The following is a 144,179-nucleotide window of genomic DNA, read 5'->3' as shown; positions in this document are numbered from 1 at the left end:
ACACTAGTCTCCCTACTGACCACTGTATTGACTGTATGTGACAAAGGAGATAGCAGTGGAGGCTGTCACAAATAACTGAAATCAGTGTGTGAAGTAAGAATGGAGTCACAGATATAATTTGAACAATCTAATTTAACCACAATACTGAAGAGGAGCTATGCATGTTACTGTCCACACAACAGTAAGCAGAACAATATCAATGCATCTTTGACAAGGAAGCTGATTCCACCGTGTAGTAAACACATGTCCCAGAACTGAAACACATTCTATATGTGTAAGTACGCCATACAAGCCACTACTCAATGTACATACCACAGGAGCATTTGCAGCACCATACATCCTGAATAACCATTTTACTTCCATGCAATCACAACATCTGATTATATATCACTGTCAAACATAAAAATGGATACAAATAATTAGATATAATGCTTTTTGTGTAATATCATTACATTCATATAATGGTGCCCTTTTCTGGAATTGAACAGCAAGCTATACAAATCTACTGACTATTGACATGTGGATGAACCACAAGTGCCACAGTGGAATTCTTACTACATTTGTGACATTCCACCTATGCTAAGTCATTACATCATATGATGATGTCACAAACAATCTCTTTGATATATAGTTACTCAGTCTATAGAGCACAGTATTGGTAGCCAGTGCCATGGGACAATTCTGAGTACAAGTGAGGCATATAGCATTTGTGAAGGGATGACATCAGCAGTATTTTGTGTAGGAAATGTCTGCATGTTAAAATTACTTTTACAGTCATCTGGAGTTCTAAAGTTCATATAGCATTTGTGAAGGGATGACATCAGCAGTATTTTGTGTAGGAGATGTCTGCATGTTAAAATGACTTTTACAGTCATCTGGAGTTCTAAAGTTTGCCAATACAAATATGTCTAAACCAATCCTGAATCACATTACAGTAGGGCACACATTCTTGGAAGGTAATTACAGCTGCATTAAAACCTCCAGCCTTTCCAGTTACACATTCTAGAGAACAGTGTAAGAACCGCAAGAGCCACTGAAAAAGTCTGACATTTAAAGTGTAAGAGTGCACTATAGAAATAATGACCCCATTAGTATGTTGCAGAGAAGATATTGGGATCTACATGTTTAAAGGGTTCCTCATGTGGGGTCTAGAGATCAGCTCACGCTCCACAGTAGGTCTGACTTCTACAGTGTAAGAGTGTACTTTAGAAAGACTTACCTCATCAGTTTATCGTAGAGAAGATGTTGCTGTGAAAGGTGAGATAAGGGGATAGAGGAGTCATCTAGCAAGTTAAAATATTTCTCCAGAGTGGATGTTGATTGAACACACTTTGTTGGAGGACATGCTCACCTGATTCTATACATCCCTCACACACACACACACACACACACACACACACACACACACACACACACACACACACACACACACACACACACACACACACACACACACACACACACACACACACGTTCCCCATGGAGAAAATTAAATGTCTTACCTATCTATTTACACAATCTCTAGCGCGCAATATTTGTCATGAGCACCACAGAAGTCTGACTCTTAAGGGGAAAAAAAATCTCACTTTTGACAGGTTAACTTCATCATTGAGTGGCAGAGAAGGTATTTCTGTTAAAAGTGGGATAAAGTGAAGATGGAGCTGTATGCAAATTTAAATGTATTCTTCTCAGTGGAATTTGACATAGCACCTTTGACATTGCAGCATTACTTAACTGTCACTATACACCCCCCCCCACACACACACACACACACACATTTCTTTCAGTTAGAATCAAACCTCCCATCTATCTAGTGAGCACAGTGTTAGTCACACGTACCACAGAAGTCTGCAATTAATGATGTGAAAAATCACATTTGTACTTAATAAAAATAATTGTTTTAGAAACAGATGGTAATATGCATCACAGGTTTTGGGACAAATGCATATGCATGCACAGGACAACGTATCAGTACTATAACTGTCCCATGTAATGAAATACTTCTCTGCTAAGAGTTATCAACTGCCCTTCAGGTACATTGCGCTACTTTGAGGGACACGTACTTATTTCACAGTATGGGATGGTACTGGTAATCACAGTTGTAAACTAGTGAATTATAAGTCAAGAATTCATGCCACTTCATTCCAGGATGATTGCACACTTGTAAAGTGGCAAGGCAAACAGACACTTTCTAAATAGAACTGCTGAATAACAGTGATAGGTTTTGTGTGAATAGGTTAACCAACATTTTAACACATTTGCAAGTTTAACCATTGGAGTGGAGATATACATTTTCAAGCTGAATAAATTGCTTTAATAGCCCTCTGAAATCAAGGTAACTTGTCAAAATTCATTACAGACATACAAATGTTGCACAACCTAAACAATTATTTGTTGTAATTTTTTTTACTCCCTGCCTGAAGTGCAATACTTCCAAGTTAAATTGTGTGTCTGACAGCAAATTATTAGCTCATGCATAATCATAGAATGGCAATTAGCAATAGTCTGTGATGCTCTTTGCCGTCTTTCAGACAAAGAAGCATTATACTCATGCAACCATATGTGAACCTGTTGGAATACAGAACAGATATATGTTACAGTCATGTTTCATGTGTCATGATTTACACACTTGTCATGGCAGTTGCAGTAAGTCAGTCCTTATATGAACACTACAGGTGTATTATGCAACACACAAATGACTAAACATGTTATTGTTAGGGGAAACCTGGCTTATGGAAACAGTTTGGAATCAAAAGATTTATTGCATGACACAGAAATGGAGGGGAAAAGGTGGGAGGGGTTGGTTAAAGGAATACACAAAGCAGACATAACACATTAGTCCGTGATTTATTTCTGCACATATTTTGGTGTGTTACGGTTTGCTTTATCAGCATGATTATTCTGTACAGGACAGGTATCGCAATAAGGAGCAGGCACATTCATATAGCAGAAGGATAATGGCGTGTTAAAAAAGAAATAGCCAACATTTACACCCACCAGAGTCATACAACACATTCAAAAGCAGTTTTGCATACATTTGGATTTGAATCTTGAGAGCTTCCAAAAAAAAACTACAGACTGGACTATTCTCTAAACACACCATATATTTATGCTTCACAAGGTTCCCATGAGACAGCAGATTGCAGAAAATGAGAATGTATGTACTACTCTTCATTACCTATTTAGAACTGTAAGCTGTACATTCAACTCTTTAGTTTGTTGAAAAATAGATTAAACTGTCTTTACACAGCTTAGCACAACAGGAAAAAGGGATCCAGAGTAATGTGGTCAAAGGCAAAAACTCAAAAGATTTTTCCATAAGTTGTGTGTTACCATTTAACTTCATTTGCAGTTGGTACTTGGCATCAGACATTGCACAAGTGCAGAGGAGGAAGAATAATGACACAGAGGATAGAAGATACATAGATGGGGGGAGGCAGGGACTCAACTTATGATAGAGGCAGGATAGTGGTGGCTTATAACAGTATTTAGACAATGGGTACACACAAAACAGTGTACAAAAAACACTTAGCTAATGGCTGAAATAGAACCCTTGAAAGTATACAAAAATCTATTTATTGATCTGAGTATTATCTCATCATGTCACAAAGGAAATATTACTTCACATCCTTTAAATAACACAATTAAATACAATGACAACTTACAGAAGTGAGGGGGTGATCAGAGAGGGATGTAGACAGATGGAGAGAGGAATAGCAACAATATGTTTTGTGGGGCATGCAGAACCATCTGCATGGTGTGTTACTTATTCCTTCATATTTCATCATTATTAAGCTGTCATGCTCTGTACAATAAAGTGCTTGCTATAGAGAGCAAGTAGGGGTTGGACAGTACAATCAATATTAAGAAAAAAGGAGGATAAGGGAGGCTTACTAAGCCTCCATGTTGGGGCTGCAATGATTTTGCAAGTGATGTCTTACTGCACTATTCAAATAGTATGCTAACAAGATGTCGTAAATGGAGAGAACTATAGATGTTTGAAGTTAACTATATAAGAATATAAAATGTCATGAAATAATAACTTGACATATAGCTGTAATTGATCCCATGACACTATACAAAATCATGTCTACAAAAACAAGCTTACCTCAACGTCACATAAGAACTCCTAGATTGTTACATCCAGCAGTCTAAGAACTGTTGCAGTAAATGCTTTAGAGTACTGCCTTTAGTCTGCATTAAGTCTGTATTCCCATAGAACAGGATATTTAATCACATTTGCAAGAAAGTAACCAGACTACTGCTGCTGAAATTAAAATCTTCAGCTTTTGCCATAGGAAGTTAAACAGTGGTCACTGTCATTCAGTATTGTTCTTCCTTGCCAACCTCCACTCAAATGCTGAAGACAAAAAGTGAAAACTTTTCCACGGTCATTTTCTGATCAAGTTTGTTGCATGTGATTCTATTTTAGACTATATTAAATGTTTGAAAAGCAGGCTTAGATATTGGTGAACATGAGAGGGGTCAAGATGATCGAAGGACACAAGGATAAAATACAAGAATTTCCAGGAGAGTTGTTGGAGAGCACAATAGCTATCCACTTCTTCAAAACATAAATGTAGAATTGCACAATGAATTTCATGACTTTGGAGAGACACCATATCAGAGATGGATGATCACAGCAGAATAATGTTGTACAGCCAAATGGACCAAATCAAGTGTGTCAATCAGACACATAGATAAGTTGAGAGCTATGTATGGAGCATAACTTTTTTGTGGGACAGGTCCCCATTTTCTGTATTTTGGTAAAGAGAGATGAATGTTGAGGAAGGGGCTTAGGATTGACAGGGTCAGGTTGGTAGGGTAGATTAAAAGCAGGTACAGTCATACAGGTTATAAAAGATAGACAATGATGGTGATGGGGACAAAAGTTTGGGGAACACCATGACTGGAGATAGCTAAGGGACATTAGAGGCACACCCATGTCCAGCTTGAGAAGAGTGAAAATCTAGTCCTTACCCTCAGAACTGTCATCACTGTCAATGTCAGTTGCCTGGGTTAGTGCTAGACATGACATTGATTTAACAAAGTGATGCAGGACTTTTTCAACTTTGCTGATTTGGGCACTGAAGCCCCTCTCCATTATATCCTCCACTAGCCCTATCAGCTTCTGCCAAGCGTCAACATTGCCACCACTTCTTGTACTTTTTCTGAAGAGTATCACTGCACCAGCAGCTGGGTAATATTGAGCCAATGACAGACACATTGGCAGTACTAACATCAAATGAGCAATAAAGGTGTGAAACATAGCAATGAGATTTTCCATATATTATGCTTAACCAATTGACACGTTCCAGTGTTCAACACTGAAATGCTTAATGGCTTTCCTTATAATTCTTGGTATTTGGAAGGATAAACTGTATGAACTGTGACATATTTTGCTGTTGGGACATGCACACTGGTAAAATTGTGTTGCACCATCTAGGAATTTAACTCATGGGATAAAAAATGCAAAAATTGCTACCTAGCATATTAATTTTCATTTCCACAGGAGCACATCATTTAAGGTACCATAATTATAAATACACTAATTTCAGAATGGATATAAATATAATTCAGAGAGGCCTGTATGTTTGTGACTTTAAGTAGTAAAAAAAAAAAGAAAAAAAAAGTAATAAAGTTAAGTAGGAGTGCATTCCTATGTAAAAGGCAGTATTTCTGTTTGTAAATACATTTCAGATGGATGGAGTTTCATGTATTGAGTAATGCAGGTTGGAGTACAGTGCAAACATACTTCACAGGACATACTATCCTAAGCACATAGTTAGGATATGTGATTAGTCATGACGATTATAACCAAACTATTGTGTCTATCATACATATGCAAGTACATTTTAAATTAAATATCCTCATTGCTAGGATTAACAAATTTTGCACAGCTTATCTTGAGGTTATATGTGAAGCATTATTGATTTATGCTAAACAAAAGTTTAGTTATACAAGCATTACTGACACATTGTTTGCAATAAAAATATTTATCCTTCTCATTTGTATTTAGGTTTGCATTCCTAATTAAAATGTTGGGAAAAACACTTTGTAAAAGAACCCTTAATCATGTGTGATCTCTATCTAATCTCACTGAACTTACATGTTATTCCACAAAGATAAGTAGGGGAGAGATGTAATTTCTGCACTTGCTATTGTCCATAGTGCTGAAGAAAGTGTACTACTGCCAGGTGTGTTTGCACTACAGAAGGCAGCTTAAATTAAATTTTTCACTTTTTTTTTCCTTAGGCAGTGAACCATGTTTATGTACTTCCAAGCGGAGTGCAAATGCAAAAGACATTAGAAAAACATATGACAGAAAAAAACTGACAACAAAATGAATTCAGTCAGTGAGTATGTCTAGCAATGACCAGAGTAAAAACCCCATTCAAGTAACACATTTATCCTTCTCACATCTCCTTGCAGCATCCAAAATGTACTTTGTGGAACACATTCTCAGACTTGGAGTTAGTGACAAATAATATGAAAGTGGACTCACAACAACTCAAATGTTGTTAGCAATACAGAGAACATTTGAGTTTTACAAAACAACACAGTGATCTAAAAAATGTGGGCAACTATGTATTTAGACCCCCTCTCTAAAGTTGATAATTAACTGGATTTGAACCCTGCATCACCTGCCTTGGTCCTCTCAATTCATTTCACTTTTACCTTGTGCTACAGAGATAGCTAATTTGAGAGGTGGAATTTATTCCCTAAGTACTATCCAGAGTGCTGATATCTGTGCACAGTTGCCTGGAGTGTTTACGCTACAGAAGGCAGCCCAAATTAAATGTTTCACTTTTTTTCTTTGTCAGTGAATCCTATTTGCTTGCTGCTCAAGAGCATGCAAATGTAAAAGTCAACAAAGTAACAAATAATGTGAAATTGTAATGAAGGTAAAAATAAATATTAATAATGCTTCCAACATTGGCTTGCAACATCAGAACTTATGTTAAACCTCGTAACTGGTTCTGGAAATGGCAACTATTCTTATTGGGGACACACAGAAGTCAACATCATTTTGTTTGTTGCAAGCCACATACAAGTTGCAGCGACCCAATTTGAAAGGGGCTGTATTACTGTAATGAATGATATGTAGGCTATGTAGATAATTAATCTGTATTATGCATATCTCAACATTCATCCTGTTCTTAAATATCTATTCTCACACTTTAGAATCTATTTCTGACATCATACATAGCATATGCTGTCATTATCAAGATGTATAGATGATTTTACTACTACAACACATTGGTAACAGCAAGTGACAAGAAGTATATGTAACATATTCAGCATTTATCACACACCTGTAAGGTGTCTAATTCATATTCCAAATGTGTGCCTATCCTTTCAGCTGACACCCTTTATAAATACTGTCCTTACTACTGATTTGAATGGCCCCCAGTCACTCTGTGTTTTCTCCAAAGTCACTGTATTTACAGCTTGTGCTACAGAGACAGGTAGACAGCAGGGGCATTTTATACTATCATTACTATTTCAAATGCTAAAAGCCACTCACTGATGCCAGGCTTATGTGTGATACTGACAGCAGTCTAAAATAAATGTTTCACTTTTTCCTTCAGTAGTGAACCTTACTTGCATACTGCTAAGCAGCATGCAAATAAAGATGGAAAATTAAAAAAAAGGATATGTGTTGAGAATAACTGAGAAAAGTTTAAACCATGAAAGGGTATATGTAGAAAGTGCCTTACAGTGACACGTTCATCCTCCTTATACACCTTTCCTGACTAGTAAATTAATTTCTGTCACAGATTATTAGAACTTTAACTTTCATATTTAAACTTATGCATATCACATGTTGTTATTACAATAGGGAAACTTTCATTCTGCAATAGCAGCACATTCATAGACCAAAACGAGTGTCAATATTTATTATGACCTCCCTCAGTAATATAATCTGTCAACAGGATTCAGACCCTGCATCACCCGTCCTCTTACTGTAAGCTAGTGCCAGAGTTGAACAGCTGTCATTTGCTTTTTCTGCAGCCAGTACTATCCAAGGTGCTGATAGCTGCACAATGACACCAGTATTATTTGTGTTACTGAAAGCAAACCAGACTAAATTTTCTTCACTTATTTCCTTAAGCCATGAACATTTATTGCACATTGCCAAGTGGCACACAAATGCAGAAGGCAATAAAAGAAAAATTACAAAAATTGTTTTGGGTAACCATTGAAAATAACATGAAATGATTCAGAGAGTCTATCTAGCAATGAGCAGAGCAATTAGTTCCTTACACTGACATATTCAGCCTTCACATGTCTCCTTGCCACATCACTACTATCATTTCTGTATCACAATAACAGAAAATTAGGTAATGCCAGAGTAATGGCAAAGCAGACAAAGAAAAGCAGAAATGGAATCATTTTTGACACGGTACACACAATTCATATTGACATAATTTCAAATCATATATCTGTCTGTCAGAATTACTACCTGAGTGATATGTTGATGTAATCCATCATATGCAAGACAGTTATTCACATGTAATGTTTTTTTTTTTGCAAAGTTTCAGATTTCACATCCTCCATATCACTTGCACTTAGTAATACTGAGATTACTGGAGTTTCCCACCATAACACATTCATGCAGTAAAATGAGTGTCAATATTTATTATGACCTCCCTCAGTAAAATGTCCTGTAAACAGTAGATGAACATTGCATCAGAGATACTGTTTCTCTAAGCTCACTTAATTTACATAAGTTCATAGGTTCATAGGTTGGTACTAGGCTATCAGCCCTAGGGCATATACAAGCCTAGCCATAACAATTCCCTGGCTATTTCTTCCCACAGTATTAACTTCCCTGGACCCCTGTCTAGCAGGGTGACTGATGTGATCCCCGGGGTGAATTTCCTATCTCCCATCCAATCATCAAGGTTCCTTTTGAAGAGAGCCAAAGAGGCGCTCTGCTTGACATGTATGGGCAGTCTGTTCCAGAGTCTGGGGAGTCTCTGGGTCAGGAACCTATCCCTCCAGCATGTTTTGTTCATTGTGATGACAAGGTTTAGATCCCTGGACTGTGTGCCTCTGAGGGATTGGGATTTTTTTTAAGTGTAGCATGTCCAACAGCTCTGGGTTTGACATGGCCTTGTATGTTAAGCAGAGATCGCCTCTGAGTAGAAGATATGTGACAGAGTATAGGTGGAGTTTTTTTAGACGGTCAGCATAGGGCATCTGCTTTAGGCCTGTGATTCTTTTAGTGAGGTATTTCTGTGGTCTTTTCAAGTTGTTGCAGATGTCTTGAGAGGTACATACCAAACGGGGCATTGTATTTTATAATGGGTCTATTGAGGGATGAGCACAGTGGGACAATGACCTCCTTTTTTCTGGATGAAAATCCCTTAGTGATGAGGTGTGCCACATAGAAGACATCTTATTTCACTGAAATCAGTAACTTACAGCTTGAGTTTCTTCACACAGTACTGTCCAGAGTGCTGAGAGATATGGTCCACTGCCACTATCAGTTGTGCTACTGATAGCATTCCAAATTAAATTTGTCAGTTTTAACCTTAGGAAGTGAACTACTGTTCACTGCTACTGACCACTAACAGTTAATGGAGTGCAATGCCAAATGATGTGGAAAGAGTAATGGGAAAAAAGGCACATTTTTAATCAAGTACTTTAAATGTACATTTTTGATGTTTCCTCAACTTTGTTATCTTGCAACAGTAATCTGTATGGAACTTCCAGGGAATACAGTTTCCTGTTGAGACTCCTAGCACTGAACATCAACACCTTCAGCTTTTCCTGAATATCTTTTGTGAAGCTGGAAGGTTTGTGTTTGGCAAGTCATAAAAAAGGCAGAATAGGGATGGATAATATGTGTTCCAACATCCAAAAGCTTACAAGTGACAGCTGGAAGCCATCCATGGCAACACAGCATGATCTGTCAGACTACTTCAAATGTACATTTCTGATGTTTCCTCAACTTTGTTATCTTGCAATGGTAATCTGCATGGATCTGAACTTCCAGGGAGTATAGTTTCCTGCTGAAACTCCTAGCACTGAGCATAAACACCTTTAGCTTGTCCTGAGTATCTTTTGCTATGCTGGAAGGTTTCTCTGTTTGGCAATTCCTAAAAAAGGCAGTATAGGGGTGGATAATGTGTTTGCCAGTATCCACAAGCCTAGAGGTGACAGCTGGAGACCATCCATGGCAATGCAGTATGGTCTGTCAACTATGTCCTCCCAGTTGACAAATATTGGACCCCTTCAGAATGACACCAGTAGCTAAGACAGTTGTTAAAGTCAGTCATTGGCTGTCTGCATTGTTGCATCATACCTGAAGATGCTAGGATGCTGCTCAGTTCTAGGCTCATACCTGCCTGAGACATGCATTATGAGAGTTCAGTCATGCCTCTCTTCACATAGTCCAGGGAGGTATGTCTCAGGTCATTCACTCCTATATGAGTCATGCTGTTCTTGGGGGTGAGTGACCTGAGTGCTTGTGTAATCTGCCAGATCTTGGCCCATGACAAGCAACAAACTGTAATGCTGTTTTATCCAGCTCTGTAAAGGGGGCATCTATATGTCTCACAATGGAGTGACCTATAGCCGGAATGTTGGGTTGTGAAATGTTTCACCTTAAAGGCTTGGTTGAGACACAATGAGATGTGGCTTTATATGTTGTGCTAGTATGTGTCTTGTTAATGCAAATGTAGGATTTCTGAGTACTGTGTCTTTGAGGCTTTTGAGGACTTTGATGCTTGGGAAGATTACAAATGAGCATGTCCACATATGTCAATTGGAAGTTGCTGGCCCTTAGTGGATGCAGTGAATGGTGTTTAAAAGTCGCTGACAACCTATTTGTTGCATTTTGTGTCTGTATGTGAAAGTCTGGCCTCCAGTGATAATGTGCAATTACATCTCTTAACACACAGTATTTGTTTAAGAATTATTATGGTTGTCACTGTACATGAGGCAATTGCTACATTACCTCAGGTTGCCCTTATGCACCAAGATGGAAACAGTGATATGAGTAGTGGGTGTTTATAAACAGAACAAGGTGGGGGTGCCTACTTGCCATAAGTTCAGCTGACCTTGTTTGCAATGCTGTCCATTGCCCAAACACAGTGATAGTCCTGTGTACTAAGATAAGGTAGTGCTAACTAAAATATCCCCAACTGAATGTGTAAGTACTGCACAGTGGTCACAACCAATAACACAGTGTTATGTGTAAAGCTTGGAACTTACTATAGTATTTCTGCCAAAACAATTGTGGAATATGCTATAATTTGCAAAATTGTTTTCATGTATAATTTTTAAATTCATTATGAAATTTTCTTCAACAACCTTCTCATCCGTATCTTTGGAGGGAGTCACATGGTCAGACATATAAATGGAATGCAGAATAGGGAGATACAGTGATGTGTGCATTTGATTTGTGAAGTGTGCTTTGCCAATGAATGTCTTTGCAGGTAGCCCTCCCACATACATTACTGTGGCCCTGATGTACAGCACCTTGTAGTTATCTGTTAACATCAGCTATCTGATATGTGATACTGTCTCATTTTCTGATGGATGAAGGTTTTCATTTGCTGTTATTGGTTGTGACCACTGTGCTGACATGCCTTCATTCTTGCAACCTTTTTTTTCCTAAATGCCCAGCACAGTGTCCTTTTTTTAAATCCTAAGCCATGATCCATATTAGTAACCCATCCCTGCACATTCATATCTCCAAGTCTTTTCAAACTTTCACACCATATGCTATCAGGCAAGATTGACTAGTTAAGCAGGTAGGTGTCAAGTTTAAAGTGCGGATGTGGATTAGAGTTGCAGGTTAAAATCTAATGTTCTTCACTTTGTGTACAGTGCTGTGTGTGTAACATTGCAAAATGTGCATGATGATTCTGTAATTTTTTTTAACAGAAAAAACATGTTAGAATCTGATCTGAGCAATATATATCACTTTTATTTGAGGACTACATCATTAATAGTTGCACTTTTCTTTTTGCAGGTGATGAGGACAGGACCTGTAATCATGCCCTTTGCAATGAATGGATACACAGGCTGGAGGAGCAGTGGAGGGAGAGAGGTATGTTCCTTATTTTGTCTGTTTTGTTAAATAAAATGTATCTGATCCTTATAGACCCATATTTTTGATATTACCATGGATGTCACTTATAATGCAGGAATACCCAGCATGCACCAGTAAGGAAAGTGCAATGCTCGCACTATATCATTTAGCAGCAAGCCATATTTTTAGAACATAGTTTTTTGAAATGTAGGCCACAGCCTAAACAATGGTCAGTTATGTGTAACTGTCACTGATTTTGAGAGTGATGTTTCACGTGCAATTCCATGGTGTTTGTATGCTGTTTATAATGTGCGTGTTGGCACATACATGTGTGAATGCAGCTCTCAGTGGTTGATTTGTTGTGCATAGCCTGTCTATTCATGTACTGAGAGTTTGCCTGCTTTGTCAGTGTTCATATTATTGTTGGCAGACTGTGCAGCATACCCTTCAGTTCAATATTGGTATCCCATCTGCCTACAACAACTTTGATGATATTGTTACAAATATACTTGAATCCTGTGTTTGGTGATACTTGTGTGCACAGGCATTTCTTTGCGCTATTTACTGTTAAGATAGGTTTAATTACACAACTGTACTTTGTACCCCTATCTAATTATCTGTTTTACTCTAAACTTTTTAAATTTCCAAGAGGGATATAATATCCAGGCAAGTGCATGTCACATAGCTCCTAACTGTCTACACATTTTCATTTTTATACTCTCTTCACCATTCTATTTCATACTCTTTCAGTAGCCAGTACATGATCTCATCCACCCATCAGGGTGTTTCGTTCTATCAGTATTTCTTAAAGTCTCTCCTAGAAATATCTTGGGCCAGATTCAAGAAGGATTGCATGGAGTCTAAGAGTAGAGTAAGACTCCAGCCAGCCAACACGTCTGCCGAGCGATCCAGGAACAGCCGGCAGGGGCGTGTAAGAGAGCTCCTAAAACGACTCTTGCACAGACAGTGTTAGTTTATGCAAATTACCTAATTTGCTGCTGAAAGCTATGCAAATGAGGTAAATTTGCGATCCAGGAAACACCAACCTGTCTGAGTAAGAGTAGTGTTATTTGCATAAATTTACTCGGTTGGCAACTGAGTACCGTTCTGCAAATAGCAAAACGGAGCTATGACAGCTCCAAATAAAGGATGCATCCAGTTGAGGAAGCATGCCAATGGCCAAATATACAGCCACTGGCATTTTCATCTGTTGCAAAATAATAAAAAATATTTTTTTTTCCTCGATCTCCGATGTTCAAGCATAGTGCAGCTCCGCGCAAATGTGCGGCGCTCTAAAAACCCGAAAAAACAAAAAATAAAAGCCACAAATAGGGATTTTATTCAAAATATTCATCTGCCATGCAGGTGAATGGCAGGCTGAAGACAACATGGCTACTGAGTAGTGGTTGCTAAGGGGGGAAGCTCAGTCTGAGAGATGTAACCAAGCATTACTAGGCAATACTATGCAAATGAGTATAAGGATATCAAATCCCAATTTTCCCTGCTATGTGAACCATGTCCCTAGAGTGTAAGAGTAGGATTAGGGGAGTAACAGAGTAGAAGATAGGTGACATCATGAGGGGGTATGTATCAAAAAGACTGTAAGCTTATTGGAGCAGAGTGTCATGTGTTTGCTGTGAGTTACTCAGGACTAGAAGAAGCGTGTCTACAGTTGTCTTAACTGAAACCCAGAAATCGAAGGTGTACACCGTGGATATCACCAAAGTTTCTTGCAAAGATTCTTACACTGTGTGCATGCATGTGCGCGCCTGTAAACCCATTTAAGCATGTGTGTGCATGTGTGCACCCGTGTAAGGTTGTGTAAGGCTGTCTAAGCGTGTATGCACAAATGTGCACCCACCTAAGCCTGTGTAAGCTTGTGTAAGCCTGTGTGCATGTGTGTGCATGCGTGTGCATGTGTTTGCACTTGTTTGTGTGGCGCTGCCCCCTGTGGAAACAGAAATGGGAAAAGGAAGGAAAAGAAGTAGTAGGAAGTTAACCAAGGAGAACTAGCAGAGCTGCCAGGTGAAATCAATCAGAATCAGGCAATTACACAGGCAGTACACTAGCCCAGCCCAGCCCAGCACTTAAAACTCTGCTAACAAAATTCCCCCATGTGTTTCTCAAAAACACTGCAACACTGCAGTCTACAAAGAAAAGTGAAAACTTAAAAAGCTAAACTGAGACAAAAAAATGTTAGGGGCTGCCATTGCTATTATAAGGTGACACGTGCAAGATGCTGAGGGTGGTGCTATTGCGAATGCTGCTGAGCAACCCAAAGTGAGGAGACAGAGAAGAGTGTACAGACCCAGGGTAACCTACCAGGTGCTACATGAGCTGGAGATAGTGGAGAGCTATAGAGTGGACAGAGAGCTCCTGCAGCAAATTGTTGAGCTGTGCAGGCCATGCCTCACACACAGAACCAACAAAGGGGAACCCATCCCAGTGGAAACCAATGTATGTGTTGGCCTAAGAATACTAGCAACAGGTACCTTCCAGAGACCAACTGGTGATATGATGGGGATTTCACAGGCATCAGCATCCAGGGTACTGCACCAGTTCCTGAATGCCATGTCAGCACATGTCGGTGATCATGTATATTTCCCCAATTCCCATGAGGTATTGGCCAGCAATATGCGTCTCTTTCAGCAAGTAGTGGAATACCCTGAGGTAGTGGGTGCAATAGACTGCACGCGCATACACATCAAAGCACCAGCTAGTGAACGGGGTAGGGCCTACATCAACCACAAGGGATTCCACTCCATTAACTGCAAGGTCATGTGTGATGTCCAGGGCATAATACTGAATGTGTGTGCTGGCTAACCTGGAAGCTACCACGATTCCAACATCTGGCATCTGTTGCAGCTGTACCAGACAACTGTAAATGGGGACATCCCTGACGGTCACCTAGTGGAGGATGCTGGATATGCACTGGAACTGTGGCTGATGACACCCATCAGAAATGCACTCACACCTCAACAAGAACTCCATAATGAGGCAGACGCACAAACACGAAATGTAATCAAGCGTGTGTTTGGGTTGCTCAAGTCATGGTTCCGGTGCCTGGACACATCTAGTGGAGCCTTGCAGTACTCACCAACCACATGTACCCAAACTGTCATGGTATGTGCCATGCTACACAATATGATCCTGTGAAAACAGCTGCAGCAGGAACAGCATGGGGAAAGGCCAAACAGCCGCCCACCATTGCCAAGGCCTGCACAGGCACAGCGTAACTCGGAGGAAGAACAACCTGAGCCTGCCCCAGTAGGCAGAAGGAGGTGTGCCCAGTATGCCTTGGCCTTGGCAAAGAGGCAACACATAGCATGTACACTGGTTCAGTAGGAACCCTGGAAATGATACCTCCCTCTGACTCACACATAAAATAAAAGGGATGCCTAACTTGACACTACCTGTTCTCAAACATGTATAGGGAGTGTAGTATGTGCATCCAACACAGGCAGCCCTGCAGCACCACCTGAGGCATGATTGCCATGTGTTAAGCAATATAAAGCAGTGCTAAGCAGCTTTTACCAATATCTAGTATATGTAAACAAAATTGCTCGTGCTAACTAGCGCAACGTCGGGCAACGTTGAGCAATGTTGGGCAAGGTTGGGCAAAGTTAAGCAAAGTCAGTTAAACATGTTCATATCTGCTTTACTGTTCCTTAAGCAGTGTGATCTGCCCAGCATAAAAATAAAAACAGTGACAGGGCTCGAACCCAGGATGCTGTGCACTATAGTCATAGTACTGAACCACTAAGCCATGATAGCATTTTTGTGACACAGACACAGCGGGACAATTGTACACTAACGCAAACACAAAGAAATGCACTATCATGCAACTAAAGAGGCAAATGGGTAACCTCCCCCACATGCCTATGCAGACAGAGAACATCAGGCCAGATGGTGTGATGTGAGTTGTGTAGGCTATGAATTCACAATCTAATATACGTAACATTGGACACTAAGATCTGTAGTGCAGTAGTATGCCTCAAGCCAGTACGACAGGCAGCAGTACAGACTGAAATGGTGTCCTGTACATAGCAGTGCAGGCATAGCAAATGTGTATAAGTGTCAGGTGAAACCCATATCCTATGTACACCCACAGTAACAATCAGGTGTTCCCCTGGGTAGAAATGTACAAAGAATAGCTGTCCCTCCGTATGTAGAAATGTTGATAAGTCTATGCAAAGAGTCTCATGGAAGCCCTGTAGGCACAGCATGATCCCTGCTGATCTATGACACAAAGGAGAGCCCTGCTGTAAAAATACAACTTGATTTTCCATACAGTATAGTATAAATGTCTATACCAGGTGTGCCCACACACTCCAACAAATGTAGTGGATTTCATTCAGCATCACACTGAAAGGTCATACTGGGCATACTCACACACTTAAAGAAACGAAGCAAATATCAGGCAGCAACATACTGAAAGGTCATATTGGGCATGCTCACACACTTAGGCTAAATACGGATGTGATAATAAGGGATCTATGGACAAATGTGGATAGTCATCCCTACTTCCAGAAACACATTCACAAAGTGGTCAGAAAATCATGCTATGTGTTCACACAAACTGCCAAGGTCTGTGCATGTAGATCAAAGGAGGTCCCAACTACTCAGCAGTCATCAGACCTGTGAAAGAGTACCACAAGAGACTTGCGATGAATCTGACTAAGCACGTTCAGCAGCTAGAAAGACCAATGAAGTATGTTAACAAGAGGATTACTGGCCTCATATAGTTGCTCCATGCAACAAGACTGAATGTAACCCAATCTGTACTTTGTTGCATACTGTCTACTCAGGAGATCTCCGCCCAACAGACAGGTCCATGTCATGGTTACACTCAGATCTGTTCTGAGTTACAGCTCAGTGGCACTAAATGTACAGAGCCAACTGATATTGGCAACATCCTGGCAGATAGGAACCATGTTAACTTTACCCCCCTCTCACCCATGAAAGAGCACATCTCTATAATGGAAGACTGCAAAGGTGCTGTCATCAAGGCTGCACAGGTAAAAAAAACACTCTCCAAAGCCAGTATCACAGCAGCCATGGGACCAGATAACTTCCCAGGATGTGTAGTATCTACTTCCCTGAAGTAAACATTAACATGGAAGGTCTGTGGCTACTGAAGTTTCCAGAGGACTGCAAACTAGGAGCCATAATTGTAAACACTAAATATGTGGACATCCTACAAAAGGGCCTCACTGAGACAGATGGCTGTTGTCAAAGCCATGGGCTCTAGCTCAATGCCAAAAGGTGCATTGTCATCCCCTTTGATAAAAACTCTGTAGCCAAGAACTACAACATAGGTGGTAGTATACTTCACACTGAAAGTGTGACAAGAGACCTTGGGTCACAGGTGGACAGTGGATACAACTGTGATAATCACATTCCCACAGTAGTCAGAAAACCCTCCTATGTGGCACACCTCATCACAAAATGTGTCTCATGCAGAATAGAAGAGGACATTGTTCCCCTCTACTCATCACTCACTAGAACTATAATAGAGTACAACACCACTGTTGCTATGTACCTCACAAGACAACTACAACAACTGGAAAGCCAGCAGCAATACCTCACAAAGAGCATTAGCGGCCTGAAATACATGCCATACACAGACCATCTCAAAATGCTCCATCCGTACTCCCTTGCATATCGCCTACTCAGAGGTGTTCACTGCCTAACATGCAAAGCTATGTCAAACACAGAGCTGTTGGATATGCTCCATGTAAAACACTCACAATCCTTCTGACCTTCGGACCCAAAACCATGAGTGAAATACAAAAGGAAGGGGTGTACCCGTTAACCTTATGGATACCCACATCTTCAGGTTTTTGGCACAGAATGAGGCCTTGAATATCATGCAAGTGCAACTAACATTGGGTAAAGCTGCCCATCAGATTGTAGCCTGCTACAGATCATGTACCTTGTCTCAGGAACTGCACTCAGTATTCCAGAGAACAGTGGAAAATATAAAGGTCCTATCAAACAGCATTATATGAGGAGATTACAACTACGCAAACATTGAGCGGTGGAATTACTCGTGTACAACGTCTTTTGCCCAATGTTTCCTAGAGTTAAAAACTCCAACACCCTGGAACAGCTGGTCACCATGCCCACTAGAGGTGACAACATACTGGACATGATCATCACCAACATGGGTACCAGTGTTCCACAACAGAGATAAACCCCTCGCTGGTAATATCAGATCATTAAGTAATCACACTGGCATCCATATCCCCCCCCCCCACACCCAGTCAATGGAGCCACTGTAAAGACATTTGCAAAAGCAAATTGCACACTTCCCAAGACCAAAGTGGAACGTTCCAAAGACCTCTTGCTATAGGATAATGGTATATAATCTGCAGAATCATTTACAAGTGCATCCTATGAGCATCTTACAGGGATGCATGGAATGAGACATCACAAATAAAACCAAGATGCACTCCTCCAAAAATAGGACAACAATCAGGTGGTTGTTGGCCATAAATAAGCTAGACAACAGAAGGAGGAAATGAACACATGATAGAGCCAACTTCACTAAAGGAAAGGCATCACTGATCATTATCAGGAAGAAACAATGATTGCTCAAAAAATAATCCAAGGACAGTTTCTAAAGACAAATAGCCAAGGAATGTAAGAATAACAATGACAAAGCCTCCGGTAGCTATACCAGACATGTAGGTGTCAAATTCCAAATATGCTGTCAGCTGCTGAAAAAAGGAAAGAAATACACCAAACCAACGTTCATTGGCCACATCCAGGGGGACAAGTTCAGTGTAAACACCCTCGCATCACCCCCAAAAGGGCCTGTGTCCATCACAGAAGGATGCAGAGCCCCAGACGTCATGGACATGCAGGTAAAAACAGCCCTTTCCAAAGCTAAGAACACAGCATTAATGTGACTGGCGGTGTCCCAGGCTGTGTCCTACACTAGGCCCATAAGGAACTACACCATCACCTACATTCCCTGTTCAGACACAAGCATTCCACAGGCTATGTACCCAAAGAATGGCATACACTAACAGTCATCCAGCTCCACAAATGGGGTGCCACAACAGAACCTGGAAACCATTGCCCAATATGTCTACTCAGCCTAGTCTACAGAGCTATTGAGCAAATTGTCATGGAACCCATAAACTGAGACATTGGAGACCTCCAGACACTGGACTCTACACAACTTCACCTTTTTAAAGGAAGATCCTGGCTCCTAAACCTAGTTAACTTATTTAAAACAGTTACCAAGGACATAGATGGAGGTGAAAGTAGTCCACACAGCCCACCTGAACCTCACAAAGGACTTTCTACACCATTCCCCACTCTGTCATCATGGACAAGCGTACCAGCTTGAACATTACCAGCTATGTCACAGGATGGGTGGCTAAGTGGCTCACAGATCAAACACACATGCTCAGAGTTGCAGGTGCCATGTCCAACTCTAAGCCAGTCACAAAAGGCATCCCACAGGTCTTGGTCCTGGGACCCCACCTGTTCAAGTAGATACTGCTCAGAAGTACAGGCAAGCACAGGAGGTGTATGGCTGAACAGGTTTGCAGACGAATGGTAACAGTGGTCCATAATCGACTGTATGGCTGACACAGACATCCTCCAGAAGTTTCTTACAGAGACAGATACCTGGTGTGAAAACAATGCCCTCAAGCTGAATGCCAAAGAATGCACAGTCATCCCCTTTGGTAAAAACAAAGTGCACACAAATTACCACATAGGTGGTAATACAGTATGTACAGAGAAAGTCATTATGGCCCTGGGGATACAGGTAGATAGTAAACTCCCCTTTGATGATCACATGGCCAAAGTGTTTAGACATTCCTTCAATGTAGCTCCCTAATGTCACCTAATGTAACCCACTTTGTATAGTCTGATGATGTCAGCATCCTACAAATATACCTGTGGAAAAGAGAACTCCCAGTAATGTGCGTAGTGCGTCATGTTATTGCGTACTTCTCTAGTATCATGAAGTTGTTAGGTAGGGGTTTGAATCCTTCACTTGACAACTGTGTGTTTGTGTGTGGTCTCCTTGGGAAAGAATAACCTTTTAGGAGAGTAGTAAAACACCTTAAAAGTGGTAAACTAATCTTTGATAAGTCTGATGATGTCACCATCCTACAAATATACCTGTGGAAAAGAGAGCTCCCAGTAATGTGTATAGTGCATCATGGTAATGCGTACTCCTCTAGTATCATGAAGTAGTTAGGTAGGGTTTGGAATCCTTCACTTGACAACTGTGTGTGCTGTATGTGTGTGACACTGTTGGTCAATGTGCTGTGGGTTTTGCTTTTACTATTGTATGACATATCAGTATGCATTGCACATGTGAGCTAGCTGTGTGGCAAATACACATACGTACATGTTACCTCAATTATTGTATGTGTGGGAACCCTGCTTTCTACAAGAATACAGCTGTCATCTTTGCCAGACTGTGCTGCTGCGTAGTTTATTTTCTACTTATACAATTAGCTGCCATACATATGTAGTTATTGAGATGTTTTCATTTGGCACATGAACTGTTTGGGAATTGCTATACTGTGGATATTAATATACTCACTTCTGCACAGTTTGTGCTTTTTATTTTGTTGACATTATCACAGGATGTTCATGAAAACTGGATAATTCCAGTACTGAGTATGCCTACCTACATCCTTGCTGGACCCTGAGCACACAGGTATTTTGTACGTTTGGGTGCGGATTGTCCTGCTATCATACTGTGTGGGGGTTGTGAAGTGCTGCTGTACATTATTTACTGCTAGAATGTCTGGTTCTGTTATCACAGTCATGCAATGCAATTTCACAACAACTGCTGGTAACGTTCCACAGAACTGGTTTTGTGTTATTGCATTCCTATCTTTCCTTTACATTCACTCATTCTGATGCATGATATATATATTTCATCAACAGCTTGCTATACATTTACTGTGGCTTAGTGGTGCTTCATGCTGTTTAGTGTGTTCAAGGTCTGGGGTTCGAGACTGACAGTGGAGTTTTATTTTGCTGATGAGCAGAACAAGGGCCCTCACATGCAGGTTGACTAAGGCACTTTTAAGCGGGTTTGCGTGGGTTTGCACAATGCTTAGCAATACTTAGCTAAGCGCACACATGCGCACACTCGCGCAAACCCGCTAACTACTGCTTAAAAGTGCTTACTCCCGCTAACCCCCGTGCTAATTTCTTTGAAAGAAAAGAAAATGGGGAGATAGGAAAGTGGGGAAAAAGGGGCACAAAGAGGGTAAGACAGTAGGGAAAACAGCTAGGGATGTGCAGGACGGGTGTAGGGAAGGTCCATAGTTGCCCATTTCTTTAACAGCAACATCTGTGCATATACTAGTAATTTGGAGGGAGATTTGAAACCTTCCACCAGTGAGAGAGGGGTGAGGACAATGAGGTATGTTGTACTGCCAACTGAATTTCAGTTTCTGTGTTCAGCGGACATTTGTGCAAAATGGGCAGCTATGTATGCGGCGTAATTTTTTTTGTGGGAGCAGATTGCCCTTTTTTTTTCAGGTGAGAGTGGAATCTGGGGTAGGGGAAGTAGATATATTTTGGGAGATAGGTTGGGGAGGTAAACAGACAAAACAAACAAGATGCATACAGGGGTGGAATATGACACATGGGGTGGGTGAACACCATTGATGGGGAAGGATGTTTGGAAATCGCAAGCCCATGAGCCCACAGATGGCAACAGTGGAACTGAGATCCCCACCCATGTGCAGTCACCACTGCACCTTCACAGCCCGGAGGGTGGCTGTGCTGGGGGCTGCTCACCCATGAATTGAGCCACTCTTGCCTCGAGCTGGCATAGAGGATCAGCGACTGAATGCTCGATCTCCCTACGCACCACAGCCTGGACCGTTTGGAGGGTGATAGGTGGCCATCCACCGGCCACGCTTGCAGGGGGGACGAGCCCCATCCCCTGCAGTGCTTCCACCCAAAGGTGGCACAGGGCCAACGGAGGAGGAGGTCCCAGGCTGGGCACCGGACCTGCTGGTGCCAGATGCCATTGCCAGCTGAGGTGGGACAGGTGGGTCCGCTGGGACCGGCCTTCCTATACGTTCTGTGTTTAGAAGAATTTAATGACAATATGGGTTAGTAACAGCCAACAGCATTCCAAATTATTTGTAACAGCATGCAGTAATATTCCCATTGACCCAACACACCAGAGTTCCAACAGTTGAACAGCAAGCATAACATATTCATATATAGAACAACAGTGGATATTCCAACAGCATGCAGGATTGATTGGTGGCAACAGGCCACCAAGATTGTGGTGTTTGAACAGGGCACATGCATCAAAGTAAATGCAGTTATTTATGAACCAATAGGACATATGTCCCAACAAATGTTTTGAGATTACACATACCCATTGAGGTGTGGAATTGCATTGTTTATGCACATACAGTAGGGTGTAAAAAGATACCTCCATTAACAACTTATATGTACTTATAGTTTACACTACATTCCTATTGACTGCGGGTATATATCCCCTACATGTATTATTACACTAGGCAATGTCCATTAAGTTGTGCAATGTGTTTTGCTAGTTCCTTATATACCTGACCTGCATCTGACATATAAACTGTCCAGGATGCAGATGTTACTGCTACATATTTATATATTTTATTTATATTTATATGTCTACATATCTGGATGTGTTCAGGTTGCATTATCAGTTAGATTTTAACAGTCCCCTACATTTCTAGCAGCACACTGACATTTCTGGTGAACACAATAACAAGCTACTCTTGTGCCAGATGTACCTATACATGCCAGCCTTGAAACAACAGTTGAGGTCTGTATATATGCATAACAGATACTGGCACTCCCTTCATCCACTTTCTATGTGCCTACCCAAGTGTGAGTTGACAGTGCTTAATACAACACTACTATTTCTATACTGCAGGAGTAAATCAACATTTCAAAGAAAGTGACATGGACACACTACAGGAGTTATACCTTTATTAATTACAGTACACACTTTTCTACTGACTCTGTCATTTATTAGATATTACAGTGCATGCAGACGTCTTATTCAAGATGTATTATACCTTCATTTATGGTTTACTACATTCTTTTTCAGGCTCTCTCACTAATTTTATATAACAATACATGCAGATAAATAATTCAGGACTTATACCTTTATTAATGGGTTACAACACTCTATTTCAGGCTCTCTCACTTATTTTACATGAAAGTACATTTAGAGAGGTTATTCAAGCCTTATTATACCTTTATTATTGGGCTACGACACTTTTTGTCAGACTCTCTCATTTATTTTATATAACAATACATGCAAAATAATTACTAACCTGCCTGGTTGTGCATCCTTAGCAGCCTATCTGCATAGGCTTGCTGATTCACAGCATGGACACCTGCAGCTGTGAAGTAAATGAAGTGATATTGAGACATATACCTATCCATACTATCGACTACACTAGCAATTTTTACATACTTCATTCCATGGCTACCTACACAGTAGTGGGGCATTTTCCATCCCACGGGCCTCCTGTATCCATTGGTTCAGTTGGTCCTGCTTGCGTCTCTTCAGGTCTGCATGGTGGTGTCTGACCTGCTCACCAGTCCGAGGGATGCCTGTGGCACTGGTGAGTTCATGTGTGAGACAGTTCCAGGCTTCCGCTTTGTATTCCATGCCCTGGAACTGGCCCTGCAGGAGTCTAGCATCATGATGATGGACGGGGAGCCAAACCATCACTTTTAACTCCTCAATGCCCCACCATTGTGCTCAGAAGCGAGAGCCCTCTCTGACACCAGCCATTACTGCCTGCAGATGGGAGCTACAACCAGTTATGGCAAGTATTCCCACCTATGGAGCTTAAATATGCCTCATTTCCCGCACATATTTGTGATTGGCCGGATTTGAAAATTCTCCGCTGAGTGCACACCTGCTTAGCACTGGGTAAACTTTGATTAATATGTATATGTGTGTTGACAGTCCTTGAACATCAAATGCTGTAATGGCTTAGTGGATCAGTACTGTGATTATGGTGCACACTATCCCGGGTTCGAGGCCTGTCATTGCTTTTTATTTTACTACTGGCCTGACCGGTAGGGGGTGTGGCTGTGTTTAGCCGACTTTGCTCAATTTTGCCCAATGTTGCTCTACGTTTACCAACATTGCCCAACATTGCGCTAGTTGGCATGGTGCACAGCTTCACGCAGACATGTTTTGCTTGTGCTAGTTGGTGTGATGCGCAGCTCCGTGCAAAGCTATTGCACTACTTAAAGCACTGCTAAGCTATGAGCAATTATACTTAAATATGCTTAATACTGGTAAACATTGCTGAGCTGTGTTTCATACTGCTTAAGATACATTACTTATGAATTTATCAGTATGCATGACCATTTCACCTTCTTATATATATTTAAAACATCGTTCAGTACTACATAGGCCATTTCAATGCATTTTAATAAAATTTAAAAGGCAAATGTCAAGAATTATTTTTATGCACACATTTCCTACAGAAGTTTATAAGAGCAATATTTAAAATCTGTCCCTATTTTGGGGCCATTGTACCTCCATTGTGTCAGGCTTTGCCCAGATTTCTTGGGCTAAGAGGTTGAGAAGTATGACATTGGTTGTGAAAAGCTCTCATGCATATGACTTTGTTTTTCCTAAATATATTCTGCCTTGAGCATATCTAAGGCTTTCTGCATATTCATGTAGTATGATATGGGTTGCTGAGGACTGTTGCAGATATCTAGCTCAGTAAGAATAATGCAAATAAAAATATAACAGCATACAATAAAGCACAAACAATATAATGGTTAAGCACTTTCATCCCTAGAATGACAGGATTTCTTCAGAACTGTCTTCAATCGCCTTTTTTTATTTATTACTAAGTTGACATATCATACTGGTTCGACATTACATGAGCTTAAATTGGTTAAATGTCATCATATTAAGTTGTGATTACTCTAGTTAGGTGGAAATGGCTTAGGAATACAATTTTTTAATGTAAAAATATTGTAAATTAATATGACTCACTTCAGAATATGCAGTATTTAAGAAATGTTTGTGTTCCTGATATGATGGGCATGTTAACTCAGCCTTTTAGGCTGGGGTATTCTTTTTCCAACACCTCTGAGGACTCTGCAGTGTTGTTTACATATTGTTAATACTCATTTCTTTCAGTGTTTATTTCAGTATTTCTTGCACTGATTTGCACTTTGCACCTTATATGTATACGTACACGTATATGTATATGTATATATTTTTTGCCTTGTTCTTAATAGTAGCATGTATGTCATTTGTCTTGTTCTTAATAGCTGTATCTATGTTGTTTATGTAATTCATACTTGGAGAGTCATCGAAACCAGATTCATATCCCTTGTATGTGTGCATACTTGCCCAATAAATGTAGTTCTGATTCTGATTACAGTGGTGTTAGTGACTACTGTAAATGTGTCATTTGTAAATGGGAAATCATTACAGCAGGAGTGGAAATGATTAGTGATCACTGAGAAAATGATTTACTTTGATGTCAGTTAGTTCTTCTGCATATATTGTAGAAATGCAATGATTTAATTGTGAACTACTGAAAAGGTGGTGATGTCTTTTAGCTCAACAACTGGAGATTTCTGAGTGTCACTGAAAAATGCAAAATAACGGCATTATAAATGCAGGACAGTGATAGGGGCTAAGGAAGGACAAGTTAGATAATAAACAGATTGATTTACTGTGATGAAAGTATTAATTATGCTACAGACAGCACTGTAGCACAACTTTAAATGGCTGAACTGAAATTTTTCATATGTGTATAATTATGGTTTGTGTCCCCTACCTTTTTTATGAGGATAATAGGCATGCTGTCATAGTTGTGTTTTTTAAACTGATGATTACATCAAAAGTTTTTTTGGTGCTTGCTTGGGGATATTTTTTCATGTGCATTAATGATGCAGAGCAATGGATAAAGGCAGAGGAAGGACAAATTCAGCCATGAAGAAAATCATATACTCGAGGCAGCCCTTAGGATAGATCAATGATGGCGACCCTTTTGGGTTCAGCATGTCAAAAATGTGGAAATTGCCTAACTTAATTTTGCTGGTGTGTCACCTCCCCAAATAAAAATAAATTAAAAAAATAAATAAAAATAAATAAATAAATAAATAAATGCATACATACATACATACATACATACATACATACATACATAAATAAATAAAATACATGAATAAGTAAAACAGCATAGTTCTCGATACATCAGAGATAAATCTCAACAGAATCAGGGACAGATCTAGAAATAAGAGACATTGGCAGTTTTAAACTACTAGTACTATTAATGTGCGACACTGACAGAATAAAATGAATGTAAACTAATATACAATTTCTGAACTAAAATAAGCCTATAAATCTAATTATTGTCATTAAGTGTAAAAAGTCACCAGTTTTAGGAGGGATTAAGAGGGACAGTTGAGAAGAATGTAAAACAGCACACACTTAGAAAGGCATATTACTTGCCCTTTGCAGAAGTATAACCACAAAGAGAAAACAATGTCAGCACTGCCGTTTGCAGACTCTGTCGAGAAAGTATACCAAAATAGTCTTTGAGGTTGATAACTTCCTTACCTCTGCAGCAGTGTTGTTGAACTGGCTTCATGCACAAAATAAATCAATGCACTTCACATGAACAATGAATGCAAAAGCAGTGCATTTGGTAATTCAGGTGTTGGTGATTACTGGCATGTCACCCAAAATGTTGTGGCGTGTCACCTTTGACATGCCTGTCATAGGTTCGCCATCACATGGGTAGATGGTAAATGTCTGTTTGTTAAAGTGGGCCCCAAACAAGCTGAGAGAATAAAAACCTGGAACCAAGTTATCCTGGTAAATAATGCATTTGGTAGAAGAAACTTCACATTAATAATGTGCAAAAAGAGGGCAAATTATATGGTAGCATGTTCTAAAACAAGACAAAATGCAATTATCCATGCCAGTATTGGCAATGGGCCTCCAACAATTATCCTTTTAACACCAGATGAGGAATACCTCCTCTCCATATGTGGGATGACTATACCAGAGAAGATGATAGTATTGGAATAATCAGAGGTGGCATGGACAGTGGTTATTACCAATGTCTGCCATGGCAACACACATCTGTTTAAGAAGGTTGGATTAAAAACAGTAACGTATACTTAACTGAATGCTGCCATGGAATGTTTACATTAAGCCCATGACAATTACTGTTAACAGATGAACCTTCCACATCTACACAGAATGATAATGAAAACAGTGTGCATGGAAAGTTTCCCCCACCTTAATAAGCACACGGTAGTATATGGTAGCTTCTGAATAGAAATGTTTTCTAATCAGTTTAGAGGGTCAGCAGAAGGAAGAAACAAACAGTTCTGCTATACCAATAAATATGTAGCATAGCAGCTGCAGAATCGCTATTGAGGATTATGATAATAATAATACAGTTATATTTATGAGGCAGCCTGAGAAAAGTGACACACAGTCCCCAGGTTTAGTGGCAGGATCACACACCACACAACATGTTAGCAACTCTGCGGAAAGTGACAGTATATCACAAAGTCAACCACATGCTGACATTACACCACACTTGTACAGGAGGCTAACCCATTCACCTCTATGCCAGTATTTTCAGACCCAGATAAACTCTTTCAGGATGATGGCAGACATTCAGAAGCAATAATATCTACAGTGACACCTTTACAAAGGGAAGCCAGGCACAGGAAATTGTTACAACTATCCACGAAACACATAAAGGATTGGCTGCTCGGCAGCAAATGTGCCATGACATTGATAGGGCTGTAAACCCTGCAACAGTGAGCCATCTGGAAATGTAAAGAGTACTCCAGGTTATACATGAAGATTTCCAGCACTACTTGTAAATGGAACAGAGCAGGGATAAAGCCACGATTGCACTGATGTGTACTATGGTGGCATGCCAAATATCAGGGGGCCACCTGCATTCATACACTAGTTAGGAACTAGCAGACTCAAGCAGTAGTCAGTCTTGGAAGGGTTGAGGATGAGGTACTGTCCAGACACATGGGGCAGATCACATAAGACCCCAAGTGCTTTTCAAGAAAGTATTGTAATTAGACAGGGGGAATAAGCATAACAGATTTCATGGAGATCATGTCAGTATTCATCTACTCCAAACAAAACTTGAGGTCCTGATCACCGTCAACATCTGACAGGATCACGTGCATCAAGTAGGTCACTGCATCATTCTAACTCATTATCCAGTTCTCATGACAGCCCTTCATCAAAATCAATTGCACCATCACCTAGCACATCTTTAGAAAATGTACATGATGGATTTGACTTTTATCTACTGTGAATCATGTGTGATATTTAAGTTGCTGACAATATGACCTTTACAAACAACAGATCAATTTTTAACTAAAAAAGGAAATGTTATTTCAAAAAAGGACATTTTTCAGCTGTACGCATTTCATTCCTGTACTGTTTAAAAAGTCATATAACTGTGTAAAGAAATCTGTATGTCATAAAGTTTGACTGTAGTCATTAACACCAAAGATTTATACATTATTATACTTACAGCTGGCAGTTTTGTACAACCTAAAAACACAAATTTTCAGGAAAACACTACCATGAAAATTATAGATTAAAATGAGTATCCTGCCATGTAATGAAACACTGCTGCCACATCACCCTCATCACTGCACAAGGGATGATATTTTATGCATCTGAGGCCACAGATTATTGTGTATGACAAAATAAAATAATCTGTTAAGCGGAACCTTTACAGACAGCATACTTCAAACTGAAAAGCATTGTATAATATAAAAAACAATATGATGCATTTTCATTCAAATGCAAGGTATGAACTCATACTGAACACTGAATTAGCAGTTTTCCCTAAATAAACCACTGGAAGACATTCAGCACATGCATACTTAGGTAAACCACCTCACTAGAATTTATTGTGCCAAACAGTTAAAAATGTGATTATTACTTATACGATGTTACATCACTAAACAGGAGGCAGTGAGCACTCAGGCATGACTTTTACAAAAAAAATAATATGAGTAATGGTCATGAAATAAAAAAAAAATAACAACAATTTAAAGATGAGACAGACTGTCAGATGAGCAGTGACAGTAGACCATCCACCACATGGCATAGCCCACAGATATCAATGCATGCATCAATTATATTCTATGCAATTTTACTAGAAAGCAAACACTGACCTGAAGGTCATGGTCCATAGTTTTGGACTAGATGTCACTTCTATACATGTGTAGCTGTATGCTGTGCATGAACCTGCCATAAAGAGCCCCATACTTCCCCTGCAGACTGGTCACCATTAGTCATAGTAGGACTGGAACTGGGAGACACAGTGACAGCACAGTTTACTTCACCAGACCTGTGTATGATCATGTGGTTCAGAATGCCACATGCTGTAAACATTCTAATGCAGTAGCTGGATCATACTGAAAGGCACAACCAGACTCATCCAGGCACATAAAATGGCTCTACAGGAGGCCAAATACCCTCTTGATGGTAATATAGGTCTGTGACAGGGCTGTATTGTAGGTCTTTTCTGCAGCAAATCCTGGATTTCTCAATTGTGTCATGAGCCAGTGATATCCAGCATCACCTGAGAGACAAACAAAACAAAACAAAAAAAAAAAAAGAAAAAAGTGAGAGAGAGAGAGACAAAGGTGAGGGGGAACAAAAAGCAGTTTAGTACTCACTAGTGCATTTTACCGTGAATGAATATTTAAATAAAACAGAAAAAAAATTTTTTCCTTACCAACAAAATGACCACAAGGCAGCCAACCACAGGAAGAGGTAGTAGAATCAGCTAGTGAGCCAGTGGAAAGGGGATTGTGTGCACTGCTAGAATGCTGGGCAGAGATGTGGGGTATGCTCCCTCATGAATCACACACTACGTAGATAGAATGGTAGCCCTTCCTACTGTGGTACTACTCACCTCATGGACCAGAATGCACCTTAATTACAGCATGGGTGTAATCTATGCACTCAGTACCTCAGGGAAACTTGCCACCTCATGAAAGACACACATAGTCCAGGCTCAGTCCTCAAGTTACACTGTGAAATAAGTGTAATGATCCACACACACCAAGAGTACATCAGAGAACTCCTGTAGTATCCTCAGGGTAGAAACCTGTGAAATAGCATATCCCCAGTCTGTTTCAGGAAGAACCCCGTAACAGATAAAGTGAGGGCTGTACATACCTTAGTATCCAAAGGGAAAGGAAATCCACATATTCCTCCATTACCCCAATGGGGTCATACATACGGTGATAGTGTAGTGTACTGACTCACCTTCAGTTCTGTGCAGGAGTGGGCATGGCTCTGGTGATTGGCGTGAGAAGTTGCATATGAAATGAGGCATGATTGACATGCCATTTATATCCTTTCAATGTGGAACTTTGAGGAACGAGGGCTTGAGGATGTGGGTACCTGCTGCATTCAACTCTCAGTCATGGAGACTTTTAAAGTAACACAGTTATATTTTACCTTGCATTACTGCTCCCTATCTGTGCCTTATTTTGCTCTGCATAGATAGCAACATCTTAATTTCCAAAATCACGGACAAATTCAGAAATAAATCACGGATAAATGGGGGACACTTTTTTAAAAATATTATTACTATTAACTGTAGTTGTTAAAACAAGAGAATGTGAAACTGTACAACTTTAGTTACTGTCATTACTTGTTAAGCATAATCCTCCACCTTTTCTATCCAAATTGCCAGTGTTACGCCAATATAGAGCTCGAAATATGATTACAGGCATACTTTCTCTGTTTTTAAAACCTGCTGTCATTTCATGTTTGGCATATAAAAAAATCACCTCGGAAACAAGAAATATTCATTCACACTGGATGAATATTGAATAATTCCAACTGACGTACAACAACGGAGGAGGGTTTTGGGTGGTGCTTGCTACTGCGCATCTGGTGAGCCAGTACACTACACTATCACCATACATACTCCCTGATTCCCTTATATCCCTGTCCAATCTAAACCTATCAAATATCTCCTAATTATTATATTTCTAGTGAGTTTTCCTCTGCCTTCATCTCCACCTTCTTGGTCTGTGAGCACAGCTTGGTGCAAGCAATTTTGGCTCAGTCAAGACATGCATCTCATAATAAAAAAATAGCAAGGCTAGCAGCAAGTGGCAGCATTTTTGTGGAATGCAAATTGGATAGGATTGGGAAGACTCGTCCTTATATAAAGTATATGTGGATGGCACGGAACAGTGGGAAAATTTCACTATGAATTAGAAATAGGTGAGAGTGTTTCAGCAGTATACACTGTTTTACGTCATTCCTGATTTGCAACTCATTATCATTTTATTTGCTTAGCTTATTTGCATAGCTGCGGCCATTACATGTTAGTGTAAGATAGTGGTCTCTATGAATCACAGCTTTGATGAGCTCATTTGCTAACAGAGCAGATAGCCTTAATGCATTCATGTCATGAATATGAATACCACCTTATATTTTAATACTAAGACATTTAAAAGTTTGGTTAAAATAAAAAGAAACTCTCTTTTCAGTCAGTTGTGCTTTAGAACATAACATATAAATTATGAGCACAAACTGTTCTCACACATTTTACAAGTCCGAATATATTTGTCGTTTCCTACAATCAGATTATGGTTCAGATGTCTGTGTGTTAATAGTTTCCTATAAGAAACAAAATAATCATAGTCCTTGACTAATATTTTACTAGATGACTATGACCTAGCTCAAAATGAACTTTTTAATGTCTGCATTAAAACACTTCCAAAGCAATTATGTTAGATTAAATTGAAATGCTTGCAAATAAATGTAATAGTATCACTCAGGCATTTCAGAAGAATATTATTAAGAAACTAATAAAAGTTATTAAGGGTTCAAAGAAGTATATAATGTTTTTGGTTTATTATCCTAGAAAAATTATGATAAGCATTTCAAAGATGGAAGGAAGGCTGCTTAGTGTCATACAAATCAATTAGTCATTAAAACAATTAAACTAATGAAAAGAGCAATAACGTTGTGTGGGTACGACGTGCAAACATTTAGCATGTTTAAAAACATAAAACAAAACATTTATTAGGGAATTTATTGATCCAAATTACAAACAATATTTGCCCAGATAATACCACATTTAAAAAGTCGACTTGGATTTAAATAAAATTATATCTTAGGCGTTTAACCACTGACAATGAAAATTATGATCGCAGATATTCATAAGGAAGAGAAGTTGTGCAATACAGAGGAACAAGTAGATGCAGCACGTATATTAAAGCAGAATGTAATTATATCATACAAGTAAAGTCAGATCTCTTAAATGAAACAACTCAATGCACCACACAGTCACAGAGGATATCTTGCAATGGAAACTATCACTTATATGGTATCGTATGAAAGCAGAGTGTAATATAAAATGTTTAAGGACATATGGCTGTACTGAGCAGTAAAGAAAGACAGGATGTGTACTTTTTGTCAGTGTGACTTTACATATTGCTATTCAGAGAAAGGTAATGTAATAACAAATACCATAAAATACAGATATGCATAATTAAAAAAATAAACTAAGAACATGGAAAATGTCTAAAATCGCAAAGTGAGTAATGTTTGCAACAATGCAAAAATATCAGTTACTAGCATGCAATGGGTATAATGTCTATGAACTGCCATGCAAGCAGTATCACACTGAAAACCTTAACCAGGTACATTTACATTTCATCTTGTTAAGGTCACCTGGATGAAGGGAACAGATAATGGCAGAGCATTAAATGTCATCACATAGTACCATGAAGACACTAGATGAAAGCAGTGAATGCACAAATACAGTGGATGTGTTTTTTCAGATATGTACTATGTCACAGTATAAAAGAACTGATATAATGGATACCCATACTATATAACGCTAGATAGGTGAATGACATTAGAACATTGAACTTAAGAGATTACTGGTATGGCAGGTAGACTTGGAAAGGAGTACAAGGTTCAGAGGAGCATTGCTGTCACTTTCTTCCTTTTCTCTGGGTTTGTACAATCTACACACAAACGCAAACACACACACACACACACACACACACACACACACACACACACACACACACACACACACAAGTATTTCATAGATATTTATTATTACTATTATTGTTTTTTTTTTTTAAAGTAACCTCTACCAACTCTATTACAAATGGTCACTAGATGTTAGGGTAAGGGTTAGATAAGGGCTAGGGTTACTGTTTTGCATGTTTGGTGTTGTGTGCATGTTCTGTGTCCTTTTTTCTTGTGCAGTGGTATTGTTATGGAAAGGGTTTTAAGTAACTTAATGTGTAGGGTTAGGGTTAGGGGCAGGGTTATGGTTAACAAACATGGTGGTACTGGGGGTGGACAATCTATTGTTGTATACGGCTTCTTGTTCCCACTGAGCCATTATTAAATTACTAAAACTAGCTGCCACTACAATACTCGCAGCAACAAAGTGATTTTGTCAGAGGTATTTTTTACAGCTTAAAAAAGTTATTTCTACAACATCTAAATAATCATAAAGTAGGAACTTTTCTGTAACACTAAATCTGTTAATACCATACCAAAGAGCATATTGTGAAACCATTCAATAACTAATTGACAAGGAATTACAGTAGTCAGTGACTGCACATGAACATTCACTAATACAGCCTTTGCACTAACAGAAAATGCCTAATGTTATTGATAAAGTCATTAAAATCTGAAATAAGAACAGAAATAAGATTAACTATAATTTGTGTTTGTTGTGAAGTCGCTAGATGTTTTTTGCTTGGGACCTAGTTATGCAACTGTAAGCCATAGAGGAAGACTGAAATTGTTTTCTATGAATCTCTGTTGTCACCAGGATGATACTCAGCTTCAGTTTTGACACACAAAATATTCAAGTAAGTCAAGAAAATCCATACATTACTGAAACAGTCTACCAAGAAGATATCAGGATATTCTGGGATATTCTGTTTTAATCATGACAACCTCTTCATAAGAGATGTTTGTAGAAAAACATCTTGTCACTTGTGGAGGAAAAGGGGTGGGGTCTTGCTTGGGGTATTTAAAGTTGTGATTGTTCAAACTGTTACTCTTCTGCTGACCAGGTTAGCAGTTGACAGAAAGTTTTGTTATTACAATACTTATGGATAAACGCATCATTGACCAATTAGATAGGTCTTTCAGTGTCAATTAAGATCTGTTTCTTGTTTTTTGTTTTTTTTTTCAGTAAAACATCAATAGCATCCTTTATCAAGTTGGCATTCACTTTTGCTTCATCAGTCATGTTTAGTAGGAAATGCAGTGCAGTATCCAAGGAACAAATAGCAAGAACTTTTTTCTGTCATGAAAAAGAACTTTAATGTGAATTTTAACTTGAAATAGTCATGCAATGGTGCATTAATGTGTCAAGTTGTCAAGTCTCTAATAGTTCCTGTAAAAAAACTATATATTTTTTTACTCCACATGAATTTAATTTCTGAAACACAATGCATAAGTAGTATTATCTATTAACGTGTCCTACATCTTACCTGAGTATTCCACTAAATCCATTATAACTAGTTCCCCACCCTTGTCTGATTTCATAAACCAAACAGATTTATCACCAGTCATTTTTGTCAAGAGCTCATGCTCATTTATAATAACATTATAAAAATGTCTGTTTTTCACTGGGTTGGTCAGTCTGTCTTCAGCCTTCCAATTTTTTTTCTTTGTCATTAAATACAGATCCTAAATTTACATTCCTAGTAGACTTCTTTAAATCAATGACTGTAGATGCTAAATCTTTCCTAATGTATGGTACAAATGTGAAGACTTTGAAAAGCAATTTCTGGTGGGTTTCAACAATGACCAAATGACTATAATTAAAAAATTTAAAAGTCCCAAACCTAGTAAACACAAACAATATCTGAAGTGGTGGACTCAAAGTCATTGTCTCATGTCATTATTGCCTTTGCATGTTCATTGTAACACATCCCTTGCTAGTTAGGGGTATGTGTTGTGGGTAGGTGGGGATGAAAGACACAATTGTTGTAATAACTGCTGTTCTGTTGGTATTTCCTTAAGGGCTCCAGTTCTGCTTCTCTCCTTTTTGCTATCTTCTCTGATATGTGTGGAAGTTGAGTTACTAAAGGGGAACCTTTAAATTCTTCATCAGCATGGTCATCCTCTCTATTGAAATTACTATTGTTGTTGTAAAAACAAAAAAGAGAGCGGATTTGTAGAACTAAACTCCTTTATTGGTAAGCGCTTTCGTTGGCAAAAGGTAAGCCAACTTCTTCAGACCATCAAAAAACATACAAGATACAATCCCATGTGAAAAGGAATGCCTTTTATACACAGTGTTAGTCTAATCAAGCAATCAATTAATTAAGTAAAAAACAATCAACAATAAAAAACCACAAGTAACCATTTGTTTGCTGAACCAGAGATTTGTTTAACATAGGTTTTCTAAAATCAGTAAACCTTAGACAATAAACTTTCTCAAGCCTAATTTATCTCAGTATTAAAAATACCAAATCACCCAGCCTTGTGATGGTAATATATTTACTTTAAAATTACTAAATTTTTAAAACCATGTATATTAAAAGATCCTAAATTGATCTATTTATTCAAAAAGGCTTGTAATGCTTATCTAGCTAAGGCTTTTATTTTGAGTAAACATTTGATAGATACATATTCATTTAAACCCAGCATAAGATAAGCTATGGTACGGATCTGCCATGCCAATTCTATTTCCTCGAGTTTAAGTTGCCATGGACCACCCCTGCTGTTACGGTCTACTTTTTGCAAGACAATAAAACTGAACTTATGGTCTGGGTGTTTTATTATATGCCTTGCTAGGGCATTTGTACTGATCTGCCTATCAATGCTATATTGGTGTTCATATATCCTTTGCTTGAACTTATGGTCTGGGTGTTCTATTATATGCCTTGCTAGGGCATTTGTACTGATCTGCCTATCAATGCTATATTGGTGCTTGTATATCCTTTGCTTGAGCTTTCGTTCTGTTTTTCCAATATAGTAACCTTCACATTGGTGCAGACAGCCCCATATACTAACCCTTGGGAATCACATGTATGTCTACCCCAAATTTGATACGTCTTAGCTCTGATGTTAACCTTATTAGTCACTTTAATACGTTTACATTGGGCACATCTTCCACATTTCAACATACCAGTTTGGCCTCTTAAAGCTTTTTTCAGTCTCTCAACCAAATTTTTCAAATTGAGACCTCTTCTTTATGTTATAGCTGGTGTTGTGCCCAACATTTTGACTAATTCATTGTCCTGTTGTATTAAAGATCAATTTTTACATATAATCTCCCTAATGCTGCTTGCATCTAGGGAATAGGTTATTAAAAAACTAGTTGCCCCATTCAATACCTTTTCTTTTCCCTGGGAATTGTTAATAACATTCCCCACTGGTCGGGTTGTGTAAACTTGTTTTTCTTGTACCAAAGGTTGAAAATACCCTATTGATCTTTTATTACGTACCTCTTCCATCACTTGATCGATTAAGGGTAAAGGATAAGCTCTTTTTAAGAACATTTCTTTGAGGAGATTACACTCCTCTAAGAAATCATCAAAATTGGATACCATCCTCGCTGCTCTTACTGCCTGTCCCTTAACCACTGCCCTTTTCTGATGGAGGGGATGACAACTTGTGAAATGTAAAAATATATTAGAGTATGTGGGTTTTCGATGGATGGTAGAACTAAATTGCCTATTGTTATTGTCTTTGCTAAGGTGGATGTCCAAAAAATTAACCTCATTTTGGCCTACTTGGTATGTAAATTCCAAGAATGAAGTAAATTAAGTCATTTCAGTTATAAACCCATTAATCATGTCCACTGGCCCCTTCCACAAGAAGAACATGTCATCCTGGTACCTTGTGTACAAGGCCACATTTTCTTTGTATGTTGTACAATTAAAAAGAAAGGACCTTTCCCAATAGGCCAAGACACTGTTAGCAAAACTGCTCCCACAAGAGGAGCCCATTGCAATACCACTCTTTTGGAGGAACAATTTGTCTGAAAAAAGAATATAATTATTCACCAGTACTATTTCAAGGAGTACTTCTATCAAATTAATTTTCTGATGTTCCATCCCTCTTATGTGAAGGAACTCTCTAACCCATTCGATTCCTATTCGATGTGGAATGGAGGTATAGAGGTCCTTGATGTCGACTGTAAGGAAAATGTGATGTTCATTGAACTCTAGTGCATTAATATTTTCCAAAAAATGCCAAGAATCTCGACATACTTGTGTCTCTGACTTAACAAACGGTTTCAACTTGCAGTCAACAAACTTGGCACAAGCATATGTCACAGAACCCCTACCATCCACAATAGGTCTAAAGGGTGGACTATTTAGATCCTTATGTATTTTAGGGGCACCAAACAATGTTGGAACTACTGGGGATGGCATGGTCAAAAAATGGTATGTATTTACATCAATGCTCCCTTCAAGAAAAAGGTTGCTCAACATGCTATTAATTTTATTATATGCCCCATTTAGCTCATTCTGGCTTGCACTAACATATACATCACTATTTAATAAACTCAACATTCTTGTTTCATAGACCTGTTGGTCCATAAACACCAGCCCACCTCCTTTATCGGGTTTCATAACCCTCACGTTACATACATTAAGCAGTTTGAGAAGATCCCGCTCATTAACAGTGATGTTGCTATTTCTGTTATACTTAGCTACACTACAATTAAGTGCATGCCTAATGTCCATTTCATAAATTTTCTCAAACATAGCCAATGATGCTTGGAGGGGCGGGTTGAACAGACTTGAAACTCTTAAACTGTTAATAAGTCCAGAGTTTTGTCCCAGTTCACAAGTCAGATTGAGTTTACGAACAAACATTTTCAAGTCTATAACAGTTCTGACTACATCAGCTCTGTGGTCCGGAACAAAAGTCAGCCCTTTGGCAAACAAATTAGCCATTTCCTCATCAACTTCCAAAGAGCTAAAATTAAAGATATGGAAGTCTCCTTCTGTATTCACTAAAACTTTGTGTAGACACTGGACTACCTCCTCCTTCTGTTTTGGCGCCTCCTTTGTGGGGCTTGTTTCTTGTTGTGCATTGGTTGTGCTGTTTGTTGCTGGCTGGTATAGGTACTCTGAAAACCCTGCTGAAAATTGTCTCCTGTTTGATTGTTCATATTGTTCTGAGCAATAGAGCCCCCCCTCAAACTTGGTTGTCGCCTTGGGCCATTCTGCTGTTGATAATTATGAATGCGCTCACTTCGGCGTACTTCTGTTGTTTGGGGAATGATTATATGATCCTCATTTTCCAAGTCAGTGTCCCCACTCGAAGCACTTGGGCCAGGTGGCTGCTCTTGAATCACCATGGCATCAGGTACTAACAGTGGTGGGGGGTAAGCAATTGCTTTAGCATAAGCATTCACATCCCTGTTAATCTTTTTTCTTTTAATCTCAATGCTTTTATTAATACTAGTGTCAATGCTGGTAAAAGTTCTGGAATACCCATATCTGTAACGTTCAAAATCAGAAGCATTCTTTATAGTCTTTTCCAGCAATTCCAAATCCACTTTGAGAGTGGCTATCTGTATAAGATAATATTTTATCAATGCATCTAAAAACTCTAGGCCCTGGTGATTGAATAGTGCTATCAATTCAAGATGAAATGTTGATTTATTTATTAAGCCGCTAGGGTAACGCCACTGGCGTAAGCCTTTCGGCACAATATTCGTATTAACACATTCTTGCAGATAGGACACTTCAAGTTGATATTTTCTACATTTAAAAAGTTTTGCATCAAACTCATTCAAGTGTCCGACCATGGAGTTGCTGTTATTAGATATTTCATTAGTAACTCCGGAGATGTCATTATTACAGTAAGTACCCCAACTATTGTTGTTGTATCGATGGTCCTTTGTTACCTGTCCTATGGCTGCACTCATGAAGCTTGCTGATTCTGGTACTCTTTCATCTCATCAGCAATTGGATTATTAGCAGGTACACTAGAAAAAAAAAGGAACAGCAACACATACCTAGCATAAAAATTACTAATTTTAGTACATTTTCTTGGCTATGATAAGTTCTCCATTTAAAGTTTTCTTTCAGTCTCCTGGGAATGGTTATAGGTGAGAATATTTGTGATTTGCAGCCACAGGCTTTTTCCTTTTTGGTTGTAGTGTCCCTTTTCTTATGTCAGAGGTTAGCAATTGCCATTAGGATGTTGTTTATACCCTTTTTTGTGACACTGGAAAGGATGGGGAAGTATTCTCAGCTGTGTGTGATTACTGCAGCAGCCTTTTTGTCAAATGGAAAGCTATGTGGTTCATACCCTGATCTTTACAACTGAAAAATTATTTCATTATTAAAACTTAATGTTGTTGCAGCTTGCCAGTAATCAAGAAAGTAAGGCACAGTGTCTCAATATGTTATTAATTTAAATACATTTGTGGCTGCCATTTTCATGTTACACTTCCTGTCTTAATGAGATTTAAATTAAAAAAATAAACGGTCAGTGTTTTACACTAGGCTGCAAAAGGCAGCTTACAAGGAATCATACATTTCTTTTACCTGGGACATTCAAGTCTTAAGTAATATTATGTTTTACCTTTCTTGCTTTGTACAGAAGAGTGCTTGGGTAGACTGGACCATGTTTGACAGGAATTCCTTTCAGGAAATTTTGTGAGGGACAACTATTTTTTATGGCACCTTTTCACATTATTGGCAAGTTAGCTCTATGAGTTTCTTTGCAAGCTACAGTGCATGTGTACTAGATTTAAAGCTAAGAAAAGGAGTTTATATATATATATATATATATATATATATATATATATATATATATATATAAAATTATAAAGTTTAATTTATTATAGAAAATATAGATTTTGTAACTGAATCTGAGGCATAAAAGGATGTGGATATTCATTTAATACTGTTTATAGTTAATGGCTTGTAGTAACAATACAAGATGAGTAACAGTCTGTATTTAACTTAAACATCAAAATTTAGCACTTTAGTTGGTTTAGACAGATAAACTAAGGAAATCACACAGACTTTGTCATATATATACTTTAAAAGACCAAATTATTATAACATAACAGTAGCTCAAACTTAATGCAAGGAAACAAAGGGTGTTGCGAGTTTATTCCATGCAAATTGGTGATCAAAAGATGGGTGAGGTTAAAGAAAGTTGAGAGCTGAGTCATCCATGTGCTGTTGATTTAGACAGCCATCATTTAAAAGGGAGCAAGTGTTAGGTTTCCAGCTTACCTGAGTTATTTGTTAAATTGAGTTTTTGTTTGTTTGTTTTGCTAAGATTCAGGTGACCATTTATAATACAGTTGGCAGAAGTTACTAAAATGATAATAGTAACACGTATTTATGAAATAAGTTTGAACATAATGCAAGTTTAAGGATTAATGGATAATTTTTGACTGTAGAAGTGGGGTTACTTTATTTAAGATCTTAGTTTTGATACACATCCTAAGATAATCATATTTAACAAAATGAGTGAGAGGAGCCTTAGAGCTCTTGTTTGGGCAAATAGTCAGTCAACATTTAGCCAGCTGACTTAGATTCAGACAAAAAAGTGTAGGAAAAGATTTTACTTTTTGTTTTTGTCTATTTTAAGATCATTAACAACACAGACATTAAAGAATGGGCAAGTTTAACAGCAGAGATAAACAAGCATTTTTTCTGTGACCAAAGTCATCCAGGGTGAATCGGCATCTGCACATCATCTCTAGTGAGGGCAGAATGTCTCTTATTCTGGAACTCCCAGCAAAGGAACTCAAAGGAAATCAAAGAGAGATGATACTAAACATTTCATGATTGCTCAACTGATGGCCTGACAGGTTCAGGTATCAAGCCAATAATCTGAAGATAATGAGGGCATAGAGGTTGTTCTGGAGGGTTCTAATGATAACATGCACCCTACTGAAGAATATTTAGATGATACAAAGGCAATGCCTTATTTTAAAACCAGCTCAGGTTGCAACATCATCCACTTTCCTGCAAAAGTTAATGCACTCGACGAAGAGTTTAAGGAGGAACCAAATCAGCAGTTAGTATATTTCTTGATAAAAGGATTTTACAAAGGCTTTACCATAAGTCTGAGAGCCTCTTTAAGATAACAAAATACTGAGGAATCTTCAGTCAGTAAAAGGGAAGGACGATATTGCTCACCTTATTACAAAGAAAGTTACTAAGGTGAGATTGGCAGATCTGTTTAATTCAACTTCAGGGGAAGCATCTAGAACTTCTTCTGTTGGGTTGGTTGCTAAAAAGAAACCAGACAAAATCTGCCTGATACATCATCTTTTATTTCTGGAGGTGTCATCAGTCAGTGATTTCATAGATAAGGAATTATCACAAGTTTACTACTCCTCATTAAATGAAGCTTCCTTAATAATCAAGATATTTTTGATCTATGGTTAGTAAAAATGGTCATTCAATCAGCCTTTTGTTTGCTACCAATTCAGGAAGAGGATTGACTGCTACTAGGCTTTTACCTCAAAGAAAAGTAATATTTCAAAAAAAGCATGACAATGCATTGCTCTACTGTGTGCTCAACATTCGAGCTTTTCAGCACAGTCACTCATTGCTACCAGCAGACTGATGGAATCAGAGAGCAGTGCTTTACTTAGATGACTTTTTAATAATTGTCGAGTGGAATGAGGCAGCCATGGAATGGATAACAAATTTAATTTCCTTATGTCAGAAATTCAGCATTTCTTTAGCAGAAGACAAGAGGCCCATCTAAGAAGTTAACATTTTGGCCATAGACGTTAACACAGTAAGCTTGGCTTTTAAACAGCCAGAAGATAATATTTTTCATTTGAAACTCTTGAATGAGGAATTTTTAGCAGTCAGCAAAACCTGAATTCACAGAATCATGCAGCTCTTGTGGGATCCTTAATTTGTCCTGTAGGGCAATTTCCCCAGGGAGAACATTTTTGTGATCTTTTTCAAACCTGTTTAGAGGATTCAAAGCAAAACATCACTGGGTAAGAGTCCTAGACAGAGCAAATAATAACCTTCACTTGTGGAATGTTTTCTGCTCTATTTCCAGGCAGACTGGGTGTACACAGATGCTGCATCTGGTATTGGCATTAGGGCATTTTTTTCAAGGTCACTGGTTTGTGGTGGCTTGGCCCCAATATTGGCAAGAACTGAGGAAGAAATCCTTATCGCTTCTTGAAATATTACCCATTTGGGTTACCAGTCTGGTGTGAAAAGTCCAGTTTAGGAATAGAAGACTATTTTTTCCTCCAGTAACAGGTCTTTTGTAGCAGAGTTACATAAGAGGTCTCCTGTTCCCACTGGGTACAATCAATTTTGAAGCTATTGGTGCTCTTAAGTCCACAAATTAACCTGTCACTTTAAGTTAGGTACATTCTGTGCCACCTGCCTTCACTGTTGTCAGCCTACCTCATACAGTTTTCTAAATTTCTAGAATTTGCATCAGAGCCATGTTGAGACCCTACCCCGATTCACGAAGGAGTATGGTTAATTGGCCAAGACCAGCTTAACAGATAATTGCCAACCCATGGACTCCCAACACCAAAACCAACCAGTCCTGGTGTTCAAAGAGCTCTTGAAGACAAAGCAACAAGAATAGCCAAGAAAAACCAACAGAAGCTGAATGCCAAACATGATTTTAATGAGTAAAATAATAAAACACAGAGTTACAAAACTCTTTCTCAATGTAATTACACAGTTGTTATACTTCTGTGGACTGGCTCAACAGATGACACCCATAGTCTCTCCACATTTAGCAATCAAATTTCTAGTAGTGGAGTGGAATGAATCCCCACTGCGCCCACCTTTTTTCACTTGTCTCCATCAGGGGTGGCTAGTATGAATAACAGCACCCCAAAAATCTTAAAGGAACTTTGAGGTCTGTTGATTTTATCCTGTTATGGGAAGGAAATGTTTTGGCCACTTATTTCATTGATGATAATGTGTCTGAGGGGGCTTGGTGAACACCACAAGGGACCAATTATAGACCAAAATGAGTATGGTCACACTGACCAGCAACAAGTGAAGTTTAGGGAATTTGGTGATATTTCTTTGAACCGAGTATTCAAGTGAAAGTTCTATGACATGTTTTACATTTTGTGAGATAATAAATGGCCAAACCTGCAAACTGTGTGTGGTGTTTGACTCCTGCATGAGTAACAAAAGATGTCATGATTTAGCTGTTTCACTGTTTTATCAAAGTTAATGCATTCATTAAAACTGTCATTGTCAGCTTTCATAATGAAAATGAATTTATCATATTTTAAGTTGTGTAACAGCTATTTATGAGCATTACCCAAACTGTAAATAAAATCCCTGTGAATGGATTCCTTTAATAGATATCTAATATTGTGCCTGCAAATATTCTCAAACCTTGTGAGCACAGGAAAGAGCATGGGGGTTATGCAACAAAGGCTTCTGTACTGAAGAATGTGTATTTACAAATATATCTGCTTCAGCTACACCGGCTCTCTGAGCTGGGACAAAGCTGAATCCTTTTTTAGCACTTCTGTTTCAGTAGCAGTTAAGAGTCCAAGAGAACAAATTAAATATCTCAGATGTAATCACAAATTTATTTGGTTTCTCTGGTTATTTTGTTCTTGATTCCTTCTACTATGTTGGAGTTATGTTCATGGTTGAGTCATGTCATAACGAACAATAATGTAACTGCATGCATCAGCGTCAGACACTGAAAAACAAATATTACTGTTAGTTAAAAAATGAACTATTGAAAAATAGCAGTAACACTTTCCATGCTCCTATATCATCATGTATTTGCTAACCATGACAACCTCTCTACTTGTGTTTTATTCAAGACTGAATGGAGAAAAAGATAAATTGCATAATATAGATTTGAAAAGGAGCGAGTGGATGAAACGGTCTACTTTCAGAAATGTTATTAGTAATTGACTTTTTGCTAGATGCTATTTCTTTTGCAGTCATTGAGCTCTACTACAATTTTATTTTATCCTGCATTTGTTAAAGTCTTATTTTTCTTTTAAATTTTAGAAAAAAAATCCTATTTTTGGGATAGAGATATAATGAGGTATATGTCATTTGCTTAAAATGGACAAACAAATCCTGCACATACCTCAGTCATCTCAATTTCAATTTATTGTATTTACTTAGTGGTTTAAGATAACTCAATCTCAGTTGTTCATTTAGGACTTTATATTATTCTAAGTACCCTCCCAGAAGTAAGCACCTTTGTATAACTTGTTTCTCAAGCTATTCAGTATTCTTTTCATTTTAGTAGTTTCAGAAAAGAGGGTATTGTAGAATTCCAACCATTTTAACTAATTATGTTTTTTTATCAAGTATAGTAAAGATCTTACAAATATAATGAGTTAAAAAACTGCCTTGTGCAATGTCTAGAGAACTGATAATGAGAGGCTGTACTAGATTCCTAAACAGAAAGAAAAACAAAATGTCTCCAACTTTGTGGCTTAGAACATAGACCAGTCACATTAATAGCACTATGTGCAAAAACCAAGAAGGCGCAACAGGCTGTCCATCATCACTTGGAAGGGTCAGGGCCAACTTAGTGAAAGAAATTCAAAGCAACAAAAGCAATACAGGATCTATATGAAAAAACATCATTTGTAACAAAACAGAGACAACAGCTAAGAAAAATACACACTTTTTCATGCAAAACTGATGTCAGTAGACAGATGGAGGGTTAAAATTACACTGTTTGAATAAAGCACAGAACAAATTACATGATCTAGATATTGACAATAAAAGTTATTTTCGATAAATCCACATCTGTTTTCTTTTGACAATCATAGTCATTCAAACCTACTGACATGCATTTTAAAATAACTAGACATTCAAAACAGCTGCTCCCAGCATATATGTTATTTATAGTATTTCTTTTCAGAAAGATGTGATGATAATAAACATACTTATGTAGACAACTCTCTCTTATTCAGTCATCATGCTTCTATGATAGGTAGGAAATCCTTTTATCTGGACTACTTAATTTCCAAGTGAAAGTTATCAAGACCCAAAGAAGTAATCTAATCCCCATGCTCACCTCTTATCAGACCCATCGTCAAATACAATTCCCCTTTTGCTATCTACAAAACCAAGCTTATAATTCAGTTATAAAAGCCCCAGTGATTTTTAGCCAAGAAAATTAAAGGCCTTAAGTCCCTTAACTATATCGATAGATGATCACAACTGTCCTAGTACTCAGTAATCTACTGATTACTACAACATGACCTGCGTCTCGATCTGTGAGCCATGAAAAACACAAGTTTATTTGACCACTGTTTCTTTGCAGTGCCAATGGTTCCAGCAATACCTGTGCCAAGGACCTAAATCTCCACCAACAGAGAAAGAAAAAACAAGACTTCCGGTAGGAAAAAGCTCCTAACTCAAGGTATTCCATGCCTATGGAATAAGTTAATATTTCAGGTCAAGCAAAGTAATGCATTTCTATTTTTTGTCAATAATTTTTCTTTTTACATTAATAAATATCACAGATAAAAAAACATCTTACAACACGACCGTATATATATATATATATATATATATATATATATATATATATATATATATATATATATATATATATGTTATACATTGATGTCAATACCACAGGATATAGGTTGTACAACATATCTACACTATGTACATTGATCTTTCACGGTTAATTCCAGTTATATAGACAGTATATACATTCATAAAATCCAAGTTATTATTTAATATCTGAACTTGTATGTGCTTTTCGGTTCCATTAGAGTGCATTTCTAAGTTGCTGTGTGATGAATTATGCTAATATGATTTTAAAGGTTTGTTCCCAAATTTCTCTGGATTTCATGTTTTTGTTTCTTTTATCTATTACTATTTTATGAGCTAAAAGGTGCTGTATAGCTACTTGTTTAAAACACTCCCAAGAGATATTTATCATATCTAGCCATTTAAAAGCTATATACAGTTTCATTAGTAGGAAGATTGTTAAAAGTGTATTTGCTTGTTTTCTTGGTATGTTGGGTGGGAGATTGTGTATAGAGTGAATTCCTAAGTTAATGTTGATGTTTGATAACCCGTTTTTTGTAATTTTACCTTGAGAGAGTTCCAGAGTTTATAGACACATTTACAGCTCCAAAATACATGGATTAAGTCAGCTATCTGGTCCTTACAGTGTGGGCAGAAAGGTGATTTTGATATATTAAATTTGTGTAGGATTGCAGGTGTAAAATATGCATTATTATTGATCATGAGCTGAGTGTTTGCTAACTTTTTAAGGGGTATAATCTTCAGTGTTAGATTGATTGCCTGGCTTATTTGCTGATCATCTATGGATGATTTAATTTTTCTCCAGTAGTTAGAGAAGAGGAGGTCTTCCTGGTATTTGATTTCATTTATCATTTTATATAAATTAGTAATAGTTTTCTTTGTTGTGATAATAGTTTTCCAAAACCTGCTACAAGTTTCTGTGTCACTACTGGTCATAGTAGCATTTTGGAGGTAACTGGAACACAGTTCTTTTATTTGTCTTAGGATTATTATGTGTGATTTAGGGAGGTTTAAGGTGGTCCTCATTTCTTGTATTGAGCAGTTAAGATAAGGATAAATATATTGGATTGTTTTATCTTTCAGTCAGGGAAAAGGGACTAAGTCCAGCATCTTATTGTTTATTTTTAAATTTGCATTTTTATGAAGGGGTTGCAGGATTGTCATGGCTTGTCCAAGGTTCAAGAATTGAAAGAGTTTTTGCACTAAGTTGATAGAATGTTTTAAGAGCTCTATAATGTTATAAGTTTGTATTTCTTTCTGCTTCAGGAATAGAAGTGCTTTGAGATTGAAACCTAGAGATTTAATACATCTATACTAGATTGTCACCCAAAGAGGAGACCAATTTTTCAGTGACGGGTTATGTTCAGCTATTCTTAATATTCTGTTAGTGTTAATGATTGAGTAGTACATTTTAAAATCTGGTAAATTTAGTCCTCCTTTGTTTTTGGGGAGTGTTAAATTTGGATAGGAGATTCTGTTTTTTTTTTGGGTTCCCATATAAATTTTGCTAGGAAGGTATGAATTTGTTTGAAGAATTTATTATGTATTACTGTCTCTGATGTCATGAATATATACATTAGTCTAAGTAAAAAGTTCATTTTGATTATTGACACTTTGGCCAAGAATGGTAGTTTTAGGTCATTCCATCTTTTACAGTCTTGCATTATTTTTTGCCATTTAAGGTTTACATTGTGTTGGTAGAAGTCTTTGTTATTCTGGGAAAAGGTGATTCCCAGGTATTTAGTTTCTTCTTTTATTTTTATTGTGTTTAACAATGGTATTAGTGAGATGAGTTTGGGTGTTTTTAGGGGGAATATATTAGTTTTATTGATGTTTAGTTTGTAGTTAGACATAGCTGAGAAATGTTCAATTGCAGCTATTATTTTGTTTATATCTGAATTTGGTGTAGTGCAGTATATGCTCATATCATCCGCAAATGCAGCGAGGTATATTTTGAACTTGTGTGTTGATGGAGGATTGTGGTATGTATTTTGTTTAATGTATAGAAATAGTGGTTAAGAGGAAGGGTGATAATGGGCATCCTTGTCTTGTTCCATTTTTTATTAGAATCTTATCTGACCAAGTTTTATTTATATATAGATGCGTATGGGTTGCTATAGAGATGATCTAAATGAAGTTATTGGGTATATTAAAGTAGGGTAGTGTTTGGAGTAAGAATTCTAGGTTAACCCCATCAAATGAGTTGTACGCATTGACTACCATTGTGTAGATGTTGATATTGTATCGGTTAGCGTAGGATATTAGTGCATCTAATGTTAATGTATTGTCACTAGTCTGTCTATGTGGCGGAAAAACAGATTGTTCTGGGGAGATGATTTTCTCTTTCAGATTTTTCATTCTGTTTGCAAGTATAGAGGTAAATATTTTAGTATTTATATTTATGAGGGAGATGGGTCTGTAGCTGTTGGGGTTTTTGGGGTCTGTGTGTTCTTTTAATATAAAGATGGTTTTAGGGGCATTAAAGTGGATATCATTTATTTTATAGTTTATTATGTAATTCAGTGTATAGTATAGTAGTTTGGCTATCAAGGGGGAAAATGCTTTGTAAAATTCTGATGTGAGTCCATCCGGACCCAGAGCCTTATGTGCTTTTAAATGTGTGATTGTTGTAATAATTTCACTGAAGGATATAGGTTCAGTTAATTTTTTTGTTGGTCTAAATTTAGTTTAAGGAATTTCAGTTTTTGAAGGAAAAGAGTTCTGTCTTCCTTTGAGGTTTGTAGTATCTGTGCTCCATATATTTGAGAGTATATTTGTTCAAATGTTTTAATAATGTCTTCATTTTTTTGTGTAGTTTTTGTCTCTGTAGTTTATTTCTGATATACTGGAGGCATTTTTGTGTTGAGAGATAATTCTGGCCAGAGCTCTAGATAGTATTTGAGCTTCTTCTGCGTAAGTGGCTAACATTCTGACTTCATAAAAAGATAGGTTCCTGGTTTCTAACATATATAGATCCCTTTGCAGTTTTAAAAGTTCTGCTTCTGTTTGGTTCTTAGGGTTATTTATTAGTTCTTTTTCAAGATGCTCTATTTTCCCTTTCAGTATATGCTCCTCTTTCAGTTGTATTTTTTTATAGTATGCTGCTTTTTTGATAAACAACCCTCTAATTTATGCTTTGGTTGCAGCCCATTCTATGTCAGTTGGTACTTGGGACTTAGTGATATTTGTAAGAGCTATTTTTAGTATTGCTTTTGTTTCTTTTATTACATCCAATCTGGAAAGTAAATTAGGGTTTGATGGCCAGTTATGACCCCTATTCTCTAAATATATCCTTTTGTCCCAGTTAATGTTCTGTGTGATTTTGGAGTGATCTGAAAAGAACCTGGTATGTATAGTTATTGTTGGGTCCATGTTAATGAATATGTCAGAGATTAAGAAGAAGTCTATCCTTGACTACATTTTGTGGCATTGTGAATAAAATGTGAATTTCCTTGTTTTATCTTCACTGTTCCTATATTAAAAGGGTCATATAGTTTGAAATCTTGCTTGAGTTCATTAAGGGCTAATGTGGCTTGTTTATTATGTGATTTGGTCAGATTAGATTTATCCTTTTTCTGGGTTTTGATATGTATTCCAGTCACCTCCAATCACTAGGTAGTGATCTTTAAATTGGTTTAAGATTGGGTATAATGACATAAAAAAGTGTTGTTGGTTATTACTGGGTGCGTAAACATTAAGTACCATTATAGGTTTTGGTATTACAGGACTAGTAAATGTTACATACCACCATCTTCCCTCCTTGTCAGCTTTGGTTTTAAGTATTTTTTCCTTAAATTGGTTTTCAATTATTATGGCAACCCCAGCACTGTTTGTTTTCCCCTCTGAAGCTATGATTTGACTTATTCATTTCTTTCTGCAAATTTCTGCCCATTGCTCTGCAGTCAAGTGTGTTTCTTGTATTAGTATGAGGTTGGCTGTGGTTTTCAATGTAAGGTGTAAGAATAATTTTATTTTCTTCTTGTTTTGGAGCCCTTTAACGTTCCATGATTCTATTTCCCACATTTATTTATTACCTGTATTCCTTAAATATATCATGTATATTAGTTTTATTTTGTTATCTTTGTATGTGTTACTGTGTGATGGTTTAGGAAAGCATCTATTTATCCACGTCCCTACTTTGTGCCTACCTTCTATATCCCTGGACCAGGAATAATCAGGGTGGGGGGGATGAAGGTTCGTTACATGGTTTACCTTTACGTCTAATCTTGGAATGTGTTTTCTTATTTAGATATAGATCTAACCCATAGTATCCCCCCTGTGTTACTATATGCAATGTGGACAAAGCTGAACAAACTAGTTCCCTCAACAAACACTGCTACTTAATGTTACTAGCCTCTTCCAACATTATACAATTATGGTATTGCATTTAAGGTACAGCATGTATTATTTTTGACTTGTGACTAATTCTTTCTAAAAGCATTTTTAAAACAGCATATTAATATACATTATTCAGTAAATTATAGCAATATATGTACCATAGTAATATTGTTAAACAATCAATCTTGTCATTTTTACATTTTTCTTTCATTTGACTTATTTTTCCTCCCCTTTATTTATTCAGATTTTGGCCTTTTTTGGTGCCTGTAATGTTTTTCCACATCAGTCTGTGTGGGTTATAAAATATATACTTGGCATCTATTTATCAGGGGTAGGAGTATATAGATAGAGAACAAAAAAGAAAACAGCTTAGTCAAACAGTCCTTCTGCTATAGTTAGCATATGAAGGCTATTTTTACATTATCCCAAGATTGTTAGGTTATTTTACTATTTTCCAGAGATTACTACTCTCCAGGATCTTTTAACACACTTCTAGTATTTACATAAAACATTTAACATTTTTTTACCCAAAATTAATCTATTAGCTAGCCTGCTTCTGACAGTTTATTTCTTGCCTATTATTTAAGACTGGATTTTCATTCACCTTCACAGTACTGGGTGTACTGTTTTAGTGAATGGTTCAGTTCAACAGTACCTTAGTTCTTCAAGGTTTATCTTGCAGGTTGGTTGACATATATGGTGCAGCTTTCTTCTTTTAGCTGGTGCAGATCAATTTTCGTTTTTCAGGCAGTAAAATCTTTTGGAAATTGCTGAGATCCATTTTGTCTGACTAATCTTCTTAATGGACACCTCAAAATTGTAGGGGGACCAATTTTTCAGACCAATGTCCCAGGAGGTGGTTCCTTCCTATATTCGTGCATCGGAAACAGCAGTTGATTTTTGGTTCCTACCCAGGCTGTACTTCCTTTTCTGTGTTCCTCGTGGCTCACATCATGGATTTAAGGGCCTAGACAGCAAGATGAAGCTTTCAGAGTTGGATCCCAGCTAGAGTGCTTGTGAATGGGGTAGTTTCTTCACCCAAGGGTCGTTTATAATTTCTTGTGGATTTATTTCATTTCTGAAGGTGGAATTTGCTTAAAAACAGTCAGGAATGTCTCTTTTGCCTCTTTGGGGTTAGCGACCATGTATTTAACCTCTTTGATGTAGAAGATTAACTGATTTGGATATTTCATCAGGAATTTGATTTTTTTTTCGATTAGGAACATGCAGTATGGAGATAGTAGTTGTCTTGCTTGTCTTATTTGTATTGGCAGGTCTTGAGCAGATTTTATTATTAATCCAGGTGAGTGTGCCTTTTTTCTTTGCTGCCAGTACGATTTTATTTATATTTTGATAGTTTAATATTTTAATATAGACAGGTCTTGGTTTCAGTGGCATTTGCATTTCCCTCAGGGCTCTGTGGGCTGTCTCTATTGTTATTTGCTGTACTTCTTCAGGTTCCTCTAGCAGGGAATTTATTATTCGCTTGATTGTTGGTATTAGATTGTTATGAGGTACAGTTTCAGGTATTCCTCTGATGAAGATAGCGTTCCTTCGAGATCTTGCTTCTAGGTCTGTTATTTTTGCTTGTAAGTTTTATAGGTTCATAGGTAGGTACTAGGCTATTGGCCCTAGGGCCTATATAAACTAGCCAAAAATGTACCCTGGCTTTCGCCACCCAAGAAAATTTTTTTCCTGTGCCCCTGTCGAGCAGAGCCACAGAAGTAATCCCCGGGGTGAATTTCCTATCTCCCATACAATCATCAACATTTTTCTTAAAGAGTGCTAATGAGGAGCTCTGTTTGACATAGATAGGTAGTTTGTTCCAGAGTACGGGAAGTCTCTGGGACAGGAATCTATCCCTCCAGCATGTTCTGTTTATTGTGGTAACAAGGTTTAGGTCCCTAGAGCGTGTAGCTCGGAGGGATTGGGATTTCTTTAAGTGGAGCATGTCCAACAGCTCTGGGCTTGACATAGCTTTGTATGTTAGGCAGAGATCGCCTCTGAGTAGGTGATAGGCGATGGAGTAAAGCTGGAGTTTTTTGAGACGGTCTGCATAGGGCATCTGTTTGAGGCCAGTAATCCTCTTTGTGAGGTATTTCTGTGGCCTTTCCAGTTGTTGTAGATGTCTTGTGAGGTACATACCAAAACGGGTATTGTAATCTATAATGGGTCTAATGAGTGATGAGTAGAGGGGAACAATGACCTTCTTTGTCATGGGCATCGGTTCTTTGAGAAATAGAGTCTATTTTTATTTCATTTTCTATTATTTTGGACTCAGATTTTTCCATTCTGGATATTATTTGGCTGAATGAGTCACCAAAGGCTTGAAATTGTAATGTGATTATTGCTATCAATGTTAGCCTTTAGAACATATTTTTGGGAGAATGCATAAATCCTAGAGGGCATAAAAGTCCACAGTCTTATGCAGATGGTCAAGTCAGTCACCCATCTGGTAGTATTATGGTATAATAAAATGAACACAGTTGATGTTCTCAGAAATGGAGGTCTACAAGAGGGGAGGGGTGTTGACAGCTCCCAGGAGAGCACTTTCTTTTGGATTTCAGCTACTCATGCAGTCTTGCTGCAGTGCAAGAATATAATAACTGAGGTGACCTCATCTACTAAAATTGCTCGAATTCCACCATCTGCTTTTGTCACTGCCTCCTTAGTGGAAGGCATGAATGATTTAGTGTTCCTTGTAATTGTAAATATAGTCGCCTTTTAACTCTTTAAAATCTTAGTGACACTTCCAAGCCTATCTCTAGGAATATTCTAGCAATGCATTCAGGCATCAGATATTGTCTACAAATATTTGCACTAATAATTCTATGACCATGTTTCTTAAAAGTTCTTGAAAGACTCTATATATTAAAGCTTATGTTATGAAAAACACAACTGCAGAATATCTGGGGAAGCAGTTAGATATACTGTGAATGTGCTTATGTAATTGATTTTATTTAATGAAACATGTTGACCTGGATTCCAGCCATTCATTTTGCTCTGCTCTGTGCTTTGCTGTAATTTTGAGCAGAGCATTTATCTTGATTATTTGGATACTTTTTTTTAAGATGAAAAAATGCTGTAAATGGACCATATGTAGTTTGAATCATTACTGAGGTATTGCAAGCTGTTTGAAAAATGATGCAAACATGATTCACCATGCTTATTGTGAATTACAAATCCATTTTTAGTCTTAGAATCTAATGCATATTTCCACTGTAAATATTAGCTTGTGATGAATAGTTTACTAATTTCTTTAGTAAAGCTTAGATATATTGAGATATGAGCATTTGTTTATAAGGTGAGGATATAATTTGATTTTCCAAAAGGGGTAAAAATTGAACTATTCAGAGTCAGAGTTCCATTGGAAGGAGAGAGCTCAGACCCATGTTCCTCCATCCTTGGTGAGAACCACTTAGCCCATATCCTGACTCTCTCTACTAAGTCAGATGGTTTAACAGAACCTTTTTGAGATTACCAAAATTAATTATCTGTGACCTTAGCAAACTCCTTCTACACATGTCCATTACTTCAGACATTAGTGCGACTGGTTTATTTCTGGATTTTTAACATCCCTCATTTAGATCTGATAACCCTTGTTAACATTGCATGGAAAGTATATTTTTCTAGCCTGACAGCTTGACTTCATAACTAGTGCCAACCTGCAGGTCCTATAGTTAATTCAGTGACAGATAACAACCACTTCTGTACCACAATGTCTTGCTACTCTCAGACATTAGGTTTTAAGCAGGTTCCATTCATAATCCATGTTCACAACTTCTTCAGGTATACAGGAGATGCTTTTCTGAAGGCAGAAGTTGGAATGAGTTTAACTCCTACCTCACAAAGCATCAAAGAAACAGGGCAACATAACTATGCATTTGTGCATTTGGAGTATATTCACCTGCCACCCAGCGATCAGATTCAACCATTTAATAAATGATTATTTAAATGGTCAGGACATCTCTTAACCTTAGAAGCTGGAACATGTAGACTTAATTGTAATGACACAATTTCAGTATTGGTTTCAAAATGTTAGTCCAGAGTGTTTAGGAACATACTTTTGTTCAGATTAGTTTTTTGAAAACTCATAATGAGTACAATAATCCAGCAGTGATTTATCAGTCAATAAGACCAGACAAGCACATTTTTCTTAATCAGTCCACTCTAAGTATCTCTGTCCTTATCATTATGACTGAAGTCTCACGGTAGAACTTCAGAATCCATAGGTGGCACCTTGTCAACAATCACAGCCATGCTGTCTAAGAAGTCCAGATACTCAAAGTTGCTGTCAGCTGCCTATGCCCAAGCAACAAATAGAGTTGTGCTTTCTCCAAAACCCAATCCCACTGAGGAGACTCACTCATTTACTGTCAGAAACTACAACTGAATAGCAATCAGCCACAGGACTTTGAGTATTATAACATCTGTCTTTGATTTCTACTCAGCAGTATCTATAGAGCAGGAGAAAGAGACAGAGAGAAACAGAAAGGGAGAGAGAGAACAACATAAAACGAGAGGGAGAGAAAGAAGGAGAACATCAGACAACCCCTGAGAAGTCTGGTATAAGAGCAATTGATGTGCTCAGAGGTAAGTCAGACTTAATTTAGCACTTTTTCAATATCTTAAAGTAATTCTTCCCAACAGTGAGCCAATACTCCATATCTACAGGTCCAGTCTCTTTTGCTAAAGTCTAGTCTTTGCTAATCCATCCTGACTCCACTTGCCACTTGCCTACCAGACCTCGATCCATACCCAAATGACTGTTGAGACCACAGAGAAACTCCATACAGTTCTTCTGAGCTAATTCTAGCTGGGATACATGGGTGTTCTTGCCAACAAGTGCTCACCCTTAAGGAATACCCAGAGACTTTGTTCCACAGGCTTCTAATGTCCTTGTTCCAGGTGACATTTTCACATTTTTAAATAAGCCAAAAATAACAGGGGCATTATGTATCTCTGATTGTCTACACTCCTACCAAATATATTTGCAAAATATAACAGTAACAGAAGCATACAGGCAACAACACCCTACAGGATGTCAAGGGCATTTATGTTCATCTGTCATAATTGATAGTGACCCCAAAAGTGAAAGCATCTGTGATGGTGCAGGTAAGGAGACTTTGTCTAATACTTGACCCTTCAATTTAGGAGCAACAATGTTGATTATGTCTTTCTAGCAATGTTCACTCTTTCACTTTAAATGAGATCTCATGTCTTTCCTATGGACAGTGGATGAACTATTTTCCTTGTACAGACACTGAAGTGGGAAAATATAGTTCACCAGTACTGTCTCCATGTGTTGTCTGATCTTAAAGGAAGCATGAGAATGTGAACTCTTGAATGTTTTATAGAAATTGCAAGAAACATATAATATTGAAGAATCTCTGCTGCATTCCAATCAGTCCATTTATATAAAGAGTCAGAGCTGTGTCCAAATGTTTAGATTTAGTTTGAATACATTCAAAATGGATGTAGGACTTCAGCAAATTGGTAATCTCTTCTTAACTCCAGTTTGTGAGTTCCATGACTAGTATATCTTGGAAGAATTAAGGTGTACATATTTGCTGTTTGGCGAAGATTATCTCAGTCTTGCTTAATGGTAATCACAAGCATTTATTGGGTTAACTCACTACTAAGTGTGAAACAGTAGCCATGAAGATACAAGGCCATGTTTTTATCCAAGAAAAGCATTATTTTTTTCAGTCCAGATGATGGGTATTCTTATCTCAAATAATTTAAGTATCTTGGGATCTTGTTGACAAGCAAGGGTAGAGGAGAGTAGGAGATTGGTCAGAATAGTAGTATAGCAGCAGCAGTACTGCAGTCATTGTGCAGTGCTTGTGAAACAGGGATGGAGTTTAAAAGTGAATTTGTCAGTTTACCATATAGCTGAGATCTTCATGTCAACTACAGTTAGAGCTCCTGAAAGTGATTAAAATTCATGAGACTGCAGATATAGACAGTCTAAATGAAACTCTGTGTCAGGATTACTGAGCAAATTATTCACAACACTTGGAGGAGATCAGCATTCTGAGACGACTCAGGAGTACATCTAGTGTTCTTATGCATTGACAGAAGACAGTTGTGCCTTATGCACCTTATTATACAATGGTCATGAACACCACCAATAGAAGTTGGGCTAGGCACTCTCCCCTTGAGAAGGTCCTGGAGCAGTACCAGGACACTTTGGAGTGATTGCACATCTCATCTTTCCTATGATTATCGACAAATCTTAAAGGAAGAGTTGGAGACAGTTACAGGGGGACATGGAAGTTGGTCTACCTTGTTTACTATCAACAAGACCTTCACCAGAACAAGCAGTTTAGAAAATGATGATGATGAAGATGATGGCAACGATAACTTCTAGTTCATAGACAAATTACCCTGCAGAGATTTTGAGGTTGTAGCTCGAGCATTTCTCAAACAAAAAAAGCAACTTATCCATTACTTCTGACTTAGTATTGCATTTTGCATCCAGAAATATGATTGACACACTGACTCAAGACTTTCAGTGCTGCTACCTTCATGATCTATGACATCAGGTGGTCTGTTAGTATACAGAGAATTATACCACATGATAGTTAAATCAGACTATGGATGAGTCAAAACGTGGCAATGTTTTAAAAAAATATACAAAATAATATTTCTTTCTTTTGTATTCTAATGTTCAGCTACTTATTTCAATTCATGACCAGCCTGTGAAAAGGGAATTAATGCTTCTGCTCCTTTTTGATCTGTACTAATAAGAAAAGCTGAAAAGCATTTCATTTTATAGGTTCATAGGTAGGTACTAGGCTATCTGCCTGAAGGCATTTATAAGCCTAGAAAGAATGTGTTGACTTTCGCCGCCCCCTTAGATTAGTTCCCTGTACTTCTGTCCAGCAGAGCCACTGAGGTGATCCCTGAGGTAAACTTTCTGTTTCCCATCCACTCGTCAAGGCTTTTCTTGAAGAGTGTTAGCGAGGAGCTCTGCCTAATGTAGATTGGAATCTTGTTCCAAAGTATGGGAAGTCTTTGGGACAGGAATCTATCCCTCCAGCACGTCCTATTTATTGTTGTGGTAAGGTTTAGATACCTAGAGCATGTGGCTCAAGGGGATATGGTTTTCTTTAGGTGGAGCATGTCCATCAATTTTGGTTTGTACATGGCCTTATATGTCAGGCAGAGATCACCTCTGAGTAGGCTGTATGCAAACAAGTACAGTTGAAGTTTCTTCAGTCAAGCTGCATAGGGCATCTGTTTGAGGCCAGTGATCCTCTTGGTGAGGTACTTATGTGGTCTTTCCAGCTGTTACAGGTGTCTTGTAAGGTACATCCCAAATGGGGTGTTGTACTCTATGATGGGTCTGATGAGTGATGAGTAGAGAGGCACAATTTCCTTTTTTGATCTGGATGCAAACCCTTTTGTGATTAGGTGGGCCACATAGAAGGATTTTCTAACCACTTTGGCAAAGTGATTATCAAAGGAGAGAGTACTATCTACTTGGGTCCCCAGATCCCTTATTACGTCTTCCGTATTTAGGGGGCTACCATCTATGTGGTAGTTTGTGGGTACTTTGTTTGTTCCAAAGGGGATGACTATGCACTTTTTGGCATTTAGCTTGAGGCCATGATTTTGACATCTGCTATCCATCTTAGTGAGACCATTTTGGAGGATGTCTGTGTCAGCCTTAGAGTCAATCATAGCCCCTAATTTGCAGTTGTCTGTGAACTTGGTCAGCCATCATCCTCCTGTGCTTGCTTGTACCTCTTAGAAGTATATGCTGAACAGAAGGGGTCCTAGGACAGAACCCTGGGGAACGCCACTTGTAACCGGTTTATAGTCGGACCTAGCTCCCACAACTTTCACCATGTGGGTTCTGTCTGTGAGCCAGTTGGCAACCCATCTTCTGATGTAGGGGTTTATGTTCAGGCTGGTGAGTTTGTCTCTAATACCAGAATGGGGAATGGTGTTGAAGACCTTTGCGAGGTCTAGGTAGGCTGTGTGTACCACCTTTCCTTCGTCTATAGGCTTGGTAACCATTTCAAAGCAGTCCACCAGGTTTAGGAGGCAGGATCTGCCCTTACCAAAGCTCAAATGGGTAGGGTCCAGTGTTTGGAGGTTCTCTATGTTTCTGTTAATGAGCTCCATGATGATGCACTCCATAGCCTTGCAGACCAAGCTAGTCAGGCTTATAGGGTGATAGTTCCTGGGATCTGTTGTGGCTCCACCTTTGTGGAGCAGAATAACCATTGCTATGCACCACTCTGTGGGTACGTAGCCTGTGGAGAGGCTGAATTTGATAATTTTAGGTTTTGAAAGACAGCTTTATGCTTTATGACTGTGTTTAAACCTCTTACCCTCAAAGCATTAAAACACCCACTAATGATAAACAGGTAATTACTATTACAGCTGCATTAAGAAAATTGCCCCAGGCTAGCTGAATAGCACTACTGACTCACTGTGACTTTTATGAGTGCATGCACCATTTGTGTAGATACATAGTGTCAATAATTTACTAAAACCCAATTCTAAATTGCAACTGTTAAAGAAATCTTTCCTACACGGTGGCGTAAGAGGACTTTTCTTCCTCACAGGGGTTTATAGGGAGGCTTGACCCCCCTGCAAAAAACAAAAAGGTTTTTCTCTGTTTTGGTTTTTATCCATGTTTTTTTTTTCTGTCCTGTTGAAGTGTTAACTTTTAGGAAGTCAATGTTTTATACTTGAACTTTGAAAGGCATGTTACATATGTTGTTAGTAAGAAGTTATATTGAACTTATTAAAGTTTGATCAGTGTTCATTCAATTTAATTGAGATCTTCTTATAGCAATGTTTTTTACAGACATAAAATGCAAAACATTCTTGCAGAAAACTCACATGAAAAATAGATCACATTAATTACAAAGCTGTTTGTGTGTGTTTTTTTAACTGAAAAAAGTAACAGTCCATAGACATAAAAAATTGCATATAATGTATCTAGGTTTAAGAAAAACAAATTTGCAAGAGTCAGAAAGCATACCTTAGCCTTGGTTTCAATTGAATAGCTGCATTACTATAAATGCAAAGAATTATAATATTTAGGAAAATAAACTGCAGCTTTGGAAAGTGTTAAAGGGAGGAGTAAAGCAGCAATGTCATAGCAGACTGAAAGATGTTGCTCTTAGATGAACGCTTATGTACCACCAAGTGAGATTCATAAAATTTTAACTGTAGAAGAAGGACTGAAAATGCAGTTATACAAGATAAACAATTTACACAAAAAATTGTGTTCAGTGTATCATAACATTCAAAATTCATAGGCTCATAGGTATATACTAGGCTAATGACCACTGGAGCTTTTATAAGCCGAGCCCTGCAACAAAAATGTGTTCCAAAAGGTATACTTTTTAGACATTTATATTTATTTATATATATTTATATGATTGTTGGTTGCAATATCATCAACTGGCTGCTGCTGTCCATCAGTGATGTGTGCACCAGACCAGGGCTAAATTTTTGATTTTCCATTCAATGGTCCAAGTTAATCTTAAATATAGTTAGTGAGGGGTTTTGATTCACATTGATGGGCAGTCTGTTCCAGAGAAAGGGAGATGTCTGTGATACATTTTTGTCTCTCCAACATGTTTGATTTGCATTGCAACCAAAATTTAGGTATTTAGATCAGGTAGTTATGGCACTGTTAGTTTTGCAGATATACAAAAGGTTCATTACAGCAGAGTTAAGGGATGCCTTGTATGCTAGGCATAGATCACCTTTCAGTAGTCTGTAGGAGACTGAATTTAGAGATAGGACTTTGAGGCGATCCACCCAGGGCATTGTGTTTATGACCTGTATTCTTTTAATAGGGACATTTTTGGACATTCCAGTTGCTGCATGCGTCTAGTTAGGTGCATACTGAAGGGAGCATTTTACTCAGTGATGGGTCTGATGAGGGCTGAGTATAACGGTACAATGACTTCCCTGGACCTAGGTACCATATGCTGGCATAATTTAAGCAACACTGAAGGATTTAAATTCTACCTAGAATACGTGTTGGTTGAAGGACAGATCACTGTCTACATGTGTTCCCAGATACCTGACTAGTGGGTCAACTCTTAGGGTTTTTTTATTGATGACATAATTTCCTAGAGTGGTTGACTTGCCAAGTATTGTAATGCATTTCTTGGCATTGAGTTTTAAGCAATGGCTTTGGCACTAGTCATGTGTTTGTGTTAGACCAACTTGAAAGATGTTTGTGTTTTGGGGAGTTTCTATGACTGCTTCCAGTTTGCAGTCATCTGCAAACTTGGCCAGCCAGAGACCTTTGTCATTGACTTTTGGCAGGATTCACGAAGGCTTGCACGAAGTCTAAGAGTAGTGAAAGACTCCAGGCAGCCTTCGTGATCCAGGAACAGCCCAAAGTCCGTGTAAAAGACCAGCTAAAACATCTCTTACATGGAGTGGGCGTGGATAAGCTAATCACCTCACTTGCAGCTGAATAGCATGCAAATGAGGTTGATTAGCGATCCAGGAAGCCCAAAACAGCCCGTGTAAGAGCCGTTTTAGCTGCAGAAATGTACTCAGTTGACAACTGAGTATGTTTCTGCAAAAACCACAATGGAGCCATGTCAGCTCCAAATAAAGGGTTCATATGTGTCAGGCAACATGCCAATTGCCAAATATGTGGCCATTGTCAAGGTAACCTGATGCAAAAGTAATAAAAATATAATTTTTTTTTCGGCGATGTTTAAAACCAGCGCAACCCCGCGCAAACGGGGTGCACTGCATAAAACATGAAAACGAAGGTTATAAACCCACAAATGTGGGTTTTATGCAATACATAGATTTACAATGCAGGGACCAGCAGACAAAAACAACATGGCCACCGTTTAGTGGTTGCTAAGGGGGGAAGCTGAGTGTAAGACATGTAACTAAGCATTAGTAGGCAATCTGATGCAAATGAGTGTTAGGATACTGAATTCCACTGTCACATAGCAAATGAGCACATTCTGAGTAGTGTAAGAGTTACAGAAGAGGGAGGAACAGAGTAGGAGATAGGTGACATCACAGGGGGGAATGGCAGAAAGAAATGCAGTTCATTGGAGGTCAGAGTTACATGACAGATGTCAGACACATATCATGGAAAGAGGAGTGCCACAACATAAGCATGGGAAAGTCAAGAAATGGAAGGTGTACACTGTTGACTACACCAAAGTTTCTTGCTGGGTGTGCATGCACATGTGTGCGTGCCATGAAGCGCGAGTAAGACAATGTGCATGCGTGTAAGGCAGACTGAGCATGTGGGAGCATGTTGGTAGATGTTTAACACTGTTTGCGCTGGTGTGCCCATGTTTTAACCCGAATAAGCAGATTCTGAACCGTGTAATCATGTGTGTGCGCGTGTAAGCCACTGTGAGCGTGATTCTGCTGGTATGCACATTGCTCCCCCCTGAGGAAACAGAAAGGAAATAGGAAGCAACAGAATTAGTAGGAAGCTAGCAGGGAATACTGCTGGAGCTAGCAGGTGAAAACAATTACAAGCAGGAAATTACACAGGCAGAATAGTAGCTCAGCCCAACACTTAAAAATCTGCAAACAGCAGTGCAAGATGTTTCTCTCAAGAGACACTGCAAGAGACGAGTAAGCTATTGGAAGTGAAAACTGAAAAAGCTGAACTCAGAGCAGAAATGTTAGGGGCTGCCATAGCTGTCATAATGAGACATAGGCGACTTGCTGAGGGTGGTGACAATGCAGATGGTGCCAGACAACCCACAGTGAGGAGACGGAGAAGAGTGTACAGGCCCAGGGTCACCTACCACGGGTTACATGAGCTGGAGATAGTAGAGCGCTATAGAGTGGACAGAGACCTCCTGCAGCAAATAGTGGAGCTGTGCAGGCCATGCCTCACACACAGAACCAACAGAGGGGAACCCATCCCAGTGGAAACAAAGGTATGTGTTGGCCTAAGAATACTAGCAACAGGTACCTTCCAGATACCAACTGGTGATATGATGGGGATATCACAGCCATCAGCCTCCAGTTTACGGCACCAGTTCCTGGATGCCATGTCAGCACATGTCAGTGATAATGTATATTTCCCCAATGCCTGTGAGGTATTGTCCAGCAATATGCGTCTCTTCCAGCAAATAGCGGAATACCCTGAGGTAGTGGGTGCAATAGACTGCACGCACATATGCATCAAAGCACCAGCCGGTGAGCGGGGTAGGGCCTACATTAACCACAAGGGCTTCCCCTCCATCAACTGCCAGGTCATGTGTGATGCCCAGGGCATAATAATGAATGTGTGTGCTGGCTGCCCTGGGAGCTACCATGATTCCCACATCTGACATTTGACGCAGCTGTACCAGACATTTGCCAATGGGGACATCCCACACGGACACCTAGTGGGGGATGCAGGTTATGCACTGGAGCCGTGGCTGATGACACCCATCAGAAACGCACACACACCTGAACAGGTACGCCATAATGAGGCACACGCACAAACACGTAATGTAATAGAGTGTGTGTTTGGCCTGCTCAAGTCATGGTTCCGGTGTCTGGACACATCTGGTGGAGCCTTGCAGTACACACCAACTACAAGCACCCAAATTGTCATGGTATGTGCTATGCTACATAATATGATCTTGCGAAAACAGTAAAGGGCTGGGCCAAACAGCCCCCCACCATTGCCAAGGCCATCACAGGCAGAGCGTGACTCGGAGGAGGAACAACCTGAGCCTGCCCCAGTAGGCAGAAGGAGGCATGCCCAGTATGCCCTGGCCTTGGCAAAGAGGCAACACATAGCACATACACTGGCTCAGTAGGAACCCTGGGAATGATACCCCCTCTGACTCACTCAAATAATAACAGGGATGCGTAAAATGACATGACCTGCTCACAAACATGTACAGGGAGTGTAATATGTGCATCCGACAGAGGCAGCCCTGCAGCACCACCTGAGGCATGAATGCCATGTGTTAAGTAATGTAACACCATGTACTATATGCACACCTGAGGACCCTGACTAACATCCTACCCTCACCAAGCATCATGCCACAATATGACAATGAGATGATCAAGTGCAATAATTGGCTGAAGTATCGTAGTTAGTCAAAGGAGATCCAGTGTGTGCCAGCCTGGGATGACATGCTGAGCATGACATGATGCTCCACCTGCTAGGACTGGCATGCACCTATCAGTGCAGGCCGTATGGATACTGGCAAAGGCTGTTGTTACCCACAGCGTGCCCTGAATAGGTAAGGCTCAAAACACAAACCTACCTCCATAGGTATCAGAAGGGATAAGAACCTAGATGTAATGATACCCAATGACAAAAGTCAAAACAGCAAGATGCATGCAGTCTAAACTCACCCAGTATGGAGAATGTTGATATCTGTGCTGTAACAGAAAATTGGGTCAAGGCTCTCAACAGCACCCTAACACTACCAGGTTACACCTCATACTGTGCTGTACAGCCTCAAAACATGGAACACGCTACAAAAGGAGGGTGACTAGCAATAATTGTCAAGGATAACCACACCCCCATGTTGGTACCACAACAAGAAGCAGCATGGACCAGCCATGGTCAAGTAACAGTGGCTAAAGCTTCCCCCCAATTTATAGCCTGCTACAGACTACTGTACCAACACCAGGAACTGCACCTGGCCTATGCTGGAATACATGAATATATCAAGTCCTCCAAACCATATTATATTGGGTGACTGAAAATACCCAGACATAGACTGGGAGCATTATACTAGCCCCAACACTGTAGGACAAAAGTTCATAGAATCCATAAACCAAAATGCCCAGGAACAATGTACAACTCCCACAAGAGGGGTAAGCATACTGGATGTGATAATCAGCAACATGGGTACTGGATGGCAAGACGAGAAGTGTATTGCTCACTGGTAAAACCAGACCATAGAGTAATCACACTGGATATACAAATCCTGACCACAGTCCTCGGCCGGAAAACCACAGTGAAAAACATGTGTAAAGCAATATTTGCACTCCTCCAAACTGATGTGGAATCCATTAAAGGTCCTGTGCAGGTGCAAAATATGGGCCACACCTCAGAACCTGTAATACAGCCATTCCATGAACACTGCCAGGAATGCTTGGATTATGCAATCCTAAATTAAAACAAGACACAATGCCATACATGCAGGCATCTGGCATGGTGGACACCAGCCCTAGCCAAACCATGCAAGAGAATGAGGAAGCTACTACATGATAGAGCAAACATAAAAAATGAAGTAATCACTGATCAGTAGTATGGCAATAAAATATGTCCACACATACAATCCACTAAGGCCAGCCACAGCAAGTTGAATCTGTGAATCTTGAGGCAATGTTACACCTGCCCCAAGTACACAGACAACCCCCAACTTCCCCCAAGAAATACAAATATATGTGAGAGATGCAACCATCTATCCAAACTGGAGGCTGAGCTCCCTCAACTCAGTACTCCAAAAACTAGTCAGGAGGAGAAGGTAACCACACACACCACAAACCCAGTCCCACATAGACCTATCACAACTGCAAACCAAAGACATAAACACAGAAAAACATTCCCAGAGGCTCGAATTACAAACACACCACACCAACAGAGGCCTCCAAAGCAGACACCCAATCAAACAACCTCCAAACATAGCACATGCAACACATAGTACACAATGCTGGTGTGCCAAACAGTCACAGGCCAGAAGGAGAAACAACATGCCTGATACAGTTGTAATAGGTGACTCCATAGCGAGACACACTGCTGTCCCGCACACCAGACTGAACAAGGGAAAGGTTACAGTAAGCTGCCTGTAGGCTGCCACAATACGCCACATAACACAAGTATGTAGGTCACCCCAAAGCAAGTAGAAATATGATGCAGTCATAGTCCATGCTGGTGTGAATGACCTGAGATGTACCTCTCCGGACTACATGAAAAGAGACATAGATGAGCTCTCTGATTATGTAGTACAGGCCGGTATGACACTGACCGTTTGCAGCATCCTACCCTCACCAAGAATGATGCCACAGTACAAACACAGAATGATCAGTTATAACAACTGGCACAATTACTGGTGTCATTCCAAGGGGATCCAATGTCTGTCTGCTTGGGATGTCATGCTTGACAAGCCACGCAGCTGTTCCAGGGATGGCTTGCACCTGTTACCCCTGGGCATCTGGATATTGGATAAGGCTTTTGCCACCTCCATAGAGCCTTTCATAGGCAAGGCTGAAAAGACTAAACCACCACCCTACAAAACATAAATGGAAAGAAACATAAGGGTAATGCTGACCAATGCCAGATGTGTAAACCCCAATGTGCATGCTCCCGAGGCCATCCCCAGTATGGAGAACATCGATGTCTGTGCAGTGACAGAAACCTGCTGCAAGCCTCCTGACAGCACACCAGCACTACCTGGTTATACCACATATCATGCGTCATGGCCCCAAAACCTGGAACAAAATATAAAAGGAGGGTGAGTATCCATATTCAGCACAGACACCCATACGTCCAGGTAACTGACAATGCGCAAGGCATTGGAGTCCACCCATGTGCAACTAACCATAGGCAAGACTGCTGCACAGTCTGTAGCATGCTACAGACCACACTCTCACACACAGGAACCCCACCCAGCTGTCCTGAAGACACTGGACAGTATGAATGTCCCACCAAATATCAAACAAGGCACTCACAAATTACCACATAGGTGGTAAACCATTATGTATGGAAGGAGTAATCAGGGACCTAGGGACACAAGTGGACAGTAACCTGTTATTTGACACTCACATTGCCAATGTGGCTAGGAAGACTGTCTGCATTGGACACCGTATCATGAAAGGATTCACATCTATGTCAACAGAGGTCATTGTGCCCCTATACTGTTCCCTTATCACACCCATAATCTAGTACAATGCCTCATATGGGATGTACCTTACCTGACACCTGCAGCAGTTAGAAAGACCTCAAAGGTACCTCACCAAGAGGATAGAGGGTCTCAAATATATGTCATATGCTGCCTGGCTGTAGACACCCCAGCTGAATGCAGTCACATACAGCCTACACAGAGGCATTGCATGCCTGTTGTACAAGGCCATGTCCAACAAAGGAGTAATAGACATGCTCCACCCCAGAAAACTCAAAGCCATCGGAGCTGTGAGAGTGAGAAATGTCAACCTCAACACATAACGAAATAGGATGTGCTGGAGGGACAGATACATAACCCATAGGCTCCTCACACCCTGGAACAGAATCCCACTCCATGTTAGGCAGAGCCCTTCACTGACACTCTTCAACAGGAATCTTGCCAAGTGGATGGATGATCATAGAGTTACACTGGGGGTTACCACTGTGTCACGTCCAGACAGAGGCACAGCAAAGCAAATCATAAATGGCCATAATATTCACATAGCAAGGGGTGGCGAAAGCCACACACACTCTGGCTAGGCTAACAAATGCCCTAGGGTGGATAGCCTAGTATGAACCTATAAACCTATGAAGATACAAATTGTACAGGACACTAAGGATAATCCCAAGGCTTCCACAACTGATGGTAGGAACCGTGTTGGGAATTCACAGATATGCTCTGAATCACACAAATATCACAAACAACATACCAAACACACAAACACATATTGAACTTAAATACGCCAAACAAACTGTAGAAACACAAAAAGTGCAAAGGAAGCGCCAAAACAGAGTCCAATAATCCCACAACTGCGATGTGTCCGATAAATGCAAAGTTTCAAAAAGCAGCAACTATGATCTTCAGCGTTAGAACTTTAATTTATAAACAAGCACTTTCGAAAGGCTTTGTATCCTTCCTTCCTCAGACAAAACAAGACACTGAATTACAATACATCTCCCCATTAAATAGGGTCATAATTAGTTAATTAATGACATCATAATTAAAATCAATTTACTATGGATTTACTAAAAACTGCCTAAGTGTTGTTTATAAAAACTCATTTGAACATTCACCATAGCTCATGCTATCAACGCAGCTAATTATGCGCTATACTAAATGTTTACATACAACCCTCCTAAACCTGTTAGATTAAGGCTTTAAAATAGTGTAAATGCACTTAATCTGTGTGTCTCGTATCAAATTTATTTTATGTTGGACGCGTTAAACAAGTGCTTTTCAGCCACTGTTCAAAAGGACAAATCACAAATCATCGACGTGAATAATATTAACATCTAAAGGAGAATGAAGCATTTGTGCCAAGGTGTCTATTAAATATGATAAAAAATATATATGAAACAATAATACAAGGCTAAAGTGTTATTTGTGCCCTTCTGATTAAAACTTATTCATATGTATTTGTTTGTTTAAAATCTATTATATTTACAAGTAGTTAATAAAAAATAGAGATAGGTATAAACATAGGTATATGTTAATATTATACAATATAAACAAAATATAGTGTTTAAATCTGTTTTCTAAAAGTTAAAAACCACAGTTTTACTTTTTAAAATCATGACAATTATGAGAGATATTTGATCATGTTGAAAATGTTAAAAGTTATGTGAAAGAAATTTTTCTGTATTCTAAATTTATTTTTCGAATTATTGAATTCACATGAATATGCACCCATATATGTAACTATGATGTTTGCCAAGGTGTATGTGTCTACTAATACTATAATAAATTCACCCTATTCTTATTATAGTTGCTACCTCCTTAAAGCTAAAAGTTTTAATATACAGGTAAGGGAAATAGATTCATTTAAACCTGGATTTATGTGTGCTGCCGTCCTTATTTGCCAGAGCAATTCCTCTTTTTCTAACAGGATTTGCCATGGGCCTGACCTAGAATTATCCTTAATTTGTTTCAAAACAGCAAAACTAAAAACATGATCTTGGTGTTCCATGATATGGCAAGCTAGTGCATTGTTCACGTCATTCCTAGTTATTGCATACAAATGTTCATATATTCGCTTTCGAAAGGCCCGCCCAGTCTTCCCTATATAGAAAGCTGGGCATTTCTTACAGTTAGCTACATAAACTACCGCTTTGGAAGCACAACTAAAATTTCCAAGGATCTTGTATTTCTGTCTGTTTATGAACACGTTATTCCCTTCCTGTATAAATTTACACTGGTGGCAGGATCCACACTTGGTCATACCTTTTGTCCTTTGAAAAGAAATCTTCTTATTCCTTTCTAGTAAGCATTTCAAGCTAAACCCTTTTCTGTACACACACATATTGCCAACATACATCCTGACAGGTGCAGTGCAACCCCCCCCCCCCCCCAGAATGCAAAATATCTATCCCAGCAGACTGCTGGCCCCCTGACATTGCAGATGCTGAGGTAACAGCCAGCATCTACAAAGCAAAACACACAGCAGCAATGGTGTCCTGGGCTGAGTCCAACATGGACTCCAAGACGAATGGAATGCCAAATCACACTACTGCTCAATGTCAGCCTTACCACAGGATATGTACCCAAAGAGCAGTGTACAACAACAGTGGTCTTTCTCAACAAATGTGTTGCCTGAATGGATACAGAAAACTACCACCCCAGAATTCTGAGAAGCTCGGTCTGCACAGCTATTTAAAGGATCAGAATTTACCGCAGACATAAAGATATTGGGGACCTACTGACACCGGACCCTACCCAGTGTGGCTTTCTTAAGTGCAGATCCTGCCCCTAAACATGTTTGACTCATTTGAAACAGTCATTAAGGTCATTGATGAGGGCAATGTGGTCCACACAGTGTAGCTGGACCTTGCAAAGGCTTCTATACAATACCCTACGTGTTTATTATAGATATGCTCACCAGCTTAAATATAAACCCCTATGTCAGTAGAGGGGTTGCAAACCAGACCAAGGACAGAACAGACATGGTCAGACATGCTGCAGCCATGTCAGACTGCAAACCAGATATAACTGGCATCCCACAAGGCTTGGTCCTGGGATCTCCCTCGTCTGGTATATATGGTCCCATAGGTACAGGCCAACATGGAAGGACTGTGTCTGAACATGTTTGCAGAGGACTACAAACTGCTCACCATATATGACCCTCCAGCTGACACAAGCATCCCACAAAAGGGCCACATAGAAACAGACAACTGGTGCCATAGCCATGTCAGCAAGCTAATTGCAGAAAACTGTATAGTCAACCCCCGTGGATATACAGTAAGTGCCCACCAATTACCACATAGGTGTTAACCCATTACGTACTTAACATGTAATGAGAGACCTGGGGACACAAGGTGATAGATATCCTGCATTGGACAAACATGTGGCTGTAGTGTTCACAGAAACATACCATATACCCACCTAATCATGAAGGTTGTCAGATCTAGATAAGGGGAGGTCATTGTGGCTCTGCAATCATCCTTCATCAGCATTACAATTGACTACAATAGCCCCTGTGGGATGTACCTCAGCAGACACCTCCATCAACTGTAAAGTCCCCAACAGTACCTCACCAGGAGTATCAAAGAGCTTGCACAGATGCCATGTGTTGCCTGATTAAACAAACTGCAGCTACACACACTGCCATACTGCCCACCCAGAGGCAAGCTGTGCCTGATGTATAAAGCCATGTCCAAGCTGGTATCAGCAAAACATGCTGCACCTTGTACAATCTGAATGGCAGTGAGCTATGCACATGAGAGACCTGAACCCCAGCACTGACTTACATAGGACAAGCTGTACTGCATGATACATAACACAGAAGCCACCCCCACCCATGAGTAAACTCCCAGTACAGGCTATCCATAGAGTCAGTCATCGATTCTCCTCAAGAGGAATCTTGATGAGTGGATGGGAGATGGTAGCTTTACACTGGGTATCACTGTTATGTCACAGGTAGACAGAGGCATAGGTATACTAACCATGACATATGTCATGGCAAACTCCACTTACAATGTGTGTCGAAGGACAAACACACTCTCCCACTAGCATTAGAAATGGCCTAGGGCACATTGCTAGTGTTTGCAAATGTACACCTATGTTGTGGAATACACTACCAATGTTGGACAAGCCTGGTTTAAGTAGTTCATATCTGAACATAATGCAACATGGTCAGATGTGCACAACTGGCCCCTAACCAGGCTGTTGTGCTCACTATGGAAATGTAAAGCAGTGGTAGGACTAAAGCCCAAGATACTGTCCACCACAGTCAAAGTACTGCACCAGTACACTATACGGTACTACAGTGTTAGGTCAGTATGAAAGGATGTTGACAACTGTATGCAAAGTATCCCATGCAAACCCTGCAGGCACAGTATAATCCCTGTTGTGTTCACACACAAAGCAGTCGGACAGTAACTACACAACATGACGCACAACACACAACCATAAACGGGAGATATCTGATGAAGTTCACACTCATCCACAAATGTGGTTGGCTGCAGAGTTCAACATATGGAAAGCTCACACTGGGCATGCTCACACACTTTGATAAATGAGACATATGTCAGACAACATGCCATGGGAAGGCTGAACTGGGCATGCTCACACACTTAGGCCAAATCTCAGTTTAGCAGTTGGCCACACATATCTGGTATTTGTACGTGTTATTCCAGGAACCAACCACAATACAGCAATCTGCCCAGTACACACAGTTAAATGACTACAGAGACATACGTGATATAGTGGATCCCTCCCATATGCAAACATCTTCCACAGATACACAAGTTGTTCATACAAACAGGGAATGCTATGGCAATAAAGACCTGCAAACAGTCTATCAGTAACAAATAATGTGCATTTGACAATTAAACATATGGGTGTAGAGGTCAACACTAGGCTGTTTGCCCTAGGGAATGACAGCTTAGCCGAGTGTGCTTGGTGTCTGCCTCCCCACAGGATGCACATTCCTCTTTCTAAACACTGATGATGTCAGCACCCTATAAGTACAGCAGGAGAAGAGAATCCTCCAGTAATGTGAATAGCGCGCTCTGCTAATGCGTCCATCTCGAGTGTTATAACTTAGGTAGGGGTTTGAATCCTATGAATGCTTAGTGTGGGTGTGTAAGAGTGGGGTTGGTGTTTTGCAAGTCTGTGGGAGGGAAGTGTCCCTTTTGGCAACTGGGGAAACGCACTACAGGATGCACATTCCCCTTTCTAAACACTGATGATGTCAGCACCCTATAAGTATAGCAGGAGAAGAGAAACCTCCCAATAATGCAAATAGCACGCTTTGCTAATGCGTCCATCTCACGAATCATAAGGTAGGTAGGGGTTTAAATCCTGCAAATGCTCAGTGGGGGTGGTGTCTGTCTGAGGGAAATGTCCATTTTGGCAACTGGGAAAACACACTACAGGATGCACATTCCCCTTTCTAAACACTGATGATGTCAGCACCCTATAAGTACAGCAGGAGAAGGGACACCTCCCAATAATGCGAATAGCATGCTCCGCTAATGCATCTGTCTCGAGTGTCATAACATAGTCAGGTAGGGGTTTGAATCGTGTGAGTGGGGTTGGTGTATGTGCAAGTCTGTGTGAAAGAAATGTCCCTTTTGGCAACTGGGAAAACACACTACAGGATGCACATTCCCCTTTCTAAACACTGATGATGTCAGCACCCTATAAGTACAGCAGGAGAAGGGAAAACTCTCAGGAATGCGAATAGTGCGCTCCGCTAATGCGTCTGTCTCAAGTGACCTAACATAGTCAGGTAGGGATTTGAATCCTGAAAATGGCAAGTGTGAGTGGGGTTGGCCTGTGCGAAGGAAATGTCCCTTTTGGCAACTGGGAAAACACACTACAGGATGCACATTCCCCTTTCTAAACACTGATGATGTCAGCACCCTATAAGTACAGCAGGAGAAGAAAAACCTCCAAATAATGCGAATAACGCACTCTGCTAATATGTCTGTCTCTAGTGTCATAACATAGTTAAGTAGGGATTTGAATCCTGCAAATGGCAAGTGTGAGTGGGGTTGGTCTATGTGAAGGAAATGTCCCTTTTGGCAACTGGGAAAACACACTACAGGATGCACATTCCCCTTTCTAAACACTGATGATGTCAGCACCCTATAAGTACAGCAGGAGAAGGAAAACTTCCCAGTAATGTGAGTAGCGCGCTCTTTTAATGCATCTGTCTCAAGTGTCATAACATAGTCGGGTAGGGGTTTAAATACTGCAAATGGCAAGTGTTAGTGGGGTTGGTGTGTGTACAAGTCTGTGTAAAGACAATGTCCCTTTTGGCAACCGGGAAAGCACACTACAGGATGCACATTTCCCTTTCTAAACACTGATGATGTCAGCACCCTATAAGTACAGCAGGAGAAGAGAAACTGCTCAGTAATGCAAATAGCGCGCTTCGCTAATGCGTCTGTCTCAAGTGTCATAACATACTCCGATAGGGGTTAGAATCCTGGAAATGGCAAGTGAGTGGGGTTGGTCTGTGTGAAGGAAATGTTCCTTTTGGCAACTGGGAAAACACACTACAGGATGCACATTTGCCTTTCTAAACACTGATGATGTCAGCACCCTATAAGTACAGCAGGAGAAGGGGAACCTTCTAGTAATGCAAATAGCATGCTCCGCTAATGCATCTGTCTCAAGTGTCATAACATAGTTAGGTAGGGGTTTGAATCCTGCATAATGCTCAGTGCGAGTGGGGTTGGTGTGTGTGCAACTCTATGTGAGAGAAATGTCCCTTTTGGCAACTAGGAGAACAGACTACAGGATGCACATTACCCTTTCTAAACACTGATGATGCCAGCACCCTATAAGTACAGCAGGAGAAAGAAAATCTTCCAGTAATGCGAATAGCGTGCTCTGCTAATGCATCCCTCTCAAGTGTCATAGCATAGTTAGTTAGTGGTTTGAAACCTGCAAATGCTCATTGTGGGTGGGGCTGGTCTGTGTGAGAGAAATGTCCCTTTTGGCAACTAGGAAAACACAATACAGGATGCACATTCCCCTTTCTAAACACTGATGATGTCAGCACCCTACAAGTACAGCAGGAGAAGGTATGTGGCATGGACAATGACTGTGTCATATGTGTCCATGCCTCTGACTGACCTGTATTCTTGTGTTATGTGGTGGACCATAGTGCCCCACGGACATATCACTGTGACCTTCACCTTGTCCAGCCTGGTGAGCATGACCACACTGTATCGGACAATAAAGGTAGCTAACACAACTGTGGCAGGTGTGTTGTCTAGCCGTACAGGCTGTGACTGTTTGGCACACAGGGTTTGTGTGCTATGTGTTATGTGTGATGTGTTCAGGCATAACGTATGCCTGTGTGCCAGCTGCAGAGGTGTGTGCCGCTCAGGCAGGATGCTATTCTAAGACTCCACGAATGGCCCAGTGTGTACACGGGCTTGTATTGCTGTCAGTGTAGGTCTACATCAGACTGGTATTGTAGTCACTGTAGTATTGCATGCCTCCTGACAGGTTATGCCAGTACTGGGTTCAGAGTGCTTAGTCCCCAGTTTGGCTATGTGGTTCCATCTCATACATGTGTTGTATGTCCATGTGTAGGGGAGAGGGTTGACTGTGTACATGTGGCAGCTGTGACATTGCCACATGACCCACATATTCCACAACTGTACCATAGAGGTGACTGACAACTGACCTTTGCACATGCTACCATAGTATTGTTATTGCCATGGTGATTAACAGCACATAGGGCCAATGGGGAACAAGATACATAGGTTCATAGCTTCATAGCTTCATACTAGGCTATCTGCCCTAGGGCATTTAAGAACCTAACCAGAATGTGTTTGGCTGTCGCCATCCATTGTAAAGATATCTTGCCATGCCCTTTGCCAAGGTTAGTATACTGTCCCTCTGTCTAACAGTGACACAGAAGTGATACCCGGGGTAAACCAACAATGTCCCATCCACTCATCAAGATTCTTCTTGAAGAGAATCAATGAGGTGCTCTGCCTAACCTGGACTGGGATTTTATTCCAGAGTGAAGTGAGCGTCTGGGTTATGAATCTGTCCCTCCAGCATGTCCATTTATTTCAGTGCTGAGGTTCAGGTCTCCCAAGCATGTAGCCCGATGGAATTTGGATATTCTCAGGTGCAGCATGCCCATTAATTCCGGGTTTGACATGGCGTTATACATTAGGCACAGATCGCCTCTGAACAGGCGGTATGCCACTGAGTAGAGCTGGGGTTTCTTTAACCGGTCAGCATATGGCATCTGCTTGAGCCCTTTGATCCTCTTGGTGAGGTACTTGTGGGGTCTTTCCAGTTGCTGCAGGTGTCTGGTAAGGTACATCCCAACAGGGGGATTGTACTCAATTATGGGCCTGATGAGGGATGAGTAAAGAGGCATGATGTCCTCCCCTGATGTAGATGTGAATCCCTTCATGATGGGGTGGGCTATATACAATACCTTTCTAACCACTTTGGCCACGTGGTTGTCAAATGAGAGATTGCTATCAACTTGGATCCCCAGGTCCCTAATTACTTCTTCTGCACGTAATGGAGTACCACCTATGTGGTACTTTGTGGGCACTTTGTTTTTGCCAAAGGGGATGACTATACACATGTTTGCATTCAGCTGGAGGCCATGGCTCTGGCACAAGTTGTCTGTTTCTATGAGGCCCCTTTGGAAGATGCTTGTGTCGGCTGGAGAGTCGATTATGGCGGCCAGTTTGCAGTCATCTGCATATTTGATCAGCCACAGTCCTTCCATGTTGGCCTGTACCTCCGATAAATATATATCAAACAAGAGAGGTCCCAGGACTGAGCCTTGTGGGACACCAGTTGTAACTGGTTTGGAGTCTGGCATGGCTCCAGCAGTTCTAACCATGTGGGTTCTGTCCTTGAGCCAGTGTGCAATCCATCTAGTGACATAGGGGCTCATATTTAAGATGGTGAGCTTCTCTAGAATGCCCGAGTGGGGTATTGTTTTGATGGCTTTTGCGAGGTCCAGGTAGGCTGTGTGGACCACCTTCCCCTCGTCAATGGCCTTGGTGACTGTTTCAAAGAAATCAACCAGGTTTGAGAGGCAGGATCTGCCCTTAACAAAGCCAAACTGGGTATGAACCAGTGTCTGTAGGTCCCCAATATCTATATTTATGTGGTCCATGATGATCCTTTCCATAGCTCTGCAGACCAAGCTAGTGTGGCTTATGGGGCGATAGTGTCCAGGATCCGTTGAGGCACCACCTTTCTGTAGAGGGACCACTGTTGCTGTACGCCACACTTTGGACACATATCCTGTAGTAAGACTGGGATTGAACAGTAGTTTTATGTTTGGTTGTAGCACGTCTTGGAGGTCATGTAGGACACAGCCCGGGACACTGTCTGGTCCCATTTATGCAGTGTGTATTGCTTTGGAGAGGGCGGCTCTTACCTGAGCATCTGAGATGTCAGGGGGTCAGCACTCTGCTGGGATACATATTTGCCCTTTTGGTGTGTGGGGGGGGGGTGAGAAGTTAGCACTGAACCTGTCAGCTAGAATGTTGGCAATGTCTGTGGGTTTGGTGTTTCTGTTGACATTTTGGACTACCTCTGAGCATATCTGGGAATTACCACCCAGGTTCCTAACATAACTAGAGAAAGCCTTGTGATTATCCTTAGTGTCCTGTGCAATTTCTCTCGAAGCTGACCTTAGACAATCTTATGAGTGCCTGTAGTTATTTGCTAATACTGATCAGTGATGCCTTCCCTTTTTGGGATTTTGCATCATTTAGTAGCTTCCTCCTTCTATTGTGTAGTTTGTTTATGGCTGGGGTCCACCAGACAGGACGTCTACCTTTGGAGGATTGGGTCTTGGTTTTATTCGGGACCACATGACCCATGCATTCCTGAAGGTGTCCATAGAATGTGTTTATAGAGGAATCTGCAGTCTGGGCTTTGAAGGTTTCCACCTCAGCTTTGAGGAGTGTGAATTTGCTTTAGAGAAGTTGTTTACTGTGGTGTTCTGGGCAGGGGGTGGGGTCGGGATGTGAATATCCAGGGGATTAGTTCATGGTCCGATCTTACCAGTGAGGGAAACACTTCTGGTCTGGAGCATGGAGTCCCCATGTTGGTGATGATCAGGTCCAGTTTGTTTCACCTTCTTGTGGGAGTGGTAACAAGTTGTTCCATAGCATTTGAGCTCATATATTCTAGGAATCTTTGGTCTAGGGTGTTGGAGCTAGAGTCATGCTCCCAGTCCATGTTTGGGTAGTTGACGTCGCCCAATATAATGGTGTTTGGAGAGACCTTCATATTTCCACTGTTCACAGGATGGCCGAGTGCAGTTCTTGGGTTTGGGAGGGTGGTCTGTAGCAGGCTATAACCTGGAAGGCAGTTTCACCCATTGTTAGTTGCACATGGATAGTCTCTGATGCTTGGTGCTTTGCCACCAACCTGGAGGTGTGGGTATCTTTGATGAATATCAATTCTCCCCCTCCATTTGTGGTTCTTCCAAGTTTTGGGGCTGAAAAGCATGCTATGAGGTATAACCTGGTAGTGCTGGGGTGCTCTCGGTAGCCCTGAATCAGGCATCTGTTACTGCATAGATATCGATGTTCTCCATGCCAAGGAGAGTTTCGGGTGCATGCATCTTGAGGTGTAGACTTCTGGCGTTGGGTAGCATTACTCTTAGTTTCTTATCCCTTGTGATACCTATGAAGGTGGGTTTGTCATTTGAGCCTTGCCTAACATAGGCACTATGGGGGTAGCAAGAGCTTTTGTCAATATCTTAAAGCCCAGGGGTGACAGGTGCAAGCCATCCCTAGCGAAGCAGGTGGTTCAACAGAAGATGAATATGTGAGGGTGTAGTGCCTGTGATTAGTTAGCAGTAGCATATATGACTGCTCACGTGAACAAATGCCAGGTAAGTCATATGCAATGTGTCACAGGCAACATACATGTGAACAGGACAAACAGTGACATTCTGTCAAGTGAGACATGGACATACATACAGTAAGCTATGCAGATGTCACTAGGAGTCCACAGAAGCTCTGTAACTATGCATTGCAGGTGGGATCAGTATTCCAGGGTAATTGCAAGCAAACATGCATGCAAACAAAGCTACAGTAAGCAGGGCTGCATGTAGTCCATTGTACAACAAACAAGCTGCACCACTTCCAGTAGGTAACACTGCAAATATGCAGGCACTATGCACATGTACATGGAAATACACAGGTCAGATGGCTAGGGTCCAGTCTCAGCGCACACAAGTGTACAGACCATGTACTGTCAGGATGTACAATAACTGGATGGAAACCCATGTGCTCATACCTGCAGTAATACACATGTCAAATAACAGACACTGAGCCTTCACTCAGTGGTTCCATACGTAGTAGGATGTGTGCTACCTGGCCTGCCACCATAGTTTCCCTGACATGTATGGGGACTCTCCCTCCTGTGACAGTTAGTTTTGTGTGTTGGGGCTGTCTGGCATGGTATGAGATGTGAGCTTGCAGTGCTTGGGTGCTCCTGTGTGTCCTGTACCAGTCGTGTAGTACTGCACACATATCAACAACCTCAAACATCCGCATTGCAGAGTCCAGTGTGGGCAACATGCCACTTGCAGTTTACATGTCCATCATTGCGTATTAATACATAAATTACCTTATCCCCTGTGCTACCTATGTATGTAGCCTTCTGTTGACATCCTTACCACCAGTATGCCAACATGTGCAGATGATACACTATGGTACTTACCATGGGTGTAGACAACAGTACATGACAATCACACCCTTACTGCATCAGGCATGCTGTGATATACCCACAATTATTCCAGCACACAGTACTGTTAACAACATGATACTATTACTACATGTCTATGTAGTCACCCTGTGCATCAGCAACATGTTAACCTGTAGCTGCACTGATGTTACAGATTGCAGGAGGTGGCACAGTTTCATCATATGCACAGGGTGTGAACTTGGTATGCCTGAGTCAGCCACCGATACCACCGATTGACATGTATGTGTATGTGTGTTGGTGAGGGACAGCAGTACAAGGTGGGCCAATGTTGATGCAGTGTGTGCGTGTATGCGGTAGCCCTAGGTGTTGTCAATTTGCATGTGTGTATGGATGCACACAGTTCCACCTCATGGCTGCCATATACTGGTGTTTGTGGACAGCCACAGACTGTACCTGCCAGGTCATACAGATCAGTGTCTCTGGCCACGGACATGGTACCTGTGCCTTGCAGGGGTGCTACGGACCGTATCCAGTACAAACCCAGACTGGGTACTGTCATCAGAAGCAGGTGTTCATTGACTGGACACAGATCCCTGTCGGGCCTGGCCAGAGCCACATGCACGTGGTCTCCTTGGGCGGTCTGATGACAGCACAGAACCAGCATTGCTGGGGCTGCTGCTGGCACTATGGGGGCGGCCGCGGCCCTGTTGTCATCCGCAACGACTGCCAGCTGCTGCTGTTGCTGGCATACGCCCACGTCAATGCCTCAACTGTCCACCATCGCCATGGCTCATGGACATGTAGTTGTGGAACCGGTCTAATATGTCCCCACAACATCTGTCTATGACATCGGTGAAAATACGGATGGCAGCCACAATGTCACGCATACTGTCAGTCATGGCTGTGCGACATGCTGTCAGCTCCCTCAGACCCTGTCTGGTGTACCGTTCCATATGTGACTGTGCCTGCATGACAGCCCGAAACATAGCTGAGGTTGTAAGACCTCTGTGGGCACGTCTGACAGGGGCAGTATGCCCACGGATGCTCCCACGAGAACCCCTGGACATATGTCTGTGTGGTACCATCTCTGGGCCATGCCCATGGCTGCTGTGTGGGGATGCATGTGCCACAGATACCACATTACCCTGGTCAATGCCCACTGTATGCTGTCCATCACCTAGGGACATTGGTGACAAAGGGTGTATTGGCAGGATAACTGTGCACATTGATGGGGTCGACAGCTGTGTACTGACAATCGGCTGACCAATGGCGGACCCTGGCATACCTTCCTGTGCCATTACACAGATGTCATCATTATCAGTACCCATGGCACCTGATTCAGGTTCCCTGCTACATGAAACCAGAGCAGCACCAGAACCTGTGGGAGGGAAACAGGAAACACAGTTTACAATGTCTACACATTACCATTGATGCACACATCCACACATGCACAGGTCCAGACATGCACACATGCACACATGCACAGGTGCACACATGCACACATGCAAAGGTGCACACATGCACACATGCACAGGTGCACACATGCACACATGCACACGTGCACATGCACACATGCACACATGCACACATGCACAGGTGTGCACATGCACAGGTGCACACATGCACACATGCACCCTTGCACACATGCACACGTGCACACATACACTTGTGCACAGGTGCACACATGCACACATGCACAGGTGCACACATGCACACATGCACAGGTGCACACATGCACACATGCACACGTACACAGGCACACAGTTGCACACAATTGTACACTACTCAGTATGCGTGATATCAACACACAGACACAGACACACCTACATGCATACAAATAGCACTACTAAGTGAGCCTAATATTACTATTACTATCAAGACTATTACAGGTATTGTTAATACACACTCGCCAGCATGGATAGGCTGCATTGCTGTTACACTGGAGGGACCTGCAGACGTGAAGAAACTAATGTCAGTGGGCACAACTGTGCCAGTGTTACTGAGTATGATACAGGTCAGTAGTACAACAGTCGCCTTTCACAGGTCAGCTGCTAATATTGAGGATATCACACTTGCACATTAAATACTATGGTGACAGCTACAAACCAAGGACACACCTCACACATGCATTACTTACCAGTGTACACAACAGTCAACTATACATATGGCATATTACCTGCATGCTCACTGTCTTGCTGCTGCGTGGCTCCAGCCTCCATCATAATGCATGTCTGCTGCTGTTGTTGTTACTGGCAGACTGGAGCCACTACACTCATGAGTAGTCCCTGAAGTCTGGTGAGTGGGGGATGTGTAGCCACCCCACCACCTGTGGTGACCTGTTGCCTGTGGATATCCGACGCACGCTGATGGACATTTCTGATTAAATCACTGCAGTGATGTCATACCTGCTCATATGTCCTATTATGCATGCCTATGTCATTTACCCGATGGACCAGGTCTTGCCACAGTGCAGCCCTCTCCTGCTGATTCTGGCTGGTGTGGGAAAAGAGTATTGCATAATCCCGCACCAGGCTCTGATGTATCTCCTCATCCTCAGCTGTGGAGTAAGCGGGATTCCGCGGGTGAGCCATGTACCTGAAAAAGAAAATAACCTGATATCAGCAATATATGTCAGCAGAATTTGGCACACATACTACACATGCTACTCGACTGTTATGATACAACATATCTCACATATATAGCATTTGTCTGTCTATTGGTGGATACACATGTAAATGGCCAGGTATCAGTGCTCAGCCAGCAACTGTGCAAGAGTACCTGGCACACTCCATACAGCATACTACCAAACCCCAGCAGTCAGAACACTGATTCAGGTCCAGAGTACCTCCTCACTCTGGGGGTTTGTATCTAGGTACTGTATGGCCTACATCATCAACTACTGTGAGCTGACCACACACTAATTGCCCTGGATATACATATCCCACCTCCACCATCAGCACAAACAACTATAGTGAATAACATTGCAGATGTAAACTTTACACTTTGTAACAGTGACATGGTATCCTTTCAGCCCACTGGGCCAGTGGCAGATACAACCCACAATGTTGACCCCTACACAAATGCTTTCTACAGACATCTCCGAGAATGCATGGATCATGCAATCCCATATATGACCAAGACACTCTCCACAAAGGGACAGCATCCTGTCTGGTGGACCCCAGCCATAGACAGATTGTATTACAAAAGATGGAAGCTACTGCAAGACAGAGCATAATTCCATAAAGGGAAGGCAAGTCTGAGCAGCACTAGTAAGGCTCTACTTTCCATCATACAAACATCCATGGGCAACTTTGAGAGGGAACTCAAGAGGGACACTACAGATAACCAGAATGCCTTCTTCAGTTATGTTAGCAACCTGGTCAGAATCCATCCTCTATGCCCATAGTTAGTACACAACAACAAATATTTCACTGACACCACAGATATTGACAACATTGTGGCAGTCAGGTTCAGTGCAGGTGTCATCCCGTCCTCTCCCCTAAAATAAGACATAGTTATCCCAGCTGACTGTAACCTCCCTGTCATCACAGATGTCCAGGTGAGAGCCGCCCTCATGAAAGCAGAATACACAACATGACTGGGACCTGATGGTATCCCCAGTTGCATGCTACATAAACTCTGACAGGAGCTAAACACACATATAGAAGTGCTATGTAACACTAGCCTGACTACAGGATGTGTACCTGTACACTGGCGCACAGCAGCAGTGGTTCCATTCCACGAAGGAGGCACCTCAACATACCAATACAATACAACACAATATATTACATTACAATACAATACTATACAATATGCTATTGCCCCTGGGACTACAGCAGCATACTCTTCTGCTACCCTGACCATTGTGCACATGTGGTGTGATGGTACCTGCTGCTGTCACACAGTTACACAGGGTGACTCATATGTCATATTACCTATCTGACTAACATTCAGCAGGGGTATGTGTGACATGTACTCATGGGGAGTCTTGCTTCTTAACACTGTGTGGTTTATTGCAGGGTATGTCTTATCTGTGGGTAGGAACTTTTACCTACACATGTGCTCTCTATTGCAGTGGCATGGACGACACACAGCAGTCATTTAGGTTGTGGATGGTGTGAGGTGTTATTATGGTTGTTGGACATCTGTCATGGGTGTGACTTACGTATGTAAATCCAGGAGTGGTAACCTCTATGTGGGTATGTGTGTACTCTGTGGTGTTGTCAGTCACTGTGCATTGGCAATGTGTTTGAGTGCATTGTCACAGTGTTGTACATGTCACTGTGTCCTTCTCCATATCTGTAGCTGTCATGTGAGGTCCATACCATGGCATCCATTATGTGGTGTGGAGGGGTACACCAACCTACATGTCCATAGCTGACACACCATGTCTGCTGACACAAACCATGTGCAGGTATTCCAGGAATAGTGTGCCACTGTGAATATCATTGGGGGCACTATTGTATACATTTATGACCCTGTTCACCCCTGAGACATGCAGTGGTGGGCAGCCAATCACATATCTGGTGGTTACTGGTGTAGGTGATTTGAAATGGGGTATGGTACTCCGGTTTTGACACTGGTGTTCACTCCATGCCTTTGTCACCAGGCACCTGTTGCAATACATCTGTACACATGTATCTCACTCAGAATATATATACATCTCTCTCTCTCTCTCTATATATATATATATATATATATATATATATATATATATATATATATATATACACATATATATATATTGATGTACATATATTGCTATAGATATGGAGAGGGGGGGACACAGAGGGGTTGAGAGTGACAGAGGGGGTGGAACAGGGGCTGTTGAGGTCGTCATATACAGTCATAACTGTAGATAGTCAGATCAGTCTGTCTATGTATATGAATCTACATATATCTATATCTGTATGTGTGCATTACATATATATGTTTGTACATATTCTATCTATCTACATCTGTCTTTGATTTCCTACATCTCTCTCTATGTATGCATATATGCATATCATATATATATACATATATACATACAGACATATTTCGACATACATACGTATCCATATGATAGACAGGTATATCAACATGTTTGTCTACCATACTGTATACACACACTAACATACTGCTAAACATACATAACTGTGAAACCTACTTTGTACATTGCACTACAACCTACAGTCAACCTACATTGATATGTGCACATAGATGCTCTCACATACAGACGTATGCACAGCCTTCACTGATAGTTGCTGTATGTCCCCTGCCCTTTACACATCTTCATATACATATGACTACAGACCAATGACACATATGGAGGGTTGACAGTATGTAGACGTTTATAGTATTACTTTACATTACCTGTGTTTGTCACAGCTGCTTGTGTTGCCATCTGGTTTTCTGTCCTGCTGCTCCACTTGCCAGTTGTCAGCTTTCAGGTGGCTGTTGCTGAACAGTTTTGTTTGTGTCTGCTTAATTTCAATGTTCTCTGTCTTTGTCTCTGTCTCTCTGTCTCTGTCTCTCTCTCTCTCTCTCTGTCTGTCTCTCACGTCCTCCTCAGGGTGCAATGAAAGTATTGCATGTGTGGACTGGGAGTACAGCATACTTTTGCAGGTATCTGCATATGTCCATGTGATGGCCTCTGCACCAATTGTTAGCCAACATTTGCTAATTGCATGCAGACAGTTGTGTACTGATTGCAGTTCTCACTGTGATTTCAGAACAGTGCTATAAAAAGGTATGTGAGATAGGCGTAGCCCTTTCAGATTTTAAGGGCAGGGACCATGCTGGTATGCCATAGACAATGTTCTGTGAGTGTAAAGGTTGGTACCTCTCTCATATTTCCAGCTGTGTTGTAGATTAACATTCCTCCATTCATTTCTCCAGTTTCCTGTACTAACTGTGTATGTACACCCACACCTGCAACTACTACTACTGTTAATGTGTGTGTGTGTGTGTGTGTGTGTGTGTGTGTGTGTGTGTGTGTGTGTGTGTGTGTGTGTGTGTGTGTGTGTGTGCTTTCCTTTCACTTTTGCTTGCACTTTGTTGCTAAGGCTTCAATATTTGCCCTTTACAGTCACTACTTGTATGCCTGCTAGGTGTCCTGACTGTAGTGTGCTGCTGTGGCTTTCCTATTGTCCATGTACATTCACACCTTGGAATGCTTGCTATATCTGCTAGGGTGTTACAGCATGCAATGTGGTCTGGCCATGGTGTGGGCCTTGACATCTATTAAGGTATTTGAGTATGCTGCTGAGCAGGCCCCAGAGACTCTCAGGTTCATCTGTTATCTGCCTCATGGAATGGTACATATCAGTAGGGTACACCCATTAAATTGTCTGGTATGCTGCAGTTGTGACTGTGGGTTAGCATGAGCATATGTATTACTACACTTATTCTGCCATGCAAGTGGTGAATACTTTCAGGACTCCATAGTTACCATTGCATGTGTTGTTACACTTTTCTGCCTACTGTTTGTACATTTCACATGGAGTCTGTGGGGCATCCCTGTAAGTCATTCACTGCTGCTATGTCTAGGCTCTTAACTATTAAAATATGGTGGTGTCAGACCTCTCATGTGTACAAATTTGCAGGTTGTCTACATTTCTGCCTCATATTTTGGTCAATATCTCATGCACAGCTTTTTCTGGCAAATCACTCTGGGCTCAAGTCAGAATATAGTGACAAACATTCAAGTTTCAGACCTCATACCCTTCCAAACATCCCACAAAATGCAGACCCTGTTACTCTCTGAACTGTCTGCATTTGTTGTAACATTATTTGTAATGTGTCCCTGGTTTTGGGCCTTTGCTCCACATATTTTATTACTTGGTCCGGATGTGTTCCTGTAAGAGGTTGTGGGGTATGGGCAGTGATTATCTTGCTGTGAGTATGTGTGTGGCTTGCAAGGTGCTACAGTGACATTATTACCTACTAGCTACCAACTAGCATGACTGTTTCTGTTCACACACTACTATTATGGAAATTCACTAGTTTTGACAGTAATTCTAAATGACATGCTTTGTGTACTACACATCCTATATTCCCTTTACATTCATTCCTACTATTACATGATATATTTATTTTAGCACACTGTTCTTGTCTAGCAGTCATGGCTTAGTGGTAAGTCATGCAGACTACTGTTTCCAAGGTCCTGGGTTTGGGACTGACAGTGGGATTTTATTTTGCTTCTGAACTGACTACAGGACCTGTCAATCAAAGTGACTAAGGCACTTTTAAGCAGTTGTAACCGGGTTAGCGCTGGTTTACCCGGACAGCACGCATGCGCACTGGCATTTAGCTCCACGCACACACGCGCACACCTGCTTACAACCACTTAAACGTGCTTACTCTGGCGCACACCCGCGCTATTTACTTTGAAAGAAATGAAAATGGGGAGACAGGAAAGTGGTGAAAAAGGGGTCACAAAGAGGATAAGACAGTAGGGAAACAAGCTTGGGTTTTGCAGGAGGGATGTAGGTAAGGCCCATAACTGCCCATTTCTTCATCAGCAACAGCTGTGCATATGTTTGTAATTTGGCGTGACATTTAATACCTTCCACCCCTGAGAGAGGTGTAAGGACAACAATAATATTTGTTGTACAGCCAATTGTAATTGATAGTTTCCATGCCCAGCAGACGTGTGCGGAATGGGCAGCTATGTATGGGGCGTAATTTTTTTGCGGGTACAGAGTGCCCCTTTTTTTTTTTTTTTCAGGTGAGAGTGGTATGTCAGGTGAAGGAAGTCGGTATAGCCTTGGAATCCCTGTGGCACTAGTAAGATCATGAGCCAACCAGTCCCAAGCATCAGCCCTATATGCTCCCCACAGGACCTGGCCCTGCATGAGTTGGGCCTCATGATTGTGGACTAGGAGCCTGACCATGTATCTGGACTCCTCAATGCCCCACCTCTGTGCTCGAAAGCAACTGCCCTCACCTACACCTGACATTTTGGCTGCAAGTCAGTTCTACAATTGTTTATGCTGTGTATTCCCGCCAGTGGGGCTTATATATGCCGTTTTCCCCGCACTTATCTGTGATTGGCCATTTTGGAATTGTATCCACTTCACAAAACCTGCTTTGTCATGCTCCACTTTCTATTCATTCCTATATATTTGCTATTACTGCATTGCTGAGTACAGCTGTTGCAGCTTAGTGTTTCAGTACCTTGACTATGGTGCATGGTATCCTGGGTTCGAACCTGGCCACTGCTTTTTATATTTTATGACTGTCTAGACAGGCTAGGGGGTGTGTCTGTGTAAAGGCAGTTTTGTTACAGCTTGCTCAACATTGCCCACCGGTTAGCTTGTTAGCGCAGTGCACAGCTCCGCACAAACAGAGTGCGCTGGCTTACACCTTATTTGGCTGTCAGCACGCATAGTGCGCTCAGCTCAGCTAGGGGCACACAGTTTCAGCATATTAAACCACAGCTCACCTACGGGCACTCATTTTTCACCTGTTAAATCACTGCTCACCTACGGGCAGATGCACTCACCTTGTTAAACTGTAGCTCAGCTATAGGCACATCTCACATTTTTTTATTGTTTTGTTACCTCACATTTCTTCAAAATAAATGGTAGTTCATTACATTTTACATAAAATGTGATTTTATATGTGTACATGTTTGTCAGGGACTTGTTTCGTGCTTATTTTTCTAAAAATAAAAGTTAGTGTTGTGGGGGCTTGAACCATGAGTGCCTGCTCTTCAGCTGAAGTCTCTACCGCTACACTATTGCTTCTTGGCTTGCTTTGCATATTTAGTTCTTATATGCTTTCCCACTGACTGCTAACTGTAGTTCCGCTACATCTTTACAATTTAAAAAAGATATATAACGTGTTCATTTATATATTTTCTGTTCATAGTCTGTGGGGGCATGTGTTGTGTTGTGTTTATTCACATTTCCGTGAACTCTGTCGTGGGTGTTTACTTTGGGCACTTTTACTCTTCTGGGGGCATGTCCGCTAGCAGGGCTCGGCCTATGGACACGCCCCCTAATGTCTTACACGGACCGTGTTAGCTTTAGGTGTGATTCAGCATGCTCTCATGAATATGCAGAGCATGCTGACATCACTCTGTTTAACTGCAGCCTCCGTGTAAAAGTTATAACTCTTACACGGAGGCTTCGTGAATCCTGCCCTTTGACTTCTGAAAAGTAGATGCCAAAGAGAAAGAGCCTAGCACAGAGCCTTGAGGGACTCCACTGGTGACTGACCTCTTTGAGGAGATGGTCTCATCAATCCTAACTTCATGGCCCCTATCTGTGAGCCAGCTGGTTATTCAGAATGTTCTATAGGGAGTTTATGCCTAATTCTGTAAGTGTATTAATAATGCCTGCGTGGGGGTATTGTATCAAATGCCTTAGCCAGGACAAGGTAGACACCATGTACTGTTTTATCCTCATCCATTGCCTTGCTGACTTTCTCATAAAAGTCCACCAGGTTCAGTAGGCATGATTTTCCTTTGACAAAGCCAAACTGAGATGAATCCAGTGTAGGAGAGTCTTTGTTGATCATTCCATTATAGTTCTTTCACTGGCTTTGCATATATAAGACTAGTCAAACTAACAGGTGTGCAGATTCTGGGGTTTGTTGATGGTCTGCCCTTATGAAGAGGGATGACCATTGCAGTCCTATATTCTCATGGAACAAATCCTGTTGTAAGGCTATAGTTAAATTGTAACTCCAGTCACTCTGATTGGTCATATGTTAGACTATTCAGGAGGCATCCTGGGATATTACCATAGCTCATTGATGCTGTGTTCTTGGCATTAGTGAGTGCCACCAGGACATGCTCTCTGTTTATAGTTGGCGTAGTTATGTTTGAAAATATTTCATGGTTTGGCTGAGGATGAGTGTGGGTTAAAGTTGGAACTAAATTTGTCAGCCAGCATATTTGCTATATTGTCTGGCTCAGAGAATGTGGCATCATTAACTAGCAGTTCAGCACACTACTGTGTGCTGCCTTTGAGGTTTTTGACATAGCTAAAGAAGGCCTTATGGTTGTTTTTTCTCTGTGAGGCTATTTTGACCACAAAACTGAATTTATTGCATTTATTATCCTGCTTAGCTGCTGCTTATTTTACAGAGAGAGGTCTTATATTTAAGGGAGTTAAACTTCTTGATTTTAGCCAGATGTTTTTCCTTTTTTGCATAATCTGTTTAATCTGGCATGCCACCATGTTTTTTTTTTTTTTTTTAGTTAGTTTTATCCTTACTTCTGTTAGGTGCAGCAGTCCTTGGCTTGGGTGTAGAGTTTCTGTGAACAATTCTGAATAGGTTGATGTGTTCTCTGGGTTTGGAGGGGCATTGAATTTTTACAAACTATCGCTTAATAAAAGGCAGTTTGCCTTGTAATATAATATAATATAATAATATAATAATAATGTAATATTTCCAGACTTTTACTGGGATAACTGGGGTTACTGAGTTGATTTTGATTTCAAGAGAGACAACTTTATGGTCAGAAATTACCAGGGTGGCTGTGGCCCTGGGGCTGGTACAGCATTCTTCTATATTTATGAGTAAAAAGTCCAATATGTTGGAATGTCTAGTGGCTATATACACTAAAGGTGTTTGTAGTTACAAAGACCGGGAATCTCTGCATCTGCAGATTTGGGGCCATGTAGGATTTTCAGTCTATGGAATTTATTTATTTATTTTACATCTGTGCTAATTAAAGTCTCCCATGAGTAAGGTGTTAGGTTGGATGGTGAGTGTCTCCCATAGGTTTAAGTATGTGTTATCAAGTCTGTGGAAAATAGAGGGTGACCTATAGCTTGCTAACATACTGTACACAATTTTATCTATGGTGACCTGCATATGGAGAATCTTCAACATGCCATCCTGTTTAATGAACCAAGAGGTATGCTTGTTATTGATATAGGAGTTTAGTTTTTTGTTTAGGCTCCAGAAATTGGGCAGTAACTCCATGAGGTTCAGTTCAGTTTATTAACTAATAAAGGAAATAAAGGAAGCATTGAAGGAATGTATGTTTACGCTGCACAAATGAAGAGCTAGAAGTTGGAGTCTGCGGGAACAGGGACCTCATCTACTTACAAAATATTAACAAAAGTGTGCATTAAGGTTCACTTGCAACTCAAAAAAATATAACATAAACCTTCTTTGTAAGCATGGTGTTTCTCCTACCCACCCTTTATGTGTACTTCTCATTAGTAGGGATGCTGAACAAATCATTGGATGACATGTACTGCTAATGGAGAACCCTCGAAAGGCATTACCTAGCCTACACTCTTTCTCCACACATGTACTGCTCTGTCATGTGCACATTATTTTTAGGAACTAGCACCATATTTACTTACATATCGTATTGAGTAAATTGTGTGATTCAGAAGCCCAGAGTTGCCACTCTGCACCATATAAGCAGGATATGCAGTTATGGAACTTACATCACGCTAGGAAAGACTGGTTGTTTCCCAAGTGCTGCCAAACATATTGCCGACAAAAGTGTTGGTCTGCAGTACTTAGGATAACTGCTGAAATCTTTCAAAGTATGTAATCTTCCATATAACTGCTACTTCATAGTATATGTTGATAAATTGCTTGCAGTGAGAACTTTGTAACACATGAGTGTTTTTAAAAGAGCAACCTTTTTTATTGTAATTATCACGTACCTGTATTTCATGAGAGTCAGGCAACAGAGCAAACATGCATGTATCTTAAGAGTTCTTAGTAGAATTAATGTAACATCCTTATAGGTTCAGAAGTGTGTCTGAATTTTAGGAGTTATGTGGGTTTTTGTTACATGAACTAACTTTCTCTGCTTATGCTGTTTTATTTACTTAGTAGTTGTATGTATTGTTGTATATACTTGGAATAAGTCTGCTTTCCTCTGCAGTTAAAACTTTTACCATTTGTGGAAGAGGTAGGGTTAATGTATCTGGGGATATTCCAGGGCCTGCTTTATTATTTTAGACTGTTTTCTAAGATGATAATCAATGACTGCATACTTCACCCCCCCCCCTGCTATTTTCTAGTAATATAAACATTTTTATTCTATCTCAGCAGGGATATCTTCAAAATCAAAAAAATATAAGGGCATCCTCATGGAAACGTCCCTTCTCAGATGTTGATAATGAGGTCAGAATTCCAGTCCTCTGTCTGTATGGGACATTACTACTAGATACATGTTCCATCAATAAGCCCTTCCATGGCCAAATTTGGGGCCAGTGACTGGTGATGTCAATGTTGTGCATGGCTGGGGTTGTGACTTCCTAATGGTCTGACAAAGGGACATTGACATGATTAAAAAGGCTACTGTCAGATCAAAGGCTGTGGCATGTTAGCAAAGGGCTACTGGGGATGAGCTATCTACTAAATTGACACTCAGCTGTGAGGGAGTCAGACAGCTCAGAAAAGTTTCACGATGAACTGCTGGATGTTTTAAGCTGACATGGAGTAGAACTAGATGATTCCCACTATTGATGGCCCAATTATGCCACTCAAATAAATAAATTACATCTGCCTTTGCAATTTCTATTAAGCTGTTGGTTTATAATACCTCTATCAGCTGAAAATTTTGAGTCTAGGTATATCTGGCATTGAGTTACAGCAACCCACGTGCAAAATGTATTTTGGTACCAGTTAATGTAAAATTATTTGCATTTGCATGTGACGTCAATTTATTTAGGCACAGAAATTATTTATTTTATTTGTGTTTCAATTCAATTTATTTTTCTCTTTTTTCTTAGTGTATTTACAGGCGAGGCATTGTTTAATACCAGCATAATTGACCTCCTTCTGCCTGATGATAGAGGTAGTATAGCCTCAGACAATGATGATCAGTGATGAATAGTCAAAGTCTGGGGATGCTGAGGGTAGATTTGACGTGAGATTGTGGCTCACACATCCCCTCACCAGAGCATTGCCACAGTCATTATGGTTGCACATACACATGACACAGACCCATTTGAGATTTGACAGGTTGATGGGGATACAGTTGATCAGGATAGTGTGGTTTTCCCAGTTGCAGAGTGGTGGAATATCTTTGAGAGAGTGAAGTGCCACACAGGGATGTTGGTAGAGATGCTCAGAGAAGGTATGCCCACTGCCCACCCCCTGAGGATGATGTGTCAGTATCTGCCACCCAATGTATATGCAGGGCCATTTTGGAGGCACATGCAAGATCCACCAGGGCCTCAGAAGAGATAGCCAGACTATGGCTTGCTGTGCATTCTGATGTACAAGACAGTACAAACTGTGTGTCACTTCTTGGACAGAATGAAGAATGGCACAATGGAATAAGGTTAATATTGTCAGTCCAATTCAGTGGACTGCATACACATTTATTTACAAAGTCCATTGAACATGTGGAAGAGACAGACAAATACAGGTTTTCTAAAACAGAATTGGAAACTGTCACTCATCTTGTTGCTGGTTGTGATATGCTAATGGAAGAAGGACTAGGGTTACCACCTGTCCCACTTTACGAGTGAAGTCCCTCTTTGGGCAGTTGTGTCCTGACAAAAAAATTGTAAAAATGGCAAATGTCTTGAGATTTAAGGACAAAATGATTTCCTATATTTTATGTAATAGTTGCATAAAACAGTTATTCTGTATCGAAAATACCTGGGAGGTTAGCATAATGGTTAAGATATCTACCTTACAAACACAAGGTGCAGTGTTTGATTTTCACAAGGGGTAACTGACTAGGCTTATAGTAGCCCACAAGGTTAGTTAGCCTAGTCCTAACCTATGAACCGAAATGTTATAAGAAACAGAATAAACAACTAAAATGCTAGAAGAATAAGCTTTTATTTAGGCAAAAAATTTAAGTTCTAACTTTTGTACTGACCATGGGTATGTGTCGGCCTGTAAAATCTGATGTTTGTACCAAAAATGTCCCACTTTGGCCATTTGAAAAGGTGGCAACCCTAAGAAGGACTCTATACTGAAAGGCATAATAATGTAGCAAGATTGTGCAATATTGAAGTTGCTGAAAAACACTGGAAACATAAGCCACAAGGCATTATAGAAAATGTTGAAATTTATATCACATGAGATCACCAATTTCCAACAGTTCAAAAAATAAACACAAGAAAAACAAATATAGAAGTCCATGAAAAGAAGACAAAAGTAACATTGATCACTGAAATTGTTACACACACTGACTACAGCGTCTTATGTACAGAGACACAAAGTCATAAAATACCAGGATTTTTAGGCAGAAACAAGGGCAGTGTGGAAGAATACCCAGACAGTTCCAATAGTAGTAAGAGCAATGGGTCTTATGAAACAAATTTACAATCGTACTTAAATATGTTACAGACACATGTAATTCTGTATGAATTGCAGAAGTCATTACTAGACACATTGAGGGTGCTGCAAAGAGTACTTTTGGCTAACATCAAAGCTGAAACAATACTAATTTTATGAACTTTAATCATACTTTGACTTAGGAATGGGGTCCATTCCTGTCATGGTATTAGAAACCCAAAAGACTTGAAGAAATTAAAAAAGTGAAAGACCATACAGTGTTTGTTTTGAATCATCTGCTTGGGGAGGGGCAACATATATATTGTTTCACCATGTACTGCTGGATATTGGGGCAGAAGTGCTAGGTAGAACTATAGGATTTCCACTATTGACACTCCACGTCAGCAGGTACATTTTCATATGTCATCTGATGTGACCATGGAAGTGTCAGATCCTACTCACACATCGGTTCTACTTCCACTGCTAAATCAGTGGTTGATGAGTATTCACCGAAACATGGTCATCCATGTGGTCATGGTCATAGACATAGTCATGATGACAGCTCATCCAGCAGTCATCATTTGTGTACAGGTAGCACTCCAGCTTCTAGCCAAGGTTGAGGAACTAGGAGTGGAACTCCCGGCAGAGGTACTTCAAGTGGTTAGGAGAGTTCACAATGACCATCATCCTCTACCATGCATGGCTTGCACCTGTCCAGGATACCAGGAAGTAGTGCTGACACAAATGCTGTGGCTATGTCCTGCAGACTCATATATAGTACACCTCACTTTGTCCATGGCCCCTCTCACACACACACACACACACACACACACACACACACACACACACACACACACACACACACACACACACACACACACACACATTCACAACTCACTTTGAACTTCATTACATCTGGAGATACTAACCCTGAAATAACATACTTGTTATCACTTCATTTCTTACACTGACACTCAGTTCCTCTGTATCAGGCTTCCCCTCCTGTAACTGCCCCCACAGACACACACACTGTGCAAATGATGAAGTCTGTGCCCTGCCCTTTGCACAATCTTTGATTTAGAGTTGCAGATGTCTGAGGCACAGAGTAGACAGCTATTGCTCGTTTAGTCAAAAGCCATGTTTTCATTAGGATACATAATAATGTTTACTTTTGTTTAGTCTGCTTAACTTCATTGATGGTATTAGTACTTAGTAGTAATAATAGTGGTAGTAACAGTGGGCAGTAGTACTAGTAGTAGTAGTTTTAGTGGCTGTGTAGAACAGCTTACTAAATCCCTTGTGCAGATGATGCTGAGATTGCTCTGAGGGGTGTCTGACCTGGGCTGCTTATGTCAGATGCAGATATTGAGCAAGCAATACATGGTCTAAGCAAAAATGTATTCTTTGTACTTTAGGACTACAATTTATCATTTCTCTCTTTATTTTTTCCCCTGTACTTATCTGATTGTGTATATATCGTGATCATCTGCCTATGCAGATGATGCTGAGATTGCCCTACCCCCTCCAGGATCGTTTGACATGGATCTGCTTATGCCTGTTGTACAGAGTGGCAATGGAATGCATAAGAAAGTACTACATGGGTTACTTTTGAATACATCACACTTGATGTCTCTATTTGCTGCGTGTATCTGTCCTTGTTATGACAGTCCTGTGTACATACGTATCATTGTTGTTCATTGAGTGCTTACTTTTGTATTTGTACTATACTGTTCAGTCTTCATTACACATTCACCACTCACCTTTGTTATTGCTACTGAAGATGTCCTAGCTTGAGACTGCCTATTTTTGATGCTCACAATAGCCAGACAAGATATGACTAAACAAAGTCTGGTTTAGTTATGTGCATGAGCACCAACAGGCATGTGCAAGGGGGTGCACTTGTACCCCCCAGGATTTTGACATATCTGTGGGAAATAGACTCTTAATTTGTTGAAATCGGAAAATGTACTGGCAAAACTATACATTTTTCCATTTCAACTTACATTTTTTTTTCTTCTGTTGGAGTGGAAACTGCATTGGAGATGTTTTTAAAGGTTGAAGTCACATGATCCATATGACAATCCTCATTTCCTCCTCAAACTGCATCTCCATTACAGTACAGTTAAGGAGCATTTTGGTGACAGATCATATTTCTCTTCAGAAGATTTGTTTTGTGAAAAAAAAAACAAATAATGTGTGCAGCATGTCATTTTTGGAAACTGCAGAGCTGATCAAAATATCCAAGCTGTGTTTAGAACAGCATTTATGGAGACAAGAAGAAGATCCTGAGGTAATGTATTTTCTCTGAAGATTGAATTTCACCATAATGTGAAAGCAGTACAGTTGAGACTGTTTGAGGACCTCCTCGTTTGTGGGACATAAGCACGTAACTTGCTCATTTGGTTAATGGAAGATTAAATTCTTTAAAAAAAAGTACAGTCAAAAAGTTCCTTTTCCACTAACGATAAAGTGTTCATTAATTTTGAAATCTGGTTCTCCGGTCCAGTAGTAGGGAAGTAGTTTCACCTAGTGTCTAGAGCCCTAGCCTTCCCCATATCCATCCCCAATTCCCATACTGCTGTAGGTGCAGTTATGGCATACTGGAGTTTAAAGTAATCCTTGAACCTAACAGCTTCCACTGGCACATGATGCCAATACTAGTTTTACTTCTGGTAGATTAATATGGCCTTTTGGCCTTCCAGGAGGTGGTTCTGGTGGAGAGATCACATAACTATGGTGCTATGCTGCATTCCATAAACTTAGAAAGTTGTTACTTGCTGCCTGAATAAATTGGTGAGTTGGTGATGGGTACAGGATTACAGCCCATACAAGCTAAAGCATCAGAACTAGACCTAGTTATTTTACACTCGCTAACAGTACTTTAGTGGTTTAGCAAGTGTAAAATAAAAAAGAAGAATAAAAAAATTAAACAAAGAAGCACACACATATGCATGTCTATGTATGTGTTTATTTCTATGTGTGCATGTGTGACAGCTGGAGAAAAAGATCTCAAAAGGAAAAATGGTGTGTTTATGTTGCTGTCTGCATGTATGAATGAATGAATGCATGCATTCAGTCAGAAGAGACTGGGTGTGAGAGAGAGAGAGAGAGCGTGAAGAGTCAGTGAGAGCGATCAGCTGTCCCCTGGCAACAGCAGCAGTTATAAGGTTTCCATAGCTCTCTCAGCACAACAAATCTGGAAAAAAAAAACAAGCTACACAAATAAAGGGGGAGCAAAGGACAAAAATAGGGACAGATTGTAAATGTTGCTCTGATAAACTTAAAAAGTTCAACATCAGCTAATTTAAAAAGAGTTAGAGCCTTTATGAAAAGTTTCAGTGAGAAAGAACCTTTATCCAAGGATTATTAACAAAATTTCTCGGATATATTCTCACTTCTTTTGTTTTGAATTCTCTGGAAATCACTTTTTCAAGGAGGGTCAGAAAATCTTTCATAGTTGGAGACGTAGTGGGCTTCCATTTTCTTTTTATACATTTTCTAGCAATCACTAGTATTAGCCATAAGAAGTATGATTTGGCATTGCTCATTACAAAACCTTCATTTACATTAAAGAAGCAGCTACACTTTCTAAATGCTCAGTATTTGGATTCATTGTTTAATTCATCCATACTGCTACTAGTAGGAATTTTTATATAGTACTTTATTACAGAAAACATGCTGTACTTCAATACACAGGGGCATAAGCAATAGTTGCATTTTGCCATATTTGGTAATTCTAGCCCTCATTATTTGGTCAACATGTCGACATTTATAGAGTTCTTAATTTTTATTGTGTAATTCAGCCTGATTTTGCTGCTGCCATAAGAGCTGACTTTTTTGAGTCATAACAATCTGTATAGCCACAAACTTTGGGATTCTGGATTGAATAAAAAGATGGATTCAGACTACTCTGAAAGTAAATGTAGTTAGTTTTCCAGGTTTACTGATTGCAGAAGTACTGACATGTGTTCTTCATAGTTTAAACAAAAATAAGAACAAAGAATTCTATAAAATCTAGGAAAAGCAAAAAGAGGTGAATACTACAGAGTTAAAACCACAAAAAAGACTTTAATTTAAATACATAAAATTAAGTGTTTCATTCTCTAGTGACACACACTTCATCAGAATGAAAAAAAAAGAAAAAAGCTCAGGACCCTAGTTATACAGCACTCAAATAATTAACTAAGTAAGCATCAAAGCACAACAATGTTTAATTAAAACACCCTAGCCCTATTCCAGCTGCACACCATAGTGAAACCTCACAAACCAACCTAAAAACCAACAAACAAATCAGATATAAACCATTCTAAATATGTTCATAATAGACAATAAAATCAAGAACAAAAAATTCCCAATTTAAATTTAAATAAATTTTTTTTACAGTCTTAATTCTATAGTATTTGTGTCTTTTTTGTTTTAACAAAAATAACTAATGACCAAAGAGTGCAAGTCATCTGACTAAGCAACTTGCTTACTGTATCCCTCATCACACTCAGTAGTGTGACATTAACCTTGTTAAATGGCATTGCTTCATTCGGGAAAAATCTGAAGACTGTGCAAAAAGCATATATTCCTGTACAGATGGTCTTTATTGCAGTATTACATTTGCCTTGAATAAACAACATGTACAAAAGCAAAAATCGACTAGTTTATGTATTTATTTTTTGTTGTTCTCCCAATTTCCCGGTAAGCTTGATGGATATAGTAATGACTGGTGTAGCTAAAACACATGTGAAAATATTTTTAATCCCATATTTCCTGACACCTTTTCAGTTTTTTTTTATTTTTGTTTTTTGTTTCTTTTTGTTTTTTTTTTTTTTGTTGTTTACTAATGTCATTGATAGAAGATCTACAACATATTGACTACAGAGGTAGTAGTCATCCTTTGGAGGCTTTAAATTGTCTATATTGTTGAATAAGTAGGGTATGTGATAGCACACAATGAGGACATCATTTTTTTTAAACAGATTAGTAAGAAAGCAAGGCATGAGCAGCATGAACTAAATGAACTGGCTGGGTCTGTTGATGAAGGCGCTGATAAAGGCACTGTGCCTGCTGTGTTTGTGGAGCAGAGAGAGAGACCCCATAAACTGTATGTGCAGACACTGATATTGACCATTACATTTTTTCTTAGACAGAATTGATGATGCTGACAGAACCATACATCCCTTCAGAGAATTATAACATCAAAGCCGATTCATCAGACAAGAAGCGAGCATTCCGATATATTTGGTTGTCTCAGTACTCACCGTGGCTTGCATATTCTCCTCCCTTGAAAGGCTCACTCTGCATAACGTGTGTATTATTATCTCAGTCAGTTCACCATAGGTTGCAAAGCAGCTTTATCACTAGTGTGTGCACAAAATATCGTGCCTTCAATGAGTCTGCAAGAAATCCTGTGCAATCATCATGGCACAAAGGTTCTACCGAAGATGCTGCCAATTTTTGACAAACATGACAGAAGCCAGAAACAGCTTTTATTCCACAGCTGGATACAGCAGCTGCAAAACAAATTGCAGAGAACCAAAACAAATTGGAACCAATTTTGTCTACCATTATTTCCTGTGCAACCCTTGATATTCCTCTCTAAGAAAAAGATGGCTTTGGTTGAAGTTTTTGTGACTTGTTAGATTTTTGTATTGAAGTTGGCAAGACAAAACTGAAACAGCACAGTGAATCAGCTACAGGAAATGCTTGTTACACATCCCATAGAGTGAAAAATGCGCTGTTGGCAAAAATGCAAACAAGTAATTTGAAAGGAGATTGTGCAGCAAACAGTGCAGTTGGATTTAATGCAATGGCTGATGAAACTGCAGATATCGCAGGTGTTGAGCAGTTGTCATTTGGGCATTTGGTTTGCTGACGGTGATTGTATTTGAGAAGAGTTTATTGGTTTTGTTCACATTGTTGTGACATATGCGCAGTCTGTATCAAATGTCATTGCCAGTGAATGCATAAAGTATGGTCTAGACTTGGCAAATTACTTGGACAAGGCTATGAGAGCTGTTCCATAATGGCAAGTATCCAGAATGGTGTTCAGGCAAAGATTTGTGAAAAGTATCCAAAAGCAGCCTTTATCCACTGTGCATCTCACAGACTAAACCTTGTAGTCAATGATCTGAACGATGTTCTTGAAATACATAGTGCTGTTGGTGTTATAAAGATTATTGTTTTTTTCCATGACAGTCCAAAACGACGAGCATCGGTAACAAATATACCTCTTTTGTGTGAAACTCGATGGACCTAGAAATATAAATCCATTTGTGTGTTTAGTCAGAACTTCGAGAAGACATTTGACTGCCTGACTTATATTCAAAAGACTGGTGCAGGTGAAACCAGACAAAATGCACCTATGTTACTCATTTGCTGACTTGTTGCTAGACTGCAATTTCTTTCTTGCTGTTAAGCAAGCAGTTCTGCTTGTGTTGACCTTACTAGCCACTACCTGTACAATTGTACAATCATTTGGCATGCTGCAACAGGTCAAGACCTGGTTAAGGTCTACAGTGACTGACAATAGACTTTCAGAACTCTGTATGATTAGTGTTCATTGTGAGCTTGTCATCCATGACAAGAAACATTATATTAGTAAAGTTATCGACAGTTTTGGCAGCCACAGTTGATGCTTACAATTTGCATTTGCACCATAGAAGCCATAGGCCTAAACTTACAACAGTATAGTACATTCAGTTTTTGTTTTTAGGAATTGCAGTTATCCAGAAACTTTATCAATTTTACATGAATGAGTTCAATATTACAGTTCCATAGAGGTCTTATGTCATAACACTGTAAGTCCACAGAGATCCCGTCCATTTCTGTACTACGGTGTGGAATACAGCAGGAGTTCTTGGTTATCCACATGTTAACAGATATGTCCTGGAACTCTGGCATCTAGGTTTGAAACCCCCTACAAAAAATCTTGTGGACACCACTGGTTATGTGCATCAGTGTTACTGTTTGTATCAGCTTGGTTCTAAACTTAATTCACTGCCACTTAACTAGTGCCAATGCATAGTGTGCAGGCCTCTTTCTGCCATGATTGTCTCCAGCTGATGGTTCCTTCTGTGACCTTTCATCTATGTTGGCGGCCCCTGTCTGTGGTGCTGAGAAGTGTGGCCCCTGTCTGGGTGTATCATGCTACAACGGTTTTCTAAGTATAATATTATGTAAGATGGCACAAACAGTCAGTATTTTGGCAGTGGTGATGGGTCATATTGCAGGACATCTTCAGATTTCTCCAGACAGTAGAACTGTGATTTGAGTGGCTCAATAACATGCTCTGTGATATTTCTAGTCTGTGTGCATGCACAGTTTGTAACCTGTCTCATTGGAGATGTATGTGTTTCTAACAGGAGTCATGAGCCAAGGTTCTAGCACATATCCTGCATCCCCCATTAGATGTTCTTGTGGGAAGTCATCCCTTGAAAAATCATAGGTACAGGTCACAGGTATGCTATATGTGGAAGTTGGGAAAACTGTCAAGGAGGCCTACAAACACATTATAGATGTTACATTATGCATTACAGATCCCCTGATAGTTAATGGAGTGATACCCTTTTCTGTTCACATACCTCCTTCCCAAATCACTAAATGAGGCCTTTATATCATTGTGAGTGCAGTTTATGTCTCCCTGTATCTCAGAGAAATAGGGTATGGCACAGAAATGTTGCATGGTAGTAGCTCTCTCCTTTACAGTACAAAGAAACTAGATATGATTCCCCACATGTTGGAGCACTGCATTGAGGAACTGGTGGAGTATTCATAAAGTTGAGCCTTGTGACCACCCCACCATGTACCTTGCTGGTCACTGGAAAGTCCCTGTGACTGAATATTCCAACTCTGAGATCGCACTACAGTGGAGAAAAGGGCAAAGGTCATCAGTAGTGGCCAAGTGGTTATTTTCCCAGAGGTGAAATTTGCCATTCACAGAGTTTGCTCTTTTGAACCTTTAATGTTGTCTCACTGTTAAATGAGTCAAAGTTATGGGAAATCGATGCTATAAAGGGGAACCCTGTGCGTGTGTGTGTGTGTGTGTGTGTGTGTGTGTGTGTGTGTGTGTGTGTGTGTGTGTGTGTGTGTGTGTGTGTATGAGAGAACCACTAATAAATTGACTTACAGTAAAGTCGAAATCTATTTTGTTGACACACTTTGTTCAAGTCAACAGTATGGTTGCAAACTGTGCAAAATGGCTGCATTTTCATGGTTGGGGAATATCCCGTTTTCTCTGTAGTACGTGATCTCTGAGTTAGAATCTATAAATAACAGGAGTTCAGGGTGCAGGGGGCTTATTCCCCTTCAAAAAATAAAGAATCTTTTACTGTTGCATGCTCTGTGGTTATGTTACTAATCATGTGCAGCTATGTGTAAATGTATTTTTACTATTTTTTTGTCCACATAAGCAATGTTAATGTTTGAGTTTTTCATTGATGTTCAGTATATATATATATATATATATATATATATATATATATATATATATATATAAAATATATATATATACCCCAGATTCATTATCCTTCCGTGCAGGACTAGCTTAGTTCATTTAAAAGCAGGATGGCAGTGCGCCATGCATAATAATGAAGATGCGCTACCTGAGCTCCTAAATGGACATGGAGTCTGTACGAGTGCAAAGGGCGTGTCTGATAGCAGAGCTCTCAGAATATACAGGAACCTGCAATGTAGAACAGCAGAGTATGAATAAGAATGAGTGAGACCGCTTATAGGTGTTTGCATACCCCCGGCAACATCCCCCCACGTTTAGAAGAGCAATAGTTAAAACATTAAATATAAATACTTTTTTTTTTTTTTTTTTTTTATGAAACAGATTAAATTTAACCATAGATGCATGGGTTTCCCCTTCACTTAGCTACGGTTAATGCAGCTCAAATGGCACAAGGGGATAAAAAGCAAGATATATGCAAATGAAGCAGTACAGCAATAGTATAGTGGGCAGAGCATTCGCCTTATGAGCAGTCATTCCTGGTTCGAGTCCAGTACAATCCATTTTCCATGTCAAATCACTGTATGATCAATTTATTTTGCTGCATAACCTATGATAACATATATTTATAACATTTATATATTTATAACATCTATTTGTGAACTAGAGTACTGCATTAAATGCAGATGTGAGGTGTCATTGTCATAATGTTGCAAAGTCCACAGATAATGACAAGTGCCCCATACAGTATATGTAGACAGGAATCAGGAATACAAATGGAAGGAAAAAAGTGTAATGAATGATAACTCCATACATTTTCCAAATCCACCACCTTCCCAAGAACCATTAGACATTACTGTTTAAATCAGTGAGGTGGTAAGCAGCAGTAAGCACTAGTAAGCAAGTGTAAGCACTATTAAGCAGTAGTAAACAGGAGTAAGCATATTTAAGCAGTAGTAAGTGAGTTTAAGCCTGTTTGCATGGGGATAAGCAATGCGCACACAGGTTAAGCAATACTGAAGCTAACTCTCTGTAAGCATATTTAACTGAAGGTTAGCATTGATTACCTTCATGCAAACCCGCGCAAACCCATTTATAATTGCTTAAAAGTGCCTTAAGCACACAGTATGCATCAGCTGCTGTTCTGGCCAGAAACAAAATAAACAGCCTTTGCAGGTCTTGAATCCAGCACCCTGTACACTTTAATCACAGTAGTTAACCACTAAGCATCACAGCAGTACATAAGATTTAGGTATCACCAAACAGATCCTCACTATAGGAAATTCAAACTGAACATGTGAAAGGAATCTATATACAGTCTTATGTTGTATAACCTATTACATAACATAAATATGTGAACTGGAGTACTGCATTAAGCCCAGATGTGAGGTGTCATTGTAATAAAGTGTTGAAATCCCCTAATAAACACAAGGACCCCATACAGTGTATGTACACATGAATCATGGATACCAAACACATATATAACACGTAATAAATAATAAATCATTGCCACAATGCAAATATAATGCAACTTAAATATTAAGCAATGCTAAGCATTTCACAGCCCAGCTTAGTATGTGTAAGCAATGTGTAGGCCAGTTAACTCAGTCTGCCCATTGGTATACCCCTTTAAGCAATTCCACCCTTAGGTAAGCAGGTTTGCTCATAGCTTAGCCTTTTCAGAACCATCCAATCATGGCAAAGTGCAGGAAACCAGTTCTATTTAAACCCAATAGGTGGGAATACCTCTCATAACTGGTTGTAGCTTCCCCTTGTAGGCACTATGTCTGGAATGGGAGAGGGTGTGTGCTTTTGGGCACAGCGCTGGGGCATCCAGGAGTCCAGAGTCCTGGCAGGAATCTTTGTGAATGACCATGACATGAGACTGCTGCAGGGCCAGTACCAGGGTTCCCAATACAAAGCGGAAGCCTGGGACCATCTTGCCCATGACCTCACCAGTGCCACTGGCATACCCCGAACTGGTGAGCAGGTCAGGCATCACTATGCTGACCTGAAGCGTTGTAAGGGGGATCTCTTGGATCAGTGGATCCAAGAAGCAAGGAGGACAGGGGAGGTCCCAGCCATGTGTAAGTATCAGTCCACTACCTGTTTAATAATTGCCAGCTCATGTATATTATGGATAGGTATGGCTAAATATTCCTCTTATTTCTTTCACAGTGGCATGTGAGCGGGCTATGAACCAGGAGGCCCATGGATGTTGATTGAAGTGGTTTCTACATGAGGCAGGTTAGTAATACTCTTGCATGTACTGTCATAGGAAATAAATCCAAAAGTAGTACTAAGTTAATTGCCTGTATAAAACCTGTATTGTTTAAGGCATGTACTGCATACACCAGAGAATATGGCAGGAAGAGTCTCATATAGGTTGTATGTAAATAAAAGCATAATAGCTTGACAATAAAGGTCTAACTGCTGGACTGCATGTGTTTACTCTGGTATCATATGGTAATGTAGATTTGCAATCACTTAATAGTACTGTTGTATTAAGCACTGTTACCCACAATGTGCTACATAAATAAAATGTGTAAGAATGTATGTATATGACTGGTGTAATCCCAAGAGGTCATATAGTACAACTGAGAGAGACATAGACAGAAAACAGTGAAAAGACAGACAAAATCCCAATAGCACACTCAACTGAGATGTGAACTGTTGTGTCTTTAGCCCACACAGCCATGGTTCGAATCCTGGAAGTGGTAGTAGGCTGCATACAGAATCATACCCCACAACTGTACAGATATGTCCCGAATGTCCAGTAAATTGGCCCATATCTGCTGCATGTCACCCTGTCCCCTTGGGAAATCAGTGGGATGATCCCATGTGTTTAGGTAGCAAACAAGAACTACAACTGATTGTCAGACATCTATGAGAACAAACCTGTCACTCTTGCAACTCGCCAAAATGTTATGAGAGTAATAAGAAAGTTATGTCCCATCTACACCCCCATGTTGTCAAGTTGTGACCAGAGTGTGTACAGTAACAGAGTGAGATGCAAGTGCATAATACTAATGTGCAATCTGGTACTTTGTGTGGCAACATTCAGGTAGTGCTAATAAACATTCCTCCCACAGGTCTGTCAGATATGAACACTTTACCTAGAAATAAAAGATTGATATCCTGTACTGGTACTGTTTACTCTGGTTTTGTATAGCATTGTTAGTGTTGCAGTTGCTCTGTATAATAAGGTATTACTCATTACTGTCACCCACACTGTACTACATAATATAACTGTCTGGGAAGTCCTGCATATGAGTGTTGTAATACAAGGTCAGAATGTAAAATCACAGGAGAATTATAGACAGAAATCAGATAAGAGATACACAGCAATATCAATATAGCACACACAACTGTGATGGACAGTTTTTTATTTTATAGCAGACACAGCTATGGTCCGAATCCTGGGAGTGGTAGTAAGCTGTATGCAGAATCATACCCCACAAGTGTACAGAAATGTCCAGAATGTTCAGTTAATCGGCCCATATCTGCCGGCTGTCACCCTGTTCCCCTGGCATATCAGTGTGCTAATCTCTGACATGTAGGCAGCATTTCATGTAATATAAATGACTGTCAGGCCTGTACATATTTGGAAAATGTCAATGAAAACAAACCTGTAATTGTACAATTCAGTAAAGGTTTAAGAGGGCAATAGTCAAAATATGTCCCGGTTCACCTGCATGTGGTCAAGACATGCCCAGAGTCTGTGCAAAAAGAGATTGGTAGGTATGTGCATAACATCAACCTGGAATCTGAGAGTATGCGTAGAAATAGTTAGCGTTAACAAACAATTCCTCCACAGGCATACCAGGTAAGAGGTATATACTGCAGATAAAAAAGTTCATGTATATAGTTGTCGACAGCCATACCACTGTCCAGACTAAGGCAATAGGGTAGTGCACTAATACTTGTAAGGTACAGATAACAGCACTGACTAGGAAAGTAATGCAAACTACAGGAATATACTAGTTAATTGGCATACCCCCCCAACACCATATCTGCAACAATAAACTAAATACCAAACTCAGTTGGTATGTGCTGACTTAACCCTAATGTTAGGACATATGTCCTGTTGTTTGATAATTATTTAAATCTGTTTCTATGCATGTGCTATGTTGAAATACTCCCACATTGGTGACATGGTGCCATCAATGTATCTGCATGCTGTTGTACTTACTACTTTGGTCCCATATATGCATGGGTTCTGTTTACTATGCAACTGTTCCATATCTGGTGCTTGGGTTAATGGGAATATATATGCATGCTGTTATACCTAATCCTGGAATGTGATGACTATTACTAACCCACATATGTTGATAAAACTTAAACACCATAGCACGTATGGCAATGTGGTTCCCAGCGGACTGACCTGTCCCACCTCAGCTGGCCGTGACACTGGGAACCAGCATGTCTGGGGCCCAACCCAGGACCTCCTCGTCCATTGCTCCTGCACCACCTTTGGTTGGAACTGCCACAGGGGATGGGGCTCACTACCCCCCCCGGGAGCAGGCAAGGACAGGAACCTGTCAACTGTCACCAGGTCCGGGTTGGGGTGCGTAGTGAGCTCCATAGGGAGTATGGAGATCTGCTTCGCCAGCTTGAGGACCATGTGTCATGACTAGAGGGTCGGCCTGGCTCTCCTTCTCAGCCCCAGCACAGCTACCTTTGGGGCTGTAAAGGTGCAGTGGTGACTGCCCATGGGTGGGGACCTCAGTCCCACTGTTTCCATTAGGGGGCTCATGGGCTTCCCATTTCCCAACACCCCCCATCAATGAATGCATCTTGTTTGTCTTGTCTGTTAACCTACCTCCCCAAATATGCCTACTATCCCTCCCCAACATCCCACACTCACCTGAAAAAAGGGCAATCTGTTCCCAAAAAACAAATCTCACCCCATTCATAGCTGTCCATTTCACACACATGCCCACTAAACACATGTAATCTGGTCTAATTGGCTTAACAACATATTTTTGTTGTCCTCACCCTTTTCTCACGGGCATGAGTGTCCAGGTCTATCTCCAAATTCAGTGTATATGCACATCTGTTGCTGTAGAAGAAAAGGCAGCTATGGAACTTCCCTACACCCTTTCAGTACATCCCTAGCTATTTTCCCTACTGTCTTTTCCTCTTTGTGCCCCTTTTTCACCACATTCCTATCAACCCTTTTTCATTTCTTTTAAAGAAAGTAGTGCAGGGTTAGGTGGGAGTAAGCACTTTTAAACAGCAGTAAACAGATTTAAGCCTGTTTGCAAGGGGGTAAGCAATGCCTACACAGGCTAAGCAATTTAAAAGCTGAGTATAAGAAACTGTAACTGAAAGTTAGCAGTGCTTACCTCTGCGCAAATCCGCTTACAACTGCCTTAATCACTCTGTATCCAACGGCCCTCGTTCTTCCCAGCAACCAGACTCGATCCTAGGACCCTGCACACCATAGCCAAAATGAATTGCCACGAAGCCATATCAGATATACATAACCCTGATATTTTCACAAACATATCATCCAGCACAGTCATTCAACAGTACAGGAAATGTATTTATACATGTAGATGTATGTGTGTGTGTGTGTGTGTGTGTGTGTGTATATTCATATTTATATATAAAGATAGATATATATATATATATATATATATATATATATATATATATATATATATATATATTTATACATATACAGGTTTACTATCAAAAGGATGGAAATCATGTCCAGGAATGGTGATTTCCGTGACAAATAACGTAGACTCATTAATATGAAGTAGGTTGTATGATCAACGCAGCAATGTCAACAAATTTCTCCCATTATAATACATGCTATTCGACATTCTGACAGTTGCTCCGACCATGGTGGAGGAGGTGGCTGTCGAGCATGTTACTGTCGATCATTTGATGCTAAACCCATATATATCTATATATATATATATATATATATATATATATATATATATATATATATATGTATATATATATATATATATATATATCTATATATATATATATATATATATATATATATATATATATATATATATATATATATATATATATATATATATATATATATATATATATATATATATATATATATATACATAAATATCTACATACATATATATATATATATATATATATATATATATATATATATATATATATATATATATATGTAACTACTCATACACGCACAGAGATATGTATAGGAAGATACATATTTAGAGGCTGCACACCATACAGAACAACCCGTATGCCTACAGTTGCCACCTTACCAACTGGACACTGTATGAGTCACACATACAAAAGACAGTTGTTGCCTGCAACATATACCCAAAGAGAGGTCAAAGGATATAACACCACACACAGGTTTGCATACAGGAGAAAGCTTTATTTGTGTGCTATTACAGTTGTATGTGCCATGTCATATAGCTGTTTAGACTGTGAAATACATATAAACAGACTAATGCAACTGTCAAACAGATAAATTAATATAGTATTCCAGAAAGCATTACATATGTTGCTGTCCAGGCCAAGGCCTTCAAATAGTACAACAGTAAAGACAGACTGGGCGACAGGATAACAATCAATCAACAGTAAGTAATGCAGATTTATAGTCCAGCAGCCTCTATCTACATTCTGTACACAATCCCTTGGGGGTAAAGATCTCTGTTGACACAATGGGATGCATCTGTTACATAACATGGCATAACTGAAACCAACACAATCACAGTGACAAACAGAACAGTCTGTATGGCAGGAAGCAGTAGGCCTGCATTTACCCAAGGTGAAGTGTATGGTAATGTACATCCAGGTACCTTAAGGCACCTTACCCCTGATACCCCTCACATGTTGTAACACCCTAGGTTAGTTATGGTGCATCCCCCCATAGACTGTCATACAGGGCCATATACCACTGTTACATACACTGGCCTCTGGACTGCATAAGGGCACACATGTATTGTGCAGATGAAGCCCACACATATATGGACCCAACACCACAATATGTGTGGGGGCCACAACAGCAGTGGAATGATGGCAGGAAAGGCAGGAAAGGCAGCATGACATGCTCACAGGCCACTACATAACAACCCCTGACAGAATGTCATATGGACAAAGCCTGGTATGTAGGTGGAGGACAGAGGCTGGAACACAGACCCATACGTGAAATAGTGTTGTCATACACTAAGCAAGTGACTGGTGTTACAGGATAGTCTGCAACATACCCCTAGTCAGGATTATGAAGTCAGAAACACAAATGGATGTAGTCATGTACTGATAGAACTAAACACATACACAGCCAGTGATATAACTGACACAAGACCTGGGTGGTGGACAGGAAAAACATAACATGCACACCTCTGGCCATCAAGTGGATAGCCAAACAGTTGAGAATTATGCAGACAGACTGCAGTCCATGTTAAATTAGTATGTACATACAAACCCTGTAACACAGGTGCTATAAAATGCATACAGCAGTACTCACACTCTGTTTGTAGTTCTGGAACCTCATACAAATATATAGCTGGCCTTAGTGTGCAAGTTCTCTTTAAGACGTATTGCTACCTGCTGTCTGTAACACTGCTGCCCACACACAGGAAGGATGTCTACCATACAGGAAAGGTTAAGGGAGCACGCCCACATGATGTAAGGATTTATAGTAGTGAGTTGCCATGACAGTGGTAACTGGAAGTACTACACAGCATGCTGCATGCAGGTAGCAAGTGGAGGACACTAATTGGTGCAGAGGCCATCCCCTGTTCATGTGCAACACCTCACAAAAGTTATGCTGCAATCTATTCCAAGCAGCTCAATCCATTTACTGGAGAGGGGGGAGAGAGAGACAGAGAGGGAGAGACAGAGAGAGATACGGAGAGAGAGAAAGAGAAAGAAAAAACTGAAAAAAGAAAACAGATCCAGAACCACAACCACACCAAAAAAGAAAACAAAAGCAGCAGGCTAAGGCCATAGATAAGAAGAGAAAACAAAAAAAAAAACTCCTACAAGGACACTATCCACAACAGACCTCATCCCCACAACAGGTATGTGAAGTATATATGTATGTAATTCACTGTAGTAGCTGGTCCATAATACTGGGGTAGATGATGTGGAATGACATATATGTGCCATCAGGTGTTGCTGTTATAATGTTCCTCAGCTGAACAACTGCTATGAACATTAGAGTCTGTCCCTGTGGGTAGTGGGCAATACCCATCAACTGTGCAGAGGAGCACCGACTGACAAGATGTAAGCGAATATAGTGTGTGTTGTGTAATGGAAGGGATGTATATTACTGTGTCCAGAAGCTGGTGGTGGAATTAATGCCATAATGATGGACACGTGGGTTCCAGAATTCACCATTTGCAGGACACTCAGGTTAACATGTATTGTAGCATGCTGAAATGCCATAAGTGTGTAATAGGCTCACCTGCAATCTGGCCCTATATATACCCTCCCTAATGTTAGGCTGTGTCCATATGTTTCACCTGTCTGTGCTGTAGGAAGGCAGAACAGTGCAGCTATGCAGGCAGGAGAGTTAGAGATTGTGGACCTCATGCCTGAATGTACCCCATATATAGGTATGTATATGTGTACACACACACACACACACACAGATATATATATATATATATATATATATATATATATATATATATATATATATATATATATATGTATATATATATATATATATATATATATATATATATATATATATATATATATATATATATATATATATATATATATATATATGCACATATATACAAATACATACATATATATATATATATATATATATATATATATATATATATATGCACATATATACAAATATAATATATATCTACACATATATAGATATATATTTATATGTATATGTCTACATATATACAAACAAACACACACACACACACACACACACACACACACACACACACACACACACACACACACACATATGTATGCAAATAAATATCCCCTATATTACCACCATAGTGCTGCATGCTATGTGTGAGGGAACAGCGCACATAGCAATACACACAGATATATACAGCTGTAAGTGTGTGCAACATGGACGGGTATGTCACATATGAACCCCTTTTTGGGATCACATTGCCCTTGTCTGTGAAGTAGGCATGGGAATATGGGGAAGGATAGCAGGTATGGTTGTTCGGGTAGGTAGATATAGAGGACAGCCTACAGGGGTGGTATATGACACATGTGGTGGGTAAACATCCTGGATGGAGTATGTGGTCTGCAATGTGGAAGCCCCATGGGCACCCATATAGAAACAATGGGAACAAACCTCCCACCCATTGCTACTCACAATAGCAGTCCATGGCCCTGTAGGTGTCTGGCCTGGAGGCTGAGCAGGAGGAGCATGTGGACCCTGTGAATGTGTACTGGGTGCCTCAAGGTGATGTAGCACATCCCGCTAGTGTCTGTGGGAGCCCCCTATGGAACAGATCCTGGACCTGACCTCGGGTAATAGAATCATATCTAAGTGTGGACCTGGGGGGGGGCAATATCCCCTGAGGTGGTTCTACCTGAAGGTAGTGCTGGACCAGTAGATGAGGAGGCCCTAGGGTGGGTCCCACATGTGATGTGGTCTGATAACATGGCCAGATGAGGTTGTAGAGGTGGTTCTGCTGGCAAATATTCCCTAAACATGCTATTGTGCCACTATTATAGAACATATATGGGTAGCAATAATCTACACAATCCTGGAACATGTCCAACAGCATGCATAGATATCCCCAATAACACAGAATATCAGATGTACAGCAATCACAAAGCAAGCATACCACATACTTATATGGAACAATATTGGCACTGACAATAGCATGCATGTGAAATAGTCTGCAACAGGCCAGTAATAATAGTGTCCACACAAGGAACATGGCTACAAACACATAGCACAAAGTGTGGTACAATACAATATATGTCCCACTGGTAGGTAAGCTGTAGCCATACCTACTGAGTTGTATGAACAGTTTGTTGTCACTGATATGGTGGGGGGGTGACAGAGATGTGTATTAAGAACTATGGTAACCTTGCTGTATAAGTTGCTCAGACCTGTTTCCATCTTTATGTCTTTCAGGCAAGATGTCTCATGGCTGCCTACCTGCATGTTCAGTGGCAGAAAATGATGTTGTGCTGAACTACCTTATCCAGCACTACCCTGTCCTGTTTGGCAGGGCTGCCCATGAGCAGCAGGAGTGTACCACCCTGTGGAACAATCTAGTCCAGAGGGTCAATGATGTTGGCCTGCATGCCCACACTTATGAGCAGGTCCGGCATCATTGTTCTGACCTACTTTGCAATGCCCATCGGCATGCTGCTGCAGTCTGGATGGATCACCTCGCAAAGGGGGGGGGTCATGTCATCCATTCCCCCCTGACATGTGCTGAGGAGCTCTTCATCAGCCTAGTGGCACCTGCCTGTCTGCACACCCAACATCTGGCGGACCTTCTTTAGCTATGTTAGAAACCTGGGTGGAAACTCCCAGATATGCTCAGAATTAGTCCAAAATGATACAAAAATCACTGAACCCACAGACATTGCCAACATACTGGCAGACAGGTTCAGTGCTAATTTCTCCCCTCCCTCCCCCCCAAAAGGAGAAATATCTATCCCACCAGAGTCTAGCCTCCCAAACATCTCAGATGCCCAGGTGAGAGCTGCTCTCTCTAAAGCAAAAAACACAGCATCAATGGGACCGGACGGTGTCCCCGGCTGTGTGCTACACGAACTCAATGAGGAACTAAACCCACACATAAGGCTGCTGTTTAATCTTAGCCTTACTACAGGATACGTACCCAAAGAATGGCGTACGGCAACTGTGGTCCCACTCCACAAAGGCGGTGCTTCTATGGACCCTGGAAATTACCGCCTCATAAGCTTGACGAGCCTTGTCTGCAAAGCTATGGAGAAGATCATAATGGAACTCATAAATAAAGACATTGCGGACCTACAGACACTGGATCCTACCCAATTTGGCTTTGTCAAGGGCAGATCCTGCCTCTTGAACTTGGTCGACTTTTTCGAAACAGTCACTAAGGCCATTGATGAGGGTAAGGCAGTTCACACAGCCTACCTTGACCTAGCAAAAGTGTTCGACACAATACCCCACTCAGGCATCATAGAAAAGCTCACCAGCTTAGATGTAAACCCAGAAAGGCTCATCCAGACTCTGCTACACTTTGCTGTGAAGGAAAGGTTAGTTTGCTGTTATTTTTTGTATTTCTGTGTTGTCTTTCTATATTTTGAATACTGTAGTTTGTTTTCTTTACCTTGTGTTTTGCTTGCATTCTGTTTAACAGCATATTAAAACTTCAAAAGAGACCACAGCTCTCTCTGTTCTGAGTCAGGCAGAATTTTTTCCCTCCCTTCCACCCATTTAAGTTGTCTTGTTAAATACCACTGTCTTTCTAGTTGCCCTCTTATGTTAATCTGACCATATATCTCATTTCTCTCTACTTTCACTGGCTTATGTGAGTAATCACAAAACCATCACTTTTGAAATCCCACCCCTTCAATTATTTAAATTTATTGGCCATCCTACAGTATTTCATAGTACCAAAATACAAAAGTAACCACCCCTTTCAGTCCATCTTGCTGTTTTAAAAATAGTAACTCTCCACTAAACCTTAACTTTTAAACAGGTAAAACTCAAGTTACCTACTTTCATATCTAACTTCTCTAGTGCACACTGCAGAGTGCATTCTTTTCAATCTTACCTTTAAGCATCCCTGTTACTAGCACTTTCTCTAATACCTAAAAAGATCATCTCTACTTGACTCCAAGTAGACTTTTCTCTATCTGTTAAACCTAGCACTTGTTCCTACAGTACTTATTACCTTGATACGGCACTCTTATAGATAGCACCCCAAAAGGCAAACCCCCATTTCGGTCACTCACGCCCCCGAATCTCTTTTAAAGTTTTTTGTCTAGTCCTTCTAGCATGTCGAGGGATCAGTTGCTAGTGTCCTCTCCTGCTCAGCTGGTGAACCTGGGAATATTGAGACAATGTTACAATTGCCTCATGTACACAGACAACCCTCTCCTCCTCCCACAAAACACAAATACATGCGAGATGCAACTATACGGCCAAACTGGAGGCTGAGCTCTCTCAACATAGGACTGGCAAGACCAGTCAGGAGGAGAAGGTTACCACACACACTATAGACCCAGTCTCACATAGTACCATCACAACCTCAAATCATACACATAAACACACAAAGACATACCATGGCTCTGATCAAAAATCTACCAAAACAGCAGAGGCCACCAAAGCAGACACCCAAACAGCCACCACCTCAGAACACAACACCTGCAACACATAGACCTCACAGTCAGAGTGTCAAACAGTCACAGCCCTTAAGGCCAAACACAATGCCAGACACACTAGTCATTGGTGACTCCATAAAAATGGAGACGACTGACTAAAAATCACAGCGGGTTCTGCAAAGACCTGGTGGACAGGAAAACAACTACATCTGCCATAAAGTGGATACCCAAAACAGTGGTAATAATACAACGATTTTTTATTGTTTAGTTGAAGTTTAGAAGTAAGGATTCGACATATATATATATATATATATGTAACTACTCATACACGCACAGAGATATGTATAGGAAGATACATATTTAGAGGCTGCACACCATACAGAACAACCCGTATGCCTACAGTTGCCACCTTACCAACTGGACACTGTATGAGTCACACATACAAAAGACAGTTGTTGCCTGCAACATATACCCAAAGAGAGGTCAAAGGATATAATACCACACACAGGTTTGCATACAGGAGAAAGCTTTATTTGTGTGCTATTACAGTTGTATGTGCCATGTCATATAGCTGTTTAGACTGTGAAATACATATAAACAGACTAATGCAACTGTCAAACAGATAAATTAATATAGTATTCCAGAAAGCATTACATATGTTGCTGTCCAGGCCAAGGCCTTCAAATAGTACAACAGTAAAGACAGACTGGGCGACAGGATAACAATCAATCAACAGTAAGTAATGCAGATTTATAGTCCAGCAGCCTCTATCTACACTCTGTACACAATCCCTTGGGGGTAAAGATCTCTGTTGACACAATGGGATGCATCTGTTACATAACATGGCATAACTGAAACCAACACAATCACAGTGACAAATAGAACAGTCTGTATGGCAGGAAGCAGTAGGCCTGCATTTACCCAAGGTGAAGTGTATGGTAATGTACATCCAGGTACCTTAAGGCAGCTTACCCTAATACCCTCATATGTTGTAACACCCTAGGTTAGTTATGGTGCATCCCCCCATAGACTGTCATACAGGGCCATATACCACTGTTACATACACTGGCCTCTGGACTGCATAAGGGCACACATGTATTGTGCAGATGAAGCCCACACATATATGGACCCAACACCACAATATGTGTGGGGCCACAACAGCAGTGGAATGATGGCAGGAAAGGCAGGAAAGGCAGCATGACATGCTCACAGGCCACTACATAACAACCCCTGACAGAATGTCATATGGACAAAGCCTGGTATGCAGGTGGAGGACAGAGGCTGGAACACAGACCCATACGTGAAATAGTGTTGTCATACACTAAGCAAGTGACTGGTGTTACAGGATAGTCTGCAACATACCCCTAGTCAGGATTATGAAGTCAGAAACACAAATGGATGTAGTCATGTACTGACAGAACTAAACACATACACAGCCAGTGATATAACTGACACAAGACCTGGGTGGTGGACAGGAAAAACATAACATGCACACCTCTGGCCATCAAGTGGATAGCCAAACAGTTGAGAATTATGCAGACAGACTGCAGTCCATGTTAAATTAGTATGTACATACAAACCCTGTAACACAGGTGCTATACAATGCATACAGCAGTACTCACACTCTGTTTGTAGTTCTGGAACCTCATACAAATATATAGCTGGCCTGAGTGTGCAAGTTCTCCTGTAAGACGTATTGCTACCTGCTGTCTGTAACACTGCTGCCCACACACAGCAAGGATGTCCACCATACAGGAAAGGTTAAGGGAGCACGCCCACATGATGTAAGGATTTATAGTAGTGAGTTGCCATGACAGTGGTAACTGGAAGTACTACACAGCATGCTGCATGCAGGTAGCAAGTGGAGGACACTGATTGGTGCAGAGGCCATCCCATGATCATGTGCAACACCCACAAAAGTTATGCTGCAATCTATTCCAAGCAGCTCAATCCATTTACTGGAGAGAGGGGAGAGAGAGACAGAGAGGGAGAGACAGAGAGATACGGAGAGAGAGAAAGAGAAAGAAAAAACTGAAAAAAGAAAACAGATCCAGAACCACAACCACACCAAAAAAGAAAACAAAAGCAGCAGGCTAAGGCCATAGATAAGAAGAGAAAACAAAAAAAAAACCTCCTACAAGGACACTATCCACAACAGACCTCATCCCCACAACAGGTATGTGAAGTATATATGTATGTAATTCACTGTAGTAGCTGGTCCATAATACTGGGGTAGATGATGTGGAATGACATATATGTGCCATCAGGTGTTGCTGTTATAATGTTCCTCAGCTGAACAACTGCTATGAACATTAGAGTCTGTCCCTGTGGGTAGTGGGCAATACCCATCAACTGTGCAGAGCAGCACCGACTGACAAGATGTAAGCGAATATAGTGTGTGTTGTGTAATGGAAGGGATGTATATTACTGTGTCCAGAAGCTGGTGGTGGAATTAATGCCATAATGATGGACACATGGGTTCCAGAATCCACCATTTGCAGGACACTCAGGTTAACATGTATTGTAGCATGCTGAAATGCCATAAGTGTGTAATAGGCTTACCTGCAATCTGGCCCTATATATACCCTCCCTAATGTTAGGCTGTGTCTATATGTTTCACCTGTCTGTGCTGTAGGAAGGCAGAACAGTGCAGCTGTGCAGGCAGGAGAGTTAGAGATTGTGGACCTCATGCCTGAATGTACCCCATATATAGGTATGTATATGTGTACACACACACACACACACACACACACACACACACACACAGATATATATATATATATATATATATATATATATATATATATATATATATATATATATATATATTCATATATCTATATATATATATATATATATATATATATATATATATATATATATATATATATATATATATATATATATATATATATATATATACACATATATACAACATAATATATATATATATATATATATATATATACATATATACAACATAATATATATCTACACATATATAGATATATATTTATATGTATATGTCTACATATATGCAAACACACACACACACACACACACACACACACACACACACACACACACACACATATGTATGCAAATAAATATCCCCTATATTACCACCATAGTGCTGCATGCTATGTGTGAGGGAACAGCGCACATAGCAATACACACAGATATATACAGCTGTAAGTGTGTGCAACATAGACGGGTATGTCACATATGAACCCCTTTTTGGGATCACATTGCCCTTGTCTGTGAAGTAGGCATGGGAATATGGGGAAGGATGGCAGGTATGGTGGTTCGGGTAGGTAGATATAGAGGACAGCCTACAGGGGTGGTATATGACACATGTGGTGGGTAAACATCCTGGATGGAGTATGTGGTCTGCAATGTGGAATCCCCATGGGCATATATAGAAACAATGGGAACAAACCTCCCACCCATTGCTACTCACAATAGCAGTCCATGGCCCTGTAGGTGTCTGGCCTGGAGGCTGAGCAGGAGGAGCATGTGGACCCTGTGAATATGTACTGGGTGCCTCAAGGTGATGTAGCACATCCCGCTAGTGTCTGTGGGAGCCCCCTATGGAACAGATCCTGGACCTGACCTCGGGTAATAGAATCATATCTAAGTGTGGACCTGGGGGGCAATATCCCTGAGGTGGTTCTACCTGAAGGTAGTGCTGGACCAGTAGATGAGGAGGCCCTAGGGTGGGTCCCACATGTGATGTGGTCTGATAACATGGCCAGATAAGGTTGTAGAGGTGGTTCTGCTGGCAAATATTCCCTAAACATGCTATTGTGCCACTATTATAGAACATATATGGGTAGCAATAATCTACACAATCCTGGAACATGTCCAACAGCATGCATAGATATCCCCAATAACACAGAATATCAGATGTACAGCAATCACAAAGCAAGCATACCACATACTTATATGGAACAATATTGGCACTGACAATAGCATGCATGTGAAATAGTCTGCAACAGGCCAGTAATAATAGTGTCCACACAAGGAACATGGCTACAAACACATAGCACAAAGTGTGGTACAATACAATATATGTCCCACTGGTAGGTAAGCTGTAGCCATACCTACTGAGTTGTATGAACAGTTTGTTGTCACTGATATGGTGGGGGTGACAGAGATGTGTATTAAGAACTATGGTAACCTTGCTGTATAAGTTGCTCAGACCTGTTTCCATCTTTATGTCTTTCAGGCAAGATGTCTCATGGCTGCCTACCTGCATGTTCAGTGGCAGAAAATGATGTTGTGCTGAACTACCTTATCCAGCACTACCCTGTCCTGTTTGGCAGGGCTGCCCATGAGCAGCAGGAGTGTACCACCCTGTGGAACAATCTAGTCCAGAGGGTCAATGATGTTGGCCTGCATGCCCACACTTATGAGCAGGTCCGCATCATTGTTCTGACCTACTTCGCAATGCCCATCAGCATGCTGCTGCAGTCTGGATGGATCAGCTTGCAAAGGGGGGGTCATGTCATCCATTCCCCCCTGACATGTGCTGAGGAGCTCTTCATCAGCCTAGTGGCACCTGCCTGTCTGCACACCCAACATCTGGCGGACCTTCTTTAGCTGTGTTAGAAACCTGGGTGGAAACTCCCAGATATGCTCAGAATTAGTCCAAAATGATACAAAAATCACTGAACCCACAGACATTGCCAACATACTGGCAGACAGGTTCAGTGCTAATTTCTCCCCTCCCTCCCCCCCAAAAGGAGAAATATCTATCCCACCAGAGTCTAGCCTCCCAAACATGTCAGATGCCCAGGTGAGAGCTGCTCTCTCTAAAGCAAAAAACACAGCATCAATGGGACCGGACGGTGTCCCCGGCTGTGTGCTACACGAACTCAGTGAGGTACTACACCCACACATAAGGCTGCTGTTTAATCTTAGCCTTACTACAGGATACGTACCCAAAGAATGGCGTACGGCAACTGTGGTCCCACTCCACAAAGGCGGTGCTTCTATGGACCCTGGAAATTACTGCCTCATAAGCTTGACGAGCCTTGTCTGCAAAGCTATGGAGAGGATCATAATGGAACTCATAAATAAAGACATTGCAGACCTACAGACACTGGATCCTACCCAATTTGGCTTTGTCAAGGGCAGATCCTGCCTCTTGAACTTGGTCAACTTTTTCGAAACAGTCACTAAGGCCACTGATGAGGGTAAGGCAGTTCACACAGCCTACCTTGACCTAGCAAAAGCGTTCGACACAATACCCCACTCGGACATCATAGAAAAGCTCACCAGCTTAGATGTAAACCCATATGTCACAAGATGGGTTGCAAACTGGCTCAAGGACAGAACCCACAGGGTAAGAGTTGCTGGTGCCATGTCAGACTCTAAGCCGGTCACGAGCGGTGTCCCACAGGGCTCAGTCTTAGGCCCCCTCTTGTTTGGCATTTATTTTTCTGCAGTGCAGGCAAACATAGGGGGATTGTGGCTGACAAAATGTGCAGATGACTGCACACTGGGCACCATAATTGACACTCCATCAGACACAGACATCCTCCAGAGAGATCTCATAGAAATGGATAACTGGTGCCAGAGCCATGGCAAATGTATAGTCATACCCTTTGGGAAAAACAAGGTAACCCCTAATTACCACATAGGTGGCAATCCATTAAACATGGAAGAAGTTATCAGGGACCTGGGGACCCAAGTTGACAGTAACCTCTCTTTTGACACTCACATTGCCAAAGTGGTTAGGAAGACCTTCTACATTGCCCACCTGATCATGAAGGGATTCACATCCAGATCAGAAGAGGTCATTGTACCCCTGTACTCTTCACTTATCAGACCAATGATTGAGTACAACGCCCCATTCGGAATGAACCTTACCCGACACCTGCAGCAGTTGGAAAGACCCCAAAAGTTCCTCACCAAAAGGATAAAGGGGCTCAAACATATGTCATACGCTGCCTGACTGAAGAAACTCCAGCTCTATTCAGTCGCATACCGTCTGCTCAGAGGTGATCTGTGCCTGACATACAAGGCCATGTCCAACCCGAATTAATGGACATGCTCCACCTCAAAAAATCCAAATCCACTAGAGCCACGAGAGCAAGAGACTTAAACCTCAACACGGATATAAATAGGACGTGCTGGAGGGACAGATTCATCACCTAGAGACTCCCTACACTATGGAACAGAATCCCAGTCCATTTGAGGCAGAGCCCCTCACTGACTCTGTTCAAGAGAAATCTTGACGAGTGGATGGGAGATCGTAGGTTTACCCCGGGAATCATCTCTGAGTCACTGCTGGACAGAGGCACAGCAAATTAATGGGTATAGTATTCTCATCCTAAGGGGTGGTGAAAGCCACACACACTCTGGCTAGACTTATAAATGCCCTAGGGCAGATAGTCTAGTATGAACCTATGAACCTATGAACCTATGAACCATTGAGCTACCCACATACTGTCTGAGGAGCGTGCAGGTAAGACCGCAGGGCTCATCAGTAGACCACTGTTGTGTATGCATCCACATCTGTAGAGGTAGCTCATGCATATCTGATATGTCATATATATAGTCTGTTGCTGCATAGTAGTAATAAACAGATGTGCATAAGTATTAGCATTATGGACATGTATTGTTGATGTACTGTAATGCTGCACCCACCCTGTAGCAATACCACTGCTGAGGCCACTGACATTGCATCTCTCACACATTTATGTAGGCCCCACTGGTATACCACCATGGCAGCAGCTTCTAGCTGGTGAGTATGGTTTATATTGATGCTTGCCAATACACCGGGCATGTAATGGCTATGGTATATGCCATGCAAACATCTAAAACACCTGCCCACAATGCATGCTGTACATGTTCATGTATTGTTGCTGTTAAATGCACTGCATCACAGTGGTGACCATGATGGGGTACTGGAAAGGTATGTCAGACATCTGCAAGATAATTAACATCCTGTCATTGTGAAATGTGTCCACAGGGATTAACATAATGGTGGGAAACATTGTCTACAGTAGGGACATGTGTGGAACATCACCCTTTTTACAGTGCAACAACAGTGTATATGCCAGTATTATAATGGCAACTGTTACAGATCTACACTATGGCATAACATATTATTGTGGTCCACATTATTAGCTGGGATTAAGCTGTAACATTCACTGTTCAGTGTATGGGACACTGCAAACTGACACACATGTGTAGGTCGTACTTGTCAAGTATCTGCAAAAATAATGAGGGTGGGGAGGTTTGCACTGCAGCAGGGATCCTAAGGATGCTAAGAATGGCTTTATCTGCACACAGTCAGGTTCAGGACCTGTAGCAGACTTAACCTTAACCCCAAAGCAATAGTGATAGCAGTGTGTGTACACCAAGGGATGTGCACATGAGTAGACCTTGCAGTCATTCAGAGTTTGGGGACATGTGTGGGACAGACTGACCATACACTGGCAAATGCAGATGGCCCATGCTAGTATACCCCTGCCAGGAATTGTGACTGCTGTAGTATACATAACAATAAGTGCAACAAACTATCATGATAAGAGTGTGCACACATATGCACACACGAGTGTATGCATCACAGTCAGCATCCGTACCTAACACATTTCGTAGACACTGCATGTGAATGTACAGGACATATGTCACATATCAGGCTCATGTACTATTAATATATGTGGTGATGTGATCCCATGGCAGATCAAGGAAGGGTACTTCCTACCAATAAGGGTGTGTACACTCCCCATAGCCATGGTATGGTCTGATGGTTGTCAGTGTAATAGTATTGGATTGGTCATACATGGTCTGCTGATGTTGAGATCTGTAAACCAGACATCAGGCATTCACAGATGATATCTGTCCACATATCATCCCAGGTATGTGTCACTGAAAAACATAGGGGTTGTGAGCATTAGAGCAGACATAATTGACACAGTACTACACATTCAGCAATGGGTTTTACACCTGTGAGGTTTGGTGCACAGAACAGGGCAGGGTGCAGAACAGGTGCACAACAATACTGTGTACATGGGTGCAGTGTTTTCCAGGGGAATGGGCATCATCTAACACAGCCCATGCATCACACACATGTATACTGTTGCTAGCATGGATTGACTATAGCTGCACTGCATGCTGTTATGTACCATATGTTATGCATGTTGACAGATGGGTAATGGGAAGACAGTGTGTACTTTCTTTGTGAAACCTGACCTATATGTGTGTGTGTGTGTGTGTGTGTGTGTGTGTGTGTGTGTGTGCATGTGGGTGGGTGGTTATTTTGTCTGTAGGTTCAGTCTGGTGGACTGGAGGGAGGTTGATGCTTGTAGGATGTGTGTGTGCATGTGTGTGTGTTTGTGTGGGTGTCCATGTATGCACATGCATGACTGAGGGGTTGTTCATAACGCATTACTTCCCTTTGGGATTGTGCAGTACATGGACATGGACTGAGACATGACACACCAGGAATACTTGTCTGATATGTAATCACAGGACAGCTGATCACATATTAAGGTCTGTAGCATGGAACATGCATTGGATGGGAAAGTAGAAACCAGGTATACCCTTAATATCACATTCAGCAGAGAAGTGAACAACAACCCATTTATGCAGCACTACAGATGCATTGGGGAATTACTAGATAACACCAGGGAGTGTATCCATACATTACAGTTGTCACATATACAAATATATGTGAGAGATGCAACTATATAGCCAAACTGGAGGCTGAGCTCCCTCGACTCAGTACTGGCAAAACCAGTCAGGAGGAGAAGGTAACCACACACACCACAAACCCAGTCTCACATAGACCTATCACAACTACAAACCAAACACATAAGCACACAAAAACATACTCAGAGGCTCTAATTAAAAATCTACCAAAACAACAGAGGCCTCCAAAGCAGACATCCAAGCAACCACTACCTCAAAACATAGCACATGCAACACATAGTTCACAAAGTCAGTGTGCCAAACAGTCACAGCCCTTAAGGCCAAACAACATGCCTGATACACTTGTAATAGGTGACTCCATAGTCAGACACACTGACATCCTGCTCACCAGACTGAACAAGGAAAAGGTTACAGTAAGCTGCCTGTCGGACGCTAGAATCTGCCACATAACACAAGCACTCAGGTCACTCCAAAGCAAGTACAAATATGACTCGGTCATTGTCCATGCCGGTGTGAATGACCTGAGACGTACCTCCCTGGACTACTTGAAAAGAGACATAGAGGAGCTCTCTGATTATGTAGCCCAGGCCGGTATGACCCTGACCCTGAGCAGCATCTTACCCTCATCAAGAATGATGCCACAGTACAAAGACAAAATGATCAGCTTTAACAATTGGCTCATTTACTGGTGTCATTCTAAGGGGATACAATGTCTGTCTGCTTGGGATGACATGCTTGACAAACCATGCTGCTTCACAAGGGACGGCTTGCACATGTCACCCCTGGGCTTCCGGATATTGGCCAAGGCTCTTGCCACCCCTATAGTGCCTTTTTTAGGCAAGGCTCAAAAGAAAAACCCACCTCCCTAGAAAACACAAGTGGAAAAAAACTAAGGGTAGTGCTGCTCAACACCAGAAGTCTAAACCTCAAGATGCATGCTCTCGAAGCCCTACTCATTATGGAGAACATCGATGTCTGTGCAGTGACTGAAACCTGGTTCAAGGCTCCTGAAAGTACCCCAGCACTACCAGGTCATATCATGCTTTTCGGCCTCAAAACTTAGACCAAACCACAAAAGGAGGGGGAGTATCCATATTCATCAAAGATACCCACACCTCCAGGTTAGTGGCAATGCACGAAGCATCGGAGACCATCCAGGTGCAACTAACCATAGGCAAAACTGCCCTACAGTTTGTAGCATGCTACAGAACACCCTCTCAAACTCAGGAACCCCACTCAGCCTTCCTGAAGACACTGGAGAGTATGAATGTCTCTCCAAATACCATCATATTGGGAGACTTCAACTACCCAAACATAGACTGGGAGCATTACTGAAGCCCCAACACCCTAGCGCAAAGGTTCCTAGAATTCATAAACTCAAATGCAATGGAACAACTAGTCACCACTCCCACAAGAGGAGATAATATACTAGACCTGATCATCACAAACATGGGGACACAATGCTCCACACCGGAAGTATACCCCTCATTGGTGAGATCAGACCATAAATTAATCTCACTGGAAATCCACATCCCACCCCCACCCCCAGCACAAAAGACCACAGTGAAGAATTTCTCAAAAGCTGACTTTACACTTCTTAAGACTGAAGTGGTATCCTTCAAGGCCCCTGGGCCAGTGGAAACCACAGCCCACACCACTGAATCCTTTATAAACACTTTCTATGGACACCAAGAATGCATGGATCATGCAATCCCAAATAAAACAAAGACCCATTTCCCCAAAGGCAGGCATCCTGTCTGTTGGAACACAGCCATTAATAATCTTTACAACAGGAGGAGGAAGCTACTACATGACAGAGCAAACTCCCCAAAAGGGAAGGCATCTCTGATCAGTACTAGCAAAAAACTACGATCACTCATAAAATCATCCAAGGCCAACTTTGAGAGAAAAATCGCAAAAAGACACTAAAGACAATCACAAGGCTTTCTTTACTTATGTTAGAAACCTCGGTGGAAACTCCCAGATATGCTCAGAGTTAGTCCAAAATGATAAAAAATACACTGAACCCACAGACATTACCAACATACTGGCAGACAGGTTCAGTGCAAATTTCTCCCCCCCCCAAAAGGAGAAATATCTATCCCAGCAGAGTGTAGCCTCCCTGACATCTCAGACGCCCAGGTGAGAGCCGCCCTCTCCAAAGCTAAAAACACAGCATCAATGGGACCAGACGGTGTCCTGAGTTGCATGCTACATGAACTCCAAGAGGAACTAAACCCACACATAAGGCTGCTGTTTAATCTTAGCCTTACTACAGGATACGTACCCAAAGAATGGCGTACAGCAACAGTGGTCCCACTCCACAAAGGAGGTGCTTCTACGGACCCTGGAAATTACCACCCCATAAGCTTGATGAGCCTGGTCTGCAAAGCTATGGAGAGGATCATTATAGAACTCATAAACAAAGACATTGGGGACCTACAAACACTGGATCCTACCCATTTTGGCTTTGTCAAGGGCAGATCCTGCCTTTTGAACCTGGTCGACTTTTTTGAAACAGTCACTAAGGCCATTGATGAGGGTAAGGCAGTTCACACAGCCTACCTTGATCTTGCAAAAGCCTTCGACACAATACCCCACTCGGGCATCATAGACAAGCTCACCAGCTTAAATATAAACCCATATGTCATAAGATGGGTTGCAAACTGGCTCAAGGACAGAGCCCACAAGGTCAGAATAGCTGGAGCCATGTCAGACTCTAAGCCAGTTACAAGTGGTGTCTCACAGGGCTCGGTCCTGGGACCCCTCTTGTTCGGCATTTATTTTTCCGAGGTGCAAGCAAACATGGGAGGATTGTGGCTGAAAAAGTTTGCAGATGACTGCAAACTGAGCGCCATAATTGATACTCCAGCGGACACAAGCATCCTTCAGAAAGGCCTCATAGAAATGGATAACTGATGCCAGAGCCATGGCCTTAAACTGAACACCAAAAAAATGTATAGTCATACCCTTTGAGAAAAACAAAGTACCCACAAATTACCACATAGGTGGTAATCCATTAAGTACGGAAGGAGTAATCAGGGACCTAGGGATCCAAGTTGAGAGTAACCTCTCATTTGACACTCGCATTGCCAAGGTGGTTAGGAAGACCTTCTATATTACCCACCTTATCATGAAAGGATTCACATCTAGATCAAGAGAGGTCATTGTGCCCCTATACTCTTCCCTTATCAGGCCCATAATTGAGTACAATGCCCCATTTGGGATGTACCTTACCTGACACCTGCAGCAGTTAGAAAGATCCCAAAAGTACCTCACCAAGAGGATCAAGGGTCTCAAACATATGTCATATACTGCCCGGCTGAAGAAACCTCAGCTCTATTCAGTCGTGTACCGCCTACTCAGAGGCGATCTATGCCTGACGTACAAGGCCATGTCCAATCCGAAATTAATGGACTTGCTCCATCTCAGAAAATCCAAATCCACCAGAGCCACGAGAGCGAGAGATTTGAACCTCAACACAGAAATAAATAGGATGTGCTGGAGGGACAGATTCATAACCCAGAGGCTCCCTACACTCTGGAACAGAATCCCAGTCCATGTTAGGGCAGAGCCCCTCACTGACTCTCTTCAAGAGAAATCTTGATGAGTGGATAGGAGATCGTAGGTTTACCTCTGGGGTCATCTCTGTGTCACTACTAGACAGAGGCACAGTAAACTAAACCCTAAATGGGCATAGTATTCTCATTCCAAGGTGTGGCAAAAGACACACACACTCTGGCTAGGCTTATAAATGCCCTAGGGCAGATAGCCTAGTATGAACCTATGAACCTATGAACCTATGAGTGAGCCGCATATCTGGCATGTACTGAGCAATACTTACACATGACACTCCAGTGCGTGACATTATGGAGTGAACGTAGTAGCCCATCACATATAGGAGCCATGCTCACAATGTCCAGACATGCACAGGGCCATGTCAAACCTACTCCATTCAGGTCAAGGAGGTAATGGAGTAACGTGTCTTGTGTTGTGATCACTCATCTAGGCATTTAGAGGAATGATATGTTAATGAGTGGTATTAATGAGTGTATGTTACCAAGTGTGATGCAGGATAGGGAACTTATGGGCATACACTTGGGACTGACTATAAAATCATGGACAGCTGGGTATTAAGGTGGAATGTGTGTGTGTGTGTGTGTGTGTGTGTGTGTGTGTGTGTGTGTGTGTGTGTGTGTGTGTGTGTGTGTGTGTGTGTGTGTGTGTATGAAATGCTGTACAGGTCTTAAAGTATGTTTTTCGTTTCCCCCACAGGTGGTGAGGTGGGCCAGGGTCCAAACTGCATGTAATCTGATGTTGGTGTCCATACAGACACCGAAGATGATGATAGTACTGTTGAGGCACAGGTGGGGTTGTCAGGGGCTGAAACTGTGCCATCATTTGACATCCCCCTCTTAGCCACCCCAACCCCGCACACAGTTTCAGTGCCTATGCATACCCCATCACCAGTGGCCATAGCAGAGGGATAGTTGGCAGTTGGTGGCAGTGCAGAGGAGAGTGTGGTATCCATGCCTACTGTGTCTGGTCACAGCAGGCATAGCCAGATGTCTGGCAGGGCACCACATAGGCAGATGTACCAGGGAGCTCATGGTAGGGCCACTGGTCATCATGCCCCTGGTAGAGGCACCACAACTGGTACCACCTGGTGCATATTTCAGGCTGTCATGGGAGCGCAGGTGTGTATGGAACTGTACACCAGACAAGGCCTGAAGTTGCAGAGGGCTGCTCTCACATCTGCAAGCAACAACTTCCATGAACTGTGTGGTGCCCTGTGTGCTCATACTCAGGTCATGGATAAATGGTTTGGTGAGATGGTGGGCCTCATCGACATTGGTTTGTCCGTGTTTGAACATGTGGTGGGAGTGCGGCGACGGCCACATGGGCGTAGGCCAGCAACACTAACAGCTGGCGGTCAACATGGATGTGCTAGGACACCAAGGCACTCCCGTAGTGGCATTACCAGTACCAGAACTGCAGGGGGAGGCACTGTCCACACCACACCACAGCAGGCCATGAGCACGTGGCCCTAGTCAGTCCCAGGATGGACATGGTTCCAGCGAACATCTGTCATCATCAGAGACGAGTAGCACATTGAAACCTGTACCTGGACGTGCCCATGGAACCCTGGCAGGCACAGTCCGTGTGTCCATGGCCAGAGGTGGTGAACTGCACACCCTGCCAGGTATGGTCTGCAGCTGTTCAACAAACACCTGTATAGGGCAGCCACATGGCAGAACTGTGTGCATGCATACCCACACACTATATGAACACACCTAGGGCAACCCCATTCCTACACACACCACATCACCATGCCCAATTCATCTAATTACACCTCTCACCCACACACATGGTGTCAAATGTATGGCCCACCCTCGGCCTCTGGCAAACCAACAACACACCCTGTGTATATGATGATACCTGTGCCACATCCCTGTCACCCATAACATCAATGCAGGGACAGGCTAATATGGTTCTGATGCACATGGTGACTGTACTACAGTGTACCAATGTACTGCTGCGTAACATGTTATCAGGAGTAATGTTTAATGCATACATGTCAGGCAGTGTAGCCATCCAGCAATGATGCATTATAGCTGTTAGTAACACTGGGTGATTGTGGTCTCCATAATGTTATCCATTTGTGTTGTAGGTGTACATGTGTCAGCAGGAGGATGGTCTGCAGTCATATTCCACATGGGGTATGGCACTGTGGTGACACCACAGCTGTGACATATCCAGGGTACAGTTGAACGCATGTCACATGTTTTATAACAGTTATTTTCTGTGCCACATGGAAAGGTGACCTGCTTGGGCATGTATAATCAGGAACCAGATGTAGACCCATCCACATACACACACAATCTTACTTGGCAACACTGGGACTGGACACCTACCTAGATATGTAGTAATACTGAACTGTGTGGCTTTCATTGCATGCACCACACAGCATTTAGGGTGAGGTGTGTTTCAGGTTACATGTTACATGCAGAACATCCACAGACATGTATAGTGTGGTAATGGGGGATGTAATGGTTGCATATGGACAATACATAGTGTGACATACCATCATATGCACATTAACAGACACATAACAGGCAGACACACATCCAAGAGACCTGGGCCTATCGGTGCTAACTAACTTGACTGTGTGTCCAATGTGTTACATGTAGGCTGCACACAGCACATGCATAACTGGGCTGGATTGTGGTATCAGTTACCTGTATGGTTGATGGTGACAGTGGTCACTATAAAGTGGTACATGAGACATATACCGGATGTACCATGGTGTAATGACAGTGTACACAGCACCCACATCCCACAGTGGATATTGTATTCACTGGAACCCACAATGACACTCTGACATACCCGCCATCACACATTGCCCACGACTGCGATACAAACCATTGTATATCCCAACAGTGGTACTACAGGGATATGTATCTAATGCATATGCCACAGGCAAAGTAGGGTGTTGCATTGTCATGCCTCACCTATGGGCAGCAACAACACTATCCATACTACTGTGAGGCAATTCATATTGTAATAGGAGTATGTGGCCTTGGAATGCTGTACCCTACAGATATACAGACATGCACACATACACACACTTGCCAGAACTCAAGGGGTATCCCATGCTTATTGACCCATTTGTACAACACTGCTGTGCTGGTACTGCAAGGCTCATCTAGCCATTGGGGAGAGGAGCATAACAGGATACATGTAATGTCAGATACAGCAGCAGCCTCATCTGACTACAGCAATGGGTGTTGTGGTGGTTGTGAAGGCCCTCATGGAATTCCCAAATACAGGTGTACTAACACACAGACACTGCTATCCTCAGTAATGCACATGTACACATGTCAGCACTGGGGTGCATCGCTGCAGGTGGTGATAGCTGTGTACCTGCCTATTGTCCATGGAGAGATGGGTTGTGTAGGGGATGTGTGTACAGTGGTATCATGCCACCTGCCATGTACCAGCCGGCAATCTATCGACAGACACCACTGTGATGACCCTCAGGGTGAGAGTGACATGCATCAGCCAATCCTTTGGGAGCCTCCTGCAAATGGCCACTCGGGTGATCCAGTTGACATGTATGCAACATGTATTACAATGCATGGTTATTGTCTGTAATGGAGACCTGTATCCAAGCACGTTCTGTTGGCTGTGATAGTGTAGTGGAGGTACCCATGGCATGTGGTGCGTACAGGGTGTTGTTTCCTATATGTGCCATTTATTACACAGGTGGGAAGACATGTCAGTGTCAGTCACACATAGGTTGCCTGTACATATCCAAGCTGTTTACCTGCCATCTGCATTTCTGTACAGGGACTGACAGACATCAGCTTGGCAAGGAGCTATGCAGTAGGATGAATGTGTCTACAGATAGATGTTTGACAACAATATGTATGCCATTAATACATGTTGGAAGCCTTCATTGACATGAGTTGTACAGACGGTAGTCTACAGTTACATTCCACATGTCAGATCATTATCCAGTAGGGGATATATACTGTGACACAGCTCACACACCAGAAACATGACAATGAGGCCTCAGAGTCCAGCTATGCCTGCAGATGTGCTTGTTGCCAGTACTACATTTAGCACTCTACTCTTGCCTGGGAAAGCACTGTCAACAGTAGTACCACCATGATACACTACATGTCAGTGTGACAGTACGTACCCTGGGTTACTACCCATGTATGTAACACATTCACATGGATAACATTGCTGTACAAGTTTTATATATCTTTGTGTCCCAGACATAACACGCACACCCCTTGCTACTGTAATGACAGCACATAGACGCATGTATTGTACATAGCATATCATACACTTATTACAGATGTCATTACCCTGCTATGTTATCAGACTGGGTGGTGAGCTCTGATTAGCAGGGCTAAGCGATGCTTAGCAGGTGTCAGCATTGCTGCAATATAACAGCTAATCAGATTTGCACATGGGTAAGCGAAGCCTACATGGCGTAAGTGGCTGTACTTTGAGCCGTACCTTAGCACCTCTTAGCTTCATGCATACCCATGCAAACATGTTTAAAGCTGCTCAAAACCACCTTAACCACTCTGTATCCAACAGCCCTTGTTCTGCCCAGCAACAAAATGCACAGCCATTGCAAGCCTTGAACCCAGATCCCTGCACACTATAGTCACAACAGTTAACCATTACACCATGACCTTACACCATGACCACTGCAAAGGCAGCTGTTTTTCCAATATATCTGTCACTACACATACTGAACAGTATCGAACACATTGCTTTGACTTCCACAATTGTGTAGTACTTGTTATTGATATTACAGTTGCATCACATATGTTGTTATATCAAAATGTACACATATCAGATACATACGGTGAGATATATCTGGGAAGATATACACAACCATGATGTTTACACATGACAGGAATATAGATATATAATATGCATATGTTGATATATGTCTACATGTACATACACATGTATATTCTCACATATGTCTGTCTACACATCTGTATAGTGCATCATATATATGGCAATTTGTAGATCTCTTTGTATATATATATATATATATATATATATATATATATATATACACACACACACACACACATATATATATATATATATATATATATATATATATATATACATACATATATATGTATGTATATATAGTTATATATGTATACACATCCTATGTGTACAGATATACCTATATATATGTAGATATCTATAACTATATCTGCATACAGATCTATTCAGATATACCGATTTATGTCAATATATATGTAGATATCCATAACTATATGTGCATATGTATCTATATATCTGTATATGTGTATATGTATATATTATATGCACGTATATCTATATATATATATATATATATATATATATGTATGTAGATATGTATATGTGTATATATCTATAAGTTTATATATCTATATAGATATATGGATAAATAAATATATATATATATATATATATATATATATATATATATTTATCATATGCCCAGAACATGGAGTGGAGTGCTACCTCAACACCAATAGTCCCAACCTCTTAGTGCAAGGGGATGTCATGTATGTATTGCAGATATATATGTAGACTGCTGCTACTGTAATAGGGGTTGTCTTAACCGACATGCTGTGTGTGGGAGGTCACATCTGCTTTTGACATGTGTGCCATTAGCTACTGACAGAATCCTAAGGACATCATAGCACAGTACCACTGCTAGCACAGTAATGATCTTGTGGACTACAGCAGAGATATGACCAAATATATGTGGACAGTCTTGCACTCTGTGGTCTGTCCAGAGGTGTACACATATCCCCTTCATGTGAGACATGTGGACCACGCCTCCCAATGTGGATGTTAATAGCCATGTACATGAGTACATCATGTAAACACTGGACTACATATGCTCACACAGTTTATGCATGCACATACGCCAGTCTGTCCTGACACATATTACCTGGTGGTGCAGAGGCCACATGGCCACATGCTATCCAATAGTTAGTGACATACATCTGTACAGAATCCCACTGCTTTGTCAGAAATACACAACAGTTATGGTGGCCTGCCAGCAGTTTGTCTAGCAAATAACTGGACATAACAGCACACCGGGTAAATACACTAGGCTGCTAGTCATGTCACAAAGCACTGTGCAAACTATAGGCAGACTGGCATAACACTGGACTACATTTTTATGTGGGAATACACATGCACCTGCGATTATAGCAGGGTCTACACGCATGTCACAGCACAGAGGAACAGACACCTGTGAGAAAGTGCATACCCATAACCAATGTAAACACAGCCACAGCCACATATGGTACACAAGCTTAATATGACACTATATGGACTGTCTGATAAATGCAGGGAATAGAGGTGGTGAAGGTGGATGAGTTTAAATACTTGGGATCAACAATTCAGAGTAATGGTGAGTGTGGAAGAGAGGTGAAGAAGAGAGTACAGGCAGGATGGAGTGGGTGGAGAAGAGTGTCAGGAGTGATTTGTGACAGATGAGTACCAGTAAGAGTGAAAGGGAAGGTCTACAAGAGGTTATTGAAACCAGCTATGTTATATGGGTAGGAGACAGTGGCATTGACAAAAAGGCAGGAGTCATAGCTGGACATGGCAGAGTTAAAGATGTTAAGATTTGCAATGGGTGTTACAAGGGTGGACAGGATTAGGAATAAGTATATTAGAGGGTCAGCCCAGGTTGGAAGGTTTGGAGTCAAAGCCAGAGAGGCAAGATTACATTGATTTGGAGATGTACTGAGAATGGATGCAGAGTATATTGGGAAAAAGATGCTAAGGATGAAGCTGCCAGGTAACAGGAAAAGAGGAAGGTCTAAGATAAGGTTTATGGATGTGGTGAGAGAGGACATGCAGGTGGTTGGTGTGACAGAGCAAGATGCAGAGGACAGTAAGAAATGGAAACAGATGATCCGCTGTGGTGACCCCTAATGGGAGCAGCCAAAAGAAGAAGAAGAAGATAGACTGTCTGATAAGCACCATCCTCATATGTGCCAATCACACACTAACCCTACATACACTGGGTCATGACACAGTGTGGTCCGATGGCTGTCTGTGGTATCGGACACATGTGTGTCTGGCCCTAAAGACATATGAGCCATTAGGGTATCATACACTGGAGCAGCATGTAACATCATATAAAACAGGACCAAGAACAATGGCATCTATCACAGTCTGTGCACAGTCCAAGGTACCTATGAACAATACACGTACTGTCGACAATCACCCTAAGTACACAAACACCAGTACTGTACACACAATTGCAGAATGCCCAAGTTCTGTCCTCAGAAACAACCCCTACTATGCATAACATGTCTGACAGTCTGATATCTGACTGGCTTGTTATCAGGTATGATGTCAATAAATAATGGTGTACAGAACATATGCACCTCTTACAGCATGACATATATACAAAGGTTGACAGACTTTTGGCTGGAGCTACGAACACAGGTCCAATATTGGCATGTTGCTGTGATAACCTCATACATATACTGTCGTACTAGGGTTTGTTGTGACATATGTCCTATGAGGGATATGAAGTTAGTAACTCTCATGGCTGTCATCATGTACTGAGTGCAATCCTCACACTAAGCTTCTGCAGTTCTCAGATAGATGTTCTGTAAGTAACACAAGAAACAAAAGGCTCCACACACTGCCCAGTCTGCAGATGACCCTACAGATGGAAGTTTTCTCAAAAACATAACACTGTCATGACAGGTATTCAAACAGGTATTCAAACATGTAGACCAGCCATATCTGCACACACCCTGTTAAACTGACATTACTCCAAATGCAGAATAGCATCACTTACATTCTGTAGTCATGTCTGGCACATCCCCCTCCTGTCTTCTGGCCTGTTTCCGCAATGCATGTTCTTAGAGGTAAATCCCTAAACCATCTGTGATGCTGTGTGCCAAACACCAGATCTAGGTCCTGCTCACAGTGAATGAAAAGGCCCAACGCCAACATGATGTTCTTAGATATTGGAGTGTGTTTCTATGCAATTGGCTATGGGAATGTTAGCACAGCTGTTCCACATGCAATCAACTAGAGGAGGACTGCAATTCATGCAGAGGCCATCAGCTGATCATGAGCATCACTTACAAAATGCAAGCTGCGGCCTATGCAAAGCAGGTGTACTTCTCCACATCCACCAGAGAGGGAGTGTGAGAGACAAACAGAGACAAAGTAAGTCAGGGAGGGGGTGCGAGAGTAAAACCTAAGCATGTTTAAGTCACACACCTACCAGTATGGGGTTTCAACCCCCTGACTATGTATTGCTATCACATGTCTATGCAGTTATTACATGCACAACATAGCTTACATGTGGGGGAGCTGTCCAAAGGTATATGTGATGGTGAGTGACATCTGCAACAGTGATACTGTAGCTATACAGTAGGTGTAGTACACGTACCTGTCCACATGAACAGGTGCCAATGTCAACACAGCCATACTCTCTCATGGACTCACACACATTGACACACTTGGCAGGGTCAGGAATAGACTTCCTAACTAGATAGTTTGCCACAATACAGTAATGCACAAGTATCAAATGCACCACAGGGGTTATCCAGAGGTTATATGGGAAAAGGGTATGGGAAGGTGTCTGACATCAGGCAACATGCTTAAGTAGGCCAATGGGAGTTATAATTAGTGTGAATGTGGTCGAAAGCATCATACACCACACACAAAGACACAGGGTGCCAGTACTGACATGCATGGGTGCATTGCTTCACTGGTGTGTAGTGGTTGACTGTGCCAGAAGGCTATACAATGCTAGGTGAAGGGTATACCTTGGCTTCAGGTCACATGACAATGGTCTGCAGTGTGGCTCAGGGTTGTAGTATCTGGACTGGCCCACACAGGTGGGTAATGTATTCACCATCCAGTCACCTAGGTTACTATTCTGTGTGGCCAGTGCTGTGCAATGCTTGCCATGTATGTGTTCTATAGTCCATGACATGGATGGTGTCTGGGATGTGCACATGTCCCATGTGGAACTGTACCTGGGGTGTCTGTCCCATGTTGTGTACACAGATTTTTATCCTCAGATGTGCCAGTCCTGGTCTCATGTGGCGGGAACTGGTAATGGACACCAGGTTGGCCCTGCACCTACATTGATAGCATGATACAGGTATTCCCTGGTGTCAGTGGGATCTGTCCATACAGGACATGTGTTTAAGACATGATATGTCCTTTGTGGGTCACATTTGATGGCACCACCATTGTTGCAGGTGTCCAGTGGGGAACATAGTGAAGGTGCATTGTCTGCAATTATGTGCCTATCGTACTGATGAACAGGGTGCCATGATCTCTGTAGTCCACTGCAATCACACCATGGTTACTATATGTGGGCAATATGCAGGGTACTACCGACATAGTGGTTATTGCCTAGGCACGTGTGTTTGTGTAGGAGACATGGGTTGAAAGTGTTCTCTGGGTAATGCAAGAGTTGGTTACCTTGTTCTCCAGGCCTTGATGTCACATGTAGGGGTATGGATTGGTACCCCAGCCTCTCGGCTATTTGACATCTGTTGTCTTTGTAAGGGGGGACATTGTGACACATAATAGGGCCACCATATAAAAAATATGCATAACCCACTATACAATGAGTCCATTTTTTACACACTCCCAGCCCCCTCCACACAGGATACAAATGACAAATACAGACTCAAACACACAAACTTGCCATGTCTAGGATTAGAACTCCTACCAAATTACTTATTACAACTCCTATGCTAACTCTCTCATACCTCTACCTCACTAATATCCCCCCCATCCTCTCCACCCACTCCAACACAAGCCTTTCTTATATCCTATTTCACTATGCATACAATATTGCTCACTAAACTCCTGCTATTTCCACTAATCCTCTTACTTCTTCTTACTGAACCCTATGCTCCACTACCCTCCTTCCATAAACATCCCACCAACACTATCTCAAATGATTACAATCACTCAAAAAATACAATAACTCTCTTTCCTTCTATGCTACCCTCTAACACATAACTTCCCAAAATTAAAATTTCCCCTTCTTACTCTCTACCCTCAAAAAACAGGACAAAGTATATTAGAAACTACCCACTTACATCTAAGATTACATTTGCCCCAACCACAATACTTACATCTGGTGTCATACACCCACATCCTGGTCCATATACTAACCTCAGCTCCACCCAAAACCCCTCTCACCCCAGCCCATCAAACCTCACCTCATAAACAAATCTCCTTCTATTCTATTAACAGCCATAGCATCCTCAACAAAGTAAGTTAGTTTCATGCACAGTTAGCAAATCATGCCCCAGATGTTATTGTAGTTACAGAAACCTGGCTTAAACCACACCACCTTGATAAAGAAATTCTCCCCACTGGCTATAACATACTTCATCTCGACTGCACAAACAAAAAGGGTGGAGGAGTAGCTGTAATCTATTCTAATAATCTTACTATCTCTCACCTTACACAGTCAATCCCATCTTTCCACCCAGCAGAAATACTTGCAGTTAACCTCACAATGAATAACTACACCACAATTACTATAGTAACCACCTACATTCCACCTGGTGAAAATATCCCACTGCTGGAAAGCATTATCTCCCATCTCTCCTTGAATATCCCAAATGAAACAATCCTCTTTGGCTAACTCTCAATAACCCAGGATCCCCACACCATATAAATCTATATGGTTTCACTCAGTTAATTACCAAACCAACACATTCAAATAACTCCCACTCCACAAGTACCCTCATTGATTGGATACTAGTATCAGCTCCCTCTAAATATCACAATACAGAAACCCTACCTGACTCCCTAAGTGACCACTCACCCATAAAGGTACTCAAATATATAAACCACCACCCTATGCCACATAGATACATTACTAGACATAATCTCTCTAACTTCAACACAGACACATGTAACACCCTCATCTCCAGAGTATGTTGGGACTTCCTCTCCCAGCTCCCCCTAGACGAAGCTGTCATAGCCTTCAACACTACTTTTCTTGACATCATAAACTCATTAGCCACACCCCGTAAAATTAGGACAAAGGCAAAAATATCTCCTTGGCTAACAAAAATGACACACACTCTCATAAAGTCTAGAGATAGGTTCTGGAAAAAATGGATACATACAAAAGACCCAATTGACCTGCAAAGATATAAAGAACAAAGAAACCTGGCAAAAAAAACTCATCATTAAATACAAAAAAGCTTTATATTATAACCTTCCTACAACACTAAAATCTGACCCAAAAAAATTGTGCAATACTATTAATCAAATACTTCATCCTGGAACCCCTACCTCTCCCAACCCTAGCCCAGAAAAAACACCAGTGGAGACTGCCAACATTTTCAATACTTACTTTGTTGAATCAGTATCCAAACTTCTTAACCCGAATAGCTCCAATACAATTAAACCCAAAGGCCCAGTTTCCTCCTCAACTACCCCACCTAAAATCTTCTCCCTTAAGCCTGTCTCTGCAACTTACATCAGAACCCTACTCTCTAAACTTAAACCATGCTTTGTATCTGCTTATAACATCCCATCATACTTTCTCCAGATAGCTGCACAATCACTAGCCTACCCCATCTCCATCATTATAAACCGCTCAGTCTCTGAATCGAAAGTACCATCAATCTGGAAATACTTCCACACCATACCTATCCACAAAGAAGGTAACTCCACTGAAATCTCTAATTTCAGACCTATTGCCATCCTTTCTCCCCTGTCAAAAATTCTAGAAAAATGCATACATATTCAAGTCATGGAACATCTCTCTAATGAAAACCTACTCACTCCTACACACTATGGTTTTCGATCAAAACACAGCACCTATACTGCTCTTCCATCCTTTCTCAATACTATCTCCATGGCCAGAGATGACCATAAACTTATCTCCTGTCTCTTCCTAGATCTCTCAAAGGCCTTTGATACTGTTTCCCACTCTCTGCTATTAAACAAACTGTCTGAGCTCAACTTCTCCCCAAACACAGTGGCTTGATTTTCAAGCTATCTAAAAGATAGATTCCAATCAGTAAGATGGGGCACTACCTTATCTACCCCCCTTCCAATAAAAATGGGTGTCCCTCAAGGGTCCATCTTAGGACCACTACTCTTCAATATCTTCACCAACTTGCTCTATACCTCCTGTCCACTTTCTTCTATTATCCAATACGCTGATGACTCTTTAGTTATAACTATAGCAAACTCTCCCTCCAAACTCTTATCAGCTACCCAGTCTTCCTTTAACTCAGTGGAAACATGGCTGTCCAACAAACAACTCATTCTCAACCCTAAAAAACAAAACTCCTACTCATCCTTCCTAAAACAGCCAACAGCATAAAGACTTCTTTTACTATCCAGTCACTTAACAATACCCCTATAGTAGCAGATTCTAGCTCAAAACTCCTCGGTATCACTATTGATGATCAACTAAAATTTGATCTCCATATAAATAACTGTATCAGGAAAATTCACCTCAAATTAGGTCTGTTATATAGAAATAAAAAAGTTCTCACTCAGGAAGCAAGAATTGCTCTTACACATGCTTACCTTCTCCCCTGCTTAACTTATTGCTCACAAATCCTTACAAACCATAACTCCTCTCTTCTTGCTAGACTTGAGACTACATACCACAAAGTAGCTAGATTTGCAACTCAACAATCCCATAGATCTCACCACTGTCTCTCTCTTAAATATCAAAACTGTCTTGAACTGCCTAACCTCCTCCTTTTCACTCAGCTTCAAACCATTCACTCTATTCTATGCCAGCCATCTTTCTGTCCAGACTTACACTCTGTAATCTCCCACTATGCCCCTTCAAAAAACCACCGCAGCTCTACCCAAGACCTATTAAACATTTATAAGCCTAAGTCTAAAGCAGGGTGCAACTTATATAGCTACCATCCCTCTATTGAATGGACCAAATTTCCTCCTGAAATTAGAACACTCAAACATTCTAAACAATTCAAATTAACTTTAAAAGAACATCTCAAAGTGCAATGGATCTGCCACTGATCAAACCCACCTTGATTACACTCTACAGATGAATGTTTTTCCTTTTTTCACTTCAATACTTTAATGTCATCCTCTATCAACAAATTGTAAAGGTTATGCCTTAATTAAAAAAAAAAAAAAAAAAAAAAGAATGCTGATATTATCATCAAGCTGATTTGCCACTTTTTGCTTGTACAATATTTGTATAATGAGTAAATGTAATCTGTAAAATACTGGAGCTGTTCTCCCCAGGGCTCTACTGAAAAAGGGCTTCGGCTCAGTTAGAAATTCCCGGTCAACAAATGAAAAATAAATAATAAAATAAATAAATAAAAATTAGTTTATTTATACGACAGCATTACCCGGTTATAGGACATGCCCTTAGAGATTATTGGACTACTTCTTTCACAAAAGGTGCATTTCACTGGGAATGACATCAGCAGGCTTGCCAAAGAAGGTCAATGGAGATTGTAGTGACTGTGAATGGCCTCAAAAGCATTGCACCCTACACAGACAAACATCCACATCTGCCATGTCTGGGAATACAACCCCTACCATATCACACTACATTATTATACTGTTATAGGACACGCCACGAAGATTCCTGAAGTACTCCATTCCCAAAGGTGTATTTCAAAGAGAATGGCATCAGTAGGCTTGCCAAAGTAGGGCATTTGAATTGTAGTGACTGTGACTAGCCTAAAAAAGCATTGCTTCCTACAAAGACAGAAACACACACAGTTATCATGTCTGGGATTCGAGCTCCTACCTAAGTAGCTTATCACACTACTGCATTATGCAGTTATAGGATGCACCACAGAGATTACTAGGTTATGCATTCCTCTAAGGTGTATTTCAAAATGAATGACATCATCAGGCTTGCCAAAGTAGGACATCTGAATTGTAGTGACTAGCCTAAAAAGCATTGCTCCCTACACAGACACACACACACAGTTACCATGTCTGCGATGCGAACTGCTACCTAACTAGTTTATTACACTACTCCATTACACAGTTATAGGAGATGCAACAGAGACCACCGGACTACTTATTTCCCAAAGGTGTATTTCAAAGTGATGACATCAGCAGGATTGCCAAAGTAGGGCATTTGAATTGTAGTGAGTGTGACTAGCCTAAAAGCATTGCTCCCTACACAGGCAGAGACACACAAACTCACCATGTCTGGGATTAGAACTCCTATTTAACTAGTTTATCACACTACAGCATTACACAGTTATAGGTCTCGCCATATATAATGTTTGTATTTAGTATTATTTCTTGACCAGTAGATGTCAGTGGCAGTGTTCTATTAGTTTATCACAGTGGCATTGTTTCAACACAATTTAAAAATTTGGTGCAACACATCTTATGTATTTATTTCTATATTATTATATTTGATGGCCTGCATTTTATGTATTTACATATTAATTATGTGATTCATTGTTTTTAAAATCTGTTTTTAAAACCTGTTATTGCAATAAGTAACTGTTTGCTTTTGGAGTTTTTACAGGTGCATTTTGAAAGCACTATGTTCAATCATATTAAATGTTTTAATTGGTTAATTGTTTTATTAATGGGAAGGAGGGGTTATTTAAGGAAATTACTAGCTTGTGTAACTATTCATTCTGATAAAGTCTAAGGACGAAAATGCAAGTTATTGTTTTGTGGTGTTAAATAAATCATTTTGGTTGTTTGCTGCTTCTGCAAGTGCTTTGGTTTGTAGTGATTTTGGTACTGTTTCCTAGCACTTTTTCCTTCTCAATTGTGTTCATTGTTTTGGGTTCTGCATGGAGGAATTGCAGACTGGCATGGACTCTCCATTAGGATGAGCCAGCGACCTGGATGGTATAAGCAACTGGCTCACAAGGGTGGAAGAACAGCTTTCCCAGTTGCTGGGTATTCTTACAAAGCACTGCATTCCTTTTACAGCCTCACCTAATCCTAGTGGGGCTTTTGACAATGGCAGACCGGAGGTATCATTACCAGGTAACCAGGAGGCGTTACCTCAGAGGGACAAACGCAGAGTTTTAGCCTTAGATCCTTCATAGTTTATGCAGTTTTTAAGAAGTCGCAGGAGAGGGAATACAGAAGAAAATGACTTCCACAAATTCAATGTTGACTTAAGGAACAGCAGTTCCCAGAATGGACCAAAGAGTTCTAACACACATGAGGGAAAGGAAACAACTCACACCTCACACCAAGGTGACTTTTTTTTGGCTTTCAGCCGTATTGACAACAATGCAAAAGAATCGAACTGGGGGGAACGTCTTCTGTGCAGGGATGGTTAAAATCTAGGTGTAATTTTTCTGTACCTAGTGAGGATACTAACCGAAGGTTCAATTTGAACCAAGGTAACAATTATAGTATGAATGTGAGCCTGCTGTACGATTTAATGCTTAGATACAAATCTTTAAATATGGACAACTGTTACTTAAAAGAGTGTATTAGGAGGGGCATTGTGCCCAAAGGACTACGTATTTATAAGTATCCAAATAATGTTAAAGAGGGTAGTGAGTTCCGCAAAGAACTCATTAAGATTTTTAATCATTGTGGTTTGGATATATTGCGGGCCATCATTAAAAATAATGAATGAGAAATGGACACATTATTTAATGAAACAGAAAAAAACTAATAATGAGATTACTGCTGATTTACTATTTACTGTGGAAGAAGAAAGATCCAAATATTTTAATGTGAAAGGAAAGAATGATGAAAAGTGTAAATGTTTATTTAACAGGAAATGTAAGAAGCTTGATAGGGTTATTAAAGAATATATGGAAGAACGATGTTACCCTATACCCCAAAACAATTTTAAGCATCAGTACAGGAATTACACTGATCATATGGGTGATGATTTACAGGGAGAAGATTTGGATAACCAAGAATGGGGTCATGGAGGGGGCTACAGTAATTATCCTTTTGGGGAAGCAATGGGGGGTACGACTTGAATGACCCTTTAGATTTTCCCACACTGAGGAGATCTGAGAGGATAAAACAAAGAACACCAGTCAACTACTACCCCAACAGGGTGGAATATTCGAACAGGTGGAGATACTAACCCTGATTAGCCCCATTTCTAGTTTGATACAAGACAATAGTATAGTAGTCGAGGGGTACAGGCATAAGTACCACAATTTTAGTATATACAATTAAAGTAGCCTGGACATCAACTGCACATACTTTAGTTTGTTTAGTAAAGGTTTAAAGTTTGTGCCTAGTAACAGAAGTCATATTATGAACATTTTGATTGACTTAAAATTGTTTTTGAGAAAAATTAACTTAAAATTGTTAATGCACCACGAAGGGGGGGGGGGGCAGGAAATTGATTAAGAGAAAAAGTACTTATAATCCACCCCTTCACCTCCAGTTAAAAAACTTTGAAATTCAGGTAGAAAGGGAGCTTCAACAGGGTCTAAGTAAAAAAGAAGGCAGTACAATTTGAATAAGGAAGAACATGTCCTCCTGGATTTTTTAAGGGATAACCAACAAGTCAGGGTTATGAAACCCGACAAGGAGGGGGGGGGTTCCTTATAGACAGTATTATTTATTTAGGCAAGAGGTTGGATATGTTAAACAACACGGGTAGATATTCTAGATTCTCACGTAATGAGATTAATATAGCTCATAGGAAGATTGATTTCATTCTTAAAGAATTGGTTGATGAAGATATGATTAGTCAAGATACCTATCACTATTTAATTGTGGACAAACCAATAGTACCATCTATTTTTGGTATACCCAAGGTCCACAAGGATGTGGACAACCCACCACTCAGACCAGTTGTGGCAGCCACTGGGTCTAAAACTGATCCCTTGGCCACATTTTTCGACTTAAGGTTAAAAAGGGTCTTGTCTGAGCAGGCGGGCATTCTGAAGGACTCTTGAGATTTTTTGAAAAGTGTTAACAATGACCTATATAGCAATGAACTCCTCTTAGTTACTTTAGATATCCAGGATATATTCAACATCATTCCTCACAAGCTAGGGTTAGAATGGTTCGAAGAAACTCTTAGAACCAAAGGAAGTTTTGACGAAAACAGTATCTTGGTGTTTATGGATTTAATGAATTTGGTGCTAAGACACAATTTTCTGTATTTTGAGGGTGAGTTTTTTAGGCAGTCAAGTAGAGTAGCCATGGGGGCCAATTGTGCCCCCATGTACGCAAACTTGGTATTGTCTATTTGGGAAGAGCAGTTTATTTTTCATTCTGTATATTCTCAATATTGGAAATACTATCAATGTTAATTGGATGATATTTGTATGTTTTGGATTGGACCTGAGGAGAAACTAATAGAATTTATCGAGTATGTCAGTAATACTGCTGTCTTCCTTAAATTCACCCACAGTTTTTCTAGGGAACACTTACAATACTTGGAAGTGATGATTGAAAAGATACCTGAAGTTAGAAAATTTAAGTCCAGTGTTTACAGAAAAGTGACTTTTTCAAACTCCTACTTGTTTTACACTAGTGCCTACCCTTTCAAACAAAGGAAAGGAATTTTGAAAGGACAGTTCATTAGGAGTAGTAGGACGACATCCCTTAATAGGGACTTCGACTTAGAAAGTAAGAAACTGAAAAATATGTTTTTGGAAAGAAATTACCCCCTTGTTTTAATAGAAGAAGTAATGAATGAAATAAAACATGGGAGTGGGGAAGATTTAGTCCCATTTAAGGGGTATTGGAACACACTGTAATTAATACAGAGAACACCCCAACCCAAGATACAAGATGGAGTAGTAATTTCATCTTGAATTTCAGTAGTGACACTTATTTGGTTAAAGATATTATTTCTAGAAATTAGGGGAAGTTTGGGGACTATTCTGACTTGGACCTGTTATTTAAGGATCCCATGGACTTCACTTATAGGAAGTGGAAAATATTAACTAATTGCTGGAATATAGAAAACCAAAGCAGGGTAGGCAGAAGAAAGGCACTTTCAAGTGTGGGGCTTGCTCCCAATGCTCACATGTTATACGGAGGGAGAGTGTGTATTTAGTGGACAGGAACATAAAGTTAGAGACCAATGCATTCTCCAACTGTGACACCATGGGTGTCATATACATCACAATTTGTAAACCCTGTGGAGCCTTCTATATAGGGAAGACCACTAGGAAGTTTAAGAGGCGAATATACGAACATCTCTATGACATTAGTAAGCAAGAAACTAATAATGCACTATTCAGAGATATCACACTTTGTAAAGATGCAGATTTTGGTTTCTTTTTGATAGAAAAACTAGAACAGGACGCTCAAGGTGGTCCCTGGGAGACATCTATAGAGTACAGGGAACTATTTTGGCAGTTGAGTTTGGAGGCCAACAGCGAACCAGGCTTGAATGACTATATTTCTTTAGCCCCTGTCCTCAAACTTAGATCTGCTAAACTATAATGTTTTTATTTAGCATTATTTCTTGACCAGTAGATGTCAGTGTTCTACTAGTTTATCATAGTGGCATTGTTTCAACACAATTTAAAATTTTGGTGCAACACATCTGATGTATTTATTTCTGTATTATTATATTTAAAGGCCTGCATTTTATGTATTTACATTTTAATTATGTGATTCTTTGTTTTTAAAATCTGTTTTTAGAACAATAAGTGCCTGTTTGTTTTAGGAATTTTTACAGTTGCATTTTGAAAGCACTATATTCGATCATATTAAATGTTTTAATTGGTTAATTATTTTGTTAATGGGAAGGGAGGGTTATTTAAGGAGATTACTAGCTTGTGTAACTAGTCATTCTGATGAAGTCTAAGGATGAAAACATAAGTTATTGTTTTGTGGCATTAAATAAATCATTTGGTTCACCAACCTGAAGAGGCGTTCTGTTTGCTGCTTCTGCAAGTGCTTTGGTTTGTAGTGATTTTGGTACTGTTTCCAAGCACTTTTTTTCTTCTCAATTGTGTGCATTTGAATTGTAGTGACTGGCCTAAAAAACATTGCTCCCTACACAGACAGACACACACACTCACCATGTCTGGGGATAAAACTCCTACCTAACAAGTTTATTATACTACTCCATTACATAGTTGTAGAGCACACCACAGAGATCACTGGGCTACTCCTTTCCCAAAGGTGTATTTCAAAGTGAATGACATCAGCAGGATTGCCAAAGTAGGGCATTTGAATTGTAGGGAGTGTGACTAGCCTAAAAGCATTGCTCCCTAAACAGGCAGAGACACACACACAAATTTGCCATGTCTGGGATTAGAACTCCTACTTAACTAGTTTATCACAGTACAACATTACAAACGTACAGGATGTGCCACAGAGATTACAGGGCTACTTCATTCCAAAAGGTGTATTTCAAAGTGAATGACATCAGCAGGCTTGCCAAAGTAGGGCATTTGAATTGTAGTGACTGTGACTAGCCTAAAAAGCATTGCTTTCTACATAGATAGAGACACACACACACAATTGCCAGGTCTGGGATTAAAACTCCTACCTAACTAGTTTATCACACTACAACGTTATGCAGTTATAAGACATGCCACAGAGATTATTGGGCTATTCATTCCACAAAGGTATATTTCACAGT

Source organism: Protopterus annectens, chromosome 2.part1 (assembly GCF_019279795.1).
Source record: "Protopterus annectens isolate FY-2018-M chromosome 2.part1, PAN1.0, whole genome shotgun sequence".
In the NCBI taxonomy this organism is placed as follows: Eukaryota; Metazoa; Chordata; order Ceratodontiformes; family Protopteridae; genus Protopterus; species Protopterus annectens.
This window is presented reverse-complemented; position numbering follows the sequence as displayed.